At 31.3% G+C, this 143733-nt stretch overlaps 12 protein-coding genes, 1 long non-coding RNA gene and 2 other non-coding genes across 26 annotated transcripts; 9 read left to right on the top strand and 6 right to left on the bottom strand.

The window, feature by feature from the left end:
- Positions 1-14281: 14281 nt before the first annotated feature.
- LOC8287922 lies at positions 14282-24886 on the top strand. Of its 3 annotated transcripts, none has more exons than XM_015728125.3 (24): positions 14282-14788; positions 14876-14890; positions 14990-15033; positions 15206-15317; positions 15455-15526; positions 16024-16086; positions 16224-16301; positions 16397-16489; positions 16628-16747; positions 17104-17190; positions 17318-17527; positions 17609-17656; positions 18236-18490; positions 19040-19134; positions 19211-19455; positions 20453-20521; positions 20597-20661; positions 20802-20971; positions 21746-21824; positions 22476-22731; positions 22972-23017; positions 23695-23803; positions 24146-24208; positions 24570-24886. In XM_015728125.3, the coding sequence occupies exons 1-24, from the start codon at positions 14453-14455 to the stop codon at positions 24648-24650; spliced, it is 2811 nt and encodes a 936-aa protein (XP_015583611.1). In that variant the 5' UTR covers positions 14282-14452; the 3' UTR covers positions 24651-24886. The 3 variants fall into 3 exon arrangements, with proteins under 3 accessions (XP_015583611.1, XP_015583609.1, XP_015583610.1); XM_015728123.3 differs by lacking the exon at positions 14990-15033 and adding an exon at positions 15034-15077 and having other exon boundaries at positions 14283-14788; positions 14876-14947; XM_015728124.3 differs by lacking the exon at positions 14990-15033 and adding an exon at positions 15034-15077 and having other exon boundaries at positions 14286-14788; positions 14876-14947; positions 19055-19134.
- Positions 24887-28044: 3158 nt separating this feature from the next.
- On the top strand, positions 28045-31396 carry LOC8287921. 3 transcript variants are annotated; one of them, XM_048380395.1, is made up of 3 exons: positions 28045-28330; positions 29124-29477; positions 29571-31396. In XM_048380395.1, the coding sequence occupies exons 2-3, from the start codon at positions 29327-29329 to the stop codon at positions 31055-31057; spliced, it is 1638 nt and encodes a 545-aa protein (XP_048236352.1). In that variant the 5' UTR covers positions 28045-28330; positions 29124-29326; the 3' UTR covers positions 31058-31396. The 3 variants fall into 3 exon arrangements, with proteins under 3 accessions (XP_048236352.1, XP_048236351.1, XP_015583606.1); XM_048380394.1 differs by adding an exon at positions 28497-28528 and having other exon boundaries at positions 28046-28330; positions 29124-31396; XM_015728120.3 differs by having other exon boundaries at positions 28046-28330; positions 29124-31396.
- A 777-nt stretch (positions 31397-32173) lies between these two features.
- Positions 32174-33247, bottom strand: LOC8287925 (wound-induced protein 1). The gene has a single exon (XM_048369551.1). It carries the CDS (start codon positions 32954-32956, stop codon positions 32471-32473), a length of 486 nt encoding a protein of 161 aa, XP_048225508.1. The 5' UTR covers positions 32957-33247; the 3' UTR covers positions 32174-32470.
- Positions 33248-39667: 6420 nt separating this feature from the next.
- On the bottom strand, positions 39668-39760 carry TRNAY-GUA. The gene is made up of 2 exons: positions 39724-39760; positions 39668-39703 (listed from the first exon to the last, which is right to left on the bottom strand). It is a non-coding gene; the product is annotated as a tRNA-Tyr (tRNA).
- A 5323-nt stretch (positions 39761-45083) lies between these two features.
- Positions 45084-46480, bottom strand: LOC8287923 (short-chain dehydrogenase reductase 2a). Its single transcript, XM_002533743.3, has 2 exons — positions 46321-46480; positions 45084-46040 (listed from the first exon to the last, which is right to left on the bottom strand). Exons 1-2 carry the CDS (start codon positions 46401-46403, stop codon positions 45212-45214), a joined length of 912 nt encoding a protein of 303 aa, XP_002533789.1. The 5' UTR covers positions 46404-46480; the 3' UTR covers positions 45084-45211.
- Positions 46481-66669: 20189 nt separating this feature from the next.
- LOC8278931 (protein SCAR2) lies at positions 66670-75305 on the top strand. Its single transcript, XM_002526661.4, has 9 exons — positions 66670-67253; positions 68373-68536; positions 69166-69289; positions 69368-69488; positions 70448-70509; positions 70614-74148; positions 74242-74328; positions 74446-74559; positions 74651-75305. The coding sequence occupies exons 1-9, from the start codon at positions 67099-67101 to the stop codon at positions 74702-74704; spliced, it is 4416 nt and encodes a 1471-aa protein (XP_002526707.1). The 5' UTR covers positions 66670-67098; the 3' UTR covers positions 74705-75305.
- Positions 75306-76463: 1158 nt separating this feature from the next.
- LOC8263146 (putative pentatricopeptide repeat-containing protein At3g08820) lies at positions 76464-79475 on the top strand. The gene has a single exon (XM_015723873.3). The coding sequence runs from the start codon at positions 76543-76545 to the stop codon at positions 78607-78609; it is 2067 nt and encodes a 688-aa protein (XP_015579359.2). The 5' UTR covers positions 76464-76542; the 3' UTR covers positions 78610-79475.
- Positions 79334-82137, top strand: LOC8263145. 4 transcript variants are annotated; one of them, XM_015723864.3, is made up of 4 exons: positions 79334-79900; positions 80080-80149; positions 80240-80329; positions 80706-81001. In XM_015723864.3, exons 1-3 carry the CDS (start codon positions 79538-79540, stop codon positions 80287-80289), a joined length of 483 nt encoding a protein of 160 aa, XP_015579350.1. In that variant the 5' UTR covers positions 79334-79537; the 3' UTR covers positions 80290-80329; positions 80706-81001. The 4 variants fall into 4 exon arrangements, with proteins under 4 accessions (XP_015579350.1, XP_015579347.1, XP_015579346.1 ...); XM_015723861.3 differs by lacking the exon at positions 80706-81001 and adding an exon at positions 81941-82137 and having other exon boundaries at positions 79335-79900; XM_015723860.3 differs by lacking the exon at positions 80706-81001 and adding an exon at positions 81790-82137 and having other exon boundaries at positions 79335-79900.
- A 114-nt stretch (positions 82138-82251) lies between these two features.
- On the top strand, positions 82252-86832 carry LOC8263144 (solute carrier family 40 member 2). Of its 2 annotated transcripts, none has more exons than XM_048369761.1 (8): positions 82252-83251; positions 83802-83952; positions 84060-84256; positions 84382-84864; positions 85407-85578; positions 85671-85808; positions 85918-86070; positions 86586-86832. In XM_048369761.1, exons 1-8 carry the CDS (start codon positions 83109-83111, stop codon positions 86586-86588), a joined length of 1440 nt encoding a protein of 479 aa, XP_048225718.1. In that variant the 5' UTR covers positions 82252-83108; the 3' UTR covers positions 86589-86832. The 2 variants fall into 2 exon arrangements, with proteins under 2 accessions (XP_048225718.1, XP_002526704.2); XM_002526658.4 differs by lacking the exon at positions 86586-86832 and adding an exon at positions 86139-86395 and having other exon boundaries at positions 85918-86028.
- Positions 86833-88163: 1331 nt separating this feature from the next.
- Positions 88164-91618, top strand: LOC8263143 (solute carrier family 40 member 1). Of its 4 annotated transcripts, none has more exons than XM_048379889.1 (9): positions 88164-88298; positions 88468-88634; positions 89227-89377; positions 89488-89684; positions 89795-90277; positions 90518-90689; positions 90797-90934; positions 91022-91132; positions 91250-91618. In XM_048379889.1, exons 2-9 carry the CDS (start codon positions 88492-88494, stop codon positions 91424-91426), a joined length of 1572 nt encoding a protein of 523 aa, XP_048235846.1. In that variant the 5' UTR covers positions 88164-88298; positions 88468-88491; the 3' UTR covers positions 91427-91618. The 4 variants fall into 4 exon arrangements, with proteins under 4 accessions (XP_048235846.1, XP_048235845.1, XP_048235847.1 ...); XM_048379888.1 differs by having other exon boundaries at positions 88164-88302; XM_048379890.1 differs by lacking the exons at positions 88164-88298; positions 88468-88634 and adding an exon at positions 88672-89145.
- Positions 91619-99262: 7644 nt separating this feature from the next.
- Positions 99263-102630, bottom strand: LOC125368695. Its single transcript, XR_007214456.1, has 2 exons — positions 102368-102630; positions 99263-99581 (listed from the first exon to the last, which is right to left on the bottom strand). It is a non-coding gene; the product is annotated as an uncharacterized LOC125368695 (long non-coding RNA).
- Positions 102631-111004: 8374 nt separating this feature from the next.
- LOC8278933 (F-box/LRR-repeat protein 3) lies at positions 111005-115214 on the top strand. Its single transcript, XM_002526655.4, has 8 exons — positions 111005-111794; positions 112125-112250; positions 112847-112951; positions 113052-113445; positions 113533-113662; positions 113856-114150; positions 114245-114496; positions 114835-115214. The coding sequence occupies exons 1-8, from the start codon at positions 111141-111143 to the stop codon at positions 114886-114888; spliced, it is 2010 nt and encodes a 669-aa protein (XP_002526701.1). The 5' UTR covers positions 111005-111140; the 3' UTR covers positions 114889-115214.
- Positions 115215-115684: 470 nt separating this feature from the next.
- TRNAQ-UUG lies at positions 115685-115756 on the bottom strand. Its single transcript has one exon. It is a non-coding gene; the product is annotated as a tRNA-Gln (tRNA).
- An 885-nt stretch (positions 115757-116641) lies between these two features.
- LOC8263140 (probable WRKY transcription factor 33) lies at positions 116642-119641 on the top strand. Its single transcript, XM_048369818.1, has 5 exons — positions 116642-117105; positions 117215-117430; positions 118050-118666; positions 118759-118920; positions 119019-119641. Exons 1-5 carry the CDS (start codon positions 116731-116733, stop codon positions 119443-119445), a joined length of 1797 nt encoding a protein of 598 aa, XP_048225775.1. The 5' UTR covers positions 116642-116730; the 3' UTR covers positions 119446-119641.
- Positions 119642-119765: 124 nt separating this feature from the next.
- Positions 119766-121843, bottom strand: LOC8263139 (CASP-like protein 4B1). The gene is made up of 3 exons (XM_002526653.4): positions 121401-121843; positions 121182-121317; positions 119766-120089 (listed from the first exon to the last, which is right to left on the bottom strand). The coding sequence occupies exons 1-3, from the start codon at positions 121679-121681 to the stop codon at positions 119898-119900; spliced, it is 609 nt and encodes a 202-aa protein (XP_002526699.2). The 5' UTR covers positions 121682-121843; the 3' UTR covers positions 119766-119897.
- Positions 121844-143733: the final 21890 nt, after the last annotated feature.

Below are 143733 nucleotides of genomic sequence, written 5' to 3'. Positions count from 1 at the left end.
AGATAATTATGAGTGTTTAGCTTAATTAATTCTGATTAACAGCTGGTGTTGCTTGCCCTACACAATCAAATTAATCATGAATATATAAATATATGTTGACATTGTTAAACTTCTTCAACTGTTGATTCTTTCACACAGTGTAAATCAATGATTAACACCTCAATCATACAATAAAATTAACATCCATAATCTTTCTAAGAAAAAGAACAGAATGTTACCCTCCATATATATAAGTTGGTGGCTTTTTAAAAAAAAGAAAGAATTTAGTCATAATAAAATATATTTATATCAAGACTATAAGAATCAAAAAGGAAAACAGAAGGATAAAGCTTAATATGAAATGATTTGAAATATGATTTAACTCTTCGTGGCCAGCTCTGTAATTGAGTCAAGATTTTCATAAGCACAATCTAAAAATGGTTTGGTTGATTGATTGACTAAAGCTAATGGAGACAGAATTCGGATAATCTGCACTGTAATGAGGAGAATTTGATTTACATAATTATCTAATATAATTAATTATATTTTCGTGCCAACATCATGGCATCGCAATGTCTAGGTCATTAAATCCAGTAATATTTCTTTTACCTCTGCCTTGGGTAGATCGTTGAATATGATTAGGTAAAGTTTAAAAAAAAAATAAAAAATACTTAAAGAGTGTACAAGCATATCTTCGAGGCTACGACAAATAGCACTATTACTTTTTAAGTGAGTGACAAACATGATTGCACCATCTTAAGTCTAATCAGTTTCCTTAAAACAAGAATTGTAACCAGAATAAAGCAGGAGATTTATCTGTTTCTTAATTATAAATGAAGGGATGGGTACTTGAATTTAAAGTCTTATTAAACTTTTTTTTCTTGTTCTTCTTTGTTTAATTTGAAATAAAGTTAGTGTCCATATAATTGATCAAGATTGCAATTAGTGAAGCTATTAGGCATATCTCCAAGCAAACATTTAGTCGTTCATCAGCTCTTGCATGTCAAGTGGTATATTTTAAGTAAATTTCTTGACTACTTGATACTTACACTATAAATTTCAATGATAAATTTTTAAGTTTAATTGCACCATGTTAAAAATTAGAGTTGTTAACTGGTGTGAAGCGTTTGTTAATTTGTCTACAGTCGCTGATGTCCAATCGACAATTTAAGAATACTTATAGACATATATCGTTCTATAAATAATAAATTTAATTTTTGATTTTTTATTATAATTATGAATTTATCTATACTTCATCGGACTGTTTTCATTATCAATTTTTCGAATAGAGTCTAAGGAAGCAAGGTGGTCATATTTTCAAGCTTACAGAGAAAAAAGTCTATCGATAAGTTTAGACCATCCAAAAACTCGTTTAATTTATTTGAGATCACTACAAATTCCAAACTATCACTTTCTCTTTTCCTTTCTCCCTTTCATCTAAATCTGAACAATTTCTTTCCTCTTATCAAAATCTTAAGCCAATTCACATGCTCATTAGCATTAGTTACTGCTCATAACACAAGAAAAAAAAAAAATCAAATTCTCTACTTTTCATTTTGAAACTTAAAGCTCATATATCAGGTTGTTTACAAGAAGAAGAAGAAAAAGAAACACAGAGATATAAGATCATAAGAAGATAAAAGAAGAGAAGACTGGCGTTACTAGGAAAGAATAGAAACAAAAAAGGAAATATATACGAGTCCAATTTTGCATTTGTGATCACATTCTATTATTATTGTTGGAAGCTGAATTCGAGTCGTTGAGCTGAAATATCCACACATTGAATGCAGAAGTGAAAGTTAAAGAATTGAAATTGAAAAAGAAGAATCATAAAGGCAAATTTATAATTTATAGAAAACTCAGGTTCACGTAAACACTCCATCAGCGTACTTATATTTAATGTTAATAATAATTTCTTTTGAACAAATGTTAATCATAATTTAAATTGGCCAGAATTGCACTTTTTGTGATTTAATTTACTTTAATAAAATGGATCAAAATCAACATCGCACAAAAGTTTGACTTTGTTATTATTGGATTTTCTTTTATCAATTTATTGCTTTAATCCTTGCCTTTTTTTTTTCTTTTTTTTTTTTACTTTTACTTAATTCTTATGAATATTAATTTAAATCAGTTTCTATGCTTTTCTTTTAAATAAGAAATATGTTCTTCTTTTTTTTTAACCTAGAATCTTGTACCAAAGCCAAAATTCTCAATAATTAAACCCTTATAAATTTATCTATATTAATACAACATTTGATTTTTTAAATCTTAAATTCTTAGTTGATACAAATATTAAATAGTATAATGAGATTTCACTTTTAGCGAATGTGAAGCTTATTGGACCTCTATGAATAAAAAAAAAATTATCTAAATAAAAGTAAATAATTAAGAAAATTTTAATCAAATAAAGAAAATTTAAAATATAAAATAAATTGTAAAACTTTTTTATTTCCTACTTTTTATGATTGCGGATAGCATTGCAAATGACTTCGATGAATATATTCAAGATCTAGCTCAAATGGTAAGACCGTTTGCTTTTGAAAATAAGAGTCTTCAGGTTTGGGATTTTTCCATTATACTATTTGTATTTTCATCTTTATAGTATGCTTAAAGCAATAATTACCCATATTATATAGTTTACGATTTGTTAACTCCTCTAATAAATTAAAAGAATAATAACGGTAATGAATCCTTGAGTAGTATAGTATGATATCAAACCATAATTCTTGGAACTTTGATCTGAATTTTTTTTAGAAGTTTTGAAGCTTATAAATATTTAAAAAAAAAAAAAAAAAAAAACTCCCGTGCAATCTGAATTTTATGAGATGACCCAAGATTTCGGATGATTAAAAAATAGTGATATAGTAAATTATTTATTAGAATGGGCATACATTGTACTCGGAGATGGCCAAGTAATTGGAGACATTACAAACTTACAAAATGATGGGATTACAAAAAGGGAATCGAAGTTTTGAATTGTGTACCCAAAATCGGAACTAATAGATTAGGGCAATTGACAAATTATAGCCTTATGGCTCTTGCTACTGTGCCAATACCAATCATTATATCCTACCTTGTTGACCTTTTGTAGATGGCAGTGTCGGTTAGTTTTTCTTTAACGGAGTTTAAAAATCTTCTCTTCATCTTCGTATAAAATTATGTCCCTACCATATTTCTATCGTTATACTCATTACACTATCGTCGCGTTTTTATTACCATTCAATATAGAAAGTGTAGAATTCAAAGGCGATAAAACTTCTCCAATTTTGCCTCACTATTCTTATCAATAATCTCAGTCCCAAACTGATATTTATTTACCCCCCGCTTGTATCGAGAGATTCTAGAATTCATAGATTCAAAATTTATTTTAGAACATTTTTATTTAAATTAAATATAAAAACAATTAAATTTTCAACATTAAATCTTTTAGGCAAAAATATATTTTAAGCTTTTGAATTTTTCAGTTTTCTTTTTATTTTGATTAAACACTTTGTTTTTTTTTTTTTTTTTTGTGTCTTAAGCCTTTTATTTTTATTAAGGACCTAAAGTCTTTAATAAAAATAAAAATAAAAATATAATAATTAAGTAAAATAAATAAAAGTCTTATGAAATATCTATAAGAAGTCTTAATAAAACTAAAACTAAAAATATAAAGATTTTGATAGAAGAAAATAAAAATTCAAAGACTCAATAGAATAAAATTAAAAAATTAGAAATTCAATAATAGATTTTACTAAATTTTTTTAAAACTAATTCAATAAGAATATAAATTAATTTTTTTTTTATTTCGTTATATATCAGCTTGCAAACTTATGATTTGATAGTAGTATCAATAATTACCCTTCCATTAATATTAAGCATGAGCAACAAATGGGTGATCATACAAATATGACAAGAATGCATAAATCACAACTAAGCGAACAAATGTTTAATTATCTCAAGCTATATTTATTTGGAATAAATAAAAAATAAATATTTTAATTTTGAAAATTATACTATTTAGACATATAATAGGAAAACATGTACGTAGATTATATTATTTTTAAATTCAAATACATTTACTTTCCCATCCCCTCAAATATACATATTTTTCATATTTTAACATAAAGATGAAACTGTTACATTTATTTTTTTATCATACTGTGATACAAATCCTAATGAAGAGGAAAAAAAACATTTTCTTTCTCTCTTTAATACTAAATTATTGATTTAACTATTTATTATACATATAAACACAGAAAAAAGAAAAGATCTTCTTTTGTCTTGTAAATTTTTGGATATAGTTGATTAATAAAAAATTTAGTTATATATGCTTTCAATAAAAATAAGAATGTGTGATATATGTTACAATGAAATTAATATATTTAGCCTATTTTTAAAAATAACAATTATATAAATCTACAAAAATAGTTCATAAAAGTAAGAACTCTATTATTATTTGATTTACTTATATAATAGATAAAACTAGACCTAGAAGTGACCTATAATAGAAGTTGATTTTCATATGCATCAATGTATAAGGTGTATTGTAGAAAAACCTAATTTGATGACATATACTGCAAAGTTTAGTCTTATCGTCTCTAAATGGCACTTCAAATATTGACAAATGGTGGCTATAGTGACCACTAGAGAGTTGTACTCTGGCTTATGATGAGGGAGAATCACTCTGAACTACCTTGCGAGTCTGTCTATAATATTTAATTATATGACATACTCAACAAATAGCCAGTAATGATAATCAATGGTGAGAATTTAATTGTGTATCATCTTACTAATAGTATTGCTGTTGTTGGCACCTATAGGATTCATCCATAGCTTATACATGAGCTCATACAACCAAAATAATGGCAGTCATTTTCCATGGCCTTAAAATGCCCAACTTGCTATCTTCTATCAAATAAAGATAGACATGACAATGGAGTTGAAATAACTAGAAAACACCCTCTTGCAAAAGAACATTAGCCAGTTGAATTGGTTCTTATTTCGTTAAGGTTTTCAAATAATTGAGACGTTGGAAGCTACATTATTCCATAGGATGACCAAAAAATTCGAAAGGTAAAGAGAGTGAAAGAAACTTTATATGTTGCCATAACAAACGACCAAAGACCCACTTGAGGATTTTTAGCTTTTCGTACCAAGATTTCTCTTTTCTCTGATAGATGTTGATTGGTGACCTTAATTGGATGTGGATGGCTAAAATTAACCAAGTAGCAAATTGCATTTAGTTATTAAGATGGTATCATTTCTGCACTAATTTGTTTCTGAAAAGATGAGTGGCATATTAATTAAAAATTTTGATTCTAGTTCATCATGTATAAAGTTCAATTTTCACGGTATCAATAAGATAAAATTACTTTAAAAGTGAATATCAAAATTCTTTAGCAATTCTTTTAAAGGAAAAGTTTTGTTAATAAGATAAGAGTAGGTGTTAAAATTCAAAACTCATTGATTGAAAAAATTTAATTTTCATTTCAAGTTTAATATAATTTATTTATATTTTATATATTTGAATTTAATTAAAAGACTTTAGATAATTATGTTTTAGTAATCCCACCAAAACTAAATTGGCGAGAAATAATCAATTTGAAACAATCTTGCATCAAAGGCAGGTATTAGAACATTATTACCGTTTACTTAGTCTTCAATATTTCTTGCCATTCGGTTTGTTATTTATGAAACATTTTGTTTTAAATGCGTATACAAGATGTTTATGAAGAATGCATGAATTCTACGTTTACTTCAAAAAGAAAAAAACACGAATCTAATTAATTTTCAAAACTACTAACTTTTATTCAAATAATTTAAATAAAAAATACGTTCAAAGTCTCTAATTTATAATCTTTTAAAGACCAAAACCAAAGCATAGACAAATTTATATATGGACCTTAAAACTCATAGGGAAGTAGCCCGCATCTATTCCTGGGAAGAACTGCTTTAAATTGGGCCTTCAACTTCCGCTCTCAAGGCAGTTCTGGGCTTTAAATTGGGCATAGCAGCACCATTTCAGTGTATGAAAAGAAGCCCTCCTGCTACTGTAATTGTTTTGTCATCTTATTCTTATACCGACTCGGTTAAGAAATAAATTAATAAATAAAAATTAGGATAATAAAAATAAAAATCTTAAAAAGGGAAGACATAAAAAGTAGCAACATTACCTTCTTGTTTTTTCCAGATTCAAATAAGGCCACTTTAGCATATTTAGCAGCGTGGTTTTATTTTTATTTTTATTTTATTTTTTACATTTAGCTTATATTTCTCTGTGCGGGAAACTTTATTTTTAATAAGAAAGGGTAAGTTATATATTTTTACAGTAAATTAAAAGAAATAAAAATTACAAAATAATTGCTCATAGTAATATAAACTGAGTTAAATCATATTTATATCTAAATATGTTTGAAAAAGAAGCTTAATTAAGAATCTAACCCCTATCCTGAATTCTTTTTAATTTCCCATTTAGTTGTTTCAATTTTTTAATCTTAGTATCAAACTCGAAATATAATTTTAATTTAGTAAATTTTTAAAAAATATAAATAGTCATTTTTCTTAAAAAATATTAAAATAAACTAATTATAATTTTATTAGCTCGATAAATATTTTTAAAATTTTTCAAAATCATCAAATTCAAAACAAAATAATAGAGCTATCAATTATGAAAACTAAGTCATAACACAAACATCGAGCTAACTAATATTTATTTTCAAATTCATAATTTTAAACACATAAAGCTAACTAAATTATCTCTGCAAGACTTTAAGTAATTTAAGTTCTATAAAATAAAGGAACTATTGTATTTACTCAGTAAAAAATTGCAAAAACAAAGTAAAAATCCAAACACCTTAAAAGCCAAAAAAAAAAAAAAAAAAAAAAGAGATTGTGGAAAAAAAAGCACAGCATAAATCCAAGCACCAAAAACAGAGCCAAACACTCATAACCCACGTGATTCATTTGACGGTACATGCCGCTATTGAAGTTCCAAATTTTGATGCAGCACTTCTTGTATTTAATAGGAAAATAATATATATATATTATTATTTTAAAATTAAATAATTAGCACATTATTATATAAAGTAAAAAATATGTAATGAACTATAAATGGTAAGAATTATTTAGGAAAAAGAAAGAGATACTTCGTCATCACTCTGCTTGCGACGGGAGGATTCAATGTCGCTTGCCATTGTTTGTCATGGTAGCAAAACCAATGGGAAGCAAGAAAGGTACACGAGAGGAAAGAAAAAAAATAAGAAAAATCAGCCGAATGCATACATTGCCTTTAAATTTTGTAAAAATAGTTATTTGACCATTTAAATTTTGTTTGATTCTTATAGCCATATAAATTAATTTTTTTGAATCATATAAATTATATTTTACTGATTTGTGTATGCACATATATACACGTATATAAAGAAAAGTAAATAAATTAGTATGATATAAATATTCAAGGCCGATGCATATGTGGCCCTTTTACCTTTTTAAAAATAATCACTTGGCTATTGAATTTTTGTTTGATTTTATAGTCACATGAACTAGTTCTTTTGGATCATATAAATTTTATTTTGTTGTTTCTGAGAACGCACGTAGGACAAAACACTATAACGTAAAATTGATTTCTACATATATTAAAAGAATATTAAAAAATAAGCTAGAAAAGTAAAATAATAATTTTTAAAATTCTAAATTTTCAAATTTAAATTTTGTTTCTCATTTTCAATAAACTTATAAATTTTTTATAATAATTATAAAATTTTGTTGTCATTTTGAATATATCTGTAGAATATTTGATATTTATCTTCTAAACAGTATATATCTCTTGTATCTATCTCTTTCCATATATATATTATTCCTTAGGTTCCTAACTTGTATTAAAATATGAGTCTTGTAAATAAGAGTCTATATAAGTTCTTGTACCTAAGACACTCGATATACGAAAAATATATTGAATTAAGTTTCTACATAGTATCAGAGCAGGTTGCATAAAATCTCTATAAAAAAGGGGAGAAAAAATATCTCTCTCCATCTGAGAATCCCACTAAATCAACCACCATATCATCATCACAAATTATCCATATACCATCTAAAAATTCTGATTTTAAAGTTGGAATGATCCTCACTAAAACCAATTGTGACACGCGGTCTCAAATCATAGAGATGCATATCGTTGGGCATGAAAAATGATTATATTATATGGGAGATTCTCCTCAACCCAAAACAACTGATCATTCTTATTCCAAGTGATATGCTGAAAATTAAAAAGTTAAAAGTTGGCTACTCACATCAATGACACCAAAAATCATAAAAAAGTATCTTCGTATCTGTACAACCTGTGAAATCTGAAGTACTCTGCCAAAATTATTCTATGATGGATTAGACGAAACTTAGATTCTGCTCTTAATCAACGAGCATTCCTAAGTCACTAGTTTGTCATATATCGGTTCCGGCATACTATGGCGAGCTAGTTGAGATATTCTGGGAACTTGATCATCAGGATAAAGTAAGAATGAGAGATCCTGAAGACGTTACTATGTATAAAGCAGCTGTGAAGAAAGTGAGAATTAACATCTTCCTAAACGGACTTGATGCAGAGTTTGAGCAAGTGAAGAGAAATCTTTCAAATGGATCCGAACTTAGATCTTGAACGATTATATGCATATGTTCACCAAGAAGCAAATCGAAAAAAAATCCTGACTAGTGAACAGGGTTCCTCGGAATCGGCTGCATTGCTTGCCAAAAGAACTAACCCGTCAACTCGGGAAATACTACTCGTAGCTTTGATATTAGTAATAAACGAACCAATTCAACAAAGCAATTTACACATTGTAGTGCGACAGGTCATACTCAAAGCAGATGTTATGATATGATTGGATATTCTAAATGGTGGGATCCGTCTAAAGGTCTGAAAAGAAAGTTAAAAACTAAAAAACCTGCATTAGTATCAACAGTTGTAGCCGAACAACCTTCCTCGCCAGATGTTGCTGCCTTATACATATCTTCAGAACCACCAGGTAACTCTTTTTGTAATTCTGCTACTATTAGATCGTATACATGGATTATTGATCTGAATCAACTGATCATAGATTTTTTTACACGCCTACCGAGCTAAAACTAGCTAAACAATCCGTTGTATCTACAACAAATGGTCCAGAAGCTAGTGTATTTATGGACATCAAGACAAAAAGGACGATTGGTTGTGGTACTAGAAAAGGAAAGCTCTATTATCTCGACCTTGCACCATATAGTTTAAGGGCCTTGACTGATTCAAGTTCAGGAAATAGTAGCTTGGTACTGCCAAGTATAGAAGATACGATCTAGTTATGGTATAAGCGTCTTGGACATATATCATTTAGATATTTAAAGTATTTATTTCCTAAGTTGTTTACAAAAATATCTACTTTAAACCTCAAATGTGAAACTTATGAACTGGAAAAAGGCCCTCGTGTCTCTTTTCGACTAGTTTAAATAAGTGTTCAACACCATTTATGATTATACACTCTGATGTTTAAGGACCTGCAAAGGTACTGACCTTGAATGGAGCTTAGTGGTTTGTTTCTTTCATTGATGATTATAGTCGTATGACATGGATAATGCTTAATAAAAAATAAGCAGGATGTTTGCTTCTATTTAAGAAATTCTACTTGATGATGCAAACTCAATATAAAACTTCAGTTCAAGTACTACGAACAGATAATGGAGGTGAATTCATTAATGGTGAACTCACACAATTCCTACAACAATATAGTGTAATCTATCAAACCTCATGCTCTTATTCTTCCCAACAGAATGGGATTGCCGAAAGAAAAAACCAACATCTCTTAAAAATAGTACAAGCTATTCTATTTGAAGCAAATATGCCTTTCTAATATTAAGGAGAAACTTTATCCTCAGCATCATACTTCATAAATCGACCTCCATCTTGTATCTTAGACTTTCATACCCCACTTGATATATTAAATAAAAGCCTTAGCATAACATTTGTTCACTTTCCTCACCATACACACCATAAGCTCCAACCTCGTGTTATTCATTCTATCTTTATCGGATATGGTCTTTATCAGAAAGGATATAAATATTATCACTCTCCAACATAATGAATGTATGTTAGTATAAATGTCTAATTTTATGAACATAAGATGTATTTTCTTATTGTAAGTCAGAGAGAGAGAAATATTGACTTGCAGCTCGACCTTCAAAAGGCAACCTGACCTTCAAACACAACCCACACAACCCGACCTTTAACAACATATTGCAGACCTTCAAACACAAACCGAACAACCTGACCTTCAATATTTTGCCGACCTTCCATAAACTTAACATGATCTTCTAACAGAGACTTCTGACTTTCTTCCAACTGAAACTCCCGACCTATCGGAAAAATATGAGCATTATTCTCCCGATCTTGGATTAATCGAGCATTGCGAGCTTGATATTCAGAGTCAAGGTAATAGAACTGAGCTTGAAGTACCATAATCAATGTCACCTTTACTTGATGACTCATCCCGAGTTGAATCTTAAGTAACTCGTGAACCCTCTATCAGAATACTCCTGAACCGAACTACCCAAGGAAAGCCTAAATCAAGTTATGAATCCATGATAAACTCTAGACCTAAATATCCAATAAATAATTATATTTCATACCATAGACTATCAAAGATATGTGAATAATTTGTAAATCAATTATCTTATGTATATGTACCTAATAATGTGTACGAAGATATCAATGGATGTGAAAAGAAGCAATGAACAAAGAAATGAAGTCTCTTTGAAAGAATAAAACATGAAGAGGTTGTTAATCTACCAAATGGAAAAAAACCTGTTGGATGTAGATGGATCTATACCGTTAAATACAAGGCAGATGGAAGTATGGAGAGATATAAAGCTCGGCCTGTTGTAAAAGGATATAGTCAAACATATGGGATAGATTATACATAAACTTTTGCTTTTGTGGCCAAGATAAATACTGTAAGAATTCTTCTGTCCTTAGTTGTAAATTTAAATTGGTCACTACATTAATTCCTGGCGACCTCAAAGAGAAAGTCTACACGGAACTACCTCCAGGATGTAGACTTCAGGTTGAAGAAAGTAAGCAAGTTTATAAGCTGAAGAAGTCTCTATATTGATTGAAACAATCTCCGAGAGCTTGGTTTGGAAGGTTTATAAACTTAATGAAGACCTTTGGCTATAAATAGAGTAGTTTTGATCATACTCTTCTTATAAAACATAAGGAGCTCTTATCATATATGTTGATGATATGATTGTAACAAGAGATGATAATAATTAGAAGGTAGCCTTACAAAATTATCTTCCTAAAGAGTTTGAAATGAAAGACTTTGGTGATCTCAAGTATTTTTTAGGGATTGAAGTACTATGATCTAAGCAAGGTATATTCTTATCTTAATGAAAGTACACTTTGCACTTGCTTCAAGAGGTCAGTATGCTAGTATGTAAACCATTTGACATTCCTGCTAGTGAACATATAAAGCTTGGCATATTTTTCGAGCAAGTACTTATGAATAGAAAAAGATATCAAAGACTTATAGACCAGTTAATATATCTTGCTCATACTCGGTCGTATTTGGCATATTCCCTAAATGTAGTAAGTCAATTTATGCACTCTCCAAGTGAAGATCATATGAACATTATTTTTCATATCTTGTAATACTTGAAATCCTCTCCAGGGAAAGACATTATGTTCATTAAAGGGACAACTTTGTCGGTTGAGGGCTATACTGATGTTGATTAGTTGTAACTATTGATGATAGGTGATCTACAACAGGTTACTTGACCTTTATTGGAGGAAACCTTGTTACATGGAGATATAAGAAGTAAAGTGTTGTAGCTCGGTCTAGTGTAGAAGCCAAGTATAGAGGGATGGCTAAAGGTATTTGTGAGTTACTTTGAATCAAGAATTTGCTATATGAGCTCCGAGTTCTACATATTAGTCCTATGAGACTATATTATGACAATAAAGATGTATGTGATATAGCTCATAATCTAGTTCAGCATGATCGAACGAAACATGTGGAGATAGAACAACACTTTATTAAATAGTAATTAGAAGCCAAGATGATTGAATTCTCTCATGTCCGATATGAAGATCAACTCGCCAATATCCTTACTAAAGCAGTATCAAAGAAAACTTTTTACTGAGCATTAGACAAGTTGGGCATGCAAAATCCCTATACACCAATTTGAGGGGGGAGTATAGAAAATTTGATAGTTGTCTTCTAAACAGCATGTATCTCTTGTATCTATCTCCTTCCATATATATTTCTACTCTCTAGGTCCCTTATTTATATTAGAATAGGAGTATTGTAAATAAGAGTCTATGTAAGTCCTTGTATCTAAGACATTCGATATACGAAAAATAGATTGAATCAAGTTTCTATAATATCTACTCTTCAAGTTACAATTTTTTTTTAAAGAAATTTTATTAAACATGATTTATGCATTACATAATTGCCCACATATGAACATATGTCAACTAAAGTTGATGGCACAAAGAGGTATGAAAATTTAGGATTCCAAAAGAACTAGTTCAGATGGCTATATGGACCATGCAAGATTCAAGTGGTCAAGTGACTATTCTTAGAAAGTTTAAAAGACCTCATATGCATTAGATCGTATTTTTTTAACACATGTATAAGTTAATTTCATGTCATAACGCTTTCCTAATAATAACAAAATGAAATTTATATGGTCCAAAAAAACTAGTTCAGGTGACTATAAAAACCAGATAAAGATTCAAGTGGCTAAGTAACTATTCTCAAAAAATTCAAAGTGACACATACGTATTCGGCCAAAAAAATCAGTGACGAGAGTATATTAGTTATTGTGGGAATCATCTTTTAAACCTTGTAAACTATTATTATGTCATGGAGTTAACGGGTGTTTGATTCTTCATTAAAAGAGCAGCACACATATTACAGGTTTAAGGTTTTTGCCAAATTTATATTTAATTGGACAATAAAAAAAATTAAGAGGCAAATATATATCTTTTTATCTATTTAAAAATTAAGGTTCATGCTACAGTGTCGTAGTTTATAATTATTTTTAATATTTTATGTATTTATTAAATAAAAATTATAAAATTTAAATTTATTTATAAAAATTTATCTATTTTAATATGTAATTTTATATAAAATCATATATTAACATATTTTATATAAATTTAATTTAAATTTTATAAATTTTTAGATAAATATATAAAAATATTAAAATAACTAACACTTCTTATAATTCATCTAAAAACTTTATCTGTTTTTTCTTATTAATAAAGAAAAATTGTCAAACTGTACGTTTACAAGCTTAATGTGCTTGTTGGGTCATTATTGGTGTCATATAACACCAATATTTTAAAAATTTACTTTCATTAAGAATATTAATTTATATTTTAAAAATTTATATAGTCAGTAAAATAAAATATAAATATTACTGAATTTAGTTTTATATTACATAAAATTATTAAAATAATAATTTATTTAATGCTGTAATCCAATATTTTAGGGGTGTCATGTAACACCTATTACTCAAAAGAAATAGAGGCGCGAAATGCCCAACTGCCTATTCAACTGGAGTGTCACGCGCTTCTATCTATCTCCATTCTCATTATATAGAGAGCTCTCTGACTCCCGCTACGAAATAAATAAAAAGAAAAACGGCGGATCACATCACGTTTTCAAAAAATATGAAGTATTGTTTGAAGTCATCTTCAGAAAAAAGAAGAAGGAAGTGTTGTCTGAAATCTGTCAGGGTTTAGCAACTGCCATTGACGAGGAGGATGTAGCAGAATTCACTGCCGCTGTCAAGGTATTTGATAGCATCACCAAACTAGTAAATATCCTTTTGCCATTTGAAGTTCGACATTTCAGTTTCTCTCCTTAATTTGGCGTTTATGTTGTGATACTAATATCTATTGCATCCTCTCAGAAATGGCTATGCTATCAGGATTCTAGTTAACGGTTTTGTGTTGGATCTAACTTTATTGCAGTAGGAGAGCCATGCCTTGATTGATTGTTAGTTTTTAATTTCAAAGTTTTCAGTAATAATAAATCAATCAAATTGTTAAGAATAAAGAAATTGCATTTTAAGCGAGTTCTTGAAAACTTGAATTCTTGGAAACAAACGGGCAGTGGAACATAAACTGGAAAGAAAAGACAAATCATAGAAGAATAAAAAAAAAGGAAAGAGAAAACGTCATAAGGATTTTGTAATATATGTTCATTTTAGTTTCTATTTTATTTATTTTCTTAATTAGTATCTATTAGGAGAATAATTAAACTAACTCCATCCACAAAACGACAACGCCAAGGGCCAATGAAAGAAGACGCAATTCCGCTACTCTGCCGTCCGAAACTCGTATTGTTTAATGTTGAAGTAGCAAACATGAAAGCCGAAGAACCTTTTATTAAAGCCATCTCTTCTTTCTTTCTCTTTCTTATTGCCATAATCCTTTTATTTTCTTCAACAACTTTTATCTATGGCCTCCCTTGCTTTCACTTCAAAGCTCTCCTCTCTTCGTAGCGCTAGTAATCACAACCGACACGGCGTCGTTGCATGCAGAACGCGCTCCAACTTGTTGCATTTGGACTGCAAGCTGAAGAGTAATTCCATCTCTTGTTTAAAGAACCCGCAGTGTTTAGGAGTTGGAGTTACTCGCGCCGCTGCTGACGTGGCAGTGGATGATCGAGTTCTACAGAATGAAAAGGCCGAGGAAGGAAATAGAGTACTGAAAGTTGGATTAATATGTGGAGGTCCTTCCGCAGAACGCGGAATCTCTCTTAATTCTGCTAGATCAGTTCTTGATCACATTCAGGTACCCTCTATTATTATTATTATTATTATTATTATTATACTCTTAATTTTACATTTGATTATTTAAATTTTATTAATTTTATATCAGGGAGAAGATTTACACGTAAGCTGCTATTACATTGACTATGAACTCAATGCTTATGCTATATCTCCTGCTCAGGTTTGTATAACACTATCGTGCTTTTAAATAATGCTGAATTAGGTCTCCGTGGAAGTTGATGACGTGTCACTATTGGTAATTTTTAGGTATATTCAAATACTCCAGCAGATTTTGATTTTAAACTTGAAAGGTGTGCTACTTCTTTTTATTTATTTATTTATTTTTATGAAGCATGTCGTTGAAATTGGAAGAATGTTGAGACGGCTAAAATGTTTCTGTATTTGTGTTTTGTTTTCTGTGTTTTTTTTTTTTTGGCAGCCTTGCACGACAATTTTCATCGCTGTCTGAATTTGCAGAGCACCTTGCTGCTTCTGTGGACATAGTATTTCCTGTTATTCACGGTCGTTTTGGTGAAGATGGTGGCATCCAGGTGAAGTATATGCGGTGCTTTAATTCTTCATCAACATTATATGTGCACGTATACAACTTGCACATATTAGATTTATTTGGCTTGATACGAAGAGTTGTAGATGATATTTATCCTTTTGAATGTGCTGGATTATTCAGGAGTTGTTGGAAAACTATAATATTCCATTTGTTGGCACTGGATCAAGCGAGTGTCGTCAAGCATTTGACAAGGTAAAAGAGAAGATTTATTTTATTTATTTTCATATTTTGAAAATTGCTCAGTAGAAGTGAATCCAAATCTGAACTTTCTTGCATGAGTTAGTTCTTTGGAAATTGAAAATTCCACTAGCTTTTCCCAAAATTTTCACCAAATTTTAAATGATGATAACTTGATAAGGCCCACATTGGCCAGGTTCTGTTGATACTGAGTGCCAAGATTTAAAATACATGCAATGCATAGTCTTGAGGGATGAACATAACAAGTAACAATTTATCTAATTTGACTGATTGGCATGTCTCTTTTCACCGAGTTATAGATGAATACTCAGACAAGTGCTGGAGTATGATTACTGCTTATTAATGATATTGTTTTTAGACCACCTATACAGAAGGAAGCATTCATGTAATCATTTCATGGGTGCCCTTCATAGTTGTTCTGGAACTGGCTATCTCTTTTGCAATTGCAAGATAGTGCTATGCTAACAATTTTCCTTTTAAATTATTGGCAGTATTATGCCTCTATTGAGCTTAGCAAACGAGGATTCATAACTGTACCAAATTTCCTAGTGCAGGTACTCAGTTTCTGTTTCTTGTCACAATTTAATTGTTTGATCAATTGTCTATGCAGTCCCTGTAATAGGTCAAGACATTAATTTATTTACTGTCTTTGATTGTGGTCGGATCTACTGACACTAGAAATGGTATTTAGGGAAAAGAAGCCGATGAATCTGAATTATTTAAGTGGTTTGCAAGCAACCGATTGGACCCTACCTCTGGGACGGTTGTGGTAAGGCAATGTTCCTGCATCTATTTGATAAGCATAAGAAAGTCTCAAATCCAGATGATTTAGCCTATAGAACCTCAAACATCATCCTTATACAGGTAAAGCCAGCCGTAGCAGGATCTAGTATTGGCGTAACAGTTGCTTATGGTGTTGCTGATTCCCTGAAAAAAGCAAAGGATTTGATTTTGGAGGTTATTTGGATTCTATAACACTTAATATTGAAATGTGCTGAAATCTACTTCATGCAGACTGAATCAGTTTTTATTTAGACTAGAGAAGTACTGGCATTTCAACTGACGTAAATTATGTGTTCTTTTAATGTTTGAAAGGGGATTGATGATAAAGTCCTTGTTGAACTATTTCTTGATGGAGGGAGTGAGTTTACGGCCATTGTAGTCGATGTGGGATCTGGATTTGAATGTCATCCTGTTGTTCTACTACCAACTGAGGTACTCTCTTATTTGCTTTTGACCTCTTATCAGTTTACTGTTGCTTTCTTTCTGTATGCAACATCAGTTTAAATCTCTCAAGGTTCTGAGGGATAAATATGAACTGAACATATTTACTAAAAGTACTCTTATGAGATATTTGCAAAGTTTAGAAAGATGCTATTTATTTATCCATTGTATGTTGGAGGGTGGATGGTTAGATTTGAGATATTGCTTTTAACAGACTGGTGTTGATTTGTATAAATGCTTCTAAGAGAGCTTCTAGCACCAGTACTGCAAGGTTTGGATATATAAGAAAAAAATTGCCGCAGGTTAACAAAAGATTTTCATCTTAGTAATATGATATTAATATTCAGGTGGAGCTTCAATTTCATGGCAGCGCTGATATAAGGGAAAACGATGCAATTTTCAATTACCGAAGAAAGTATCTTCCAACACAGCAGGTAGAGATGCATTCTGTTGGAGCTTTTTCTTCACAATCATAACTTTTAAATTCTGCTTTATGAAATTCTTTATTTAGTATTGCCTCTATTTACCTTTCTGTTCTGGGAACTATTTTCTCTGTCACAGGTAGCTTATCATACTCCACCTCGTTTTCCTGTAGATATAATTAAAAAGATTCGACAAGGAGCATCTTTATTATTCCAACGGCTTCGCCTACGTGATTTTGCTCGAATTGATGGATGGTATTTGCCTTCTTCCAATAGTGCCTTCTCATCTTCTGAGGGGAAATTTGGTAGGACTGATTTGGGTACAATACTATTCACTGACATTAACCTGGTAAGTCATCCTCCCTCTGTTAGGACTCGGCAATCATCCTTCTTATGCATGTAAAATTGAACTTTTTTTTTCAAATGTCAGATTAGTGGAATGGAGCAGACCAGCTTTTTATTTCAGCAAGCTTCAAAGGTACTTTTTGATAGTTTCTGGTGCTATGGGCTTGAATAGAAAGTTGTGGATGTGGGATCCACCTGTTTGGGCTCACAATAATTCCAGATGTAAAATGGAAGTAAATTGAGTATTCTTACCCTTTCTTTGTGGGGGAAGAGGGGAAGTGTGGGTCATAGAAGAGTAGAGGACTGTGGCTTGAGCCTACAGAATCTTTGTCTGAAAACACATCCCTCAACCACCTGAACTAGGGTGAGGTGGCATTTAGAATTGTTACCTAGCATTGGCAATATTATTCTTCATGCTTCATGAGGAGGAATCTTGAATAGCTACAATAGTTGTGATGCAATGAATTGAGATAGGCATATGCTGATAACAATGTGTTATGCTGATAATGTAATAACTGTGGCTCAAAATATGCTGCTTGTGGAGTGTGCATAGTTTAATCTTTGATATTCATATTCTATGTGGTTTGTTAATACACATCAGACATATGTTAGTTTGCCCAATAAGTTTAATAGTTTGTTTCTTTGAGATTTTTTTGGTCATTCATTATCTGAGTCTAAGCTGCTATTCAAATCACAATTTTTTAATTGCTAGGTCGGATTCTCTCATTCGAATATTCTGCGAAGCATCATCCATCGCGCTTGCTTGAGGTTTCCCAGTCTTGCTTCAAACTATAATTTATCAGATTGTTTGCCAAGAAAATCAAAATCCCTACAGCTAACTGAATCATTTAGCAAAAGTGAAGGCACTCGTAAAGTTTTTGTTTTATTTGGAGGAGACACTTCAGAGCGGCAAGTATCTCTTATGAGTGGAACAAATGTTTGGCTTAAATTGCAAGCATTTGATGATGTAAGTTGGTGATCTCTGGAGATAATTACTTTGAAGATGCAAGTAATTTTAATCTAATTCTGAAAAATGATAAAGATAACCAAGTGATATATAATCTGAAATGCCTCGATTATTGCATAGCATTGAACATTCAATATGGGGAAGGATTGAGGTACAACTGTAACAATAATCATTAGCAATGGGTTTAAGTGTCTTGTTGAATACTGAGGCAATTGAGTTTTGCATCTGATTTTTGGAACCGAAGGCTAGAGGCAGATGCGCTCGACTGTATGGATTTTGAGTTACAATTTCAAAATGCCACCTGTTTTGTAGAACTTGTTCAATATGACTTCCTTGAACTAAGATGGGGAAGAAAAATGAATTCTGAAAAGAAAACCTACTTTTTCTGCCTTGAAATTTTCATGCTTTATGTGTCTTATATCAATGGTTAGCCTTGCCTTTTACTTATTTCGGACGACAATGTCTATGGCCCAAACTATACCCCTTTCATTCATTTGGTGTGTTTGTTTCTAGTTGAGGTTTATCATGCATTTGAATAATGTCTTGTAGTTACATACTGTACAGCTAGACGTGACTCCTTGTTTGCTTGCACCCTCAAATGGCCAATCTTCTGATGATAGCTTTAGAGCGGTTTGGTTATTACCGTAAGTGCACATTATGTATTTTTATTCATGTTGCTATTTCTTAAGCCTGGAAAAATAATATAACTTTTGAATACAGTTATTCTCTTGTGCTGAGACACACTACGGAGGAAGTTCTTGATGCTTGTATAGAGGCGATTGAACCAGCTCAGGCTGCATTTACATCTCATTTGCGCAGCCAAGTGACAAATGATCTCATGGAAGGTTTGAAGAAGCATAGTTGGTTTAAAGGATTTGATATTGCTGATGAACTGCCCACAATATTCTCAATGAAGGAGTGGATAAAGCTTGCCAAAGAAATTCAAGCGACAGTTTTTATTGCAGGTTCTATTTTTCAACTATGCATTTAATTGCAGTCAGTCTTGCTTACTTCCCTTTCCTGTTGTCGAAGTGCAATGGCATAGTATTTTGTGTTTGATCTATGAGTCTGTGATGGGTGTCATGAATCTAACAAAAAAAGCTTCATGTTACAACATAAATTATGGATCTCAGTGACTGCATATGGTTACTTTGCATATCGTGGTAATGTAAACATCATATGGACAGAATCTTGGTTTCTCGTACTGGCAGACCTTGCAGCAGAACATGATGGGGCATGCAAAAGTAACTTCATGCTTTACAGCTTTATATTACATTTTTATGGATGTTTCAATTAAAATTTCTAAAGAAAAACATAAGGAAAAATCAGCTGTTTGGAAATTGGTGCGTGGAAGCTTACTAGTTTAAGCAGCAAGTTACCATATTACTTTATCATGTTAGCATTAGCTGTTGGGCAATAGCTGACATTTGCTGTGCCTCTGATGGATGAAACTGAGGAAAAATCTTGGCCCAAAGCCAATGGCAGGGCAATGGATATAGGACATCCGGAAGAGAACTGGCGGCATGGTCTTACCTTCTGCTTGTTATGCAAGAATTGGCTAGTTGTAGGCCGTGGACCGGTCACTAAGATGTTGCAAACCTAAGACTAACTCTTCCATTGTGCTTGTTATGAATTGCTGAAATTTATTGTGCTTTCTCAAGTAGGGTTGGTTGTCAGTTAGTATAGCTCATCTTGTATACTACTTCCTCAGAAAAAAAAGGGTAAGGTTTACTGATCCGATTTATCACTTAAAGAATTCTTTCTCGAATTTATTTCATATCTTGAAAATTGACCTTTATGCCACAGTTGGCCAAAATTAAGAAATTATTCTATAGAGAAACATAGGGTTTACCGATGTTATTTTATATGCTTTTACCTTTATATCATACTTGAGGCTAGAGCAATTCCTTTTTCCTATTTCTTGTATGGATCTTAATGATATTTATCTGATGACTTCTGTAGTGCATGGGGGCATTGGTGAAGATGGTACACTTCAGTCTATGCTGGAGGCTCAAGGAGTTCCTTACACAGGTTCAATCTTAATACTCGGCGTACAAAGGATTTTGTTGTCCCAGAATTTAATTGCTAATCTATCTTCTTATGCAGGTCCTGGTGTGGTGGCTTCAAAGACCTGTATGGACAAAGTTGCAACGTCTCTGGCTCTTAGTCATGTATGGTAACAAAATTAATTCGCTTCATTTTCCCTTTGGAATTTGTATATTTAACTCTTTTTTTTCTTGTTTACAGTTAGAGCCTCCTTTTTTGTTTCTTCTTTTTATGTGACAGTCTCATGATATGTAGAAATGAACAGCTTGCAGATTTGGGAGTTCTTACCATAAAAAAAGAAGTGTACAAAAAGCAGGATTTGCAAAATATGCCTGCACTCGAGGTTTGGCATAATTTGACCTCAGCTCTCCAGTGTGAAACTCTATGTGTTAAACCAGCAAGGGATGGATGCTCGACTGGTGTTGCAAGATTACGGTCAGTTTATATCTTTTGTTATTTCTAATTCTGTGTTTTTCTTTTCTTTCATTTGGATGGAGGAATTCGAAAACTAAAGATTTGCATTTGAAATTGGTTTTCTGCCAGTCATTTACTAGATTCATGAATTCTTATCAGATTCTTGGATGTGATTAAAGTCTTAATTTGGGATTGAAGATAAAACACATATGAGAAGATGTTATTTCTAATCCTCAAAAAGGCCCTTATTCACATTCTTCAACATATTAAATTAAAGAAGGCGGATAGAGGTGATAGTCACTCACCAGGACAGTAAACCCAATCTGGAGTCGCAGTAATTCTGAAACAGTCCAAAATTATTAGGGTCAAAATCCAGCAACCTAAAGTAATATTATTTTAAATGTAAAATTTCCAAGAAACAAGTGCTGAAGGAAAACCCAAAACTCTCTTAAAAATTTCTAAAAACCCAAACAACGCTAATGAACTCTGAGAAGCCAACTTCATGGGTAACCCAACAATTGATCCAATTGCCACCTCTCTAGATGGACAATATTACATTAAAGAATTTAAAATAAAAAGTCTTTCCAAATCCTTTCATTTGAATTTTACCATCTGAACACAGCATTTCTTATTTGTTTTTCTGGGGTTGTTATATTTGACTGAGGCGTGCTGAATACTGAAATATTCCTAAAGACTTTATGTGCACAAGCTGAAACCATTTTTAGTAGACTTATATTAATATTTTTTCATTAAATTGCTCTTGAGCATATTGTGTTTATTTATTTGTCCGTGCAGTTGTACAGAGGACCTTGCAGTGTATGTAAAAGCATTGGAGGATTGCCTTCTACGTATTCCACCTAATAGTTTGTCAAAGGTATTGAATCAATTTCACAGATATTCTTTGCTGAAACTGAACGACATAAATCTGCTGAATCTTCTGCTTGAGTTTGAGTTCACAAATTTTTGAAAAATGATTAACCTGTCAAATGCCAATGAAAAAAAAATCACAAATAATAAGAAGATAGCCATTTAAGCAAGGAGATCAGCATGTAATGAGAGTGAATGTGCTTTATGTGCTTTCGAAAGACACATGGGTCCATGGATGCTTGTTTGCAGATGCATAATAACTGTCGTATTGAAAATTTGGCTGCTTGAGCTGTACAGAGATCGACTGATTACTTAGTTTCTCATTGAAATTGCTAGTCTTTCACTGTTATGTTTTTCGTTTTTGTCTAAGTAATTATATGATAACCCATTATCGTTCGTCAAAAGAATTAATGTATTAATAAGCAATTAATCTATTGTGACTTATTGTGCTTATTCCCAGATATAAAATTCTTACCCTCCGTGGTGTGTGCTATTAAAAATTGTGGCTTCCCACCTGATTTGTCCATATGTATGTGTTTACTGGCAGAGATCCTAAATATGTCCAACTTTTCTCTCTTGGATATTGTACATTATTTATAGAACATGTAGGAATTTTAAACGACAACACTCTTAATCTGTCATTTGGTGTAATATAAAGGCTCATGGAGTGATCGAGATGCCCCACCCTCCTCCAGAGCTCTTGATCTTTGAACCTTTCATCGAGACTGATGAGATTGTTGTTTCATCCAAATCCACATGTGAAAATGCAAATCGTCTTATGTGGAAAGGACACAGTCGATGGCTTGAAATAACAGTTGGTGTTATAGGAACACGTGGATCCATGCACTCCCTGAGTCCCAGTGTTACAGTTAAAGAAACTGGCGATATTTTATCACTTGAAGAGAAATTTCAAGGTATGCCTTTGCCTGCTGTAATATATCCCATTATAGATGTGAAATTTCATCTGTGGTTCTTTATTTTCACATGCTGCCTATGAGTCCTTGGAACATTAAATGGTTATTATGACATTTGAGTGATGGTCTTGCCTGTAATTTGTAGATAAATGTCATGATTTAGTTACATCAGTAAAACTATGTATATGAAAATAATCCTTTGGTCTATTCTGGTGTCTTAATGTAGATTTTATTTTCCAGGTGGAACTGGCATAAATCTTACTCCTCCACCGACATCAATTGTTAGGTTTGTTTTAAACCTTAATTCAATAACCCTTGTGTTAATTTGTTTCACTGTCCTAACATCTTTTTCCTTGAAAACAGCTTTCCTTCAATTTTTTATTTGTATTGTGATGCATACATGAATTTCCTGTTAAATTTTTAGAGAAACCACAATCTTTGCGAAAATGTATTTTATATGGGTGCAGATTTTTCCACTCCACTCATTTATATTTGCAGAAGATCTTTAATGTGTTTAGAGTGTAAAATATATGCTGAGTGAAGTGCAAAAATCCCCAGTCACTAATTATTACACAATAATAAGTTTTTTGATAAATGCACTGCTATTTAATCCAAATACTCTTATGGCATTCTCCCTGTTAGGCATCAAGATAAACTATTCAACATTTCTGTTCTGTAAAGTTTAGTGAAAATGGAGCTTAACCTGGCTGTATTTTGTTCGATATGCATTGTGTAGAACTTTTAATTATAGAAGTTATTGTAGAAAATGAACTTTCGTTGGGTTTGGATATGTATTATAAGGAACATAATAAAATCTTATTACTGCTTACTTCTTACATTAAGTTCAGAGTTCAGACATCTAATTCTTATTTTTATATACTCTTTCTCTTTGTTCATTTTATTTTCTTAATTGTTTCCTTTGATCTGTAATCTGATTAAATAAATGTGCTCTTCTTGAATCAGTAACGAGGTTTTGGACCGATGTAAACAGCATATTGAACTGATTGCAAATACTCTGCAATTGGAAGGATTCTCGAGAATTGATGCTTTTCTTAATGTTGACAGCGGAGAGGTATGTTCCTCCAATAATGCATATGATGTACCCCAGTTCTCCTCTAGTTGGATAGACTTCTTCTGTGATGGGGTTGAATATACTACCAGTTTCTGCCTTTGCCTGAATTAGATGGAAAAAATGGGGTCTAGTGTAAGACAGAGCCTAAAAGAACCATAATAATCTTTCTTATGCTTTGGCCAACAAACAAGAAGAAACAACAAAGTTTCAGAATTTGAAGTAAAAGTCCTTGTGTAATTATGATATCATTGAGACTCTTTCTAGATTCAAGCATTTATTTAAAATCGCTGATAAAAGAATTTATATTTTGTTTTAGTTCATAGCCTATTTCACTGTTTGCAGGTGTTGATCATAGAGGTCAATACTGTCCCTGGAATGACTCCTTCCACTGTCCTGATTCATCAGGTAGTTATAAAAATCTGAATTTATATGGCGTGGCATATGCATGTGATTGAGAATATGGTGGGAACGGCATTGGCTTTATATCACACATTAATTTTGAGCCACACTTCACTTGCAGACATACACACACACACCGCACCTGATTTATTTTGTGACACTCACTTGTACATACACAATCCTTGCACTTGCATTTTAAGGAGCTAGGCTCCTTAACCGACTTTGCCATGTTGGTTCCTCCTTTTCTTTAAGATAATTAGAGAGAGAGGCGGTGATGACTTTTAACACTCACTTGGCTCTTAGAGGAACAGAAAAGGGTGGGAAAACTACAATAACTTGCATCATAACACGTTAGTATGTTGTGCAGGCCCTAGCAGAGCAACCTCCTGTGTATCCTCACCGGTTCTTTCGCACATTGCTTGATTTGGCATCAGAGAGAAGTATGTAAATTTTGTTATGCTCGATAATATGGATGTTTTTGTGTTCATTGTGCTTGTAGTTAGTGGCACTGCTGCTATAGCATTGCAAAATGTAGAACTTGGTTTCTGCCCTTCCACCTGTAGTCCAATCACCTGGAGAAGGGAAAGAAATATCATTGAGAAAACATTGGATGGCTATTTTTCCACAAAAGTGTTCAATGAAAGGCGATGGGGTTAGAACCCTTGTCAGCTGCTCCAATGCAAATATAACTGGGTGAAATGAATCTAACATGCCTGTCCTTTTTCTTTTTCTTTTATTTTAAACGCCTGTTTTAGAAGAGCAATAGAAAAGAGAGTTAGATTATGGTTGCACTAATGGATAGAAAGGTAGATATCAATCCTTTGGTGGCGTTCACGTAGAAAGCCAACAATTATGCAACAGGATACATTACACGATGGAGCAAATTTTGTCAAAGCCAAACTCTGTGGTAAAGTTTACATATATATAATATTCTAATGCGGGTTGTTAAGAGAAAGCATGGCGATTTGAATAATACTCTTAAGACCTTACTGCTTGGCATTTCAAAGTTTTAATTGATGAATCACTAGGAAGTGAGAATTTAGACCTTTAACATCTATCAATTTTACCAATCTCTAGTAACTTGTCACATGTTGAGATATTAAGAAATGGAACACTTGGAGTTACATTTCAGTACTTTAGTTAGCTACAGACATTTTAGTTTTTCTTTAACAAAACACTGAAAGTTAACATTTACACTTGTGGCGTTTTGGTATTCGAATTTTGGAACTTTTCAACAGTTACAATTCTTAATATGGCAACTAAAAGATATTTGTCCTTTTTTTTTTTTTTTGAAACTTTTCAATATAAAACAAATATATAGTTTTTACTGTATGAATTTTTAAATAAAAAATACTTTTTTAAAAATTTATGATGTGATTGTTTTCAGTTTTTTTGTTACTTTAAAGTTGTTTTAAAATAATTAAAAGAGTAAAAAACAGCTAAAATCGTAATTTAAAAATTAAAAAATTGTATTTTTAATATTTTAATAAAGTAAAAAAAAATATAGTAAATATAATAAAAAATAAAAATGTATAAATATTGCTGATGTTTCTCCTTATATTTTCATGTAATTGGCAGCTTCTCTAATTCTTTTCGCCCAAGAAAGCTTTGCATTTTAGCACTTAACATTGGTCGGACTTGAATTCTGAGAAAATCGTGTTCAAGAAGTTTGTAAAGCTTTTTTTTTTTTTTTTAATATCGGGTGTAATTATTCTTCAAAATAAATTTATTACAAATGAAATTAATAAGCTTAATTATAGTATCATAAAATCAGAATTTGTGAAAATTGTAATCTGTTATTAAGTTAGAGAGAGAAGAAATATATATACACTAGCTGATACAAGCTTAACCAGCTAATCTGTTATTAAGTCAGCAAAGAAAAGAAACTCTGTTGGTTAATAACATATAACTTTGACTAAAGCTTAACCAACTAATCTAGCTATTATTCAGTGTTTTTAGATAGGATAATCATGATCTCAGAATTGAATCCAAGCAAGAAGAGAAATCGGGTTGCAACACTAGGATGCGGGATATGATCACCCAATCAAATAACTATTGAGGTTTGATAGATAAAAAAGAGTTATTGATATGAGAGTTACCCTTTTACGAAGTACGTAAGTTGATTTATATAGTAAACACAAATCTCTAAATAACTAAATATAAAATTAAAAAAAAATAAATTTTTTTAATTATTATAAATAAAAAATAATATTCTAAATTATCACTGTAACCATCTCTTTGCTCTATCTCTCCAGAAAAATAAAAACAGACTAAGCCAAATGACATCGTCGGTAATCCCATTTATTTTGAAGGCATCACAAATCTCCAAGAAATTCGAGATGTGGGCATTAGAATCTTCACTGGGTAAGATCTCAAACTGTACACTCTACTGCACCATTTAAAATAATTAGTGATAGTCTTCCTTAAAATGAAAAATATTTTATTTTCTAATAATTATCTAATAACTAAAATGAGAAAATATTCAAAAATCATTAGATAAATTATTATAAGTAAAATAGTCAATTTTATAAAAATAATAATTTATTCCAGTATCAACATATATATATATATATATTTTCAAGCAATATCTTATCGTGTCTTTTTTTTTTTTTTTACGTTATTCTACCATGTTATCTTTCTAAGTTTTGATTTAAGATAAATGAAAAGTATTATATAATCACGGTCTAATAATAATCTCAATGAAAGTATGCTTATTATGTTAGCACATAAAATAAATAACTGTTTTCATTACCAAATATAAAAGGAAATTACAAATCACATCGAATTTAAATATTTCATCTCCCAACCCTACAATGTGAAAGAATAATTAATATGACACTTGTTATTTCTCTATAATATTTGATAAAGAATAAAATTTGATAAAGTGTGTCGACTTTAATTTGCTTTGCACGGTAAAAAAAAAAAAAAAAAAAATCAAATGGAAAATAAAATGAAAATCACTAACTTCATCCCCTTAATTGCATTTGCAAAGGAATGCCTAAAACTTCAAACTTCGGTAGATCCGATTCAAATTTTTCTTCAAATTGCATATTAATCATATATATATATGATTAATATGCAATTTGAAGAAAAAATTTGTATCAAATAGAGATACAATAAATATTTCAAAAATATTTAATGCATAATTTAAATAGCAAAAATGATTGTTTTTAGAGCGTAGATATCTTGATTTCAAGTTCCTTTTGCATTAAGTAAAATTTTAATTTTATAAAAGGCATAAAAAAATAGCTATTTTAATACCTATTAAAATTTCTATAAATAAAAAAATAAATGTAAATTAAATTAAAATAAAATATTTGATTTAATTTATTAATAACCTGTTTATCACTCAAAATATTAATAAAAACTTTAAATTAATTGCATTAATTAATTTAATTTAATTTATAACTTATTTATCACTCAATATCTTAATAAAAAACTTTAGATTAATTACATTAGTTATTATAAATATTTTTAGTAAAAAAATATATAATTTTTTGACCGATATATATTAGAAATTATATTATTATTAAAATATATTTACTGTATCCTAGTCGAGATAAATGGAATTTTTCTGTACATATAAGTCAGCTCGACAAATATGATTGCTTGAAGATTCTCATATTCTATCGGTGCACTGCATTGAGTATTAAGTTAATAATTAAACTAATTTTTTTAAGAAAGTTAATTTCTAATCTTTTTCAATAGAAAGGATTAGGGAAAAGAAATTTAAATATGAATAACACGGTAATCAAATGGATAATATTCTAGCAGGAAAAGGAGAATAAGAATATAGGGATATCTGTTTGACGAATTTTAAAATGTGAAGACGAGGTGTCCAGAGTCCAAAAGGCTGGCAAGTGGCAACGTCTCCTTTTTGAATCTTCAAATACTGACAATTAAGAGAAAGAAAAAGAGAACTCCATGATAAATTATACTTTTATTTTAATTCATTGCTTTCTGTAACCTTTTTTCTCGTGGATTGCCCACTACATCGACATTTGTAATGCAATCAAAAGCCAGACTTGCCGACTAACTATTTGGTAAAAACAAGCTTGTTTTTTTACTTTTCTTTCTTCGTGGGTAGGCAGCAACAAGGCCTTTGTTTCCTATATTGAGCAGCTTCAGGTAATGTTTTCTGCTCTGTTAAACTTCCTTGCTTTAGATGACATTCCAGATTTCATTATCCATTTTGAGTTCTGGGTTGTTGTCAAGTGGTCTCGTTGGATATTTAGATAGATTTAAATAGCTGTTGTTATTCACTTTTGTTTTTCGTGTTTGTTATGTGTATCAGGGAAGTCATTTCTACAGCTTATAATAGTCTAGGTGAATCTTTGTTCACGTTTTGGGTAAATCTTCCGATTAAGTTACATTAAGCTGTTGCTTTTTGGTGGCTTGTGTGAAATTCAAGTGAAAAACAAGCATAAGCACTCTTCTGATTTGTTTTTCTTTGGGATTTTGACACTAAGTTGTGAACTTGAAGCTGATTTTTTGATGAATTTGATCCTTTGGCGTCTAAGCGGGGTTTTGGTCATTACCTGTTGCACCATACAGATGTTTATCTTTTATGGTTATATCAGAAAATAAAGACGGATTTTTCTTTGGGGAAGCTTAGCATCTTGTGACTCTATCTTTATGTTTTCATATTCGAAATGATTAACAATGGAATCAATTTTTTAATACTGCAATTTATGAAAGCAATTCGGTTTTCTTGACTTCTTGTTATAGTGAGGCAGGATTAGAAGTTAGAAGAAACTCAATTCATTTCTTAGCTTTCGCTGGTTTCTTTCTTCAGTTAACTAAATGTTGTTATCCCAATTTCTTGAGTTGAACTGGTAACTAGACAATATTTTCATTTGTTAATGGTATTGCCTTAGACTGTTACTAATTAGTCTAGTATGTTACTTGTGTTGTTGAAAAGGTTTTCAGAAGATCTGTCAGTAATCAAGTCAAAGATTTTGCATTTGTTTGTGACGAAACCATGAAGATGATGAGGTTCAAATTGGTTTAGCATTCTAGACTTGGACTTAACCAGTGGCATGCATATCCGTGTAAGATTGCCCATTTTCAGGATTACAAGTTCCAAGGTACAGAAATTTATGAAAGTTTAAGCTTTATGTTAAAATGGTTTTAAATAGTGATGGAGGTGGCGTAGCATATGTTAAAGAAGATTACCCTGTGAATGTGACTGAAAATGGTCTTAAAGATCATAATGGCAAGGATGCTGCTCTTGACATTTCAACTTCTCGAAAGGCACTGTTGGGTGATAACAATGGTAGTATGGAGAGTCAAAATAAGTTGAAAACAATTCCTACTAGATTAAGTATTCTGAGACTCAGTTCTGATGGCAGTTTACCTTCTCCATCAGCTAAATTCAGGAAGATTGCGGAGGAAAGAGATGAGATATCACGGTCAGTGCCTTCTTCCACTGGCCATGGGTTCCGAGAGCGCTTCAATGGATTTGTGGCTCAGAAAATTGATTGGGCGTCTTTGTGGAACATTGGCAGAAATTGGATCAAGAATCCCCTTAATATGGCACTACTTTTATGGATTAGTTGTGTTGCAGTCTCAGGAGCAATTCTTTTTCTAGTAATGACAGGAATGTTAAACCATGCACTTACAAAGAAATCACAGAGAGATGCGTGGTTTGAGGTGAATAATCAAATCCTCAATGCTCTCTTTACTCTTATGTGCCTGTACCAACACCCGAAACGGTTCCATCACCTTGTGCTTCTATGCAGGTGGACACCAAAGGACATAATAACACTCAGAAATATTTACTGCAAAAATGGCACTTACAAACCGCATGAATGGGCTCATATGATGGTGGTTGTTGTTCTACTTCATATAAATTGCTTTGCTCAGTATGCTCTGTGCAGCCTCAATTTGGGATACAAAAGATCCGAACGACCTGCTATTGGTGTCGGTATCTGCATTTCCATTGCAATTGCTGCTCCGGCGATAGCAGGTGTTTATTCTATTATTAGCCCCCTTGGCAAGGAGTACTCCGAATTTGATGAAGAAGCGCAGGATAAAACTCTCATCAGCAACAGTAGTCATTCTAGCCACCGTATGTCACTGGAGAAGAGATTCTCATTTGCATCAAGAAATGAACAGAGGATCGTCGAGCATGCACCTTTATGGAAAGGGGGATTGCTTGACATTTGGGAAAATATTACTGTAGCGTATCTCTCTCTTTTTTGTAGTTTTTGTGTGTTTGGATGGAACATGGAAAGACTTGGGTTTGGGAACATGTACGTTCATATTGCCACTTTCCTCCTCCTTTGCATTGCTCCTTTTTGGATCTTCAACTTGGCTGCCATCAACATTGACAATGAGACTGTCAGGGGGGCTCTAGGATTAACTGGTGTAGTCCTGTGTTTGTTGGGTCTACTCTATGGTGGCTTCTGGAGGATCCAAATGAGAAAAAGATTCAATCTGCCGGCAAATAATGCTTGTTGTGGAAAACCAGCTATGGCTGATTGCACTCAATGGCTCTTCTGTTGTTGGTGTTCTCTTGCACAGGAAGTTCGGACAGCCGACTTCTATGATATTGTGGAGAAAAAGTTTTGCAGGAAAGAAGCAGATGTAAATAACCAGCCTGCACTCTCCCCCTTGCCCCATGATGGAGTAATTCAGTTTAGATATAACCCAACATCTTCAAATATGAACAGCTCTAGGCTTTCTAAAGTCGGGGCTGATTATTCTCCAAGTCCAACTAGATTTTCAGAAGATAATTATACTCCAGGAAAGGAACTTCCTAAGTTGGAGAACGAGTTTTCTACAAAAGATGCTGACAATTTTATGAAGCCACCTGAATTATCATCAATACACAGAGAAGAAATTACCAACTAAAACTGGATAGCAATATAAAGTATTTGCGGAGAACTACCAAGTACTTCAGCTTTCAGTTCTGATAAACCTACAAAATGTGATTCAGTTTTTCTTATGCATCCACATGCTCCCACGTAGCTTGTATATTTCAGTTGTATTTTGATGAGTCCATCTTTTTCTGCTTAGTTTTATTTTATAAATGTAATCAGACACTGGCAAAATTCTTTTTACATTGTATATTTTTTGCCTTATCACTTTGATACCATGTCTTGGACATGGATGTGAGGTATCACTAGTGAGTTGCAACAGCAGTATTGGTTCTTTTGTTCTCCCGGATATGCAGAATGTCCTCATTGTGAAGCTTTTGACTCATTCTTTTCTCTATTGCATAGTTATCTGCCAAGTTGACGAACTGCAGTGCCTTGTCCGAAGAATCATCATATTGGTAAAAAAATATAGGCAAATGGACTTATAAACATTTCATTATGTTGCATGATTCCCCAGTTATATCCACAGGTTATTGCTTACTGATTAAATTACTTCTGCCTTCAACTGCTATTCTCTGGACTGTTCTGTTCCTGATGCTATACTGTTTCCTAAATCAGCAAAGACTGAAATGCCCAGTTCAAGGCTGGAAAGGAAATTACGACAGACAATAGTAATCTCTTATCACTACACTCTCAATGGCTTTGTTCAATAATTTCAGGAAATGCAAATGATTATGATGCCTTGATTGATATCTCAAATTCTTCCAATCTTAAGAGAAAAAGACTAGTTTACTTGCATGAATACAAGAAATCATGCAGCAAGCTACCAGCCCACTCAATGGCCAAATCATTATGATGATTTGGATTCAGTGCTCCTTATGAGTAATCATTTTGTCATCCAATCAACTTAACCCTATTGATTATGCTGATAAGGGAAAGTGGGAGCTCCAACTTATATATATGCTATGTCACTATTTATTATGCTCGCCAATGAATTGCTTTCAGGAATAGGATGCTTTTGATTTGAACCTAACTATTCATGCAAGTAACATGATTAGGCAAGTTTTTCCTCTACTAAACACAAGCACGTATCAATGTTTTCTGAAAGTCTGTGCTGGACGGTAAATAATTCGTTGAAGAAAGGCAAGGATTGCAAGTAAACAAAATTATAGACACTAAATAACATGAGATATACATGAACTCACTATTTGATTTGATTGTCTAATTATTGCAGAAACAAACACCACACCATTCGCATGCTTAGTTACCCATGTGTTTGAACTGAGGATACCAACAGAGTAGAGTTAAGTTAACCCAATGCAACTGAAGCTGGCTCTGAGACAGATAGATGTAAACTATAAAAGATTTTAGCATTTTAGAGTTGTACAAATAGGTCCCATTTCCAGCCCACCCACCCACCAACCAACCATCGGTGTTACCGCTATTTCTAGATAGCCAGAAGAAGACCAGGTAATGAACGGTTAAAAAGATCTCTAGGTTGGCTTTGCCACAAGGTATGGCTGCTTTCACGCCCAATTTCCCAACGTTGTTGCGGACTCATGTCCTTAACAGTTAGCCATGTGTTGAAGTACTCTCTAAACTGTGTAATAAGGCCATCTTTTAATGTCCATACATGGACCCAATATGCTTGTGCACCTTCCCAGCCCTCTGCAATCACACAATCTCCCACTACTTCTATGCTTCTTGGCTCGAACCTGAACTCGATGTGGCTCGCTTCCCCAGTGAGCACCCTCATCATGTGCTGGCATCGTGGAGGTCCATGGAACCACCACTCTAGGTCAGTCGCCAGGAGGTTAGCCACTCTATCCATTCGACCCTGTACTAATGCCTTGTACAGTGCATCAACAATACCCTTGTTCTCGACTTCATTACCGGACTCTGGTACTGGAGCTTCTATGCCATTAGTTGACATTTTGGGATAGTTTGGAAGTGAATTTAGAGAAATGATGAGAAAGATGTTAAGATTGGAGGTAAAGAGTTGCCTTGAATGCTTTTGTGCATGGTATGGCTACACGAAGCCTATTTATAGCAAATTTAGAAAAAGAGAGTCCGAGATGTATGTGACTCAGACTAGGAAACGGCGGGCCCTTTACAAGCAGTAGCAGCGTCTTCATCGTCATGACCATCATCATCATCATCGTGATTATTATTATTATTATTATTATTAGGTAATACAATATATATATATATATGTATAATTTTTTTATATATAATTTTTTTATAATATAATTTTTATATTTAGTATATAATAATTTATTAATTAATAATTTACTTTTTAGAAAATAATGTAAATAATAAATATCACATTAAATATATATTCTTAATATTAATTATATAATTATAAATTAAGACATTAGTTATTTATTTTTTATTAACGTAAGTATTATAAATTGATGTATAACTTTTATTTTTATTGTATAATTATATATTAATTAATAAGTTATTTTTAATAAAAGTAATTCTAATTTTAAAAATAGTGTTTTAATTAATTTTGTGCATAAGAAGTGAGTTTGATTTATATAATTGAAAGAAATACTTACTTCAAGTGTATATTGACATATAAAAATTATTTGATATTTTAATTTAGTAGTAAGATAGGAGTGGACATAAATTATTAAAATGTTGTGAAGCTAAGAAAATAATTATAATACTTAGAGAAAGTTAATGATTAATTCTCTAGATATATTTCATCCACGGTGCATTTGATTAAAAAGTTCAACATTTGGACCTAAATCAGAGTGCCCATTCATTTGCCACCAGACCAACTCTTGATGCGATAGGGACCTTATGTGATTTAATGTGCTATTTGGTTGGCTACCTTGATGATGTGGAAGATCCGATGGTCTATCTTCTCCTAAGAATTTACCATATTGTTCAAATTGAGAAAGTGATATTACTCAAAGAAAAATGAACAAATGAATAATTCCAATTTCCAATTTCAGTGATCTTCTGGGGACAAACTATACAATGGGTTTGTTTTGTAGATTGCACCAGCACCAGATGGATACAAATCAAGTCTTTTAGATTGAGGTTTCATTCTAAGATTTGAGTGGAATATTTCTATTATAATAGAATCATTCCCGATTTCTTCTAGGCATCTTTTGCTGGAAAATGGACCCTTTTGTAATATGAAATTTGATTGTATTATCACAGGCATTTCTTGATTTTTATTTTCCATAAAGTGTGGACAAATGGAAAGCCAATGGACTTATACATTAAGATAAATTTGCTTACGTTGGATTATTTTGTTCAATGTTTTTGTCAAGTACATAAAATAGGATCACAAAAGTGGCCTCTTGGCAGCTCAATGTTTCAAAAGTTTTCAATAGTGATGAGTAAGACATTCTATGATTTTTCCTCTTTTACAGGAAATGCTACTTAAGACACCAACTTTGTATTCTTTTCAATGTCATCGATATTTTTTAACCTGGTTGGTGGCGGGCTTCGCCCAAAGGGATGGTTAAATATGTCTGCCGAATAGGGTCCTCCATTCTCAAAGAAAAGATCATCGTTGCCGTTCAAATTATTATTACTGTAAGTTTAATCCATCACAGATAATTTACCATTCTAGACTGTAGAAAGGATGTATGGATTATCATATATATCGGATATATAAGATAAATTAAGAAAATTTATGATATAAAAGAGCAAATTTATTAACTTGGTTCACGTAATGCTAATGGTTAGACTCAAATCAAAAATTGATTTATTGATGAATTATTCATATTTTTTTTTTAGATTTATGAAATAATAGAACAAGACTAATCGAATTTATATAGTATTTGATTGAAACTCATAAAATTTATGAAATTTATTTGCAAAATCTAAAATCTATATGCTTTAAATAAAGTGAAAGTTAATTTAGTATTCTTTAACATAATTAAATTTGTGTAGAATTGATTATAGCTAAATTAAATTTTAATAAAATATATAAAATTTTTACATAAATTTATATTAATAAGTCAATATATTTTATAATATAAATATATCTTTCTAACTTTATCATTTTTATTTTATTTTTTCTCGTGTTTTTTTAAATAAAATAAATTTTTTTATAAAATTTAATCAAATATAACATTAGGGAGTGTCCGAAATCATTAGATTTGGATATTTAGAGTAAGCATATTTCTAGTTGACAATAGCTAGATGGCCAATTAAGAATAGAACAAATGCACAAAAAAATTGAACCCTACAGATGATAGCACTTTCTCATATACAAGGATGAATAGACCAGAAAGCGAAAGATTGTGAATGTTCATCTACTTTTCCGTGTTTTAATTTATATTATATTTCATTTCCGATATAAAACCAACACACAGAAAAAGAATTAGATCACAGCCATTAAACACGATTACTCAGTAGCTTGACAGCATTCAACCATTCACAAGCGACCAGTCACCATACTTTGGTGCATTCACGATCAAATTAGATACATGCATCTCGGTTCGTTTTCATTTTTCTCAAAATATTCATAATTTAATACTTTATTATATAGTCGACTTTCTTACAATTAAATATTTTATGGATTAAATAATATTATATTAATTTATTAGATTCAATTATTTAAAAATAAATGAAATCAGTTCTTTAAAGATTTATTAATTAAATAAAATTATTAATTCATTAATACTTTTTCCAGAATATAATATCAAACTAGTTTTTTATCAAAATATTTCAAAAATACATAGCATATACATTTCTTGATTTTAAATAATTTAAAAAAAGTTCAAAATTTAGTCTTTTATCTAAATATATATACAATCAACTCTTTTATATTTAATATTTAATAAAATAATAAAATTTTAAAAATAACTTAATAACTTTTTTTAATAATTAAATTTAATAAATTAATAATTCTGATATTTATAATTTTTTATTTATTTAAATATATTAATTATAAAAAAAATCAACTGTAATACTTGTAGCATTATTATTGTTATTATTATAAAAAAATTCTTATGGAATGTTTAGATTCTGCCGGTGGACGAAGGAGATGATAGTGGCAGCACAAAAGAATGGCCAGGCTGGCGGATTCGCTGACTGTTTGACTCGACTTGTCGTTTTTGATGGAAACTCACGTAGGGGTTGCTATCCTGTCTCTTTCCGCCTTCGTCTATGTATATGCTTGATACTCACTCCCAAAAAATAGCAAAATTACCCAACTCAATTTACTTTTACAGAGACTTCATTCATGAACTGAAGTAAGCTTCCATTTTACTCCAATCATTCTTTTAGCAGATCTTGAAAAGGTAACTGTAAATTAAATGATATTGCTGAAAAAGCCAAATAAAACCCATAACTCTATTTATATTTCTAATAAAAATCTAAGATTAAAAAAGTAATAGTATAACATATCAACTTTTGTATATTATAGCAACTTAGGGTTTGATCCAATGAGATGAATGATCAGAAAAATAATAATTCCTGTAGAAAGTCTTGTATATATATATAGTCTAATTCAAAAATAAAAACATTACTTAAACAAAAATGAATAGTGAAGTGTTGCGATATGACCGAGATCAAACTTTTCTTTCTTGAAATGACTGATGTTATAGTTAATGCACATCATGAATAATATAGTAATTAGTGAAAATTTAGATATATGAATAATTCTCATTCACTTTGACCGTTTTATTTTTATATAGGAAAAATACTTCATTGAAATTAAAATTTTAGTTTAGTGGTTTGACATTTAAAATATTTAAAATTATAATCTCTTTTATTATTTTTTTTTCTCTTTCCTAGTCTGTTAATATTCTCCTACACAGTAAATAAGAGTAAAATTAGAAAAAAAAAATAATAATAACAATATTTTATTGACTTGTTAAAATGTATTTACTTTAAAATAAAACAAATGATTTAAAATGACACTTATTTTCAAAATGAAGAAAATATTTTTGAAGTAGTTTAACTTTTTTATGTACTAATCACAGTAGTCAAATATAGACGCAGGGATACTGAGTAAAGGTAAATATTTTGCTCTAATGAAGTGACTAGCGTTGGTTCAATTAACCAGTATTTTCCAGTTAAATAATCATTGAAGCGGAATATCTCTTACTTGTTATCTAGATTTGTTGGATTTGATTAGTGGATTAAGAGCAAGGAAGAGGATTAATATCCCTTAATCGAATAGTAATAGGATAGATTAGAGACTAAGCGAGTGAAGACATAAGTACTAAGTAGTACTTGAAAAATTACAAGTAGGTGATAATCACAATCAGGATGTATCCAAATACCCAAGGCGTAATGCCAAGATTGTGGTAGTTATGTGTTTTTATGGGGGACTATGAGATTTTCAATGTATAGAAAGAGTAACTGTAGAAGGAGAAAATAGGTATGGCACTTTCAAGATGTGCTGAATGATTTTTCTTTTTGGGTATATATATAGAGAGAGAGTTAATTTAGAGCATGTTGAATAGATTTTTACGGGTGGTACTCTTTTAAGAGTTTTAACACAGCTGCATATTCAATATTCGAATTCGAGACTTTAGTTAAGCTAGATGATACATTTATTATTTCATTTATATGCTATTGGGTTATGTTGAATGATTTGAATAAACCGGTTCATGTTCCGGTGTTGAGTAAAGCATACATTTAATATCAGTTGAAGAAGAAAAATCAGGTAAGATCATTATACTCAACTGATTTTACTATTGATCTTGTATATCATATTGACCAACGTTTGATTTGAAAAATAAGTTTATATTATAAATCGATTGGTGAACTAATTTTATGTTGTTTGTAATTCAGTTAATTTATGGTATTTATGTTTTAAATTTCTAATTGATTTGTAAATAATTATTTAGATCTTTCGTCGGTCTAAAATCTATTATGCAAGAACAAAATGATAGATTATGCAAGAATAAAACAGTAGTAATTATGATAAAAAGATAATTAAGAAAATAAAACTTTTCTGCATAGATTTAATATATATATTTATATATTAAATTGATAAATAATTAATATATATTTATTAATTTTAAGTAAGAAAATAAAAGTATTATCTGATATTAAAAATTTAAAATATTTATATATACGTGATATTTTCTCATTAAGTGTGATAGATATGCTAAGTGTAGATAAAAATACGGGAAGGATGCACATGCAATTCTCAAGTTATCGTGTTGAAAACTAGTACTCAGTAAAAACAATCGAACATAAAATCATAGAGGAAAACCAGAAAGAAAAAAAAAAAAAAGAAAAAAGAGGGAGAATTAGACAAGTGATAGCAATGTCAGGTACGTAGAGCCCATGCAATAAAGAACAACAGTTGGATCCAACCAAGAGCCACTCGTGTACATGGATCTGGATATTCAGTCCATCAAATTACACGAACCCCACATCCTGACAGTCTGACACTTCCAACATTATTTGAATGCTACAATGAACTGAAAGAAAAAAAAATATATATTTATACTCCCATTAGGATTGGAAGTGCCCAATCTTGGACCTTCTATCCATCATTGTTGGATTCTTTTAAGGTCTTTTTTGGATTCTTTTTTTCAAGTATTTCTGTCTGATAGCAAAAACAAACAATCCCTCAAGTCTTGAGAAGATATATGCATTTATGACAATCTATTTCTCAGCCACTAAATGCATTGATATGTCTTCTCGGTAGGAGAGGGTTCATTTTCATGCATCATTGGCCTTTTTTATTGCTTTGATTGGTTCTTTGGTCTTACAATATTCCATTCAAAAGTGCCAACCTAGAATTCACATCAATTGATGCCAACCTGTTGCAAATTTTGGACAACTGACATTTTAGGCTGTGGACATGAGCAGATACAATATTATCATGTCTAAGTATGTGAATAATATTTGCATGTAATTGCAACTTTCTTTTAATGGAAAGAGGTGCTTAAAGATTGAAGTTCATGCGATATATAACGCAACGTAATCAAGCTCTAGAAAATTATTCTTTTTCCACTGTCAAAATTGCAGTGACACATGATGGATTTAATTACTAAATAAGAAAAATAATTGAGGTTGAGCCAAGCAAAATTTAATGCCATAAATCTTTAATTTAAGTAACACTTTTTAGTGAACCCCATTAATGTATACCATATAGGAAGAATGTTACATCCAACATTTGTGGCCCTGGAAATCCAAATTCAGATGGTAAGAAACCTGTGGTGTGTAGTTAGAGTGAGCCTGAAAAATGCATTAAGTTCGGGACCCTCAAACTTTGAGGTGCTAATCACAGGATTGGTGTCTGTCCTATACTATATGGGCAAAGGGTGGGTCTTAGCCAATTGGGTTGGGACTTGGGGAGGCGAGGAGGAGGAGGAGGAGGAGGTGTGTGAGAAGGGATTGTGTTAGGTACTGAATGCTAATCCATACGTATCTTCATATTTCTGGCCATTGGGCAAATTAGAGTTGGACACTTTTCACGTGCAATTCAGATGAATTATCATACTTATGGCTTCTACGCCATTTGCCTACTCTCATTAAACTTTGCATTATGCTTGTTGGTGATGAGATGTTTTACAAGATTGTGATTGCTTTCTTTCCTTTCTTGTTTCTTTGGGTACAGCGTTGTCCTGCCTAAAAATTTATTTCCAATATAGGAAGATTTATTGTATTGTATTTTATTAAATAAAAAATAAATAAAAAGATAAACATTTCCGACCTGCCGGATTCGAACCAGCGACCTAAGGATTTCTATGAGCCATTGGCCTACTACAGTCCTCCGCTCTACCAACTGAGCTAAGGTCGGCTATTCATGCAGACACGTCTCGTGAAGCGAATTTATTAATTAGTTATTCAGACATGAGTTTATACCCATGCTACATAGTTAACAATAAAATAAATTTCCCTCTTGAAGTGACTCTGTGAAACTTGAGTTAAGGTTAAAGAAAAAATTGGCGAGGAATTGTATCCTAGTTTGCATTAAGGCGGACTGTTTATTTCCTTCCAGGACTGTCAAAATGGTCATGCTACCTAAATTCGCCAAATACTAATAGTTGAGCTTTAGCAGGTTTGGCTTTGACCCTCTCATGACATGAGTTGAAACGGATTAACAAAGAATATGTTATAATCCATTTAATTGTATATATCGCTTTGGATCAATGTTAATATGATATAACCCATTTACATCTCGAAAATATTCTTTAAAAAAATAAATGATAAAATAATCATATATACATACAAAACAATTAAAATACAAAATAATTGATGATATTTAGTATGATAAAACTCTAACAATATTTTCTTTTCATATTTCTTGATATTCCGCTCATGTTTTTCTTCTTCTTTATTCTTATTCTCTTAGTCGATAATAAAATTATAATTTTCTTCTAAAAGATAAGCGTAAATAATGTATAATATTTATTCATAATTTGGTATTACATATAATATTTTTATTACAATAATTTATATGTGAATATATTAAATGAGTTATGTAATCCATTTTATAAATTAAGTAGGTCGTGTCGGATAATAAATGAATAGTGATAATATTGGCTCTAATCTTGTCAAGAGTGGTCAACCCGACATGAACAAAGACTCACCAAAGTGTTTTGACACCTCAATTCCTCCAATTGTTTTGGGCCTGTTTCTTTATGGGCTCATAAATGATCTTGCTAAAAAGCAGTCCATTTGTTGTTTAGTGATGTGGGCTTCTTTTTATGTACGTCTTTTGCCAATCAATAGATTCATGTTACACGGCTGCAATTTTTCTTTTAAAAGACAAAAATATATATATATATATATATAAAATGAACATGTCAATAACATGATTTTATGTCATAACTTATTTTGACTGAAATTTGATAAGCGTCTAATCTAATTTTTAGTTTTTTAAAAAGAAATTAGTTGAGTGTATATATTTGACATTATGGCAACCAAATGTTGTTTCAAACATTAAATCTAACTACTCTCTGTAGACTATAACCAACATAGACATACTCATGTGGCTGTGTTAGCTTGTTTCAACTTTTCTTGTTTTTAATATTTTCCAACTTGGTAAGTGTAATTAATTAAGGGAATACAGTTAATCTCATACATTTTCTGTGTTGGATTCCACTCAGACATATAAGGAAATGGCACACATAAAATAAGTTGATTTCTGTTCATATGATGTATATAATATTCTTCAATTTCCACCACTTCTGCTCATCCTCCTCCTCATCTAACATAGCGTTAGAGCCCATGCAATTGTCTGCTACAACCCTCCAACAAATAAGGGACACCAAAGAATATTAGCTATTAATTAATTTCTACATTGTACATTTTCAGTTTGGAACTAGCTAGCTAGTTTATTCAGGCCTCTCTCTATGTATGTATTTAAATAATAAAAGATCTGAGCACCCGTATAAATATGTAAATTTTGAATAACGCCAAGACAGGTAGTGGAAGAAGACAGAGAAATACAACTCATGCTTGATAATGTTTGAATTTTGACAACTTCTAAAAAGAGAGTTTGAATATATATTGTTGAATTCCAATGTTCCGATTTTGGTTAATTTTCTGTCTAATGCTAGACAGCATTGGTTTAAAATAGATGAGATTAGGATTTTGTTTCTTGAAAAAAAAAAAAGAAACAGAGAATTTTCCAGTAAAGGGTTTCACTTTTTAAGCATATAATAACAATAATAATATATGCTTTACTCTTCGAAAGACGATCTGGACTTTGTATAAGATACATATGTTTTCTTTTAAATTCATGAAAGGCCATATTAGGGTAATTACATAATTTAATATGAAATATTCTCCTGCATTCATCATAAAAGTTAATAGCAATATTAGTATATTACGAAGTGTGCATTTAAACATTATCTTGTTCCTACAAAGAAATCATTTTCATCATCAAAATGATTAATTATGATTTATAACTCATTACATGATGCCTTTGTCGTTCATTTTATATGGTTCAAAGTGAAGCGATTTTAGACTGTGGAACAGAAAAATTGCAAATATTTAATTATGTTTACTCTGATCAATTAGCATTATCATGTTATCCATGTTTGATAACATGAGTTCAAAGTTTAATAACTTCTAATTTTATTATTTAACTGTTAATTAAAATTTAAAAAATTACCGATACGATAAGATCAATTTGACAGTCAAATAATAATGTTAAAAATTATTAAATTTTAAATTTATATTATCAAATATGAACAATATAATAATAATGATTATAAATAATTAAATTATTACAAAATGAAACAATTTTACGAGATATGTTTTCTTATCACAATTTTATAAAACTGTGAAACCATCCGAAAAAGAAACTGCCATGAAGAAATCTTGGTATTTGTTTCGGTAGGCATAGGAATGAACAAAAAGCAAAATACAAGTTGAAGGTGTCACATGATTTATATCCTTTGATACTTTATATATTTCTGAAAGAGGGTCTAAAAATCTCTTTTACAATGTGTTTGCATAATGAATTTTTTAAAAACTTTATAAGAATTTATATATAAATTTATTAAAAATTTCATATAAAACTTTATGTTTTAATTCTAAAATTAAACATGCTTATCAAAATGAATTCTAAACTATCAAGATTAGAAAGTTGATAAGACTAAAATAACACTAACTAAATTAATTTAATTTTTTTTTCTCTTTTCTTCCTGTTTCTTTTTATCTTCACGGTGTCTCTTTCTCTCTGTGGACACCTTTTTTTTCCTTGATCATTTAGCATTTATGCTGTACTATCAGCGGCAGCTAGTGAAATAACAATAACCAAAATTTTTTAAAAGTAATTAATATTTTTATGAACTATAACTCAAAGAATTCAGTTCACTATACTTGAAATGAAGCATATTATAAATATTTAAGAATATAATTTGCATAAAGAAAACTGACATTTTTGACAAATGAAATAGTAAATTGAATTCATCATTAACTCTAAACACAACATTTATTTATTTAAAATGAAATTTATATTTATAATATAACATCCCAAAAATATAAATTTATTTATGAAAAATTCTTAAATCTGTAACATAGTTTGAGAGTCCAGCTAACCTACAGTAAAAAAGATATCGTTATTCAAGTTTTAAAATTCATTTTATATGTGTTATTTTAGAATAATACAAGCTAAAACAAACTTTTAAAGAAATTTTCACTTAAAAATATTGAATGATTAATAGTATTTAAATTACATAATATTAATAATTATGTATTATTTATCTATGAAATGAGTATACAGGTGGAGACATAATTTTGAAAATAATAAGTATTTTTATTCTCAAAGCATAAAATAATAATAATAATAATAATAATATGTGGTTAAGTACATAATGGATGGAATATTTCTGTTTAATATCAAAGTTATGTGTGTGTATATATTTTCTATGGTGAAATATGAATCACTAACTACCTAGAAATTAACGTAATTACACTCTAACCAAGTCAACTGAAAAACAAAAAAGGGTTAGGTTTTTGAACAGAAGTGCAGATGTTAAAACAATTCAAGGTTGAAATGTCACTAATCAAATCTAGAAATATTTGAAAAGTACCAAAGTCTAAAACAAGTTTTCAGAATGACATAACTTCATTCGGCTAGCAGTTTGTCCATATTTGGCTTTTGTCCTAATTTACATTCTCGGTTGTCTTTAATTGACTTTTCTTGCAACCCTTTTCAATACCCAATAATCCATGGTTTGTAAACTGATTTAAGCATTTTTTTTTTCATTCAATAGATCAAAGGGTTGTCAGCACCATGACAGCCTTCAGTATATTCTCCTGTATATCTACTTTATAATATAATATCTCCGTGTTTAAGTGAGACGTTTAATCTTTAAAAACATGAATTTTAGAGGGCAAAACTGTTATTAAGATTGATAAAAAGTTGATTTAGCTTAATAATTTTTAAATTTTATGAAATTGCTTGATGAATTCCTGGACCTATCAGGAGGCCCTAAAACTGACAAACTAATTTGATTATTTAGAGATAAAATTACCATCGCGTCATCTGTCACACTGAAATTGGAAAAGGTAATGTGAGTGGGTGGCTACTGCCCTTCCTTTGCTTGCTGTTGAAGCAACCTTATGTCCTTATGCTTCGACCATACTATTTAAAACCTAAAGTTCCCATTAGCAAGTTGCTAATACTATTTAAAACCTAAAGTTCCCATTAGCAAGTTGCTTTAATTTAATTGGCTTTGAAGAATTCTAAATCTGATAATTAGTAATAATATATAAATAGATGAGACAATCCGTTTTATTCAAACTCAAGTTCTTCTCTGTTTTTTTATGTGATTTTCTTAGAAAAAAAATCTATGTGGACCGCTCTTTTATTATATGATATAATGTCATATTTAAATTATCTCGAGTATATATGCTATAATTTAAAAATGATTTGTCACTCATACACCATTATATACGATTGGATTGTATAAATCAAGCATACAAAATTTATATTTCCTTATAATCAAATTAATTAATACAACATTGTGAATATTAATAAATAGCATATGAATAAATCCAGATTGAGATTCTTATAACTTTTGCAATCTAGATTATAATAATTAGCTGATTATTTTCCAATTACCTTTTTATAAATAAGTTTTATTATATGTACTACAATTTATTAACTGCAAGGATTATAGTGTCTTAATTATTAATATTTTAGAGCATGAGTTTGACATTATAGATCATTTGTTAAATTAATTATCTGCTCCTCTTAATGAGGAGGTGGCTAACAGTCGTAGTATTTGACTTCTACCGAACACATTGATGAGAGAAACCTAACTAATTAACGACTGTAAGAACATTCAGCAAGCAGCCTTTGCGACTTGGTAACATTGACAAACAAATGAAATGACATTTCATAATTTCATGTTACAATATATATTGTAGTGAGGTCTACATGCATGTTCTTCGTGATATTAACATAATTTGTTGCATACATAGTTAATTTTTATTTATAAAATATATATACCACAATTAAATAACTAATACATAGTAAATTATTTAAAATTAATAGAAATCTGTTGCTTATTTATTAAATTATTTTATAAATGAAGAGAAAGACATTTACATTATGTAAGAATTTCCTGATCCTTTTACAATAATTAACCAACCAAATTCCGTTGAGCTCCAAAAAAAAAATCAATTAACAGAGAGATAATTTTACATTTGGGTTTCATAGGCCAAAAGCCCAAAAAAAAAATCGACTAAAAAATTTATATAAATAAGAAAATGGGGGGAAATTCTCTATTTACAAGCCAATACAATTCCTTGAAGTGGTAATTCCACCATCAACCACAAGATTATGGCCACTAACATACTTAGATTCATCACTAGCAAGATAAAGAGCAGCTTCAGCTATATCTTTACCTCTTAAAGTTGTACCTTTTAGGTTAGCCAGTCCTCTTACAAACTCCTCCATCTTCTCTACTTCTTGTTCACAAGGTAATCCAAAGTTCATGCATTCATCATCTTCTTGATCATCACTACTCCTCCATGCATTAACAAGCATAGATGTGGCTACCCCAAATGGAGAAATGCAATTGACTCTAATTCCATATCGACCAAGCTCACAAGCTGTGTTCTTTGTTAGCCCAACAATGGCATGTTTTGAAGCTGTATAAGCATGAGGGCCAAGGCCACCCATGACACCAGCAACACTAGCAGTAGAAATTATGCATCCAACTCCTCTAGGGATCATCACTCGGGCTGCGTGCTTGATTCCTAGAGCAACCCCTTTAACATTCACACGCATGACTCGGTCGAATTCATCGACGTCAAACTCAAGAATGCTTTTGTTCTTTGGTTGGTTTCCAAGAAGTCCAGCATTGTTGAAAAGTATGTCTAGCCGGCCGTAATGAGAAACTGTTGAGTTTATTAAATTCTCAATGTCTTCTTCTTGGCTAACATCACAGTGAACAAATGTTACAAATGGAGATAATGAGTTGGCTAGTATTGTTCCAGGAGTATCTTCAACATCAGCAATCACTACTTTTGCACCATGTTTTGCAAATAGTCTTACTGTTGCCTCCCCAATTCCTCTGGCTCCTCCTGTCACTATAGCTACTTTTCCTTCCAGCCTGCAAAATAAATTCTGCTAATGAGCTTTATTGTTTTATGTTAATAAATAACTCCTCATAGAGTATGAAAAAAAAGGGAAAAAATCCAAATTAGCCCTTGTAATGTATTAGAAAAATCTCAAGTTCGACTCCTGAGGCTGACGCTTATAATATAAGTTGGAATATAAAACGAGAGGAACTAAATAGTTATACAATAGTTTCCAGCATGTGAGATTACGATGTTGTACCCAATCGAAGTTGAGTTATTTCAAAAGAAAGGAAGAAAGGCAATGGGATTTACCTTCTAGGAGAAGGAGGATTATTTTCCCTTGCTAAGACATGAATGCCATGAAGGGTTTGCTCTGGCATGACTTGAGCAGGCATTATTTATCAGAATGTTTATGAGAGAGAGAGAGAGAGAGAGAGAGAGAGGGTAGCTAAAAGAGACAATGGGTGTTAATAAGTGAATGGATAGCTTATATAGGCAGGCAGTGGAAGTACCAACTAAACAGGATGCGTAAGTGTGCTGTTTTCCAATGTTATGGCCAATTTCAAGGTAACTTCATTGCCCCCTATCTTTGTCAGAAAAAAAAAAATGAAACCCTTATTCATTTGCTTGTCCTAAAAGGACAAGATTCCACACTGTAAGACGCCTCTAAACAAAATTAAAAACAAAATTGACCAAAAATCTACTCCTGCAGATTCGAGGAACCATGTTGGCATTAGTCAATTCCATGATATTTATTTCTTAAATATATATTTATGGTCCAAGTTGATTGTACAACTGTGAACTGTTTTCCCTTATTATATATACTTATATAATATAAAAACTCCCGATGTTGCATTTGTCGAATTTTCAGTTTTCAACCATTTGAAAGCAATATAACCGGATTCAAGATCCATCAACACACTGTAATGGTCAAAATTTCAAATTCCAATACCTGTTACTACCTCTTCACTCATCCTTTTTCTTTGAACTATGTCGACTCTAGAGGTCACTCCTCCAATTGTTGTTAATTGGATGGTATTCGTGGCCAATTTTTTCTTTTGTTTTTTTTTATTTGATTAAATGTAGACCACTTATGTGAACATTCAATAGACTAACGAAAATTAAAAATTATATGGTATAGACGAAAACAAAAACCTTGGGTCAATGAAAAGAAAATTATACTAAATTATCACACTACGCTCAAATTTAAATTGCTAGCCCTTGTTACAATTAAACAAACAAGAAAATCTTTTTATTTTAACAGATAAAATCTTGGAGATATCACTTGCAGCTATTGTTATATGCCCACTTTGTATGGTGTCCCCCTGTATTCCAAATGACTGCCTTTTCTTTTCCTTAACGCCAAATAACTCAAAAGAAGGTTGTCTCTTTGTTGGCATTTCAAGAACTTTTGAGTTCTTTTCAGCCATTAGATAAATGATACGTATAAAATTGGAAATATAACTTTTTCATTGTTTAAGTATAAGATACTCCTGTTCATCTAACAGGTAAGTACAATCTGCCGAAAATCGCCATTAACTTTCCTAGTTTCTAGTAATAATCTTTTTAATAGAAGATTTACTATTAGAAATAGAGCATATCTTACCAGCTATCAGAATGCCTATATGTAACCAAGCTGACAAAATTCTCATATATGTAGATGGGTGGCTAAAACAATAGTGTAGATTCCATTACACTGAGTTATATATGTGTAAAGATTTTATGAAAAAGAAGACATATAAATGCTACAGATCATTTAAAGAAGAAAAAAAAAAGGATTATATATGAAAGGAGGAACTGTCAGAGGCACTATTGTAGTTATGAATCTCAATGAATGATTATGGTTTTTTTTTTTTTTTTTTTATATACAAACAGGTGCAAAAGGTGGGAATAAAATAGATATGCCAGCCTTGAGGGTGAGATAAGATGATCATAGGCATATCCGAAACTAGATTTAAGTAAACTTTGGAAGATTTGGCTATTCAACTACTTGGATATCCAAATGGATCTGCCCTGAATTTCATATTAATCCAATCAAATACTATAGTTTTACCTTTCTTCATTTACAAGTTTTCACTCTGTCACCTTGCCCGTGAATTAATAGTTAATACATCATATTTAATTCTTCACTTAAATACTGCATTAGCATTAGCTCAATGTTAATTCAAACCCATTCTTTTGATGTTAAGAGAGAAGAAGCAACAAGTTAATTGGTGATTAAAGTTTTCTATTTTGTTTGTTTAGTGTATAAATTTTTTTTCTCGATACAGTATAGTTCTTCGTATGTGTTGGTTTATTTGTTTAGAAAGAAAACGATTGTATAAATAATGAATTCCACTAATTGATCGTATTCTAAGAAGTACTGACACTCTTAACAAGATGTAATTTGTGTATTGGATGATGAAATCAACACCAATAAAACACTCTTATTATATCTTAGATTTTAATTACCTATTTTCTCCATTCTATGCTAACTTTTAATTTTTAGTAGTTCATTTAAATTAAGAAATATTTAATATGCTTAATTTTAAGTAAAAACTAGCTAAATTAGACTAATTACTCTTATGGATATTATGAAATTTATTATACTTATTCCAGCACAATAATAAAATAGAGAAGAAAAATTAATATTAAAAGTGATAGATAATTGAAATTTTTTTATTTAGAAAATAAATAATTAGTATGAAATGGAGGAAGCATATTAGTATATCCATATTGTATTGGGTCTAAATATTTAATTTTAGGTTTTACCTATTCGATTCAATACAAGAATGCCCAAAGTCTATTTATTTATCTATTTTGACTTGAACGAAATTATTATATTGATAGATAGTGAAAAATACGACTTAAAATCGAAATTTAATTTTCACAAGTGAAAGTACTAAATAAATCATTACTTTTTGTAATTATTATATAATAAAATTGAATATCTTCATATTAAGGATATTTATTACAATTTATTGATACACTTAATGCACGTTTAGAAAATAAGAAATTAGATTCAACCAAACCTTAATTAAGGATTGAAATCACTTATTTGGAATATAATTTTTGTTAGAAAGTGATTATAAATGGAGAAATCGAATTTTTGGTGATGATGAAACACCAATAAAGTTATGTTTAAAGTTTTGAGGTTGATTATTTATAGAAATGATTGTTTATTTAAATGAGGTTACATTCCAAATCGTAAAGATTTGCAATCTTGTTTAAGCCAGACTGGCTACTTGAAAAGAAGCATTATCTTACTTTGTCTAAGCCAATTATGTTATTGTTACTACTGAATGCCAGAGATCTTGGTCAATGTTAAGGATCTAATACCCATTAAATAAAGTAGCAGTTGTTGTTGTTTAAACTTTGAAATTATTTGTCAGATCTATGAGAGTCATAATTTATTCTTCAATTCTTATTAACATACTCCTCCCACAAAACAATAAATTAAGATATTTAGAGAATCCAGCATTTCATTAAAAAGGAATATATTCAATTATTAGATTTTAAATTTATTTTTCTTAATTTTATTAAAAATTTAATTAATTATAAATTATATAATAAAAATAGTCATTCACTATCGCTCGTTATAAAAAAAATAAATTTTTATTGATAATAATAAATAATGAGTTGAGAAGTTAAAAACTCGAAGCATCTTTAATTTCATTAATAAAAGTATCAACTATACTATATTTTAATCGGTGGTTTAACTATTAAATCATACTCAGTTAGTTTATGTATCCTTAAATAAAAAGTCATAACCTTAAGAGAGATATTTCTCTTCTTTTTCCTATAATTAATTTTCATGCTCTTCTTTTCAAAAGATTAAAATTATAAAAACACAGAATTATATATTACTTTTAATTAATTTAAAAGATTTAAAAAAAAAAGACTATGAATCAGCACAATCGACTCCACATATTAAAAGATGTGAGAAAATTAATACAATTATGACTAATTAAATAAAATTGTATCTGCTCCTCTAATCAGAGAACAATGGATGGAAGCCTCCCAACTGGAAACAATAGTGTATAATCAAAACTCAATTATATTCAAGGAACTCTAATTAAATGTATACAAATTAAAAATAATATAATTAATATATAAGATTAGATAGTTAGCAAGGTTTTAAAAAATTAATTAAGGCAGTAGTAGAATATGATATGCATGGACCAGCACTTAATGCTGGCAAACATTAGCTTAATTAAGTAAGTGAATTTTGCCTTCCAAAAGTGCAGCTTTCTCGCTCCACGTTATTCATGCCTCCTCGTTCTCCGGACTTATTTTTGGTTTATTTTACTTGAATCCTTTAGCAACTTATAGCATTAAATTTGTATGATGCAATATTAATATGATTCAGCAATTTATATCATTAAATATGTATGATGTAATGTTAATAATACTTTCACAATTCCTATAAACTCTTAATTATTTTGGAAACACAATAATAATTTTAGATTTAAATTTATAATACTTTAAGAGTATTTTTTTTTATAAAAAAATTAAGTTGAGATATATATCTAGAGTCTATCTAAATTTTTAGAGTATTATAAAAATCAATTTAAAAATAAATATCTAGAAATAATTTTATTAATTGAAATTCATATGATATTACTTCATTATAAAACTAAAGAATATTAACTAATAAGATGTCAGAATGCAGACTTTTAAGTGCATCTTAGAGGCATTTCGATACTAATGAAATTTTGTTTTCTTTTTTCTCCCCCCACATTTGATAGCAAATGGGCCCATAAAGAAACCAAGAACCTCTATTTGTAGAACGGAAAGCCATTTTGTGGGAGAAAAGAGCAAATGGTGCTAATTGGGCCCCCATGTCTAAATTCCCCCAACCTAATAATAATAATAATAATAATGGAAAAGGAAAAAAAGAAAAGGTTATACATATAGTTGACCTAACTCTGGGTGGTTTATAACTTGTTTAGGTGTTAATGTCTTTGTCTTGCTTTTCATTAAAACATTAGAATTGTCTGAATTTGGTTCCATATTATACACATATCTTCATGGACAATATGAGAATGGAGAGAATATCTATGCAACATTTGGGTCCCTATGTAAGCTTTGCAATTTAGCACATTTTAAGCATTACATTCGTATTCACCAAAAAAGTTAGTAAAAGATAATAAGAACGAAAAGAAAAGGCAATGATAAATAAATAAACATTCATAGTCCTCCTTTATATGATGGGTTATAAACAAAAGAACAAATTGCTTCCAAATCTTTTTACATTTTAACAAACAAAAACCAAAATAGCTAAAATAAAGAAAATTTTATGTTTATTTATTTATAGTGGTTTGTGGATGTGATTGATTGCTTTTATGTTCTTTTTCTTTGGTTAAAGAAAAACAAAGTAGTCTATTGACATCATTGAAATTTATGTTATCTAACTATCAATTTCTTTGAGAAATTTGCACAACAAAAAGAATTACTTAAAAATATTTTCGTATTATTGATGTAAGTTATTTTGGTGTTTAAATAAAATATTTAAAATTTATGTTCCGAAAAAAACGATATTGATTATTAGTTTGTAAATAAATAAGTTATTTACAATGTATGTAAGATAATTCATGCTTCATTCGACACTCTTTTTTCAAATATAGCTGTTGTATTAACTATATTATATGAGTGCAAAGCCCATATAATTCTATGATTATCGACTAATAAAATTTATATAATTTTCTAAAGATTAAATAGGTTCTAAAATAAGTTATATTTTTTACACTCCCTTCTAAATTAGTACTAAAATATAATTAATATAACATAATTTATATATCCTTCAAACTCCATATTCGAGTGCAATTTACACTTTATTATATTATATAGACTTTTAAAATGTGATTTGTTCTTAATAATATTATATGAGTTGGATTATTTCCAGAACGAATATAAGCATATAATCTTGAACTAACAAAGTTTATATAATAGTCTAAAAATTAAATGTCTTCCAAAATAAAATCATTTTAAAACTCTGATACTATATCGAAATTCACCAATTGAGACTATTGAATAAATTATTAATAAATTAATCTTAATTTGATACTAATCATTATATGGCTTAGGACAAGTTAATAAATTTGATACTTTATATTATAAATTTCTTTAGATCTAATTATAAATTAAGTCTGGAATTTTATAATTTTTAACAATTTTATTTAATTATTTCAAGATTTTAAGAAAAATATTCATTTTTAATTTACTTTTAAAAATATTTTTTCATAAAGTTTTTTACAGTTTCATAATAAAAAAGATGACGTGTGAAGTCGACTGTACTTATTGAAAGAATAATATTCATAAATCAATAAAAGTAGTTTATCTTAGACTTAAAAAAATAACTATTAAAAATTTCATATATATATATATATATATATATATATATATATATATATTACTTCACATATTTTATATTTAAATATAATAATTTTTATTAACTTATTAATTTTTATTTTAGTAAGCAGAATTAATTTTTTATGTTATTTTTTCATTGTAATATTTTAGAAAAATATTTTTAAAAATAAATTTAAAATATGAATATTTATTTTAAGATAATTAAATAAAATAATTAAAAAATATAAAATTTATTTTTTAATTAGTAAATTAAGTCATTTTTATATTATTTTATAATGAACGTGGGATAACTCGCGCAACAAATTTAAACTAAGGGTTAACTGCAAAATCGGGCACGATGCTTTCCACTAACACGGAGCAAATAGAAGGTTGTGCTATCGGGAACAAATTCCACTGGGAAAAAGGAGATTAACAGTTTATGGAATATTGAAATAGAAATAATTATATTTTTATAGGAAAAAGGATGCTCTAATTCTTTTATTTTCTTTTCTTTTTTTATCCCTATAAAAGAATGACAAGTGCAACCTCAGGCTTTCCAAATGAAAATGACACATGCAACACCAGATGTCCTTAATTAACTGGTATAAATCTATTACTAATATATTGTTAAAAAAATCTAATAATAATATAGTATGCCACTATTCTGAACAGCTCATGCCATATCCAAATAAAAACAATTACACTTTTAAAGAGAAGGTTCTTAATTAAGATATGTCAAATTGTTCAATCTATTAATAATAATATAGTATAATACGGCAGATTATATATTGGACTCATATGCATATAGCATCATAGATATTTAGAAAAAAAAAAAACGAGTATTGCGTGAGCTTTGAGAGCGGGGACCAATTGATATCTTTCTGCAAAGAATTCTCGATATGAAAACACAAAAATAAGAAGTTAATCTTTGAATAGAAAAATGAGTAAACTTACATGGTCTCGTGTTAACGTTAGAAGTAGAACCCTGTATTTCTTCTAAAAAATTTTTTAATTATCTAGTGAAATTAGAAAAATATTCTTTAATTAGAAAAAATTCAGTTCAGATGCAAGATACGTATTTAGAAGTTTTTGCAATTCAACTATGTATGATGGAATCATTAAAAATTTGATTTTTTTCATATTTTATCTGTAACTAATAAGAAGTTTGGAAAATAAAAGGAAAATGTGTATAACGAGATATCTAACAATAAAAAGAAGAAAAATAATTGAATAGAAGAATTCTCAAACATTTTGTAATCTCATATGTATCGATATTAATGGTGGGTTATTTTTTTGATAAATTATTTTTTTCCGGATAGAAAAAGTTTATGTACATATTTACTCGAAATCTCAATTATTAAATTCTATCGTCATATTCCCCTCTCGCGTGGTGACATGGGGCGAAAAAAGAAAGAAGAGATTGATGGAGTTTCTCTTGCTTCTGATATAGCAGCCCCCAGCGAAAGGCCCGCACAACGGGCGATTACCTCAGTAGTAGGATGTGCCCTTAATAATTGTGCCGTTGTGCTTGGGTTGCGAGAAAAATAAGAAATGAGACCATGTTTTAAGTCACATTTTCTGTCTTTTTTTAGATTCTTTTAAATTTGTAATACTTGCAATTAAAATTTTATTCATTTAATTTTATTTTTTTCAGTATTCAATTGATAATTAAAATCATATTTTTTTTAAAAAAATTACAATATAGTTATATTTTTATTTAAATTATATTAATTTCTCCAATAAAAGTTTAGTTTTTGTATTTGTTTAAGTTCTTTAATCATAATTTTAATATCATGAATATCAATAGAAAAATAAAAAAAATTAAATTTATGTTTTTCATAAAAGTTTTATTTATAAATTTTAATATTGTATATAGGTGGTTTTTTAATTTTTTAAAGATAATCTTATATTTTTATAAAATATCATATTTTATCTTTTATAGAATTTAAATGTCATACGTGTTCATATATAATAAATTGTTGGTTCATTAAACACAAATTGTAACTTCATTGATAGCATGATAGAGGTTCATCAAAAGTTCATTGTCAAATATAGTTATAGGTAACAAGATCATCAATTACATCAAATATACAATATAAATTTATCATTTATGAACTATAAGTTCATCAGTTGACATATAAATTTATTCTTCAATTTATAAATTTTTAAACAATAATATATAAAAATCAAGTGTATTTATACTGAATTTATAAATTTTTTGTCTTTAATCTATGAATATGTAGTTTTTTTAAATATATTTCTAGATTATAATATATAAACTTTAAGTACACGTGTAATAATCTATTGTTTATAATTTATAAATATTTTTTTTTACCTGCTAACTTATAATTTCATGATTGATATTTATCTTTTTATTAATAAATTTGTGGTCATAACCTCTAATAGTGTTCTATAATTTATAATTATGAATTTAAAGTTATTAATCTTAATATCCTTTTATTGTTTTTAGATTTTAAGTAATTAATGTATTATTATCTAATTATACAAATAATTAAAACTAAATTAAAAAAATAAAATGTGATATAATATAAAATCTACTAAAGTATGATTAGATATTATATTTCACATAAAAATTGAATCGTTAATACAGTTATATATATATATATATATATATATATATAAGATTTTAAATTATAAAAATACTAGTATATTATTACAAATGATTTTAGTATTGTAATAAAAATATAAAATAAATATAAATATAAAATTAAAATACAAGATAATAATATATTGTTAATTATAATACAATAAAAAATGAGGAGACAAATATCAAAACTAATAATAAAAGTAGAAAATGAAAAAAGAAAAGAAAAAGAAAGTTAAAACGAATGGATTTTTCATAATTACCCTAAGCAAGAACCAAAAATACTATTTTATTGTCAAGAAGTTTTCTTTTTTAAAAATACTGTTACTTAGGATTTTATCTCAAAAATACTAAAAGAGTCACATTTTACACAAGTGTTAGGAGCAAAATTTTTAGGTTGGATGACATATTCAAATGAAAAAGAAAATTACAAAAGTTCCTTTAATCTATTTACATGTTTTTAGTTAACACTTTAAATTAATTGTTTTTTTTGCTGTACTATTTCTAACATTTAAAAGGATGAACTTTTTATTTTTATACCACATGACTTGTAATATAATATTAATTATATAATTAATATAATATTATACTATATATATCTATTAACTTCTAATCTTTTTCAAATTTGAAAAACATCTAAGATAATAAAAGTATTTTCATTATTGCAAGATAAAAAGTCTATGTATCTTAATACCGGCACAAATTAGATTTTTCAATTTATAATGAGTGTAAAAGTTAATTATTTTAATAAAAAATATAAAAATAACAAAAAGATAAATTAAAGTTGTTTATATGAAAATATATACAAAATTATCTATATTATAATAAAAAATATAATATATTTTAAAAATATTAAGAATCATAAATATTAAGTTACAAGTTGATTTTATTTGATGTTGAATTTATTAAGAATATAATTTATTTTATATGTAAAGATTATATTTTAATATTGTGAGGAATGAGTTAATTTAATAAATAATAAATATGATTAAATTAAATAAATAATAGAGTTAATTTAATATTTAAAATGAGTGATATTAAAATAATAAAATAATGAATAAATGAAGTTGGAATTATAAGAAAAAACCTAGAAATATTGTGAGGAATGAGTTATTAATAAAAAAAATTATAAAAAATTCTGAAAAGAAAAATTAAAAATTAAAAGGACCCAAAAAATTATTTATTAAAAAAATTCATCTTCTTCTTTATTGAAAAAAAATATAAAAACACACTGAATGAATAAGAAAATAAACATAATATAAAAAATATTTCATATTAAAAAAAAAAACTACAGCATAAATAATATTTAAAAAAAATCATAAATCATGTAATTTCCTAAAAGGGGAATCTGGGAGATCTCCAAGATATAACAATTTTGTTTCTGGACTGATTTTCATTAATCAAAGATATAAGGATTTGTATAACACTATTCTTCAAAAAGCAATTAGGCTTGCTGGTGGCCTGGACTCCGTTGCCGCTGTAATGGGCTATGAAGAAGGCCTACGTTCGGTTATCAAATGATTATGAGTCACAGATAGCAAGCCTATAACTTTTATTTTAATATGCGGTCTAAAATCTGAAAATATTTTGTTAATACGTTTTCTCCGGCCATTTTAATGTCCTTTTAATATCATATTTTTTAATAAATTTAACAGCATCATCTTTATATTTATTCCTTATTTATATTTTTATTGTTGTAAAATTTAAATAGTTGCTATAAAACATAAATTTTTTATCCTATTTTGTATTTTTAGATGAATTGTTAGTTTTATTTTTAATTGTATTTTGATATTTTTTATATATTATTAATATAAGTTTGATATATTTTTTTAAATATACATATTCATTGTCATCAAAATATATAATATTTTTCAATTTATAGATATTAAATATAAATATAGAAAATAAAATATGATAAATCTATTTCAATTGATTTGACAATAATATATTATCCTAAAAGCTAATTCATATTCTTTCAGTATTTTTTGTATATACTTTTAGTATTATAAAAATATTATTTTCACACAATTATTAGATCCAATTATTATAAATTAAAATTTATCTTTTTAGATAATAAAAAATATTATTATTAATATAAACTAAAAGAAAACTCAACTTTTATTTCATATTAAATTAAACAACATATAAATAATTATCATTTATATTCCTATTTTCGTTTCTATTTCCCTGTCCTAGCTTGAATCAAACCAATCCATGTAGTGAAATTGTTAAGTTTGGCACATCAGCAGTAAGTACCCAACTATTAGGTTAGGGATCCAGTATTCTCCAAACTGGAAATCTGAGGCATCAACACAATAATCAGTTGGTTGATTATCTGAAAACTAGTAATCTGTTTGGATACATTGATCCCAATCACTGCAGCCTTTCAGCAGTTTTTAACTAGAAGAGGCCAAATTCAACTGCCATCGCAGTGTCGTGCTGTTCTTGTTTTCCCTACAATTGACGGTGTTTTACGGACCATGTGGATGGGTTTCAACAGGGCTGGCTGGGGGTACAATCCCCTGATTTGATTTGATGGCAAAATGCTAACTAACAGGGATGCCATTTTCATTCTTCACTAATCACATACTCTGCTTCTTTCTTCTTTAATGGCCCATGACAGTTGAGGAGCTGGAGAGTTTTATTTTTGTTAAATTAAGCTCTTAAATTATCTATTCTTCTTGCTCGGTATTTTATTTATGTTAAAAAAGAAAGTGAGGAGATCAAGTTTTGTGAGGTTTTGACGTTTAAATAAGTTAAATTCGCTGATATTTTTATATATATAAAGATTTAGCCATTTAATATTTATTTTTATCTTAAACCAGAAGATTAAAATTGCAATATAAAATTTTTTTATTTTTTTTTCCACCAAATTTAATTCACTGAGACCCTTCTAGAACAATTTTACAAAACATTTTTAGCAAAGAGGCACAGGACAATCTTAATTTGAACTCATATTATTCCTTAAAAAAGAATTAGAAATATATTTTCCTCATTTAGGATTATTTCATTTCATTTCTTTTTTCTTTTTTTGCTGTGTAAGTATTACTATCGGCAAAAAGCTTTCTGTTAATGTTCAATATTGACAGAATCTGGTCCATAGATTATGGGCGTTGAACAAGAACTTTCTTAATAAAAGTTTGTGGGTAATTCTGGAAAGGTGGGACCCGGATTATTATTCATGGCTTTATATCTTAAATACAAAATTATAATGCTAATCTTATTAGGGTCATTTTAGTCCATTACCTAATTAAGTTTTTATCAATCTGTATATTTATGCCATCCTTGTAATTGCATCTCTACTTGAGCCAAATAGTATTCTCTTGTATATTCTTTGAAAGGATTACAGTAAATATTTAATATCTTTAAATGAATGTCTTATATAGTGTTTGGATAATATAATCTAAAAACTTAAGTTAATAGATCAGTAAGAGCGACTCTCATGTGACATTAAGGATTTTTTTTTTGTCAGTTCATTAAGGACTTATTTCGCTTAGGAATTTATTATAATATTGTCTTTGATTGAAATTTATAAAATTTATGACGCTTAGGAATTTATTATAATATTGTCTTTGATTGAAATTTATAAAATTTATGAAGTTTATTTGTAAATCTAAATGTTATGTACTATTAACTGAAGCGAAAGTTAATTTAGAATTTTACATAATAAATTTATATAAAATTAGTTATATCTAAACTAAGTTCTAACAAAATAGATAGAATTTCCAAATAAACTCCATATTAGTTTGTCAATATATTCGATAACATCTAAAATCTCTTTTTAATTTTATCATTTTTTTTATGTCTTTTTATCAAATGAAATAAAATTCTTAATAAATTTCAACTAATTAAACATAGCATAATTGATAGTTGTTGATTAATAAAATTTTGTTATTTATTATTGTATACTATCACGTGAAGATTGAAGGTATGATATATTTTTCAATATACTCTTATATATCTTACATTATTTTTTCTTATTTATACAAATTATTTATAAAAATATATATTAACTAAGAATACTTGAATAAATCTTATTTAACTTAATTATATATATTACTATGAATATTTATAAAAAATATCTAAAATAAGATATCAGAATTTTAGATTCCACCGATATAAGTTTTATCTTACAAATACTATGAAAATGCTTTGCAATTATTTAAATATTAAATTATAATTTAAAATAACAATTATTGTTACGAATATAAAAAAATATAATTTTATATAAAATATTTTAATTTAATTTATTTAGTTATTAATTTTTTAACAAAAATAATTTAAATTAAATAATAAATAATTATAAATCAACTATAAACTAATAAAAAAAAGAATTTAAAAGTTATGCAATTTTATTAGGAATTAACTATTAGCTGCTCTTTTATTTTCAGTTATTGAACGGATAAAATGAGTTGATAAAAGTGAAGTTATTATCACGCCAGACTGCCTCTCAAACAAATAAAATAAAATAAGAGAATTTTTATATAATTTTATATTATATTTCATTTCGTTTAATATTTTTAAATAATTTTTTTATGTAACTTATAAATCTTTAAGGTCTATTATTTTAAGATTGATGAGAGTTGGATACAATCTAAGATTATTTGGTTATATTTAAGGATAAAACATCTCTTTTCTTATGGGGTTATTTGCCTAATGTCAATTTGTTTTACTCAAGAAAATAAAAATTTGATTCATTCAAAGGGTAATCTTCATAGTTACAACTCTAAACACATGATAATGTTATAAAATGATGCTCAACTGCCGAGGCTAAACCACAACCAGCCTTGGTTGGTGCCATAATCCAAACTCCTCAAATAGTGTCTTTTATTACATAAACTAGTTTGTTTATAGATAGAAATGGAAAAAAATTATTATTTAATTTAATATATGTCAATTATTTATATACCGAAATGATGTATAATTAATACATATATTTATTATTTTTAAATAATTAAATATATATTAATTATTATTTAATATTAAAATGCAAAATATATTTAGATATGTATATATACATGTTTTCCTTTTCCTTACAATATATACAACCAACCGATGTAGGTAATCGATTAGCCAGGACGATGAGGACAGCAATTAAGAAATGGAGACAAACTTTGCTTAGCAACATACTAAAAAGTAAAAGGGAATATAATACAAACAAACAAACAATATATATGCAAATAGTATGGTGAAGTGGAGTGGGAGTTCCAACTGCGTACAATCATTTCTTCTTTTTGCCTGCCTGCATTAATTTGCACGTTCTCTTTGGAAATTGGAAAACTGCCTTCCATTGCTACCACACTATACCCTTCTTGCTTGCCTGAAAGCACTCACTCCCCACTATATCCACCAATTCTTTAAAGCAAAGATTACATTATTATTTCCACTTCCAATGGGTTTCTTTCTTTCTTTTTTCTTTTTTTTGCTTAATGCTTTTGTTTTTGTGTCTTCACACTTTATACCTTAACTCGTTTCATCTGTTTTGTTACTTCAATTCACAGACAAACTTACTTTTCTGATAGTTTTAGTTTATAATTCTTGCCTTGTTTAACGCAATGTTACCATTACCGTTAAAATAAAATAACTGTTTAGTGAGCACTTGTGCAACTGGTAGATGATCTTAACTCTCCGACCCAATCCTTTAGGAAACATTGCTTCGTTAAGTGAAATATTTCGGTCAATGAGTATATTTTTCTCAATTCCTTAAATCCTAGAAGAAAAATAATTCGCAAGATGAAAATTTTGAGCAAAGACTTTATCTCAGAGCCACTTGACCACCTCCATAAAAATAAAGTTCAATTTCGTTACTTATCTTATCGTTCAAACTCAATTTAGTTACTTTTTAAAATTATAGATTTTTTAATTTAATTTAAATTAATTTTATTTTAAAAAAACTGAAATTACTTGAACATAAAAAATAATTGAAAGAATTTATAATATAAACTATTTTAATTTTAGTACAATTAATACAATTAAACTATAAATAGTTATTATTATCATTAACTATTGAAATTGTTCTCAATTTTACTTTGGTACCACCACCACTATAATTGTTATTGTAATTATCAAGAAAAATAAAAGAAAAGTTAAAAGTATCAATATTTTTTTTATTGTGTTTTATTTCAATATTAAAATATATTTTTTAATTTAATATGAAAATATAATAAATTTATTGTATCTATTTTTTCATTAGAGAATATGCAATCCATTTTCTTATTTTTATAAAATATAAGATTAATTAAAACTAAAAATATAAAAAAATTAGCTAAAATATTTATAAATTAAGAAAGAGCTAAACTAAATTGGAGCCACAATATCAATTAGACTTTATCTCTAAAAATAATATTGAACTTTTTCTTGAACTCTGGTGGAACGAGACAGAAATAAAATTACACCTTATTTGTTCTTTGTTTTGGGACAAAAAAGAAAGAGTTTGGTAAAAGAGACAAATACTCAAATCGGGTTCACACGATAAATTTGTCTTTAAGCTCATTGTGAATGATTTATAATAAAATAAATTATAGGACATTAAATGAAAATTTTTCACCATATATTACATGTATCCGTTCAATTTATGTAAAAGTGACACAAATAAATAATTAAAACTGCATTATTATAATTCTTATCACTTTTTTATTCATAAAATATAAGATATTGAAATAGAAAGTCATTTACATAATAGAGTTTGAGTATTTTAAAAGTAATGATATGACCAATAATTGTCTTTAGCAAACATTTAATGAGTCAATGAAATAGATTAACCATAACTTCGAATGTCTATCTTTATATATCAAGAATATATTTGTTTCTAAAAGTTATAAGATTAACTTGTAAGAGTTAATATATAATTATATTTTTTAATTAACTAAGAAGATTAAAAAAATACAGTTTTGCTTGCTAAATAACTTTATTTTTTTTTCTAAAATTTTTATTGAGAAAGTATTTGGTTTACTGAACAACTATATTAAAATGTTTGATAAATACTTAAAAAATAATAACTGATAGTTGATTTAGTTCTAATCAGCTGCTAATTGTATTAGCTCTATTTTAGAATTTTTTTTATCAGCTGATTTGATTTTTTTATTTATTTCGATACTATTATTCTTATTAAAATTTATCAATAATAATTTGTTTTAAATTGATTTTATGTAATTAAATTTTTATTATTTGAAATTATTTTTAATAGTTAAATAATTATAATATTTATAATTATAGTATTTGAAATTAAAAAATTTTATTAGTAGAATTTAAATTTAAATTTTTACTTTTAAGATAATTTCTATAATATTTTAATAATAAATACAATTAAGATAACTTCTATAATATTTTAATTATTGTAAGTTATTTTTTTAATTTATATTATTAAATATAATATAATAATAAACTATTTTGTCAATGATTTTTTAATACAGTAACAATAACTGCTAATAAAATTTTACTAAATGGTTTAATTTATCAGACATCACGGACTACATTAATCAAAACAAGATGAATTTTCCTTCTTCAACACTCTCTATTTTGTTTATAGTCTACTCACTTTTTTTCCTTCCTCGTACTCTTTTCCAATCAGAGTGTTAGTCCATGCTGGCCATGAATTTCAAGTGGGTTGGAAAACGTAGTCATATGTTTTTGGTTCTAGGAAGATGGTGGTCATGTGAATGTGACGTACCATTTCAACACCATTGTTGGATAGTTCACAGTTGGCATGTGAGAAGGAATCAATTCTTTACAGGGACCAACAAGGAGAAAAGAGAACCCCAAAAAATAAATAAATAAAAAGATTAATGAATCAAAGAAACCAAAATGTTCAAAAAGGTGAAAGCTAACAAAACAGACAACACATCACATGAAATATCAAAATGAAGAACGAACAAAGGAGGTAGCAGTCCATAAAAAAGTACAAAAAAGAAAGGAAGTGCCACAAAAACAAATAAACAACCCTTTTCTTTTTTCCTTTCCTTTTTCTTAACACATTATTCAACAGTTTTTAATTTAAAGAACAATTATATTTTAACATAAATAAGATTTAATGCAATTTAAAAGATTATACGTCAAGAAAATAAAATAGAAATAAACATTTTGCAGTTTATATCAATACTGAACTAAATAAATTTATTTTTCTTATAAATATAAATCAAACCGAATCAAATTTTTAAATTGAACAAAACCACATCAAAATAATCAAATTTTATATGAATATTAATTGAATCGAACCCAATAAGAGAGTAAACTGAAAAAAAATCTAATTAAAAAAAACTGAATTACATGAAATTATTTTTAAAAATTAAAAATTTATAATATATTTAATTTTTTATTAATAAATAATAAGAATTCGGTCTATTTAGTTAGCTAAGAGAATTTTATTTTAAAACCAAACTAAACCGAATTAAAATTAATTAATTTTTTAAAACACAAATTCAATAAATCGAATTTATTCAAAAAAATAACCGAATTGAAACAAATTATTAATTCTGTGTGGTTCTTTTATTTATTTGGTATTTTGCTCACCTCTATGGAAATTATTTCCTTTAAATAGAAAAATAATTCATTTATCGTTAGCTGCATTATAGTATTAATACAGTATTTTGGGAAAAGGGGAAAAGATTAGAAGAGGAAGAAGAAACCATTAAAGACAAAAACTCAGTGAAGCTTCCTTAATCCAATTACACTTGAAAACAGTAAGAAAAGAAAAGTCAAAAAGTGGAATAAGGTGCATTTAAAAGCGACTGATTGATTACAATACAACAATTTCTGATCCTCTTGATTCTCATGCGGGTCCCTTTTTCTTTTACACCAGCACTTATCTTCTCCGCTAATCCCCCTTGTAATTAGCCTTTTTAAAGAGTCCATCAGTTTTATAATTTATTAATGGGAAATTCTTGTTGAAATAAGAATTGAATAACTCTTTTTTTTTTTTTTTTTTGCCTCATGTCAGATTTACTATTTTTATAGAACTGTCTCTTAATATTTTTTTATTTGATATTATAAAGGATGTTGTTGCAGTAAAAAAAATAGATGAATCTATTTATGGCATAATTTTTTTAAAATAAAAATAATATTTTAATGATAATGATTTATAAATACAACTTATAATAAATAAATAAACTTTAAATACATTTCAAACATATATACTGATCTTGTTAAAAAAAATAAGCTTCTCCTTTCAACTTCATTGACATGCTAATGGAATAATTATGTGCAACATTTTAATTGTGTTTGACATATTGGTATAATAATTTTTTTTGAAATAAATTTTTATTAATAATGATTAATAAGTACAACTTGTAACAAATAAACAAATTTAGATATATTCAAGAGATACGTACTAATCTTGATAAAAAGATAATTTTTTCTTTCAACTTTATCGATCATATCGATAAAATAATTATATGTAACATTTTAATTGTATTTGTCGCATTGACAAGAAACACATTCTACTTTATGAATGTATTAAGTCGCAATCGACTTCATTATCATTTGACAAGTTCTCAAAGGAGTCTGACCTTTTGAATATCATATTCAAACTCATATAATTTCCATGACGAAAGACAAATAAACTTCCATAAAAAAGACAAACAAACTTCCACAAAAAGAAAAATAAATAAATTTCTATTAAGGAAGATAAAATAAAAAAACTCAAAATATTTTTTAATAAAAATTAACAAACAATTAAGAAGAAAAAATTTAATATAAGATCATAAATGGGTTTTTAACCAAATAAATTCATTTTTATTATTAAAAGACCTTAATTTATCTCTAAATATTGAGACCTTAGTAGTTATAGGATCTTTTCTCATACATCTTTGATTTGTTATTTATTTTTCTAAATTTATTATTGAATGGACATAAAAGATTTTACTACTATTAAAATCTATAAAATTTGATGAGAATGTGATTTAATTAGTTATTGTGATTGAAATACTACTAAAGGAAAAATAAATAGAGTTGGAATTGGTTGCCGTTGATGATAAAGAAAAACCAGCATAAGAGAAAATAAAAAATAAATATCTATAGACGGTTAAAGCTTTATAAAAGCTATATTTTGATGAAATAACTTATGGAATGGGATGTAACGAATTTGTTAAATGTTTTGAATTATTTCTTTTTTGCATTTGAAACGTTAGGTATAAACTTAACACATTTTACATTGTATGTTTGCATATATTATGCAGAACTTGTATTGAATTAATTATTATGTTAATTATTCAATAAAACATTCGTTTTTATGCTAGTGTTTTTAATAATAGTATTATATAACTTATTTATAGGGTTAAAATTATTACATAATTAAAAAATTAATTTATAATTGAATATAGTATTAAGAAGATGATATTTTTTAGAATTAAAATTATTATGTAATTAAAGAACTAATTTATTAGTTAATATATATTAAAATATAATTAATATATTATTTTTAAAATAAAATTAATATTATTATTTAATTAAAATATTATTTATTACTTAATATAATATTAAAATATAATTAATATATTTTTTATTATCAGAATTAATGTTTATTTAAAGATATAATATATTGATTAATAAATTAATAAAATAATTATAAAATTAAATATAAATATAACGTTTATATATTAAAAATAATATAAATATCAAAATAAAAATTTTATATATTAAAATTTAAATATATAATATTATAAAATTTTAAATTTAAAAAATATTTTATATATATTAGAAGGAAATAAATAAATAAATAAATAGTAATATACGTACATGGGGACCATGACACTGTGAAATAGAAAATGGTGCAATTGGACATTTCTTCAATGGGTCCCGCATTTGGAGGATTCTTGCGCCACAGTCAACATGGTGAATTGAGGCGACAGCAAAAGATGCAACCCACCGTTCTGATCGAGGGCTATCAATGTTTAGACGCATGGGCCATGGTTATATGCTGCAGGTTGCGGGTGTATTAAATAAACCCGAGCCAATCAAACGGATCAACAAAAATTAGTTACTCAACTGTCAATTTGGTTTCGAATTTTTAATTTAGGAATTCTTAATTTTTAGTTTGTATTTAATTTCTCTACCTAAAACTATCAATTCAGTTTCTTATCAGAATGTATTTATTTTATTTTTGATTTTATATTTTTATCAACCAAACTAACAATTTTCCTTTTTTGATTTTTTTAAATTTTAAGCTGCAACTATTTTTTTTTTTTTTAAATTCACAGTTCCACTAATTGAACTGGAAATTTTTTATTGCTTATATATAGAATATAAATGAATTATTGCATTAATCAATAGTCTATTTGTAAGGCAGAATGTTACTTTTAATAAAATGATATGCAACGTTTTTTTTTTTATATAATCTTGAGTAAGGTTGAAAATAAGTATTACAAGAAAGAAAAAAAGAACATAAAGTCTAATATAATATAGGAATAGTTAAATTTTTTGAAAGTGCTTTTAACCTAATGAATTAGTCAATTATTACACTTGAGCATCCTATATAGTCTAAGATTTTGTTAATTTACTAGTTCAATTTCTTTAGATTTCAATCAAAACACATGATGATTATTTAATGGAAAGTTTTTTCATTGCTTAATTTTAAAGGCAAACAAACTTTCTTTCTTTCTTTTTTTTTCCTTACAATTTGCGATCCAAAAACTTGTCACATGATGATAGTAATAATACTATAAAACGTTGTAATAATCTTACACTACTGCGAACCTCAAGACTCCAACCTTCACCGAGAGAGATAATTAAATAAAAGAAAAAAATACGCGTGACAGGAACAAATAACACGATCCAATACAGCCTACAAGAAGAAGCGCATCACAAGCGAGCGGCACGATGTCCGTTAAGCAAAACGACAACTCCCTCATACAATTCCTACACCGTTTTCTCTTTTTCTCTTTATTATTATTATTTTTCTAAAAAAACATTAATTAACTAATTATCTAGCTTATTACAGATATTAAAATACTCTTTCTCTCTCTTTCTCTCACGCGCACTATCACAAGACTCTCTCCACGTCTTGTCTGGTCTGCTCTGGTCCTGCCTGGTGTATGTAAATTCACTTGTTCAAGCTCAAAGAAAGCAAAAATCCTCTTTCTGTTAGTGCTCGATCAAAAACAGGAGTTGAAGAAACAGAGGCAGATATAAGTGGAGGAGCGTTAGGGTTTAATTGGTGCAAAATGCCATTGGCGAGATATGAGATAAGAAATGAGTACGGTTTGGCCGATCCAGAGCTTTATAAAGCTGCAGATAAAGATGATCCAGAGGCTCTTTTGGAAGGTGTTGCCATGGCTGGCCTTGTCGGTGTTTTGCGCCAGCTTGGAGACCTAGCTCAGTTAGTCTTTTCTTCTTCTTGCTCTTTTTTAAATTTTCTTTTTATTTTTTAAATTTTCTGTTTCTGCTTTAAAGATTTGGCTTAGTCTGTGGATAATGAATTTTGTTTGTTTTGTGAAATGCTAGTTTAGAAAGCTGTGCGTGTAGCTTTCTATTACGTTCGGTGTGTGATGTTTTTTTTTTTTTTAATATTTAGTTTATATATGCTTTTTAAATTTATTATTTCGACTATTTTGATTTTTGAATTACCGTGTTGCTACAGTGACGAATTATGTGATGCTCTAGGAATATGATGTGGATTCTGATTCCTTCATTTTAGTAATTAAGTTACGTGTATAATTAGGCAATTAGCGGAAACCGAGTATGTTTTAGTTTATGAATTATTAGATTTATTCTTAGTTAGCTTCTTGATATTCTAAACTTTGTTTGTTGAATTTTAATGGAGCTTTTGTGCAATTCAAGTTTGAATTGGCCAATGATGTATTCGTGGTTACTCTACTTACTCACAGTCTAGTTAAAATTGTGATTTGGTTCTAATTGATTATTGAATGAGCAAATTATGAGTCTGTTTATGGGAAGTCAAATTTTACACATTGGATTTTGTGTTTACAATCTATTGTATATGAAATTTTTATATTTATATCCCTTCGTTAAGGTGTATTGAAGTAGTAGTTAATACTCACTGATTGTATTTTGAATCTTGTTTTGGACGAATCATATGCAAGAATTCATATAAATTTAATTCTTCAAAATCATGTCACTTATGTCATGATTTCAATTCTTCCAACATTCTTTTATTTATTTTTTTTTTGAAAATCGAAATAGTTGAATTTTAGCAACCATAACATGACAATTGACTAATTGAACTAATTACTTTCATTTTTAGATTGCCAAAAACTATTTCAAAGTTTTTGTATGTCATGATATGTAGAACCTTGCGAACTAGAACAAAATGTTAGATTGCTCTTTGCTAAGTCTATTTCATTCTGCACCTGGCATTTTACAAATGAAATTTTTTTTTCTTGTTGATTATGTCTTAGAATTTGATTCTCTTCTAATTATTAGGACTTTGAATTGTATGATAAGTTATGTATTGATTGTTTTTTCTTGTGGTTGTTAGATTTGCTGCTGAGGTATTTCACGACTTGCATGAAGAAGTAATGGCAACTGCAGCAAGAGGCCATGGCCTAATAGCTCGTGTTCAGCAGCTTGAGGCTGAAGTACCATCAATTGAGAAAGCATTCCTCTCCCAAACTGATCAGTCACCATTTTTTACTAATGCAGGTTAAAAAACCGTCTGCATATTTTTTTTTGTACAGTTACTGTCTATTGCTGGTTAATTCATATAGTTAATTGGATTGTACAAATCCTACAAAGAAGAAATTTAAAATTATTTGCCTGATCAAACAGGCATTTGATCTTTTTCTTTGGATGCTCATACTAATTTGAAATGGTCAAAAAGCACCGAAGATCACACTTTAAATGTCAAATTTTACTTTCCATTTTCATTAGGAAAGATGTCTTTTAATTTTTCTTTGTAGAGGTGTAATATAAAATATTTTGGTGGAAGGGCAACTTTAGCCAGCATAGGACAATATTTATGAGTAAATGTGATTATTTGAAGGTTGTTGGATCTGGTTGTTCAATGTAGACCTGGTTAGACATGCAGTTATCCTTTGCAGTCAACTGTTTTTGCCCAATGCTCATGCACATGCATATAGAAGCTTTATAGGCTCATCCTGTAATGTAAGTGCTTTATAAACCTCATACATCGCATCCTTTATTTTTTTCTTGTTGTATGAATGACCTATTTTTCTGGAAATGTTAGGTCTCTCGTGTCTAAAATAAGTGACATTTAAGTTTACAATGGAAAAGCCCAAAAGCCACTGTTATATAAAAGCACAATTTTGTAGGTGTTGATTGGCATCCTAATTTGCGCATGGAAGAGAATCTGATAACTCGTGGAGACTTACCTCGTTTTGTAATGGATTCTTATGAAGAATGCCGTGGCCCCCCACGGTTATTCCTTCTGGACAAGTATGAACTTTAGATCTTTCATGTTTAGTTAAAAGGCATTCATTTAGTAGGTAAGGGTAAAGTTATGCTTTCTGACAGGTTTGATGTGGCTGGTGCTGGAGCTTGTTTGAAGCGTTACACTGATCCATCATTATTTAAAGTTGAAGCAGCATCCTCTGGCATAGAAGTTCAGAGAGAGAAGAAAACCCGGAAAGTGAAGGTATGCAATAAAAGATTACCAGTAAATTAGATGAACATATACCTTTCCTGTTAATATTTGTCAGTATAGGCCTTTCTAAGATTTTTGTTCAGCAAATTGACTCTGTTTGCTGCATATGTGAAATTGGTTACCTTTGCTTTAACCTGAACCGGCCCAGAATGAATTTTATGGAAGTGGTGATGATCATCACTTGCACTCATATTTATAGCCCAAACAGACAAACAGGACTGATAATCATAGTTTCTATAATGCATCAGGCTAGTCATGTCTTTTAACTTGGGTTATGGACTTGTAATATAAATAATCCATGGCCTTTCTTCTTATTGGTTTATTGCCTACTCTAGGTTCAAATTGGAGACTGACTGACAATAACTTAATCTTTTGTTTTGTGCTTATTTATTTATTTATTTTTTGATTTTATTCCATTCTAGATATGTATGATTCTTGCTATTAGGCCTGTCCGTAGCCTTTAAGGGCAGCTTTCATGCTCAGCCTTGAACCTCATGTTTAAAGTGAATTGAATATGGGATGTACACTTTGCGCTTGTGGATGATCTTTATTTTGAAGGACATTTGTGATCACCAGAGTAGAACTGTATTAAACATTAGGTTTTTCAAGTTAATGTGTAGCTGTAATTATTAGTTAGCAGATTAGTAATATTGAGATTTATAGCAGATTAGAATAGGAGGGGTCACACTTCCGAAGTTTGAGCTATTCCAACTTAATAATAGAATTAGAATCCAAAATGCTACAAGTTCTCAGTTTGTAGGATGGTTAGAAACTCAAGTCTTCATCTCTGTTTGAATGAAAAAGATTATATTTTTCAGCTTTTAATTTAGGCTACCTGTACAATGCCAGTCAGCACAGTGGCATGAGTGCATGCTCATTTCTAATACTATATAATCAAACCTGTGTCCTGATAATGCCTGAGGTCTAATTTGGTCCTTTATCTTTGGCAGAAGAAAGGATCACGCTGGAGGATGGGAGACACCCCAGAAGTTGTGCCAACATCGCATGCCAAGTGAGGCTTTTATTCTTATGTTTGTGCATTAAGTCATTGTTGCATAAGTTGCCAGGTTCTATATATTGTTGATTGGTGATGTAATTTACTGTCAAATAGTGCAGACTGCATCAGCTATTTTTGGAGGAGCGTGTTGAGAATGGCCATTCAGACCCTGCACGTATTGTGAAATTGAAGCGAAGGCAACTAAATGGATCTCCATTTGATCTGAAACCTGGAAAAAGTTATATGGAAAAATTCTTGGGGACTCCCTCACCAGAACATAAAGTAGTTTGTGAGGTTTCTGTTAATCAATCACCATTGAGATTAACATTAGATAATTCTAGTGAATCAGGGCTTGAAATACTTGAGATTGGTACTGTAAGTCCTCCAAGAAATTCATCACAAGGAAGGCAAAGCACAGGTTCTTCTCCTATTGCACAGGATGTCGTACTTAAATCTTATACGCTTGAGTTGGATGAGGAGGCTATCACTAGAGAAACAATGAAGGTCCCAGACCCAATATCTGGTGGTGAGGATGATGCATCTCCTTATATCATTCATAAGGTGGCAATTGAAGATGAATTGGCCATTGATGGGGACAGAAAATCAGAGGAGAGTCTAGATGGGGACCATTCTGATGAGTTGATGAGCGAGGTGGACAATTACATGGATGCTCTTACTACCGTGGAGTCAGAAATGGAAACAGATAATGAGTACAAATCCAAGGATTATCAGGGTCTTTTGAAGGTTGGGAAACATGGGACAGATTCTGACGCCAATGAGGAACATCTGGATATACGTGCTAATTTTTCTGATTCTCAGTCATTTGGAAACTCCTCTACTTCTGATGACGGGAAAGGTTCATTTAAGAAAGGGAGACCGAGTTTTTCCTACTCAGATTCTCACAGCAATGTGGCGGAGAATATACAGTCTGACATTGAAGGGGCAGTTGAAGTGTTCCCTTCTTCTGAAAACTATGCAGCAGAGATCGCGGATTCACCATTGGACCAACCATCTCTATGTGCGGAGAATATAGGAATCCAATCTAGTGAGCTTATCGTTTATAATAATAATACATACAATGAGGAAGAGACAATTCCTAATACTGGAGAAGCATCTTGTAATTCTTGTCTTTCAGATTCAAATTCCTTGCCTCCACCTTCAGCTCCTGTTGCAAATTCAATTGTAGTTTCTTCAGCAAAAACTGTATTAGATGAACCAGACTATGAGTGTGTTAAACTTGGTCTCGAATCACTAAATACTAACCAAAAAGCCACATATTTGTCCGATTCTTCCATAATTTTATCTGATCCTTCCCAGGAAATTCGTAATAGGTCACCTGCAGATTCCTCCGAAGGTTGTCCTATGGAAGGGATGGATCATGAAGACTCAAATGTGTTTTTATGTGCATCAAACATATCAGATCTGGAAAAGGAAGGTCATGATGGTTGTGCAAATGATGTGCTTCAAACAGATTATCCAGATGGAAGTTATAATAAAATTTTAGTTGAAGAGAAAATTGATTCCCCACATTCAGTTATTTCACCATCAAATCAGCAGTTCCCTTCCTCAGTTTTCCCAGAAGTTGATGTGGATACAGGTGTCACAGAACTGTCTGAAAGTTTAGATGTTATAAAGCCTGTTGAAATGAATTCTGAGATTGATGATGTCACTGCAGCAACAGGAGGTAACTCAGAAATTGTAACAGGTGTGGTGGAGCCTCCGGAGGTAGATAGCATTAAGGAGCAGAAATGCTCAGACATAGCAGTCGATGGTTCAGAAGGTGAAAATGATTTGACAGACATTGATAGCAAAGTGGATGTAGTGGGTGGAGACTCTGTCCCATTAGAGGATCAAAACAATTATTCAGATAAACTAGGCTCTGATGATTTTGTAAACTTGGATAAAGATGTGGTTGTATCTCCTGTTGCTGTTGCTACTGCTGCTAAGGATGATATCAGTGATGATAATTGTCTGGCTCCAGATTTGATTTGCTCTTCATCAAGTAATCTTGTAGATATTGATGAATCTCTTTCTGGAAATCAGGATCCTCATCTAAAAGTATTGGACTTCAATGAGGTAGTTTTACGAGAATGTTGTACGGAATCAGAGAAACAAAAAGAAGTGAAAAAACTGGATGTTGCTTCTACAGATGTGAACTCCAGTCCATACAATTCGGTCTCTGACTGCCAATCCAATCTAGATGAGCTTGAAAATGTCCATGCATCAGTTTTCTCTGATCATTTTCATAACAGAAACAGCTCTTACATTGCTGATGTCACCACCATTCCATCTTCAGAACTTAACAATCAGGAGTTGAAATCAAAAGATGCCCACTTGAGACATTCTACAGATTCTAGTGAAAATGCTGTGAGTTTGCCTACCTGTTACCTCCCCGAGGCAGGAACTGTTTCAGCACAACACTTGGTGGCATTGCAAGCTGATCAAATTCCTGCATTATCTGCCTCTAAAGTCATGGATGAAGCAAATTCTGAGCCATTTGTTCTTCAGCATTCAACTCCTAGTCACCTTGAAGAGACTGGAATTCCATCAGAGCAGTCACTGGATGTCCAATCTGATCAACCTGATGCAGGATGTTTGCAAGTTCATAAAGCAAGTCCTAAATCATCAATTATGCTGTCTGAACAGATAGAAACTGTGAGTGACATGGATCAGGAAAGATACTTTGGTGCGTCTTCCGATCAAGAAGCTCTTCCTAGCCAAGGACTTTTAATGCAGTCCGCAGGCCAGGAAGATAATGGTACTGTGCTGTCGAAGAATCCGTTTGAATCTGCCTTTCCCAGTTTTGGCCCACTCCCTGTAAATTTGGAGCAGTTGCCACCACTGCCACCCCTACCTCCTATGCAATGGAGGCTAGGGAAGTTTCAACCTGCTCCACTAGTGTCACAGGGAGAATGGACTGATCATTATCCGGATACGCTCTTGCCAACACGGCCATTTACAGCTGATGAGAATTCTAAAGCTGATTCTGTATTACTAGGCAGAGAGGGTATGCAGTCTTCAAACCCATTTTTTTCTTTTACTTCTGCTGATATTCAGAAGTTGGAACACTCGCCTACCAATTCAGTTGAAAGTTCTGTGCAGCCAACTTCATTCTCATTGGATATGCCGACTGTTGCTACAGATGCAAACAGCCAACAGGGTAATCTCCAATTGGAGGGAACACGATCCTTGAACTCATATTTAGGTTTACCCGAAATAAGTGGTAAGGTGCCTGACGATGGCTTTCTTGCATCGAGAAGAAATCCAGTAGAACCTAGTCCAGACCCGTTATCATCAGCGGTAACTGTAGAACATGCACAAACTGAAAATGATCCTGAGCCCTCACATGGTCTGCAAATCAGGTACTCAAACCAGGTGACACCTGAATCAGTTTCAGAGCTAAAGGTACCTGTGAACAATTTGCAAAGTTCTGAAGGAGAAGAAAGGAAATTTTCTGACAAGTCTGCATCACCACAAACTGTGTTAGAAGACCAATATCAGCAGGATTTACTATCATTGCATGTTGAAACAACATGGTCAGCAAGTTCATTAGCTCTGCCACCAACATATGAAGTTGGAAAGCCAAATGGGAGCAAGCTTCCTCGTCCCCGGAATCCTCTTATTGATGCTGTTGCTGCACATGACAAAAGCAAGGTAATGATGGTTTATTGAATTTTATGGGAATTGTTTTTCTGATGTCTTAAGCCTGGCAAGTCTTGACTTGTGATTTTTTTGAACCTTCTGCAGTTGAGGAAGGTAACAGAACGAGTTCATCCTCAGGTTGGGCCAAAGATAGACGAAAGAGATTCGCTACTAGAACAGATACGAACCAAGGTTAAACATCCAGCACTTCAATATGTTTCTTTTTTCCCACTTATTTATTCTTCCATGTTTGGGTATCACATCCCGATATTTGGAGGACTGATTTTGTTTCCCCACTTCCCATTGTAGTCCTTTAATTTGAAGCCTACGGCAGTGACAAGGCATAGTATTCAGGGAATTCAGGGTCCAAAAACTAACTTGAAGGTTGCTGCCATCTTGGAGAAAGCAAATGCAATTCGCCAGGTCTCTCTCTCTCTCTCTCTCTCTCTCTCTCTCTCTATACCTGTATCTATATGCAAGTACAAACATATAATGTTGAATTTCTCTGAAATAGGCATTGACAGGAAGTGATGAAGATGATGATTCAGACAGCTGGAGTGATTCTTGAGAAAACTTACATGCAGCATTTCTCTGTGTGGTTAAAGCTTTGATATGCTGTAGATACACATTAGTTCTCCTTAGATAATTGCAGCATCTGCAATTTGGGATTCTTTTCCTCCCCACACTATATTCATGTATAGTCTCTCCTTTCTCCTCCTGTCTACGCACATCACTCACATTTGCTGAAGTACCGATCCATGGTTTCAAATATTGCCTTTGCTCTATCATCGGGAATACAATACGTGGTGAAATGCGAATTTACAAGAATGGCTAAGCGTGCAAGCGCTTCTCTAATCAAATTGTATGTATTGTTTGTATCAGTATCTTGGAAGGTGTAAATTGTGTTGGAGGGGCATAAATTTTGAGGTGTGGTCGAACTTCTTATGAAATTTTGTTATTATTGTATGTAGTATATTTTGCGGTACTCACCTCTGCCCATTTAGAATGTTGCTTTTGGCTTATGAATGATTGTATAATGGCTTGCATGATTCATTACTGTAATTATGGATGCATTGGCGCCATTGATTTGTATACTTCCAGATTGAATTTTAGAGCGCTAGAAATTTCAGAGTTAAAAAATCTGTGGCAGTTTACTGTTTTCATTGGAATGAATTGGATTTAACTGAGACTTGCATCGAGTGGTTATTTTAGATGGACGTCTCATGTTCTCAGCGAAGGAATTGTCTTTGAAAGTTTGCAACAGTTGGTCGGTTATACTTGCGGTTTAGAAGTAGTAAATGATGGATAAGCTGTGAAGAGGGCTATGCAATAGAGAAGTTTTTTTCTTTTTAAAATCTTAACCTATGAATTTTATTTATATTTAATATCATTTAAAATTATTAAAAATTTAAATTTTAGTAATTACAAAGTGCTTTTTTTATTTCAAAATATTATTGTTTAATTTATAAATATTATATATTTTAATCAATTTAAGCCTATTAGCAAGTTTACTTTTTATTTTATTACTGCCTCTAAACAATAATAAAAAAATAAAATTTTAATTTAATCTTTAATTGCATATCATAAAAGAAAAATTTAATATTAACTTTTCAATAATTATAATTTTGTATATGTTTCCATTAATTTATATAATATAAGAATATAAATTGTTTTTTTTTTATCTTTTTATAAATTCATAGTTGTATTCTTTTCAAGTTCAATTGATTCATTGTCAATAGCTAATTTGATATAATTTATAAAATAAAATTTTGTTATTAAAATTATAAATAAAAATATATAAGAAAATATACTACACATAAAAATAAAATAGTATAAATGTATAATTTGTAAAGAAATAATGTGATAAACAAAATTTTAGAGGGAATGGAAGAAAAATAACTCATAAATTGAATATTTATCTTTTATATTTTCAGAATTAAATAACTTAAACTAAGGTTTAGAATTCAATCACGTAGTCATTACTTTTTTTATTTTTACTGTTGAAAAGTTGAAAATTAAAATTATTTTTATAGTAAAAGAATTGTAATGAATAGAAAATATTTAGTAGAATCAATTTATCAATATATATTTAATATGATATTAAATAATATAAAATAAAATCCTCACTGTTGAATTATAAAAATTAATAAAATAAAATATAAAATTTTAATTATATAAATAATTAAAGTTATTATTCAATATTATTTTAATATATTGTAATATATATTTAATATCATTTTAATCAGTTATTCAAATTATTGATTGTTTAGAGAAGTATAATTACTGAAATTTAAAATAATAGATTTAACCATTAAAATAAAATATGATGCGTCATGTGACCAAATAATCATCCGTTCAAAACCCAGGTTTGGCGCTCATTTTGTATGAAAAGTTAGAAAACAGGCAATGCTCATCTTCACAAACACAACATCTCCTTCATTGATCAATGCACTAAACCTCAAGAATCGTCTCCTTCAATCCTTCAATTCACTAAAACAGCTCAAACATGTCCACGCAGCGCTTCTCCGTCTCGGCTTCGACCAGGGCAGCTACCTCTGGAGCATGATTATACGCTCCAGCTTCGATTTTAATGACACAACCTACACTCGCCTAATATTTAACCAAATCAAAGAACCCGATGTTGTATTATATAACACTATGATTCGCGGCTTAGTTTCTAGCGATTGCTTCACCGAGTCTATAGAATTTTACTATTCAATGAGAAAAAAAGGTTTTTTACCTAATAATTTCACTTTTCCTTTTGTCATAAAAGCATGTGCGAGGCTTTTGGATTTTCAATTGGGTATAATGATGCATAGCCTTGTGGTTAAACTGGGTTTTGATTGTAATTTGTTTGTTAACACTAGTTTAGTTAGTTTATATGCTAAGTGCGGGTCTATAGATGATGCCTTGAAGATGCTTGATCTTATTCCCGAAAGCAATATTGTGTCTTGGACTGCCATTATAAGTGGGTATATAGGCGTTGGTAAGTACAGGGAGGCTATTGATTTGTTTCGTAGGATGTTGGAGACGGGTTTGAGGCCTGATAGTTTCACCATTGTCCAAGTTCTGTCTGCGTGTATTCAAATTGGGGATTTAGCTAATGGAGAATGGATAGACAGGTATATAACGGAGAATGTTATGGCGAGGAATGTGTTTGTTACTACTTCTTTGGTGGATTTGTATGCCAAGCATGGAAATATGGAGAAAGCGCGTTGTTTGTTTGATGGTATGGCAGAGAGGGATATTGTTTCTTGGAGTGCAATGATTCAGGGTTATGCTTCTAATGGGTTGCCCAAAGACGCTTTGGACCTTTTCTTTAAGATGTTGAACGCGGGTTTGAAACCGGATCATTATGCCATGGTTGGTTTTCTATGTGCTTGTGCTAGATTAGGAGCACTGGAATTAGGAGACTGGGGTAGCAATTTGATGGATAGAACTGAGTTCTTCACCAATCATGTGTTAGGTACAGCTTTGATTGACATGTATGCAAAATGTGGGAGCATGGCTAAAGCCTGGGAAGTTTTTAAAGGAATAAAGGGGAAAGATAGAGCAGTATGGAATGCTGCTATATCAGGTCTTGCCATGAATGGACATGAGAAAGCTGCATTTGGACTATTTGGCCAAATGGAGAGGTTTGGGATTCAACCTGATGGGAACACTTTCGTTGGATTACTCTGTGGCTGCACTCATGCTGGTCTAGTTGACGAGGGTCGTAAATATTTCCACAGCATGGGCCGCGTATATCCCTTCACTCCAACAATTGAGCATTACGGGTGCATGGTGGATCTCCTTGGTCGTGCAGGTCTATTAGATGAAGCTCATAAGTTGATCAAAAGTATGCCAATGGAAGCCAATGGCATTGTTTGGGGAGCCTTGCTGGGTGGATGCAGGCTGCATCGAGACACTCAATTGGCAGAACATGTATTGAAACAACTCGTAGCATTAGAACTGTGGAACTCAGGAAATTACATTCTCTTGTCAAATATATATTCTGCAGGTCTTAAATGGGATGATGCAGCACAAATTAGGTCAATCATGAAGGAAAGGGGGATGCAGAAAATACCTGGGTGCAGTTGGATTGAAGTGAATGGAGTTGTTCATGAATTTCTCGTCGGAGACAAGTCCCATCCCATGTCCGAGAAGATATACTCAAAACTTGTTGAATTGGCCAAGGACCTAAAAGCAGCCGGCTACATACCCACAACAGATAATGTACTGTTTGATATAGAAGAAGAGGAGAAAGAACATTTCCTGGGTTGTCACAGTGAGAAGCTGGCAATAGCTTTTGGTCTAATAAGCACAGCTCCGAAACAAACCATTCGAGTAGTAAAAAACCTTCGTGTCTGCAGTGATTGTCATGCTGCTATAAAGCTCATTTCTAGGATTACAGGTAGAGAGATAATTGTGAGGGATAATAATCGATTTCATTATTTCTCCCAAGGTTCTTGCTCATGCAAGGATTACTGGTAGAATTAGACATCAATCAACAACTCCCACATGCAATTTATGAGTTAAATTACCTCTCTTACATTATCCACTCACTTCTAATTTATGACATAATATAGTTCTGATTTATGCACATTGCATAAGTTTAATTTACTAATGGCTTCTTGATACACTTGAAATGAAAATTTAAACCCATATCAGATCACTTTCTTTTTTTTTTTCTTAGAGTCTACGACAGGATCATATTTTTCTTTTCAATATACAATTATACAAATGATAGAGATTCAATTATTTTCCTAACTTAATATCTAGAAAATAAAGTAAATTAATCTAAAACTTGGATTGGTTGTAGCTCAACTAGATTAAAGAGACATGTTAATCCAGTCAATTAGAGAAGATATGATATTTAAATAAATATAGAGAATCCACAGCCAGAAAATTGCAATATAGATAGATACCATCATTGAGGACAGCCACAAACATTAGTCATTAGGTCAGCTGATTTCCAATTTTCCAACCCAAAAGATTTCAACACACAACGCAACTTGAGGTGTCCTAGGTGGGCCCCTTGAAGCAGTCCTTTTTTTTTTTTTTTTTCTTTTCAAAATTTTTAGCAAAGCGAAGTCAAACACAATAGCCATTGATCTACTCCAAGCCTTAAGTAACTGAAACGCTATCGTTTCGCAGTTTTGAGCCTGCTTTAATTTTTTTATTTTTCAATACCTTGAAACAGCTGCTTTGCAATCTCCGTTCCCTTTGTACAGAAACCCTCCTTAATCCTCACATTCGTATCTCTCTCCATAACACACACGACAATTACATGGGTCTGTACTCTGTACTTTTTCTTAAGCAAAAGGGCGTAATTGTTTTTTGAAAAACTAAAAACAAAAGAAACAAAAAAAGTTTCAGTCTTTATATAACAAAAAAGACCCAATTGAGCTTTCAATTTTGTATGGGAAAATCGCTTGCCGATTTAAGAAAGATATACAGTCGAGCCACCAAGAATCTAAAAGCCTCAAAATACCCAAGACCCACTTCGCGATTTCAAGAAGAGAGGACTGAAAAGAAGATGGAGGGCAGTTCTGATATAACCAACAATATTAACAGCAACAACATAAATAATGGTAATAGCAGTAGCAACAATAATATCAATAGTAATAACCGGCGGTTGCCGCTATCAGAGGTTGTATCCGATTGCGTGAAGAGATGGTTTAAAGATACGCTTAAAGAAGCTAAGGCTGGAGATATTAATATGCAGGTTTTAGTGGGTCAAATGTATTACAGTGGCTATGGTATTCCTAGAGATGCTCAAAAGGTGATAACTTTTTGAATTTTCGTGTCTTCACTTTCGTTTTGTTGATAACGAATCGGGTTTCCTTGTTTCTTATGATTTGTTTATGGTATAAGTGTTTATCGCTCTTCTGATTTTGTTCCCTCTTTTGATTTTATTCAGTGTTATAGATTGGTGTAATATTTTATTTGGATGGATTGTAGGGAAAAATTTGGATGACAAGAGCATCGAAGACTAGGTCTTCTGTTTGGAGAGTCAGTGATAAGCATCCAGGTATACTTATCGTTGTTCTCAGTTGCTTGCTACCATTAATATTATAATGATTAACTTTCCTTTTCTTTGCTTGGTTGGAATTCTTATTAGGTTACAATGCAAGTGATTCGGATTCAGATGAATTGAAGTGTGATTCTTAATAAAGAGCAAAGTGGATATAATACCTGAAACACTTAAAATGTGAGCTCATGTTCATCTTTTTCTTGGCCTTTTAGTACTTAATTAGCATTTTACTGGCCAATTGTTTTGCGTTGGTATAGAGTTTTGAGCTTATAAAGATGTTCAATAAGGTCCATGCAGTCTATTTTTTTTGTATGATTCCTATGGTTTTCTAAGAATCAAGTTTGTAGTCATGGTTGATAAACATATAATGATGTTAGTTCGACAGCAATTCCCTAGAAGTATGTGCTACTAGATGGCGAGGTTTATCTCTTCGGGAACTGAACTCGCCGGCATCCCAAAATTAATACTCACTGTTTTGATAACCTAACTTGTTAAATATGTCAATCAATTTCTAAGCCTTGATGAAAATCCCAACCAATTGTAATTGTTTTAGTGGCTTTCTTGAAGCAGCATATATAAACTGATGAGTTGCTGAAGCACTTCTGGCCTACTTTGCATGCTTTTATCCATCTAATGTTTTGAGGAGGAATATAAGACCACCAAAGTATTACAGCTGGTTTTAGGAGATAGTTTTTGTATCAACTTTAATTCGAGCTTAATGCACTTCAGATGTCCTTGGTACAGGAGATTATTCTTATAGCTGGCTTATGTTATTTAAGTTGGAGACCATTGTAATAGAGGAAACAGTTCCTCTCACATTTCTAATCAATTCAACTTACTTTATTTAAAGTTTGAGTGTGGGTGCTGTTTAAGGTTCTATCCCAATGAATTTCCCGTTTCAACTTTTCTGTATGACTGGATTATCAAGATATTATAAAATGCTGTACATCTTCCTGTATCTTATAAGATGCTACTGATTTGTTTAAAAATGAAAGGTTGAATGGCTAGCTTGACAGAATACTTTAGAACTTGTTTTCAAGGACAACTTTGTTACACTTCTTGTCACGTCTTTTTCCCCAAGTATGAGTGCTAAATGTCTTAGAAATTTTCTTTTCTTCTTTTTCAGTCTGCCCTTGTTTTGTATGCAATTTTAGTTTCAGTTACTTTCTTTCTTCCATTCTGATCATTGTTATAGTACCTGATCTGTAAATATTGGACAATTCAGCATATGTCTATTGCTCCATCAGCTTCAATATCTGTAGTGTTGTTAGGGACCAACTAATTTAGAATTGAGATATTGTTACTTATAGCATCAGCGCCATTGCTGATGTGTTTTCATGCTCCATATAGTTCAATCAATAAGCTTACTGATCCATTAATAAAATGAATATGTTAAACTACTAAGATGTGTACGAGGCAAGTCGAACAACGATTGATAACAAATTCATTCATATGAAAGAAAAGATATGCATCACCAAAATTGATGGTCAGTTTGATCGGTACATTGGTCGTAAACAAATGCTGGGAAACTGTCTTGAAAGTGAAATTCTATGTTTTTTTTTAAGTGGCCCTAAATTGAACTGTCAAGATATGTGAAATTGAGGCTTTATCAGATGTTATTGATGGTTGTGATGCAGGATGTTTGACACCTATGTTGTTACCCCAGAGAATATCTCATGGTTGCTGGTACTCCATGTCTAAAGGAGAACAGTTTATGCCTTTTATCTGATGTGTTATCCCTTGTGGTTGGTTTAACTCTTGTTGCCTTTTATTCTTCCTGTTGTGTAGGGATGGTGCTGTTCCAGTTTTTCTCCAGGTTTTAGGTGCTTGTAACAATCTCCATTCTTTTTTCTCCCCAGATTCTCTTTGTTCCTGCCCTTAACTGACTTTGTTTTCATGAGTAACTCGTTGAGTGCACTTGTAAGGAAAGAATATTTTGTGTGTTAAACACTGACCTTTCAGTCTCATTATTAATTATTTCATAAGATTCTGTGTCGTCATTTTATAAGGATTGACATCTGTCTTCGGTTGTGGATGTGGGAATAATTCCTGTTATCTATTGGAAGTATATATGAGTAGAGAATTTATCATTTCATCAGGGCAGCAGGTTAGATAAATTTATTAAGAAAACTAATTTGTTGTTCGATTTCCTTTGAACCTAATTAGTTCCGTTATCTACTGTGATCGAGGAGTCATTAGTCATAGCTGATGCCTGATGAATGTTTAGCATTTGGTAGGATTATCAGTATCTATTGCTGGTAGTATGTTAAACGCACAGTAATACATTGACAAGTTAACCAAAAGAATTAGTACACAAATGATCAGAATAGCATGGGATCCGCTTTAATTAAAAGAGAGTTTTAATATGATATATCAAAGATTTTAGAACCCGGTCGAAATTTCACAATGGATAATGGAGAAAAGGGTGATAAGGGGAGCAATCCATTTTGAATGCAATAATCATACAGGAAAAGAGTAATCAGTGGAAGCAGTCCTTGAATCTAACTATACTGGCTCTTCTCCTTTAGCTTACTCGGACCCTAGATTTGCACTGCTAAGGCTCAGAATGAAAGCATACTATATTTTTCATTTTTGTCCTATGTTTGGCATTTTCTATGTACAGCACAATGCCAAATTGGTATTGGGCTTGCTCCAATTATTGGAAAATTAATGTCTACTTACAAAAGGAATAAATGAGACGTAACAGGAAATATATAGCAGAATCACAACAATATAACCGTAATCTAATGTTAAATAAATTCGGCGATATAGTTTATTTTTCTAAATAAAAAAAACAAAACAGAGACAAAAAGTAGTGTTGAGTCACCTCTGGAACAGGACAACACACCAAAAAGAGCTTCAAGCTTTAAAAAGGGTATAGCAATGGCAGATGGATTTGGGAAGCAGAATCCAATTGAATTGAATCTTGAAGAGATAATTAAAAGAAGACGTAAGAATGGAGGTTGAAATGTCTCCACTCAACCAACAGCATCAACAAGAACAACAAAAACAACCATCTTCTTCTCAACAACATCCTCTCTCTAAATCTCTGATTACATGTTTGTACATTGGCCAATTCTTGGCAAGATGGGACTCCAGGTCTTCATTTTTTCGCCTGTCTACATTTTTATGAATAATCAATTTTTTTGACTTTTCCTGTATTGTTATTATTATTATTATTATTAAGGCATAGTTATGGTTTAGGGGTTATTTATATTTTAGTGGATATACTTTTCAACCATTAAAATAAATATTAACTATGCAACTTCCATTACACTCTTTTCTTCAGAACTTGAACAGTCCAATTCACTTTTTCGTTTTTTGGTTCCTGAATTCAATTATCTTTTGCTGGTTTATTTTTTGGGTTTTTGATCTTCTCGCTATTCAATTAAAAGTAATTGATACATTCTAAATTTTTATGTGCAATTTCAATTAGTTAAGGTTTTAATCCTGAAACAAACTTGGCAGGATGATTGTTTACAAGCCATTTATAAATGTAACATTTGAAGTCCATTTTACTGGATTGTTAGAAACTTTATAAAATTGGTAAAAAATTGATATACAGTCCCTCCTGCAAGCATATGATAATTAACCATTCTGTTATGTGGGTATGCGATTAAATTCCTCATTAATTATTGGTTGTTTGCAGAATGTGGGAATTTTCTGTTGGTCTTTACATGATCAATCTGTGGCCAAATTCTTTAATCCTTGCTGCTATCTATGGAGCTACTGAATCTGCCACTATTGCTGTCTTTGGTCCTTTAGTTGGACAATGGGCAGAGAAGTTGTCATATGTTAAGGTTTGCTTGAGACTTTGTTTTTTCCTAATGAAATTTTTGCAGTTCCTGAAACTCTAATTTAGAAGACTAATAAAAAAAGAAGATAATTGAAGTAATTTTGGTGGTAGGTTCTTTGGATTTGGTTGGTGATGCAGAATCTCTCCTTTATGATTGCTGGATGCTCAATAATTGTGTTGCTAGTCTTTCCAACATTGAAGTCCACAAATTTCACAGCATTCATCTTTCTTGTAATTTTGACCAACATTTCTGGAGCTGTTGGTGTGCTTTCCACCCTTGGTGGTACCATCTTAATAGAAAGAGAATGGTAATTTATGAACTAAACCTGCTTTCAAGAGAACGCTGATTTAGGATTTTTAACAAATTTTAACTGCAGAATTTGTCTTATACTTTTCAATCCCCTTGTATGATGATGGCTAATTCAAAGTACAGGCTAGTGGTTATATCAGAAGGCCATCCTCCAAGTGTACTAACAAAAATGGATTCGATCATCAGAAGAATTGATTTAACCTGCAAGCTTCTTGCTCCACTTGTTGCTGGTTTCATAATCAGTTTTGTGTCAGTTAAAGCCTCTGCTACGACTTTGGCTATCTGGAACAGTACAGCAGTATGGCTGGAGTATTGGCTTTTTACATCTGTATATAAAGGGATTCCAGCTTTAGGTGAAAGTAGCCGAAAGAAGATTACAAGACTTTCACCAAGTAATCTGGAAGAGGGCACAACTGTTACCAAAGAGCCAGAGAACCTGCATCCTCAAAATAAAGAAAATACAGCATTGGTGGAAAAGGGATGGAGGAGGAGAGTCTCTGAGTGGATCGCAAAGGGCCCTTTTGTTGGCGCTTGGAATGTTTATTTGCACCAAGATGTTGTGCTCCCTGGAGTAGCTCTGGCTTTGTTATATTTCACAGTTCTCAGGTGATCGTCTTAAGTGTAATTTTGTCCAATGACTACATAAGTAACTAAATATTATTTGAGGGTCCACTTTGAAGCACATCTGGAACATCGGATACAATTTCCTTCTCCTTACGGCTAAGACTTATCTAAGAGATGAAAATATAATTACGAGATCGAGGCAGTGTTTTACCATCTGCAAAGGTCCTGCCTCACACACTCACTCTAGATTAGTCAGACTAACTCTGAATACTAGGTAAAAGAAAAAATCTAAAACTTCCGTTTTAAGCAAACATGTCTTTCCACTTTTCTTATTCATACCCTTAAAAGGAGGGTATACCTCATATCTAATTCTGGTGCACGGGGAACAAAACATTGTGCTGAGCTTGCTGAAGAGCTTAAAATGTTCACTAGGATGGTGCTCTCCCTTCATGTTGCTTGCTATGAGACTTCAAACTAAATACTAGTCCCTGCAGCCGTGTATTTTTGAAAAACGAAAAAATTTTGTGCTTGGCTGAACTTGCTGATTGTTTCAATTTTAATAATTTCTGGTTTTATTGTTACAGCTTCGGCACCTTGATGACAGCTACTCTAAAATGGCAAGGTATACCTGCTTTTGTCATTGCTATAGCACGCGGAATAAGTGCAACAATTGGAATTGCAGCAACTGTTGTATACCCAATCTTGCAGTCTCGCATTTTGACTCTGAGAACAGGACTCTGGTCAATCTGGTCTCAGGTATGTATAGTTAGATTAGTTATCAGCTTTCTCCCAAAGGCACTTTCTAATTTGACCTTCATTATTTTCATAATTATCTATGCTTCATGCAGTGGATTTGCCTCTTACTATGCGTCGGTTCGATATGGGTCCAAAATCATCATCTGGCGGCATATATGCTGATGGCTGGAGTGGCGACATCTCGTCTTGGCTTGTGGATGTTTGACTTATCTGTCATCCAGCAAATGCAGGTGACGAAAACCATCATATGTAAAAATGATACCGAGCGTTTTGTACTAATTATCCAGCTAGTTCTGCTTTACATTACTTTCCTTTCTTAATGCTTGGCGGGTTATGCAGGATCACGTTCCTGAATCCGATCGTTGTGTTGTGGGAGGCGTTCAGAATTCTCTTCAGTCTTTTCTGGACTTATTAGGTTACATGATGGGAATAATCATCTCCAATCCAAGGGTATCCATCCCTGGATTTTACCTTTTCTACAGCAATTTTTTGGTAAAATCCGAGATTCTCAAGCTTTATGTCCAAACTCACTTATTTTCATTGATGTGATTGACATTCAGGATTTCTGGGAGTTAACCTTGCTATCTTTCGCGGCAGTAACATTGGCTGCTGTACTGTACAGCTTGCATCTATTCCATGCTCGGAAGCATCTCTTCCACTTTGAGAGGCTAAACTGTTGGTTGTAGGTTCACCTGTAACATGTGTTATGTGTTTGGTGATGAAAATGGTGCAAAATTATGTGGTTCGTGTCAAGTGACTTTGTACATAGCCGATGGTTTCTTTCATTTTATCCCAAAAATCACTAAATTTATACTTAGATTTAGCTTAACCACTAAATTTCAATTTGCGTCGTACCAATCATTCAATTCTAATCTTTGATAATGGTGCAATCTTGTAGTACATTATTAGGGTTTTCTTTGTCATTTTAAGTGCTAAGAACACAGCTGATAAGTCTGTAGTTTCTTCTTTTGATTCTTTCTCACTGTCATTATTTAATCTTTTTACAGTAATATGCCTCTCTCGGACAGATATATTGGATCTTGTCTTGGACGAGAATCCAATCTTCTCGGCAAAAAGGAGCATGAACATTTTATTTTAGAAATAGAATCAAGTGATAGAGTTTCACTGATAAAACTTGAAATCTCCTTGATCATCAGAAGCTGATTGACACATGTACTGTGTTAAGCAAGCTAGAATAAGTCAGTACGTAGAAGAAAATATCCCTCCAAGGCACTATCTGTTGTCCAAAAGACTTATTTAACTAATGAAATTTCATTACATAAATGAAATATGTTTTTTGTTTTTTTTTTTCTTCTGAAAAAAAAAATGTTGTGAGTTGAAAATTTATTTTGGACATGCATGTGCTGATTTAAGAGTTACAATTTAGATTCTCTGACTGGCCTCAGATGTCTTTGATTATGTCTTTTTTGGCCACAAGAATCCAAATATATTTGGTGATCGACCCGTTTACTATGCAATTTTTTTCTCTTTAAGTTCTTGTCAATCCTCATATTAATTACTTAGTACCAAGAAGCCTGCCTGGTAGGTAGAGATATATCTATGTTACCTGCCACTTGTATCATAATAAAAGGGGACAATAAAGCATGGTTTTGGCTTGAAAAAGGAAGGCTCATCTCAGTCAGGATATCATGCCATTGTTTGCCTGCCGATGGAGGCTCGCCTAAAAGTGATTTCTTGTACGAGTTGTGAACTCACCTGTATATAACGAACCATCATCACCTTTAGTTTAGTTTAAAGAAAACTATCGAACTCCGCATTAACCTTTCTTCGGTTAGGCAATTTATCACTCCAGTTAACCATGATACACGATTCTAATAAAACTGGAACCCCCGACTTCTCTATATTTAAGCACCACTTCAGCTGATATTACAGGCAAAACCTCACCTATAAATATGAGTTGACATCTCAATAATGAACTAACGAGTATACACCTTATTCTAACATACCTGACACTAGTGTTTCTTTTCAACTCTGGTGACATCACTTGCAAAACAAAGCATAGTAAGTTTTCTTAATTAATACGGAGAAGCTATGGAGGAGTAAATTATGCTGATCATATATTAAATGCACTAACATTTTATATATTCAAATATAGAGGTGAGCAAAATTTTGAATAAGTAAAAAAATTGAATGGAATTACGGTTCAGTTTATATTTTTTGATAAATTTAATTTATTCAATTTATATTTTTAAAAATTGAATACAGTTCAGTTTAAAAAATAAAAAATTTCAATTAATTGAATAGACTAAAATAACTGAAAAGTTTTGTTGTTTTTTAGTATAATATTGAATATATTAGAAATTTTAATTTTTAAGAATAAATTTTATATGATTCGATTTATTTAATTCGATATTTCAGTTCAATCTCTTATTTGATTTAGTTTAATTGATATTTATATAAAATTTAATTATTTTAATTCAGTTTTTTTTATTGTGATTTTAAAATTCAATTCAGTTGGGTTTATATATGCAAATAAATTTAATTTATTTGAACTGATTCTTGTTGAAAAATATATATATATATATATATATACACCTCATGTAGAGTTCATATCCATTGAGCTGAGTGAAATTCAGTTCAATTTGAGATTTTCTATCCATTTTCTTTTTTATCAATTGAAAGAAGAAGATTTTCTATCCATTTGAGTTCTGCTACTGATTGGGCATTACGTTGAATATTAGTTGGAGTAGTGAACAAGTGTAGGTATATGATTCAGACAGGATCTTGTTGCCTGACAAAACAAACTAGGACATATTAACTTCGTTTTGGACTGTTCCTCTTCAATTTGCACCAGTTCATTTCAATTTATTGAGGTCTGTACTTCTGTAAATACTATTACTCATTAACATCTTATATTTGTTGTTACAGGCGGTGCAACAAAAGAGAGTGGCGATGCTGAGAGAGCCCCTGCTTGAGCAGCAACAACAAGAAGAAGGAGAGGAAACTTCTTCTTCCTCTTCTAGTGATTCTTCTCTCCCGATATCTCTTATCAGATTCTTGTATATGGGTCACTGCTTAGCAAGATGGGATGCCAGGTTTATCTTTGACATATAAACTCAAGAAAGTCTTTTTCCATTTGTTGATCTTTTCCTACTTTCAATTTCAATATATTTTTTTTCTCTAACCAGACTACGTAACTTCTAATAATCATCAGCTTCTTTGAGTTTGTGATTTTATTTCTTTAGCTGGTCTCTCAGCAATTATGGACCAGTTAACTTCCCAATATTCATCATATTTAATTGCTTCAAATATCAAAATTAGAGACAACTTTTTAAATACTTAAATTACTAGATTTGTGTTGCTCATTGGAAAAAAGCTTTTTGGGTAATATACGCACTTTCTTCGATTCAGAAAAAGAGGAGAAATATGCTCCCATTTCTTTTCTTATCTAAATTTATATTCCCTAACTAATGATTAGTCCTCGCCTAGCCTCTAAGAACTTACTGACACTTTCTTTTTTAAATTTAAATAAATTAATTGGAGTACTGGACTCATTGAACTTTTGGGATATGCACAACAGTGAACAAGCAGCAACGAATAAAATTGGTAGTGGTTTCAGTAACTGATATGATCACTGTTACACATGGGATCTCATTCCTTCGATCTGAATCTTTTTGTTGTCTGCAGAATGTGGGAATTTTCTGTTGGTTTGTACATGATCACTCTGTGGCCGGATTCATTAATCCTTGCTGCAATTTATGGGGCTATTGAATCTGCCTTTACGGCCTTATTCGGCCCCTTTATTGGAGAATGGGTGGAGAGGTTGGCATATGATAAGGTTTTTTTCTGAGCCCTCTTACTTCTTTTCTACTCCAAATTCCAATTCTACGAAATATCTGCTCTTTTTTGTACTGGACCCTGGTTGACTGAATGAGTGTCTAATGACAGGTTCTCAGAATTTGGTTGGTAATTCAGAATCTTTCCTTTATGGTTGCTGGATGCACAGTAATTTTATTAATAGCCTTTTCGACATTAAAGTCAACAAATTTCATAGCATTCATCTTACTTGTGATGTTAATCAACATCTCTGGAGCTGTTGGTGTGCTTTCCACTCTTGCCGGTACCATCCTAATAGAAAGAGAATGGTAATATTGGTGATTAGAAGTGTTGATTTAATCCACGTTTACTAACTTAATCGTGTTGGGGATATGCAGGACTAATGGCTGAAATGCTTCTTGTTATTTTTGAAGTACAGGGTTGTGGTGATATCAGAAGGCCATCCACCAACTGTATTGACAGAGATGAATTCAATTATCAGACGAATTGATTTAACATGCAAGCTTCTTGCTCCAGTTGTTAGTGGCTTCATAATCAGTTTTCTATCAGTTAAAGCCTCTGCTATGACTTTAGCTATCTGGAACTGCATAGCCGTATGGATCGAGTACTGGCTTTTCACATCTGTATATCAAGGGATTCCAGCTTTAGGCGAAAGTAGCAGAAGGAAAATTTCAAGACTCTTACCGAGAGATCTTGAAGAAACTTCATCTCCTTCAAGAGAAAGATTGAGCTTACTTTCTCAAAATGAGGAAAGTTCAGCGTCGGAGGGCAAAGCATGGAGAAGGAAATTAACTAAATGGGTTTCTAAGGCTCCTTGTGTTGGTGCCTGGAGAGTGTATTTACAGCAAGATGTAGTGCTTCCTGGAGTATCTCTCGCTTTGTTGTTCTTCACGGTCCTCAGGTGACGTTCTGTTATTGGGTTTGCTTTATAATATTATTTCTTTTTGGTTGCATTTGAACTTGTAACCTGACAGCACCGAGGATGACCCCATAACCACCGAGCCAAAGCTCATTGGTTTTGCTTTATGTTCGATGAGCCATGACCTAATGAGCATTGGCTTTTCTTTCTATTTGATAATGCCTTTAAAATTTCTTAAACTAGTTCCTATCTTTAAAAAGTGAACTTTTACTGCTCTTGCAGCTTTGGTACCCTGATGACAGCTACACTAGAATGGGAAGGTATACCTGCATTCATGATTGGAATAGCGCGAGGAATAAGTGCTTTGATTGGAGTAGCTGCAACAGTTGTGTATCCAGTCTTACAGTCTCATATTTTAACTCTCAGAACAGGACTCTGGTCAATCTGGTCTCAGGTACTTATTTCAGACTAATTGATGGGTCATTTGGCAGTCTTGGAATAAGATCCGCAGAAAGTGGAAGAACTTTCAGTTCCTTGCATTATCGTGTGTTCTTGATGCAGTGGACGTGCCTTTTAGTATGCGTTGCTTCAATATGGGTACAAAATCATCTCTTTTCAGCTTACATGCTGATGGCTGGAGTGGCAACATCTAGGCTTGGCTTATGGATGTTCGACTTGTCTGTCATCCAACAAATGCAGGTAACACCAAGATTCTCTTCCTTCTTTCTTTTTCTTTTTCAGAAAAGGTTCTGTTTTATGCACCTCTTGCAATTTTCACCGGGGCAGGATCAAGTCACTGAATCCAATCGTTGTGTCGTGGGAGGCGTTCAGAACTCTCTTCAGTCCACTATGGACTTGTTAGGCTATGCAATGGGAATAATAATCTCAAATCCACAGGTAATCATCCTTTGCAAATATTTGCGAATCACGGACCAACACTGTTCAGTTCTTGCTCATAGAATTTCGTGCTTTACACCCATATTAACCCAGCCTCATTTCTGCGTTGCTGCTCAGGATTTCTGGAAGTTGAGTATAATGTCCTTCTCAACGGTAACTTTGGCAGGACTACTCTACAGTATACATCTATACCGAGTTAGGAAGCACCTTTTCCACTTTGAAAAGCTGTCCATGTTGGTAAAAGTGATGAAAAGATCACCTGAAAGTGCAGATTCTATATCAAACCCATCATGATGTTGAAGTGGTAACTAAGATGGGTTTGAAGTTGGCCTCATAGTGGCTGATGCTGAATCTCCCCTGGAGAGGAAAAATTCAAAAGAATGTAGTTCGGTTTTAGTTTAATTAAGATTTTGAGTTCAAATCTTCTATATTTAACTGTGTTAAAACTTTTAAGATAAAATTTGATCGCACGTAAAAATTATGTTCGGCGTTCTCTAAATTAATTCTAAATTTATATATACTAAAAAGATAATACCTAATCAAACAGTCTCCTATTGAAAGCCATTTAATTGATAAAAGAAAAACAGCCTCTTCAAATGCTGGTCTTTGAATTGATCCATATGGTCATCCGTTATCCCAAAAGAGAGGGCTTTAAATAAAATGTCAAAAGAATTAAGAGATATACCGATGCAAAGAAGTCATGGACCTTATATAAGCTTGGATTCTGGTGCAAAGTACCAAAAACTACCGATTTAGGGAAGAAATATTTGGTCGCTAAATCGATAAAATCCAACACCAACACCAAATCCAAATAGCAACTGATTAATAATAGAATTTATTAATCGTTAGTGTAATGATCTTAAAAAAATTTTATGATGCAAAGATTTATCCATTAGTGATGGAAAATCTGTGGCTATCATCTGTGTTCCATGGTAAATGTCAATGGATTGATGCTTTAGCAACAAATTGGCAAAGGATTCTCTTAACAGTAAATTAATTAAAAAAAATTAATTAAAATTCAAAATTCATTGCTTATCTTTCAATAAAATTTAATTTTTATAGAAAAGGTTTTTTTATTTAAATTAATTGTCTCTTTTCCTTTAATATCTAATTATTCTTTTATAAATTAATCATCAAAATTGTAATATTTAATTAATATTTACTAATAATGATTATAATTATAATAAATAATAGGAAAGTGAAAAAAATGAAAAACAACTCGAGAAACAAAAGAAACGATGGACGAAGTGAAAGTTAAAGGAAGAGAGGAAAAGGAAACAAGAAAAAATGAAACGAAGAAAGAAAGAAATGGAAAAAAAAAGATCAAAAGGAAAAAGATGACAAAGTAAAGAAAAATGATTTAAGAAAAAGAAAGTACGAAAGAGAGAGATGAGAGAAAAGAGATATAAAAGAAATGGAAGAAAGAATTAGAGGAAAAAAGATAATGAAAGAGAATAAGGATGAGAAAAAAATGAAGAAAATAATAATACTAATAATAAAAAAAACAATAAGAGGAAGAAAAGAAAAGGATAGAGATTAAAATAATCTATTCCTCCATGATTAAAAGTAGAGGTAAGAAATCTGAAGCACTAAATTTAGTTTAGTTGTAAATAAAAATTAAAAGTATCTGAGAGTGAGAGAGAAGGAGAATAACGAGGGACGCAGCTGTGCAGATTTTTACAGTTCTATTCTCTCTGTTTGAAAGAAGTAAATGTAATGTTTACTGAGATGAATACCACCTCCATTTTCATGTTAAGACAGATACAGACTCTGATTGATACTCGTATTCTTCCAAAGGAAAGGCAAAAAAAAACAAACCCACTGCCTTTTTCTGCAGGGAACTCCACCGCAATCAAATCAAAGCAGCCTGTTACCTCAATTGGATATTGATGTCCGTACCATATTCATCAACCTTTTCTACTAGTTCCTTTCCCAATAAATTAAAAGCACTCTGTAACTGAATTCCTTGTTCTACAAATAGACCTCACGGATTCTCCTCGGTGAGTTTGATAATTGAAAAAGAAAGGGTGGACAGAAAATAAAAAGGAAAAGAAAATTACAGTAGGAGTGATATGTAATTTAGATAATGAATGTAGAATGGGAGGTGGAGTCAAGTGCCCTGATTGGAAAGGCATTGCCTTCGTTATCTAAATTATAAGTACATAATGAACAATTAATATATATTTTATTATTTACAATTAATAAATATATATTAATTATTTAATTTTAAAAAATTATAAATAAAATTAAAAATATTAATAAAAATAGGTATTACGAAATTACCGATCAAAATAATGCATATGTTTCTTTCGGTGCAGAGAAACTCTCCATAGATTGATTTTTTTGTTCTATTAAATTTCAAAACTCATTAATGCCAATTTGACAAGTAAACAAAAATGAAGTGGAATTATGATGGCAATGAAATTGAGAGTCTAGTTGAGGAGACTATAATATATTACTATTTGGACTGGTCTGGTTACCGTACAGGCGTACAATGACTAATGAGACCCTTCTTAATAGATTTTTCCATGAGGAATTTACAAGAAAAATAAGTGACTATCCGTAGTACTAATTTTAGTATTGAGGATTTGGTCAAATGATGTACAATATTGACTTTCAACATCTAATTCACGACTCTTCTTAATTATCACAATTGGACCGTTATAATCATAAATATTTTTTCTGAAATATTATACATTACAAGTAATACTCGTCCAAAAGAGAGAGGGGAAACCAAATTAAAAAATAAATATGAAACAAGCAGCATTGGTTTTTTTTTTTTTTTTAATTACTCTTGGTTGACCATTCCTAGCTGGGCTCAAACTGATACATATGTATCCATTATTATAGTGGAAATAAATATTCTAAGTTGTCACCTCTTTTAGTTAAAATTTTATAAATTTTATTTATAAATATAAAATTTATATTTATTTTAAATAAAATAAAAATTAAACATAATTAAATATATATATATATATAATTAATTGTAATTAAATTAAATTTTAATAAAATAGTTAAAAAATTTAAATAAATTTCATATTAGTAAGTTAATATATTTTATAATATTAAAATAGTTCTTTCAATTTTATTATTTTTATTTTATTTTAATTTTCATGAATTTTCTTAATTAAAATAAATTTTTAATGAATTTGTTTATGAACCATAGATAGAAATGTTTTTAAAGGTTGTAATAATTTAAGAAATTAATTTATATATATATATATATATATATATATATAAAATATAGATATTGACATTAATATTTTGTGATTAGAGATTAATAAGTGCTTTTCAGTATGGTGTATGGCTTGTAGAAACTCGTACACTAACTAGTCATTTCTTCATGCATTACCCGGCCGTTATTATTTTAATTATAAAAATTAAAATTTAATAAATATTTTAATATTTAATACTAATTTATAATATTTTAGAAGAAATAGCAAATTAAGTATTTTTAAATGTCTTTATTTTATTTTTAATTTTTTAAAATTTTATTAGCCAAATTCCATTCTGACTATCGAGAACAGAAGGGATAGCGTTGTAAGACCCGCACTATTTAAGGTTTGGTGTGGAATCCCTCGATAGTTGCAAAAATATAAAAATTATTTTAAAAATATATATTAATTAATTCTAATATTATATAAATTATTACTATCAATATAATTGATATTATTATTTTTAAAGTTAGAAATTATTATACAATTAAAAATCTAATTTATTAGTAAATATAATATCTAAAAATATTATTTTATATAATTAAAATCATTATCTAATTAGAAAACTAATTTATTAATCAAATATAATATTAAAATATAATTAACATACCATTTTTAAAAAATTATTAAAAAATTAATCATTATCTAATTAGGAAATTTCTTATGATTAAAATGAATGTTTAATTAGGGATGTAATTATTAATTAATAAATTAATAGAAAACTATAAAATTATACATAAACTTAAATTTTATGTGTCAAAATAAATATACATATCGAAATAAAAATTTTATATGTCAAAAATTAAGCACACATGTTAATTTATTAGTTAATATAATATTAAAATATAATTAATATACTAATTTTTAGAATAATTATTATTTAATTAGAAAATTAATTAATATTTAATTAGAAAAATAATTTATTATTAATATATTATTTCTTATTATTAGAATCAATGTTTATTTAGGAATGTAACTTACAAAAAATAAATTAATAGAAAAAACCACAAAATTATACATAACCTTAGATTTCCATGTATCAAAATAAGTACACATATAAAATAAAAATTTTATATAAAAAAAATTAAGCACGTATATCAAAAAAATTTTAAACATCAAAAATTAATATATATAGATAAGTTTCTTTTTATTAAGTGCAAGGGATCATGAGTTATAGACTACATTACACTAATTTCTCAATCTCTTATATATCAATCTTTAATTTTAACAGCCATTAATTTTAATAAAATATAAATAAATAAAATTAAATTTAAGACTTCGATGCAATCTTTTATTTCTAAAATGTGCAAATTAAATTAGAAGATTTTGCTAGAATACTATGGTAGCATTCTGCTATTATGAATTTATTTTCTAATTATAAACTATTAATTGATATTATTTTAAATAATTTATTTATTTTATATATTTTTCTACTAATATAAATTGTTAATAAATTTATATATAATCTTTAATTATTTATACGAATCAAAATTTTATAGTTGAATTTTATAGTTGTTGAGTACCACTAATTAAATTCTAAAAATAAAAAAATTAATAAATAAAATCTATTATTTAATTTATCAATAATTAAGTACTATATAATTAACTAATTTAATACTTAATTATATTAATAAATTACTAAAATTAAAATAATATTAATATTTAAAAATTATATGGCACCGTACCACTTATGGTATATTAAATTAAATTAATATTTTATTTATTATCTTGATAACATTTAAAAAATAAAAATATTTAAAAATAATTAATTTTTTATTATTTTTAAAATATTATAAATTAATTTTAAATATTAAATTATATTTAAATATTTAATTTTATAATTAAAATAATAATAATAATAGCCGTGCAACTACTAATATACATTAAATTTTAATTAGACAGAAAAAACTGCATAATATGTCATCTCCAAAGCCATTGGACAGGAGTGACGAATCCATGAAAGGATGGAAGAGTGACTCAATTTGAATCAGCACCTATTCATCAAAAGGTAAGGTTCCCATCCAGAACTAACTAATAATTATTAATTATTATTATTATTATTTTTAAGTGATCCTCCACGCCGCTAGGGAAAGTGGATGAATTTGGCATATAATGATTTAAACAAACACGCACAAGTAGTAACGACAAAACAAGAGCAAAGAAAAAAAGAAAAAGAAATAAATAAAAGTAAAGTGGACGCAATTGTCAACTTATACTACGGCTGTACCAAAACACGTACTACATGACGTTTACTGACCCCCTTGTGGTGTGGGTGGAGCTCCCTGCCCTACTTATTTTCTTACTAATCAGTTCAACGAATATCTTCCTTTTTCTTTTTCTTGAGAAAAGAATATTAGGGAATAAAGGTTCGTTTGGCTCCTGAACTATTCTGAAATTGCAATCTTTCCCCAAATCAGAATCTTTGTCCCAATTACATCAAAAGTTTATATGAATAGCATTACTGTCCTAATATCTATAAAACTTCATCCAACTTTTTCTTTTTTCCTCCTCTAGTAGACAGTTAATTTTCGATCAATTTAGTATTGTTTAAACTAGCGGAATACAGAAATAAATTCCCATGAGGTTTTTGTGATTAAATTGGGCCAAATTGGGATTTTAATAAAATCTTTCAATAATTAAACCAATTAGCTGATTTTAGATGGTATTAGAATAGTTCAGGAGCCAAACTACCCTTTTAGCCAAAATCATACACTAAAATCTTTATGCAATGATAAAAAGAAAATCTATCTCAACTTGTCTAGTTATAAATAAAAATAAATTTAAATTATAATAAGTTATACTTTTATAGGTTCTGTCTTAAAAAAGATATTTACTTTCAAATAGTGATAATGATATATATATTTTAAAAAACATATGATGTGCTATATTAGAAATATAACATGAAATATATTATTTATATAAAGATTATCTTGTTATAATGATTAAAGTTAAAAAAAAAATTAAAATTTTGTATATCATTTTCTAATCTTAATATAATAGTTTTTTTTTAAATTATCTCTAATTTTTCTCATTATATATTTAATTATTGATGTTAATTATGAAAATATACTTTACCTTTATATCATTCTTATAATAAGAATAATCAAGTCAAATAAGAAATTTTTATGATTAAATCTATATTAAATTATACAATTTGTTCGTGATAGTAAAAATTATTTTAGTCCAAAAAAAGTGTGATTGTGTTTGATTGAAATTCATAAAATTGATATTAATTAATTCAAAAATTCAAAGTTTATGTGCTTTGAATGAAGTAAAAATTATTTTAAAATTCTATTTATTTAAATTTATACGGAATTAATTGTAATTAGACTAAATTCTATCAAAATAGGTAGAATTTGTAATTGAATTCTATATTAGTTTATCAATGTATTCTATAACACTAAAATATCTCCTTTAACTTTATTATTTTTATGTTACTTTCTTTGTTATATTATTTTCTCAAATAAAATTAATTTTTAAATAAATTTTAACTAAACATAGCATTAATATTTATAAATTTTTCGATCATTTTAACTGTTGTTTAAATGGAATGGGCCGAATTGCGATTTTAACACAAATTTTAAGTAATTGAACCAATAAACTGATTTTAAATGGAATTAAATCTTGAAAATTAATTCAGGAGCTAAATTAACCTTTTAGCCAAAATTATAAAAATTCATAGGCCTAAATATTAGAATTTAGATCTAACCATTAGCATTACTTAAATTAAATTATTATATTTACCATTTTACATTATAAACTCTTTTATATTTCTTTATATTTCAACTTAAAACAATCATCACATCCTTCAACAAATATATCTTTATAATTATATTTTAAATAATCATAAAATTTGATCTCAAACTTATCCAATTATGAATAAAAAATTATAGTTAATAATTATAACTTTTATAGGTCCTATTTTAAAAAAATTACCTCCAGATAATAATTATATGTATATTTTAAAAAGCATATCCTATGCTATATTAGAAGTTTAACATGAAATAAATTATTTATAAAAAAATTATCTTATTATAATGATATAAAGTTAAAAAATTGTTAGAATTGTGTATATCCTTTTCTAATCTTAATCCATTAATCTTTCTTTTGAAGTTATCTCTATTTCTTTTTCTCATTATACATTTAATATTTGACATTAATTATTAAAATATACCCTACCTTTATATCGTTTTTATAATAAGAATAATATAGTCACCATTCTGGGGAAAATATACGCAAAAGTCAAAAAGAAAAATAACCATGCTCCACTAAATCCAATTTTGCATTATGATATTTATAAATAAAAAAAAGGAAAAAAGCCCATTTAAGCCCTTAATGGTGCCACACGAAGACACTTAAGCTCCTCGTCTCCTAACAAGTCTAATTATAAACTCATAGTCTTTATATGAATTTAAAAGCTAATGTGGTTAATGTTTATAAAAAAAATATGATATGAAATGCTTATTTTAATTTGTTGCTAGAGTGGAATGTTTCTTGGGTCCCTATGAAATGGCAGTTAAGTTCTCTTTTCTTCTTTAAAAATCCTTTCTTTAAAAATCCATTCTTTAATAAATCCCTAAACTATTACATTAATACAGTCAACCTTAAATTGCAAGATCGAAAGGATCAATCATGGTCTCTTCTTCGGCAACATCGGCATCATCAGATTTAACAAGAAGCAACGACATGGGCAGGCAAAGCAATATGGAACTGGTTTATTTTGGACCTCAAAAGTTCTGTGATTGTCGAAAATTCTGTAAGGCTTCAAAGTGGACCTCTTGGACTCGTATGAATCTAGGACGAAGGCTTTATGGGTGTCCTAACTACATGGTAAAGTCTTTTAGTATGCATTATGAAATTTTTGACTCCTTTGTCTAGGCTGTGAAAAGACCAGTCATTATACAAACAACACAGCAACATCAACTCTCACATACATAAAGAAGTCAAAAAAAGAAGGTAAACAAAACAACAACATTAAAAAAACTCACATTATATATTGTTCTTCCAGTAGTCAAATCAACATGAACCCCTTATCCAACATTCTTATTTCTAGTTTTTCTTACACATCTTCCACCTAAGCTTGCTGTTGTTGCTTCATTTCTTAGTGGTCCAACACATGGTGCAACAGATAGATGTGTAGGAGTACCCACAAAGGTAGTTGTGGAAGCTTGGGATCCAAAATTTTGAACTGGTGGGTTGAATACACTTCCATTTGTATTGGTTGTAGCAGTTGGCTGCATATTACAACAAATAATATGAAAATTTATTTCATAATAAAAGTACAAATAAATAACATTACTAATAGTAGCTCACTAGATTGCCTTATTTGGACATGTGATTTTATTGTGACCCTCCTGTCCACATAATCCACAAGTTTGTTGCTTGTCTTTCTAGGTCTACCTACTATTTTGGGCAATAGAGCTGGCTCAATTGACTAGCACTCATCACACCTCATAAACCTCTTTCCTGAAACTGGTGTTAAAGAGTGCTAATATGAGACTATATAGGTCTTCTTGTGGTACTATGGGGAAATCATTATAACAGAATTAATCTTCTTATGGTATAATGCACACATAACATATGCTGACATGGGACTCCAGTAATATCTCATGATCTACATATGCATAATCTCCTATTTAAATAGATAGTATGCCTGTCATCCCCTACACCTATGTCAAAGCCATCATCTCCATTGAAAAATCACTCTACAACCCGTTGCATACTCCTTGTTGTCCTCATATTTCTCCATACAACTGGGACTCCAATCATTTACCCATCTATCAGCCAACGATTTATTGTCTTTGATCTTATTGATAGTTTGTATCTTGATATCATCAAGCATGCTGGTGATAGGTTTATGCCTTGCATCCTTGATCCATGAATTGAAGCATTCTGAGATGTTATTGTTCACTAATTCTAACTTGGATCTACTATTGAAATAAGCTCTACACCGACAGTATGGATGATATTTGAGCAAGTCTTCAACACCTTTCTTGCTCAACTCACCTAATTTGTTTAGATTTTTCTTACACTATTCTTCATAAGTACTCTAAGCATAAATTTAGAACTGTTTGGTCATATCTCTTCCTCTCAATCTTTTTGACCAGTTGGCATGGATATGTCTTGCACACGATCGATGCTCAGCCTCTAGAAGAATAATACTAACAGTATCAATCAATCCCTAAAATTTTTTTTACAGATTATATACATTTTTACCAAAATATTAAGCTTAATATATAATTTACAGCATCAATCTTACCTTTTTCATATCATAAAGTATTGTCAATGTACTTCCATCTCTAAGTTCCAGCTCTTGTGCAAGCCAGTATAAGAATCATCTCCAATTTTGCTTATTTTTCTTATCAATTATAGCCCATGCTAATGGATACATTTGATCATCTACATCTTTCCCAACAACAGCTAACAGTTGCTCATTGCACATTCCTTTAAGGAAACAACCGTCTAGCCCTTTCATAGGCCTACATCTAGCCTTCCATCCCTTTTTGCAAGCATTAAAACATTAAAACATAAAAACATTCTTTTGAAAACTCTTTTTCCTTCTTTCAAAGCATTCTTGTATAGTTTTATTTCCGCTTTAGTACCAGGATTACTCCTCTTTAATGCAGCTGCATAAGCTTCCAAATAACCAAATTCGATCCTGAAACTACCACCCAATTCCTGCATGACCAACTTCTTTGCTCTTTTACACTTAGACAAGGTCACATTTTGTTTCAGTTCTAGCTCAACATCACTCTTCATATCCTTTATCATTTTACTAGGATTCCTATATATTTTCTCCTTGAAATACCTAAATAACCATGAAGCAGAAACTTAAGGTACTTTAAATTCCCTAAAGCGTCTATGCTCGGGTTTCAATGTCTTTAGTGCCAATCTAGGGTTTTCTCTATTCTTGGAAATATATGAGACAAACGGGCAGCCCTCTTGATTAGTACATTTGGCCCTAACTCTTAAGGGTTCATTAGGACTAAGCTTCAATTTCACTCCTTTAGCCACTGCATATTTAGTAATGGCATCTCTTGCCTCAGTGGTATTAGCAAAAGTCATCCCAAGATAAAAGTGTGTTCTTCCATCTGCCCCATCATAGCTAACCCTCTCCCTCCCCTTCACAGAGAAGCCATCCTCTAATTCCTCATCACTTGAAGTATCACCATAACTGTTTCCTTCATCAGTATCTTGCTTACTATCTTGAACTTCTTCACTTACATAACGAGCAGACCTTACATAAGTATTTACCCTTATCTCACTGTCAACTTGAGGCTCCTCACCAATTGTATTATCACAACCACCTACTACTTCTTCACCCGCCCATGTTCCTTTACTACCAAACTGCTCATTCTGCTTCTTATAATAGGACCCTCTATAGCAAGCACCGCAGAAATAATTATAGGCTCATTTACATCATGCGTTACATAGAATTCTATGTCTCTAACCCAACTCACTTTTGAAATGTAGTTTAATACCCTTCTAATGGATGCATCATCTTCAACTAAAAGCAACCCATCAGATAACTCTTTACTAGGTTAGTACAAATATATTTTGACAGTATAAAACCCTAGGTCTTTTTTATATCTCTCTATTATATCATAATAGAACAAGGAGTCATGATCAAAGTTCTGTACAATATCGACTTCCCCACCCTTAGACTCAAGTGATTTATTCCACATCCATTTACCACCATAATTAAAATGCAAGTTAATACTGTTGACCATGTTGTACAAAGGACAAAAATGAAAAAAAATATACACAATTGATAGCGGCAAAGTCATAATACAAGCACAAAAGACCCATAAAAGCACTAATGACCCACAAGCACAGACAGTTGCAACAGAAATGAGAGAACCACACGCATTGAATATACAGAACAATAAAATAGTAAAAAACTCACAATTTGCATACTTTATACAGAGGACCACATGCTTTGTATATCCACAGAATCAAATAACAAAAAAGGTCACCATTTCCCACGTAAATAAAGTAAGAAAAGGAGAATCTTACTCACCTGTCTCAGTTCCCTTCTTTCTATTATTGAACCCTCGATTTATCCTTACAATAGCAGTAAATATTGGTTTCAATAGTATTTTAAAGGTCTTCTTAGGGGTTATATGCACAAACACAGATTCGCAACTGACATCTTAGGAATTTTTTAGGGTTTTTTTCATTTTTAGGGATTTGGTGGTTAGATTTTTGGGTATTTTTACTAGCTACACTGGTATCATGCCATGTCAGCATTCACTAACGTCTTAAGAAATTCAAATAAACCGACCTTTTGTCAGGTGCCCATGTGATGAGAATCAAAGACTATGGGTTTATAATTAGACCTGTTAGGAGATGAGGGGCTTAAGTGACTATGTATGGCAACAGTAGAGGCTTAAATGGGCCTTTTCCCATAAAAAAAAAATAAAAAAATGAAATAGTTAGTTTATATAGTCATTCAATTGGACTAACATAATTCAATGTGAAATACTAAAAGCGTAATGTGAGAAAAACAAAAAAATTAATAAATCTCTTAGAAATTTCTTTTAATACGAAAAAACTCTTATAACATATATTAATAGTTATAACTATTAGTCGTGTGCCCATACGTTACATGATTATTATAATTGTTTCGGTTATAAAATTAAATTAATAAAATATAATTTAATAAATTTTTGACATTTGATATTAATCTTTAATATTTTAAAATATAATAACAAACTAATTATATTTAAATATACTTTTTATTTTTTAAAATTTTAGAAATTTTATTAATATGATAATATAATAAATATTTTAAAAATATTTTTAATTAATTTTAATATTATATAAATTAATACTATCAATGTAATTGATATTACTATTTTTAATATTATAAATTATTATATAATTAAAAAATTAATTTATTATTGAACATAATATTAAAAATATAATATATAATTTAAAATATTATTTCTTAGAATTAGAATTATTATCTAATTATAAAATTAATGTATTAATTAAAATATAAGTAATATGTATTTTTAGAATAAAATTAGTATTATTATCTGATTAGAATATTATTTATAAATTAATATAGTATTAAAATATAGTAAATATCTATTTTTTAGAATTAGAATCGTTGTTTAATTAGAAATGTAACTTATTAATTAATAAATTAATAGAAAAATCATAAAATTATAAATAAACTTAAATTTTATATCAAAACAAAAAATTTATGTATTAAAAATTAAGCACATATGTCAAAAAAAATTAGATTTAAAAAATTATAATTATATAAATTGTGTTATGGGATGAGCAACTTGATGGCTGCGCTCTATTTATTTTTTCTATTTTCTTTAAAAAATCACAGGGCCTGCTTGTTTTATAAAAATTATCTTCATTTGTGAATACATTTAGAAATTTATTTTGTCAAAAGGTTTATTTTTATTATTTGAGTGTAAGTGTCACGACCCCACCCGTGGGCCCGTGACCGGCACTAAGGAATGGGTAGGCTTAAGGCCACCGAAACCCGTAGTAAGCCTGACACTCACTGATTTAAACAAATCTCATCTCAAATTAATATTATTAAAGCCACAATTTATCTTAACAACTACATTCTACTATTATTACTGCGGAGAATCTAAAATTTACCAATTTACATACCAAATCAAATACATCACCCGATGATGAAGGAGTCGGGTTACTGAATAAGAGTCGCGAGAGGACTAACAGTCACTAATCTGAAAAACAATAAAAATGAGACTGTCAGTCTCGAGAGTGAGTTAACATCAAATAACCTGGGGACTATTGCTTCTTTCCCGATTTCTTTCCCTTCAATATCGATATTTGACCCCTGAACTTTTCCTTATTACAATTTGGTCCCTTAACTTTCTTAATTACTTACAATTTCATCCTGCAGAATTCCAATTTGACCCCCAAACTTCTTTTTAGCCTTCAATTAAGCCCCTAACTATTTAATTTGGGCCAAATCCGAATTATTGAAAATACACAATTACAAAGTTACCCCTGACCGACATATTTATTTACGAAAATACCAAACTCACAAATTTCCATTAAACCCTCACAAAAATAAAATTATACTTTTAATCCTTATTCCAAAATAAATTTCCAATTTAGTCCTAACACACAACTAAATTAAATAATCAAATTCCAACTTAAAATTTAATACTACTAATCAATTATAATACCAATTTTCTCAAAATTCTTTTATAAAAACATCCCTTACAATTTCTATCATAATTTTTCAATATATAATTTTATTTATATAAATATGCATTTGGGAAAATTTGAATAACCAAAATATAATCATTTCTCAAATAGTTTACTTGAATAAAAATAAAGCTAAAATTAACTTAAATAAAAACTCACTATTAAATATATAAAAAAAATTCCGGGTGTTACATTAATAATTGTCTGTCAGTTTGCCTGCCTTGTATTTTGTGCTGTGTGGCGGAGTCGGGAAATAGTGAAGTTTGGGGACCCGACTCCCGTTGTTTAAATTGTTGGATATTTGAAGTGTTCTTCTGGCAGGTCCTGGACCCGTTTTTACGAGGGGTAATGTTCGTGTTGTAGGGGAGGTTCTGCCGGATTTTCGGTAGAATTCTCCCGAGTCGAGATTCTTAGACAGTCAGTCCTAGGAGTCTAGACCTAGGATTAATGATCGATTGTCTCAGCGTATTGATAAATTGTTTTCCGTGATTAGATGATCTGTCTGTTCGGCTCGCTCCAACCGAGGCACCGGAGCAGAGCTAGGAGGTCGCCCAATCTTGTGAGTTAAAGTCATTTAATCTTTGCGATATTGCTAGTCTGATTTTAATATGCTATTTAGAATTTGTGCTTAATATGATTATTAGTATCGCAAAATAAATAATTTCACTTGATTATTAATATTTGAAATAATATAAATATTATTATTAGTATGTTATAATAAGATAAACGTTATTATTTTTCTCCTCACAAATTGCACGTTGTTTTACCTTAGATCTTTAATCTTTATTTCGATATGTGTTGGTTGAGTTCATCAGATAATGATATTTATTAAATGGATGATTGTGTCTTGGGAAACGTGGCTTGTAGAACATGCCGCCTGATGGGTTACATCAGGACCGCGTGCGCACCGGTAATGATCTTGGACATGTAATAAGATTTTCTTGGGTTTGCCCTAGTCGAGCATGGCTCTCTGGGCTGATTTGTGTAAATTGCCGGAGGTAAGGTCCCTGGTCGAGCATTGCTCTCGGGGCGCCGGCTTATTTGGATACTTAAGTGACCAGACTGGAGGTAAAGTCCCTGGTCGAGCATTGCTCTCGGGGCGCCAGTCTTATTGGATTAAGAGAGCCGAATGGCTACTAGATTTCTTATTTGGATACTTAAGTGACCAGACTAGAGGTAAGGTCCCTAGTCGAGCATTGTCCTCGGGGCGCCAGTCTTATTGGATTAAGAGAGCCGAATGGCTACTAGATTTTGGGGTTTAGGGTTCTACCGAGCCACTCGTCCCGTAAAAGTAAAAAATATATTTTTATTTATTCATTTATTTATTTATTATGGTATTTGATTATAATGTGATTTGTATTTACGTGCATGGTTAATATTTTGATTCGAATGATTAATATTTTATGTGAAGGAAATAGTAGGGTATGATTATAGAATGGTTTGATATACTGATTTGAATAATCTATGTTTTCTGAGAAGAAGCAATAGTCCCCAGGTTATTTGATTTTAACTCACTCTCGAGACTGACAGTCTTATTTTTATTGTTTTTCAGATTCGTGACTGTTAGTCCTCTCGCGACTCTTATTCAGTAATCCGACTCCTTCATCATCGGGTGATGTATTTGATTTGGTATGTAAATTGGTAAATTTTAGATTCTCCGCAGTAATAATAGTAGAATGTAGTTGTTAAGATAAATTGTGGCTTTAATAATATTAATTTGAGATGAGATTTGTTTAAATCAGTGAGTGTCAGGCTTACTACGGGTTTCGGTGGCCTTAAGTCTACCCATTCCCTAGTGCCGGTCACGGGCCCACGGGTGGGGTCGTGATAGTAAGATTATTAAAGAAAATCATTTATTAGTGTTTGGGGTTATCTTTATTGACTTTAATAAAAAAGAATACAAAAATATTTTAAACACAGCAAGATTTTATATTTTAAAATTATGATTAATTATAAAAAATCACACAAAAATAATAAAATTGAAAACAGTTTCACAATGATCATCTGGTAACGGCGTTCAATCATTGGCCATCAGTAATAGCCGAGGATCATCAGGTTTTTCAACAACTTTATTTTATTTTTTATAAATTTATAAAATCCGAAAGTGATTTTATATTTTCAGAAAGGAACTTAGTGTTGAAAAAATGAGACTGGATGGAAAAATATTTTTTATTGACTATTTTTCTAATTACACAAAGCGCAAAAAGATACTTATGTGTTATTTCAAACAAACAATTAATGTGTTTATCTTAAAAAGAAAAGAAAAGATATTTTTCGTGAAACGTTTAAACATATATTTCTAATCTATTTATGTCTCAAGAATTTAAAAATTATGTTTCTCGTGTGATAAAATATAATTATAAACCATAGAAATAGTATTCCTAATAATTAGCAATCCTTTTTAAATATAAAATAGTTTTATTAATAAAAATTATTATAAGTCTAAAAATTTACAGTTTAGTTCAAACGGCAATAACGTTTATTTTTTGAAATAAAATATTTCAAATTCGTGTCATATTTTATTTTTTATGATAAGTGATTTTTATTTTTATGATAAATATAAAAATAATCATAGAATATTGTGGAGTCTAATATTATTTGACTTTTTATAAATAAAAAATAATTTTTAATTAAAATAATTAATAAAGAGCAGCTAAAAATAAAAATTTACGCCATAACATATCTAGATGATTTAGGATGAATAACAAAAGATAACATCAAACTGTATTAATATTGCAATTTACTAAAAATAATATTTAATTATTATCAAAAGATAAAAGAATATTTTGTAGTCGGTTCAACTTTATTGTTTAGAGAAGACAAAAGTAAATGATTCCTATTCATAAATGATATCATTTTTTATTCTAAAATATTTTTATTAATTCCCAATTTCACATCCTACTTTTCATCAATAAAGGAGAAGATCAGAGCAAAGGAAGTTCACCAGGTAAACAAACAGAATATATATATATATATATATAAATAATTAATAGTAATTGATATTCACTATGAAAATCCAAGAACGCATGTTTCAAAAATAATAAATAAATAAATAAAATTCATAACCCCGCTCATTGCTTTCTTGTCTTCAGATGCTTTGATAAAACCTATTATTCCTCTAAGCCACGCGTCCTTTTACTTCATCAAATACAAAAATAAAAAAATAAAAAAAGAAATATGCTCAGTATAAGATACATATTTTCCTACATTTTTTAAAATGAGTTTTATGATGAATTCAAGTTTCCCTAAATTGATAACTAAATTCATTAAAGTATTCACTCATTTTTTCTCATCATCTCCCTCAGTTTAATGGACCATTTTCTATTAATTCGTTCAAAATTATTTTATCTCTTTAATTATTAGTTTAATAATATTAATATAAATATTAATTTTTATTTTTATGTTAAAATTGTATATTACTATATAATTTTTTGAGTCTCAATTTAAAAAAAGAAAACTTATTTTTAACTTTTTAAAGATTATAAATGAGTTGCAAATCCACTAATATTTAGGTTATCATGCACTATATTAAAAAGATTTACTAAAAGAATTCCAATAAGTAAATAATTAAAAACAATAATAATTAATTAAGAAATTAATTTTTTAATTTTTGTACAAATTGAAAAATACCTACTAAAGTTGTACGAAAAAGTACATCCTCAATTTTATACTAACTATTATTTTTTAGTAGTTTACTTAAATTAAGAAAATATTTAGTAGACTTAATTATAAAAAATAACTAAAATATATATATATTGTGAAATTTATTATGCATATTTTAATACAAAAATAAAATAAGATAAAAAAATTTATTATATTAGATATATAAAAATAATAAATAATTAAAAAAAATTAATTTAAAAATTAGACGATTAGTATTGAACGAAAGGAGTAATATTTTTAAAGGAACTAACAATTGATGTAGTAGCATATCTATTATACGTATTTACTTAGTTTTCTTGAAAATAATGATTTGAGCAAAAATGTTGTCAAAAGGTATAATGTATCTAAATTATTATATAAACTCCACTAATATAGAAAATACTGGTTAAAAGAGTACTTAATATGTCTATCATGCTAATAAAACATGTGCAAATCTTGATGGAACATGAGAGTTTTGTCCCTAAGTCTGTACTTAGTTTTTCCTAATTATTCATATATTATTTTGATTAGGTGTTGCTAGAAAATAATACAAAAGTTAATAAAAGAAATAATGTTTTCGAACTCATTTAAATATATTTTAAAACTTCATGTTCAGACTAAAGCCTAAATTAGTAGAGGTGATTTTGAATTCATAAACAGGATGAAGTATTAAGTAGGGTAATTAAAAAAAAGGCAAACTAAATTAAGTGGAAATTGAATTGAACAAATCAGTCAATTTAGTTTGAATTTTTATACCAATTTTTTAATTTTTGGTTGAAAATAATAACAATTTGATTAATTTATTAATCAAATCTTTAATTTCTTATATTTATCTTACATTTTTCTTGGGCAACTTTTTTTCCAGTTAACAGAAATTTAGTGGTTATTTTAGATTAATTGAGTGGTCAGCTTTGTAATCCACTCATTTAATTTGTTGTTTAAGAAATGTGATATAATGAATCAAATTGTACTCCCTCCAAATATTAAGGGCCTATTTGCAAATTGGGAATAATATGGTTCCATATCCGCAAATGGGTTTAAAAAAATTGAATATGTTTTCCAATTGGGTGGAGTGGACTAGAGATGTTATTATCTATAGTGGTATATTTTTAATTGAATAAAATTTATGTTTATAATAAAATTTAAAATATTAATTTTTTGGATTTTTAATTTTTAATTTTATTATTAAAATAATAAAAATTAAAAATAAATTATATAAATATCTTATCATATTATAAATAAAATTAATGAGTTACAATATATATAAGTATTATAAAGTAAAATCTAAAAAAATATATAATTTATTATAATAAAAATTATAAAATACTTTAAATTAAATCATAATTTTTTTGTCAACTGCATAAAAATTATTAATAGAAAGTTTTATCTGTATATATAACAATAATAAGAGCCTGTACGAGTCACAACCTTCCTCACCAAAGATCTCTTTTTTGACTGAGTTTTTCTTGCTTTCGTTCTTGTTTTCTGTAAAGAGAAAAAAGGAAAAGCATACCGTTCTTATCTGAGTAAGGCTGGTACTATGCAAGGCCAGCAATAAGTACGGCTCATACATCATTTTATTTGTTATATTATATTATATTATATTAATATAACCTACCCCACCACCTTACCTAAGAATAATATCTCTCTTTTTTGCTTTTTTTTTTTTTTTGTGGCCTTGTATATATACAGCTAATTTTTATTTCTCATTTCAGTCCCGACAGAAGCACTAATATGTTTATTTATAATATAAGAAAAAAGAAAAAAAGAAAAAGAGGGGATTGTGACAAAATTTGGACGTACTGTCTGCACTTGAATCTGTCCTTCCTCATATAACTCCTCCACCGAATGAGATGGTCTTCTTCTTCCTTTACTATCATGACAACCCTCCTTTCTTTTTACCCTTTTACCCCTTGTCCTTATTGTCCTTCTCCGTACTTTTTCCTTTTTAAATGACTTTCATGCCCCCGGCACCATCTTTTATAAAAGTGTTGAATCTCCTAACTGCAATGTTAATCACTTGTTAGAAGATTTTCCTAAAACGACCTAACTAATTTGGTTCTTAATAATTTTAAATAATATAATTTAAAATTCTTACAATTTTTAATTATAAATATAGCATTTTCTTTTATAAATTCTTATGTATAAAATAGATATATAGATTTCAGTTATTTTTTAAAGATTAGAAAAATAAATTTATATTCAATGGAATTTAAATCTTCATATTGACTTTCAAAATAAAAATATTAAAAATTACTTATAATTTTCATTTTTTTAACTTTATTATTTGTGTTACTTTAAATAATAAATTTTATAAATTTGTACATGTCTAATTTGAAACTCGTGATATTATATTTAATATTAAAAACATATGATTTGGTGTATTAGAGTATTCCAAAAATCTCTTAATTTTTTTTTATTCAAAAGATTTCTTAATTCTCTTTCCTTTTTTCAAGATAGAGAGAGAGTTTTCTCAAATAAATTGTTAAACCACTCATCTTGTTCTAAAATTTTTAAAAATTAGTCTCTTCTTAATTTTAAGGAATCGACAATGATTTTTTTATTAATAAAAAGATAAAAATATTGTCATAATTTAGTTAATAAGAAATTAAAATAAAAAGAGAAGAAGCAGCATCGTCCGAAAATGAACATATTAAGAAGGAAGGGTAATATGGTCCATATAGAGGAAAAGTATAGAAATTGAATTTCTCTTTCGAAAGTAAATTAGGGTATTACTGTAATTTGAGCATCCTTCTCCTTCACTCCCTCTCATCAACTAACCAGGATACATACCAAACCTTCCTATTATTTTTCTGTTAAACGGTTATTTCTGAGCCTCAGAAATCTCTCTCTTCTTATTTGTAAACACCATTACTTCTCTTCCTTCTTTGAAAAACAAAATCCAAACCCAAATAAAATCTTCCTTTCAAATCTTCATTTTAGCCATGAAAAGGCAGAAAACCATTGAATTCAATACCATCAACAATAATAATTTGTTTGATCTTTTATCTGAAGAAATCATTTTCTCAATCTTAGAGTTTCTTGATACAAATCCACTTGACAGAAAGTCATTTTCTTTAGTTTGCAAATCATTTTACACTATAGAATCTAAACACCGCAAAATTCTCAAGCCTTTACGCCAAGAACACCTCCCAAGAATCCTCAACAGATACCCACATGTAACTCATCTCGATCTTTCTCTCTGTCCTCGAATAAATGACAGTTCTCTAACTATAATCTCAAACTCTTGCAAGAATTCGTTGAAGTCTATTGATCTTTCGCGTTCTAGATTCTTTTCTTATAATGGATTGACGAGTTTGGCTTTGAATTGCAAGAATTTGGTGAATATTGACTTGTCAAATGCAACGGAGCTGAGAGACGCGGCGGCTTCTGCGGTGGCTGAAGCCAAGAATCTTGAGAGATTGTGGTTAGGGAGGTGTAAGTTGATTACCGATATAGGTGTTGGGTGTATAGCTGTTGGTTGCAAAAAGCTGAGGTTAATTAGCTTGAAATGGTGTTTAGGCGTTACTGATTTAGGGGTTGGTTTGATTGCTGTTAAGTGTAAAGAGATCCGAAGTTTGGATCTTTCTTATTTACCGGTAAAGATCATTCTATTTTGAACATCTACCTTTTAAGATTCTGTTAATTGGATTTGCACATTCGTAATTGAGTTAAACATGTGTGGATTGATGGTTTTGGTCTGTCAATTTGGATTCATTCATTTTGTAAGTTTAGCTTTTGAGCTAAGAGCGATAATTATAATTTGCCTTAAATCAGTTTTTGGTTGTTACATCTTACGTTGGACTAATATATGTTTGCAGTGGGATTGTTAGGTGTTCTCTTTTTGTGGCAATAAATGTAGGTGTCAACTTTCTTGTTTCTTACAAAGTTTCCTTTCTCATTTACATATGTGTTTCCCTTCGTGCCAGATTACGAATAAGTGCTTACCTTCCATTTTGAAACTTAAATCCCTTGAAGATTTAGTTCTGGAAGGATGCTTTGGTATTGACGACGAGAGCCTTACAGCCTTCAAGCATGGGTGCAAGTCACTGAAGGTATATTGATTAGCAACTAATGGATCTAAAGTTTCACTTAGTTATATTTCTATTTCTTGTTTAAGAATTTCAGATGAAATCTTAAGAAGTGATTAGATTGTGACGTACATCTGAGATTGACTTCTATTTAGCTACTAGTTTGGTCTTCCTGCTTGTAATTCATTTCTGATTGTAAACTAGTAATTTGGTTATAAGCAGAATGACCTGAAACTAGAAATAAGTTAATTAGAATAACTTAAAACTAAAATTAACTTAATCAGATTCTATACTTCTTTCTTCCTTTTTCTTTTCCGATTCTTTTTATTTATTTTGTTTGTCCTCTCATATGCCATACAATATCATAAAGTCTGTTTCTTGCGAGTTAAATTAACAAGGTATATGTAACATTCCTTGACAAATAATTTTCTATTATTTATGAGGATACGTGCGAGTTTAATATTACTGTGGATGCATATTGATATTAGCATAAGATGCTGGTTTTGTAAGCATTCGACCAACATCAGTCCATGCGAAATTCTATTTTAACTGTCTTAGAGGTCAATTTTGACTTGTACTGTAATTTTTATATAATAATTTTTTTCCCTTTCTTTTGACAGACACTTGATATGTCAAGTTGTCAGAACATTAGTCATGTTGGTTTGTCTTCCCTCATCGGCGGTGCTGGAGGTTTAGAGCAACTGACTTTAGCATATGGCTCTCCTGTAAGCTATTTTTGACTCTGTTTTTTTTTCTTTAATATTTGAACAATTTTTGTTTCTTGGATCTAATTACTCACAATGTGTTGGTATGATGTTGGTTAAGGTCACCCTAGCGCTCGCTAATAGTCTGAAACAGCTTTCAGTATTGCAATCTGTGAAACTAGATGGTTGCATGATTACCTCTGCTGGATTGAAGGCCCTTGGAAATTGGTGTATATCACTAAAGGAGCTGAGCTTAAGTAAATGTGTGGGAGTGACAGATGAAGGTCTCTCCTGTCTTGTAACAAAACATAGAGACTTGAGGAAGCTAGACATCACGTGTTGCCGAAAGATAACTGATGTTTCTATTTCCCACATTACAAGTTCATGCACGAATCTCACTTCTCTCAGAATGGAGTCATGCACCCTGGTTTCTAGAGAAGCATTTGTCCTGATTGGACAGCGATGCCAGTTGCTTGAGGAGCTTGATTTAACAGATAACGAGATTGATGATGAAGGTTTTTCCTCACTCTTCTCTAGTATAAATGACAACTAATTTTTTGCTGATGGGAAATACTTATTCAGTTATTTCGACTCTCTTACAGGTCTAAAGTCGGTTTCTAGTTGTTTGAAACTCGCCAGCTTGAAATTAGGAATTTGCCTAAACATAAGTGACGAGGGACTTGCTTATGTTGGCAAGCACTGCACAAGACTCACCGAGCTTGATTTGTATAGGTATGAACTTGCACTCTTATGTTGTCATCTTCTATTCACTATTCTTATTCTATGGGCGCAATTGAATCTGTGCTTTTTTGGGGATCTATCATAGTTCAATTCAACGATGTGAGTTTTAGTATGCATACCTTAGAATACCCGAGTTTGTGCCGTGATATATACTTAATTGTATGGATTGTGGTGGCTTGTTCAGGTCTGCTGGAGTAACAGATACAGGCATTTTAGCAATTGCTTCTAGCTGTCTTGACCTTGAGATGATAAATATGTCCTACTGCAGAGATATTACAGATAGTTCTTTGATATCACTTTCAAAATGCAAGAAGTTGAACACGTTTGAAAGTCGAGGATGTCCTTTAATAACTTCTTTGGGTCTAGCAGCCATTGCTGTGGGGTGTAAGCAAATCACTAAGTTAGACATAAAGAAGTGTCACAGTATTGATGATGCTGGGATGCTTCCGCTTGCTCTTTTTTCTCAAAATCTCAGACAAGTACTCTCCTAGTCCCTTTATTTACTTTTTTCAAACTTTTCACATTGAAAAAGTAGCTAATGTCTACAATTGATATTCATTCTTATTTATGCAGATAAATTTGTCATACAGCTCAATTACGGATGTGGGGCTGTTGTCCCTTGCCAGCATCAGCTGCTTGCAAAACATGACAGTCTTGCACTTGAAGGGCTTGACTCCTAGTGGATTGGCAGCTGCCTTGTTGGCATGCGGAGGACTAACAAAAGTGAAGCTCCATGCATCTTTTAAATCCTTGCTTCCCCAGCCTCTTTTTGAACATTTGGAAGCACGTGGTTGTGTATTTGAATGGAGAGACAAAGAGATTCAGGTATGTCTACTGAATCCATGATGAGTTGGCTCACTTGTTTGTTTATATAATTGCTTTAACATAAACTGAATATATCTGGCGCAGCAACACAACTTTACATATGCTTGCTAATCCTGTCATAGTATGAGTTTGTGCACATGTGTGCTTTCTGGGTTGGGACAATAAGAAGTCATCTGAATGTTTAAACTGCAAAGTCGACAAACATTTTAAAGAAAATCTGTAGGAGATGTTGATAATAAAAATCGGATGAAGAAAGCTGAAAGTGAGAATATGCAATATCACAAATACATCAATTTGGATGGTTTAATCATGGTATGCTATTTTGGACTCTTTGACAGGCTGAATTGGATCCAAAGTGCTGGAAATTACAGTTGGAAGATATGATTCCATGAAGAATATAGAAGCAGGGAGATCAAGCTTCTGAGGTTAGCAATATCTATATGCATGGAGTCCTTGCTGCAAAATCCCATAGCATGTTGGAATTTTGAGGGTGCATTGTCAGGTTGTGGTTAGCATGTTGGAATTTTGAGGGTGCATGTGATGTTAGGTTGTGCTTAGTCAGGATTTGATTTGATGTAATTATCATGTTAGCCCCTCTGAAATTAATGCCTTCTACGGACAAAATGGCAAATTCAGGATGTTTTTTAGCCTCTTGTAAACATGGAACCCAAAAAGGGTTGGAAAATGAAGTAAAATGTATGTTGTTTAATTTTCAGTATTCTGAGATGTGACCAAGTCTTATACTATAATTTGTGAAGGATTTTGGTGGGAGAGTACATGCATTGACGGAGTCTAATTCTATATCTAAATCTGGTATCTTATTCCTCTTTTTATTGGCCAGGCCTGTTGAGTTCATCGTTGTTCGTTTGACATTTACGAAATATAATAATCGACACTTAGATTAGATTAGATTAGAACGGAATAGAATAGCCATTTCTTTTCATACAAAGTGTGTATGTACAATAATAAAAGCAGTTAAAGTTCCGTTTGGCAAATTTCTTTTTCAAATAGAGGTTTTGATTTTCTTTTTCAAATCTGTTTTTGCAATTTAAAATTTTCAAGAAAAAACCTGAATTTTTTAAAACCAATTTTAAAAGTCTTAAAAATTAAAAATTTATTCGGAAAAAGTTGTGGTAAAATGGGAGTAAGAAAAATTAAACATATGAAAGGAAAATGTTTTAAAAAAACAGGTCCTACCGGGAGTCGAACCCAGGTCGCTGGATTCAAAGTCCAGAGTGCTAACCACTACACCATAGAACCGATTGATGGCGTTGCTGCCACAAAAGTTACCTATAACAGATTACCAGTGAATATTAGAAATGGTCAAACGATGCAGGAAGGGTAAATAAGTCATCTCAGACACAACAAAGTAAAGCGGCTCAGTTAGCAGCTTGCTCGATAATTTTAAAAAAGGAATAGTTTTGCTTAGAATAATAATAATAATAATAATAGCAGTTTGAATCCTGGTCCTAATACAGTCAACACACTAATTATGATGAAAGTGTGTGACTGAGTTAAATATAATCTTTTTCTTTTCATTTTAACACCATTGGTTCTAATTGACAAAAGGCATAAGCAAATCTCAAAATTAGTTACCTTTGCCATGTAAACACATATATATTAAAGAATTAAAAGCAATTATCTTTGGGGACTCTCTCTTTCATTAATTTGTTTTGCTTTTCAATGAAGAATCACCTAAATCAAGTTTTATTTTATCTAAATTAATTGATAAATGTTCAAAGTGTTCTTATTTTTTAAAGGTATTTCACAATTGAGGAGGTAATTAAAAAACTTCAGTAATGTTGGGAAAAAATGTATGATTCTTTTTACTAACTGAATCATTAATTAGCAAATCTAATCTAATCCCATGATAATTCCTGAAAAAACTTGGAAGTTAAGCAGCTTAAAAGGTAGACAAGTGGCTGAATATAGAGCCTACAGATCACAGATGCACAGAAGCTGAGTTTTCCTTTCTACAAGCCGCCATTTTCCAACAAGTCTAGTCAAACCCACAAGCTTTGACCCAGAACCCAAAAGAAAAAAGAAAAAGAAAAAAAAAAAGGAGGAAACAAATATTTCCACGGTCAAACTTTTGCTTTTAGCTTCTGAGAAGAAGCATGGAGAATGACCTTAACGCAATTGCAAAACCTCAACAAGTCATCCCATGAAATAATCCTTTTATTATTATTATTTTTCTCTTCTTCTATTAACCTTCCTTAAATTCATTTCTTTTCATGGCATCCTTTACTACTTCTTCTTCTTCTTCTTCTTCTTGTAGCTTAAATACTTCTATAAATTCTCAATCCTCCTTTTTCTCAACGCAGTTCCTCATGACTAATCCTTCTTCTTCTTCATTTTCTTCTTTCACTGATCTTCTTTCTTCTGGTAATATTAATTCTAAGGACAATAATATGGACAATATTAATGTTGGCTGGGGACTTTTTGACCATGGCAATGGTATTGATATTCCAAAATTTAAGTCATTTCCTCCTCCTTCTTTACCTCTTTCTCCTCCTCCTGTTTCTCCTTCTTCTTATTTTGCTATTCCTCCTGCTGGTTTAAGCCCAACTGACTTCTTGGATTCACCTGTTCTTTTTTCCACTTCTAATGTAAGTTGCATTGTATTTTACTCCTGGGTTTTAGATTTTAACTTGTTTTCACATGTTCTTGTTACTAAATATCTATTTGTTTGTTTGTTTGTTTGTTTGTTTGTTTCAGGTTGTTCCATCTCCAACTACTGGGACTTTTGCTGGTCAAACTTTCAACTGGAGGAGTAATATTTCCAACGATAATCAGAGAGGTTTTAAAGGGGATGAGAAAACCTACTCTGATTTTTCTTTCCAAACCCAAACAAGGCCTCTTCTTGCTTCTTCTTCTTCGTCTTCATCATTATCATCCTCTATCTTTCAATCTTCTTCAAGCATCATTTCTGGGGTATGATTTATGATTCAACAGACATCATTCTGTTTCCTGTATATACTTTACTTAATTTGGGTGTTTAATTGTTTATTCCTTCTTTTAAGGCCAATTGTATATAAAAGAAATGCTCTTACCTTTTTGTCTTTATGATTTTGACCCTGTTTAGTTGCAAACTTTGAGGTAATGAAGTAAAGTGCTAACTGCAAATCATTGCAGGTTGACTAGAAATGAAGTCCACATGTTTGCTTTAGGACAAACCGTCTGGATAAATCAAATATAAAAAGATACTTTCTTGTTTAACATCCAAATAATTTTCTTGAAAAAGAATACAAGAATCAAGAGAGGGAGACAAGTTTCTTCGTCTTTTTATCATGCTGTGATGAGTTGGGGTCACTGATACTAGTTTAAAGGGTTGAGATAATAAATTCGAACTCAAAAGGAGCCAAATTGTATTACAAAGAAAAGAAAAAACTTCTACCAAAAAGAATTGTATAAAAGAAGCAAAAAATATATGTAAATCTTTTCTACAGATATAGTGATGAAAAGCAATATGCTATCTATGTCTATAATTCATTCAATTGCATCCTAGTTTGTTTTTGAATTTGTTCTTGCTAACCTCCCTTTCATTCGACAGGATGAATCGATGAAAAAGCAACAAGAAGCCTGGAATTTTAAGAAACCCATAAAGCAAGCGGATAGACCGTCAGAGAAAGGAGTAGTAAAGCAAGAATTTACACCAGTGCAGAGTTTCTCTTCAGAAATGGCTCCACTTCAGTCAAGCATGCAAACTAATGCGGTTGCTCCTCAACCTCAACCGAGTTACAATCATTACAGTCAACCAGCTTCATATATGAGAGAACAGAGAAGGTCAGATGATGGGTACAATTGGAGAAAATATGGACAGAAACAGGTAAAAGGAAGTGAAAATCCGCGTAGCTATTACAAGTGTACTTATCCAAATTGCCCAACAAAGAAAAAGGTTGAGAGATCTTTGGATGGACAGATTACGGAAATAGTCTATAAAGGGAGTCATAATCATCCCAAGCCTCAGGCTAGATCATCCTCCCAATCGATTCAACTTGCTGCAGGAGGCACTCAAGAAATCTCAGATCAATCTTTTGCTCCAGTGGAATCTGTCACCATGCAGGAGGACTCTTCACTTTCGATTGGAGACGATGAATTTGATCAAAGTTCGCCAATTAGTAATTCAGGGGGAAACGAAGATGAAAATGAACCTGAAGCTAAAAGATTGTAAGTTGAAAAAAGATCACAAGACTGATGATTATGCTTTATGTTCTGTATCTGGATTATGAATTTAATAGTAATCTTTCATGGCTTTACAGCAAGGGACAGAATGAGAATGAGAGTATTTTGGCCGCTGGTAGCAGGACTGTTAGAGAACCAAGAATTGTGGTGCAAACTACAAGTGATATTGACATACTTGACGATGGGTATAGGTGGAGGAAATATGGACAGAAAGTAGTCAAGGGAAATCCCAATCCAAGGTAAATTAGTGATGATATTCGATTTCTTGCTGTTTCCTTGTTTGCAAGAAGTTTGTTTCATGGATTTATAATTGTTGCAAATCTTTTATTCTCTACAGGAGCTACTACAAGTGTACATCTATCGGTTGTCCGGTTCGGAAACATGTTGAACGGGCATCGCATGATACAAGGGCTGTGATCACCACTTATGAAGGGAAGCACAACCATGATGTTCCAGCTGCTCGTGGCAGCGGCTATGCTTCCAATAGACTTCCAGTCAATGCTAACAGCAGTATGCCGATTCCTATAAGGCCCTCGGTCACAGCCAACACAAATTACTCAAATTCCCTTAACAGCACAAGATCATCAGGAAATCAAGCACCATTCACCCTGCAAATGTTGCAGGGTACAGGGAATATTGGATTCTCAAATTTTGGAAAGCCAAGTGCATCCTACATGAATCAAACACAGTACACAGAAAATGTGTTCTCAGGGGCAAAGGAAGAGCCAAAGGATGACTCATTTCTCGACTCATTCCTATGCTGAAACGACTAACTCCAAAGTAGCAGTTAGGATTCAGGGAAAATTTGTTGTGGTAGATTTGCTTGTAATAGTGTAATGTAGGTTATAGTTGCAATTTTTTCATTTGTTTTGAGGCCTTTTGAAGCTCTATAGATTAAGCCTCAATTTATTACAGTACAGAATAATTCAACAGAAATACAATGAACACTTTTCTTAGCAATCTCATTTGAGTCTGTAGAAGTTAAAAGAAGTTCCTAAAATCATTTTCTTTTCCTCTTATCTTCTAGATTGATAATAGGACTTCTACAAAGCATTTTTCTTTCTGATACGACAAAACATCTAAATACAGGAAACAGAAGAGGATCTTGTTTGCATCACTCTGTATTGAAGACAAGTATTTACTTACATTGAAGTTAATAGTTTATTAATTAGCAATCAACACTTAAAAGAATCTGAAACCAAAACAAGCCTTGGAATTAAACATAAGATTGAGTAGATAACTTGTATCCTGAAATAAGAGCCGATACAGCCAACACAAAAAATGCAAAGAATGCCATGCTAATGGATGCTGCGGAGGAGTCTGTAAATATGTTATCTGCACCTTCTCGCATCCTGTTTGTCATAGGAACTGCTGTAGAAGCTGAGGATATCAACAAATAGGATAGAAGCTGCAACCAAACCCACAAAAAATAATACAACAGGAAAGTAAATCAATAAGGCATATTATCTTAAATTTCAATTTAACTCATCATCTGTTAACAGTATGCAATAACTCAAAAGAATGTGATGGTAAGGATGGAAATTTTTCAGTGCATCCTATATATGATATAAAACTGACTCCTAAGAAATAGCTTTTATGAATGAATCCCATATTGAATATTCTAATTCATTCTGGAATTCTTTTTATATCCTTAAAAGGATTGGTTTCTATGAGAAATAAGTCATGGTTCAAAATTGGGTCCATGTGCATGCTGACAAATAGATGCTCTAGAAGCAAAAGGAAGTGGGAAGAACATGAGGCTAGGGCATATCAAGTCATATGGCTCACGCAAATTGTCAAGTCAAACCAGAGACGTTTCCTATGTTTATCACGACAGTATCATTTCTAGAAAGTGTTAATTGCTTTTTCTCCAAGAACACAAAGGATTTTTCTCATTGTTCAATCAAGGAATCTCCAATTCCAGGCTCTAGAAAACCACTAATGGCACTTGAATATTTGCACTCTTTTTCTCTTCCTTCAAAATCAAACACTTTAATCATTGAATTTCACAGAAAACCTCACATATTAATCATTTTATAGATAAAACTAGTACTTACTTTTTTCCTACCGGTCCCAGATATACATATATATTGTTTTCAAACATACATTTAATTTGAGAAAGGGTGTGAAGTACTGATATTTATAAACTGCCCGGACCAATATTTTTGGTACTGAAATAAAAAGATGGCATTGACATTTTTTGATTAAGCGAATTCCCAAGGTTCCATGTTAGTTAATATCAATGTCTTCTAAATTAAAATTGCAGCAATGAAGAATTACTAGACTGTCTAACTAAAAAAAGATCATCTTTTATATTAAAGAAAATGGAAACGAATCAATAATATTTCATGACCATTCAAGTGCCAATCAATAAAAGTTTAATCCTTTATCTTATTCCACCAATTCCTCAGCAACGTAACAGAAAGTTTAAAAAAAAAAAAAAAAAGAAAGAGAAGGAAAACGAACAAAAGAAGGTTATAATAAAAGAAAGAAGTCTAGCCTGATCACCAAAGAAATCTAACATAGCAGAAGTCTGTCGCTGAAAAATAAGTTTTCCTGTAGAAAGCTCATGAACATTTCGCAGCACTTGTCCTCCAGAGTACAAAGTCGAAAGTATTGATATTGCCAACAAGTACCTACACCCAAATCCATCAATAAATCCATATTCAATCTTACAGAAAAGAAAAATCTTGATTTGTATAATCAGACATGAACTGACCTGTACTCTTCATATCTATCAAAGTTTTTCCAATCCCCATGTTTATTACTAGCCATGATAATAAAAGCAAGCAAAGAGAACAAAAAACCCAATCCTCTAAGAGCCAACGATCCTCTCTGCAAAATCGCTTCTCTTCTCCATCTTCTCCTGATCGCTCCTATCCCGAATGCTGACCCAGAACCAGGTCCTCCCTCCCCGTCAGCTGCGGCCGGAGGAGCTGTCGGTGGCGGTGGCGATTCTAATACTTTCTTGGGTGCTTCTGTATCCTCGGACATTGACATTGTTTCTTAGAATTCAAGAAACCGAGAAAAACAATTTGACAAAGAAAAAAGTGGATTTTTAAGGACGAGAAGAAGAAGCAGAGTTTTGTTATTATTATTTCCCTTCTGTTATGTCATTTAAGTTGACAGCTCAGGCTTGGCTTGTAAGCTAGCTTTGTGTTTGTTTTACTTGGTATGGGTATTAATCAAAGAACAACGACCAGGTTTTCGGCCAATAGGAGTTGACAAATCTAGAAGAATGACACGTAAGGTTGGGGAATTATGACGTGGCGTGGTGTTATTAGTCGGCGGTAGAATGAAGGTATGAAGGGAATGGCATGGGATATTTGCCGGTTGATAAGTTTGTAACTAACTTCGGTTGATGATGTTTCGGACAGCAGAACAAAGACAGCCAGAGGATTGAGCAGAGTCTGGGTTGGGTTAGAGTAGGACCCAGCTAGCTAGCTAGATAGCTATTTTCTAAATCTCTTGTTATAGGAGTTAATTTAATATGATTATTTTTATTCTATAAAAATAGTAATAATAACAAGAAAGATTGGATACGTCAATAATAATTGTTGATTTGTTAGTAACTATAGCTTTTGATTTTAACAAATTTGGTGGAGTAGTTTTTTCGTGTCATAATTGGTTGCTCATATTAGGAAAACTAACTAAAAAATCATAAAAATTACAGGTGGAGAAAACTATGCGTAAACTAGTTATCAGCCCATATATTTACATTATAAATCTACCTATAACCTATTTTATATACACTAAAATACTTTTATCTATATTTATAATAATATTAAAAATATATATGTCTAATGTAAATAATTTTAATTTTATAAATAGAACTAGGTAAAAAAAAAAAGACTATATATATATATGACTATAAAAACAAAGATTGCAAATATAAATAGTAATAAATTATTATCAAAAGTAACTTTATAAATCATGATATTAAATGTTCCAAGCATAAAAATCATCAAAAGATTTGCAAGATTTCTTGGTCATTACATCTCTCGGGGTACAATTACTCCAATTGAGAGATCCCTGGCATTCACTTCAAAGTTTTCAGATCTATAAGTTTATAGGCTGGAAAACAGATTCTTTGCAAGAGCATCTAAAGCTCCTACAGGCTGCTTAAAGCGTGAATCTGGTTACAACGCCACGAACTTAGATCTATATCTTCACTGCTTATTATTTCCTTCTATTTCTTAGATCTTGTTCTAATTTGGTATCAGAGCCAATTGGGTTCCGGGATTAGAAGCATATCTACATTACAAAGATTTTACATTCATTTTAGACTGCATCAGGTTTCCTATAGGCAAGTTCTGTTCATTTTATCTTGTGATAGTAAGACCCGACAGACGAGGCGAGAGGCTGTGGTCCAGGCTTGTCTAGAAAGTTATTTTGGTTTAGGTTAAAATGAATTTAGAACCTTTCTTCTGTAGATCTTCTTCTTTCTCAAATTCTTCTGCCTCTGAATCATCGAGGTACAAAGGTCTAGTAAATAGTGAAGAAATCACTATTGAAGATTTTTCAAAACATATAGACGATTGGGAAATACCCAAAGTCCAAAAGAAGCAAATTTATGAGTTTTCAAAGTTCCTCTCTTGAGGACCGATTTCACAATCAAGATCAAGAAAGAGATATCCAAATTTCAAAACCTTTTGAAGAGATTTATCTCTTAAATCCAAAGACCCTACAAAAGCATATGGAAAAGGATTATAAGTATATCCACATAGGTCTAGTCCAGGGTAGGTATTAAGCCCTTACCGGAGAAGGTCTAGATACTTCCATATTAGCCGTCCTTAGGGATGCTAGATTTATAAATTTCTATGATTCCCTGTTAGAATGCTGTTGAGTCGAGTCTCGATAAAGGACCTATTTCTTTCAATTGTTTTCCAAATATCACGATTTCTTTAAACGATAAAAATATTTTAAAGAGCATCGTTCTTCAAATCAAAACTCATAATTACAAAATGCTTGAAGGATCTATTCCGATAGCATTAATTTTCAAAATTCATTACAAAGCTATGATTTCTGCCTTTGGTTCCAAACACAAACTTCACTCACCAAAAGGAGAAACCCTGTTCCTTCAAACAGATCTATCCAAATCAAATACAACCATTCCAAAGACCATTCAATGGAAAGACATTACACTTCCAGAAGAATGGATCCTTGAAGGTGCAACCCAACCTACTTCTCCAAAGCAAACAGAACCAAATACAAACCTCAAACACATAGCCCAATATCCAGATGGAAAGGTAAAGATCACATTCAACAGAAAGTCAACTTCCTCTAGATTTTCTGATGATGGTTCTTCAACCTCGACCATAGATATTGGAAGGGTATCCAAAATTCCTTCATTATCTATGCCCCTTACAAAGAACCAATTCCATCCCAAAACCTGACCGGGTTTTCAACATCCGATATTCCAAAACACTCCGAATGTTGATTACCAAAGCAACATCCCCAGACCAGTCTACACTGATCCAAAGAATGATGACGAAGATATAGAGATAACCTCTACCCCATCTTCACCATCACCATCAGCCATTACCCAAAACCTTGAAGCAGAGATCAACATGATTTCAAAAGAGTTCGAAATTGATAAAAAACTCTTGCATGAAGATTTCTATTCAAAGAAAAACCATCTTAAGAAACTTTGGTTTTTTAAGAACTTTTTAAAAGAAAAAGATAGTATTCAGGAAATATACTATCAATTTTGTATTCAAAACAAAGCCCAAATCAAATTTTTTGATTGGTTTCAAATTTATTGCAAAGAGCATGGTCACTCATATCCTTTTAAAGATAAGAGTATTAGTCCACATCACGGTGAAGGAACAAAGCCCCCGAGTGGAAGGTAGGAGAAAACCTAACTGTCCAGTCTGAGCATCCTCCCCTTAGGAAGATAACCATTCCTTATGGAGAGAATGAGATAGAGGCTACACCTTACAAACTGGTAGGCGAAGACCTTGAAAAGAATGTCAAGAATATTGTTCAACAGAACAATTATTCGAACACCTGCCTAAACACTATAGGAAAACAACTGGTTAGATTAGAAAACCAGATTCAAAAGCCCCCTATAGTGGTGACATCTCCAATACCTAGTACTGGTCAACCAAAAGAATCGAACCAGTCAGAGAAGCTTAAAAACCCAGTTTTTAAGCCATATCGACTTTCTAAAGCCGAGCCAAGACCATTTCCAAAAGCAAACTGAGTTTGCCAAAGCGATCGAGCAGTCAAGTAGATTAGCAACCTCTGAGTCGTCCAAAAACCTAGTACCAGATACTCCTCAAAGTAGTAGAAATATCAGTGCTATAGGACAAGCCCAAAGCGATGAGTCTAACGATTCAGAGCTTGAAAGCCCCATTCCAAAACCCTTCAACACCAACAGATTGGGAATCCAAGCCCCTAGATTGACCTGGAATGCTCCTAGGAGTACTGCTCCAGATCTAGGAATTGAGAATAGGAACAACATCCTAACCCAGTCTAGATTCAATGCCTCCTCCGTCTATGAATGGAATATAGATGGAATGTCTGAATACAACATCCTTGGTCTCTTACAACAGATGACCATGGCGTACCAATGCCTACAAAACCCAAAGTGGTACCTCCGATAGAGCCATTCTTTGAGCTCACGATACTGGTTTTTCTGGCCAGTTAAAAGGATGGTGGGATTATCATCTCACTCAAGCACAGCAACTCCAAATCCTAGGTGCTATCCAAACAACAGTAGAAGGAACTCCGATCCTAGATGAAATAGGAAATCCAATTGAGGATGCGGTTTCGACCCTAATCCTCACTATTTCCCTACATTTCATAGGAGACCCTTCTCTGCTCAAAGACAAGAATGCCGAGCTCCTTAGCAATCTTACACTGAAGCTTAGCAACTTCCAAAGTTACAAAGACACTTTCCTAACCAGAGTCATGCTTAGGGAAGATTCTAGCCAACCTTTCTGGAAAGAAAAATTCTTAGCCGGTTTACCTAAGATTTTAGGTGAAAGAGTTAGGAATACCATAAGAGAAACCCATAACGGTCAAATCCCTTATGATTTCTACACTTATGGAGAGTTAGTTAGTCTAACCCAGAAAGAAGGTTTAAAGATTTGTCATGACCTTAAGCTTCAAAGACAGCTCAAATGGGAAATGAAAAAGACTAGGCAGGAACTAGGTAGTTTCTGTAACCAGTTTGAATATAACCCAATAGAGCCCGTGTCTAGTTGCAAAGGGAAATGCAAAGTTGATTCTTATCCAAAATCTTTCAAAAAGAAACGATTTTCAAAATATAGAAAGCCTTCTAAAAGCAAGGAGAATTTCTATAAAAAACCATCTTCTTCCAAATTTCATCCTAAATTTCCAAAGAATGATTCAAAAAAGGATTTTTCAAAAATTACATGCTTCAAATGTGGTAAGAAAGGCCATACTTCGAAGTATTGTAAGTTTTCCAAAAGACTCCATGAGCTTCAAATAGAAGAAGAAGTTTTGCAAAAGATTTCTGCTCTTCTAGTTGATTCATCTGAATCAGAGTTCTCAAACAGTGAGGAAGAATTTCAAATCGATGAAATCAAAACCTCAACTGATTGTTCTGAGACAGATTCAGAGAGCTCTTCAAAGAACATTAATATGCTCACTAGGCAACAAGAAGCTCTTCTTGAAGCTGTAAAGCATATTAGTGATCCTCTTATTCAAAAGCAAGTTTTAAAAGAAATTTTAAAAACTGAATCTCTGGTTCCTTCATCCAGTAAGAATACTTATGATCTTACTATGATTTTGGACAAAGGAAAGAAGTTGAAAAACCCTCTTCCCACTGTTCAGGAACTCCAGAAGGAGATTAAAACCATCAAAACAGAACTCAAAGAGTTGAAAGAAAAACAACAAAATGATTCTGTTTTGCTTCAAAGCCTGATCCTCAAACAGAATAGTGATTCTGATTCTGATGAGGAAAATGATTTTCAAAACCTTGAAGTTTCCGAAAATGTTCCTGAAAACTTTATCAATGTTTTAAAGGAAATTACTTCAAGAAAATATTTGATTCAAATAAAGCTTGTTTTCCCTGGTGATTTCCGGGATAGAAACCATCGCCTTGTTTGATCTGAGGAGCGGACCTCAATTGTATCAATCGCGAATCGGTTCCTAAAAGGTTTCACCAAGAAACCAAAGAAAGGTGACTTGACCAATTCTTCAAAGATTAAGATTCTTTGGTAAAGCCCGTAATTCTTAATAATAACATTGCTTTAAAGAATGTTTTTATTCTTATGAAAGGATCTTCAGTGAAACGGTTATCTTAGGGACTCCGTTTATCAATTTGATAACTCCCTTTAAAGTAACAATCACTGGAATCATTTTCAAAGCTAAAGATTCAAAGATTGTTTTTCCTTTTCTAGAAAAACCAAAAAGAGAAATTTGAATCTTATCAAAGCCCATTCCATTTACAATTTTGAAATCAATGCTTTGATCAAAGGAAAACAGACCCATCTTTCTCATCTTCAACAAGATGTGGGTTTGAAGAGAATCCTAGATCAACTGCAAAATGATTTTATTCAAAGAAAAATTTCGATTTTCAAATGAAGATTGAGAATGAACTCACATTCGATCTTCCAAATGCTTTTGGAATCGAAAGCAACATATGGTAGATTTGCCATATGAAAACGATTTTCGGATAAGCAAATCCCTACTAAAGCCAGACCCATTCAGATGAATGAGTCTTTAGAAAGCCATTGCAGATTAGAGATTAAAGATCTTGAGTCTAAGGGTTTAATTACAAAGTCTAGATCACCTTGGTCTTGTGCGACTTTCTATGTCAATAAGAATAGCGAAATAGAAAGAGGAACTCCTAGGCTAGTGATCAACTATAAACCCCTGAACAAAGCTCTTAAGTGGATTAGGTATCCTATTCCAAATAAGAAAGATCTTTTACAAAAGCGCATTCGCATTCATCTTTTCAAAGTTTGACATGAAATCGGGATTTTGGCAAATCCAGGATTGATCCAAAGATCGTTACAAAACGGCATTTACAGTCCCATTCGGTCAATATGAGTGGAATGTCATGCCTTTTGGATTAAAAATGCCCTTCCGAATTTCGGAAAATCATGAATGACATTTTTAATCCATTTTCAAAGTTCGCATTGTCTACATAGATGATGTTTTAATCTTTTCAAATTCCATTGAGCGGCATTTTAAACACCTAGAAACTTTTTCTATGTTGTTAAGAAAAATGGTTTAGTGGTTTCAAAGTCTAAGATATCTCTTTTCAAACGAAATTAGATTTCTTGGTCATTACATCTCTCGGGGTACAATTACTCCAATTGAGAGATCCCTGGCATTCACTTCCAAAGTTTCCGGATAAAATTTTGGAAAAACCCGACTTCAAAGATTTCTTGGTAGTTTAAATTATGTTATGGATTTTTATCCTAATTTAAACTGTCTTGCAAAACTCCCTGCATGATAGGCTAAGGAAAAACCCTCCTCCTTGGTCCGACCATACAAAGATAGTCCAAAGCATTAAAAAACAAGTTTTAGAAATTCCTTGCACGCATCTAGTGATCCTTCCGCATTTAAAATTGTAGAAACGGATGCATCAGAATTAGGATATGGTGGGATTCTAAAGCAAGTTCAAAATTCTAAAGAATGTATTGTCCAGTTTACTTCTGCTCACTGGAACGATACTCAAAAGAATTATTCTACTATCAAAAAGGAAATCCTTTCGATAGTTCTCTGTATTTCTAAATTTCAAAGCGATCTTTTAAATCAAAAATTTCTTTTAAGGATTGATTGCAAATCTGCAAAAGAAGTTTTACAAAAAGATGTCCAAAATATAGCTTCAAAACAAATTTTCGCCCGTTGGCAAGCTATCTTATCTGTTTTTGATTTTGAAATTGAATTTATTCGTGGAGAATCAAATTCTATTCCTGACTTTCTAACCAGAGAGTTTTTACAAAAACATGAGTGATACAAAATGCCAAGAAAATCGAAATCTAAAGAAGAAAAGTCCACGGCCTCTTCAAAACCGGCCAAAATTCAAAGCCCAGTGAAGGAAGTCCTCCCTTCAACTTCAAAGCCCATCAGGACTTGGACTGAGATAATCCAAGAAGAAATCAATCAACCGGATCCAGTTCAACAAATGGATCCCTTCAAAGCCGATCAAGCCAAACAAATTCAGGAATGGCTTGCCCAGCAAGACCCTGAATTCATTCAAAGAGTAGAAGAATACAAAAGACAAATGGTTCAATCCCTGTCTGAACCATCTACAAAGCAAATCATTCCAAAGCCAGAAGCGACTCCAAAGTCGTCCTCTTCCTCTACAAAGGGTAAAGGTATATTATCTATCCCTTTTCAAAATACCGAGATAGAGATTTTCCCTCCAAATCTATCTCAAAACTCAAATAGTCTTTCAAAGCCAAACTCTCAGGAGATTGTTTTGACACAATCAAAACGTTTTAAATCAAATGAGTATTTGGAAAAACCTATTTTCCAAAATGTTTTAACCATTGAGGAAGGATTCTGCACAGAAAGCCCCTCAAAATTGGTTTCAAAGATTTTCCCTCCAGGTTGGTTTTTTAAACCCTGGAATATTTCAAAGCCTCAAGCTTACTACCAGTCAATCCTTGAGGTTACTGGTTCAGCCAAATTCAAGCACTTCAAAAAAGACAAAGCCCATAAAGACCCTGCATATTCAACATGCACAATCCAAAGAATCCTTCACCCGTCTGATTGGGGTATGGATTTACACTCTCTTCGTTCCTTCCCTACTTCTCTAAAAAGAACCTACCCTTCAAATCTTAACACCTCTTTCTCCTATTGGGATTACCGAAGCCCGGTTCAATACCTTTCTTATCCAAAACGAAGGAAGAAGCCACTCCGGCTATTCTACTTGACACCAATATCCAAACTTCCAAAATCCCTTACTTTGGTTTAAGCGATTGGTGGAATTACTACGGTAATGCCCCTGAGACTCTTATTCAAGTCTTACCCCTGTTCAACCTATTCAAAGCAAATTACAAACCAAATTCTATGGAAAAGCGTTTTCCCCGCTTCTCCTTTCCCATTCAAATTTCTTTTTACCCACGGGTATGTGTATGGTACTTTCACTTCAATCCCTTCCGGATGGTGAGATTACACTTATCCGTCGATTCAAAGTAAAATGGTGGGATAAATTCAACCACCAAGACAAACTGTCCCTAAAAGCCGTTCAAAACTTCTTGACCAAACATAGCTTCTTGCCTCCTCCTAAAGAACAAACAACGTTCTTGGCACAGAAGTCTTTTCTCCTTCCAAAGCTTGCTGCAGCCCAAACTGAAGAAGATTTCCTACAACTTATAAAACAGTTGTCTGAAACAGCTTCTTCTAAAGGCAAATCCAAAGCCTCATCATCATCCTCTTCCAGTGCTAGTACTGCTGCATTCGATTTGGATGATCCAGCGGGAGACGATTGTTATGGGATACTCAAAATCTCATAAATATTATCTCCTTCTTTTAAAGCCCATGGGTTAAAAACCAGAAATGGTAGCCCAAGGTTATTTGTGTTGGGCCAAAAAGCCCACACTAAAGCCCACAAAAAGAAAAAGAAAAAGAAAAAGAAAAAGAAAAGAAAAAGAAAAGAAAAGAAAAGAAAAGAAAAGACAAAAGAAAAAACAAAAGTCAAAAAAGCAAAAGATTCTTTCAAGACATGGCCGACAACTTTCTCAAAAGGCGGTTGGCATTATCAAAAGACTCCAAAGCATGTGAAGAATCTCCACAAGACTCCAAAGACAAGTGGAATCATTTCTACTCCACTAAGCAAAGCATCCAAAGCCCGTGACAAGTATCCAAAGCTCCAAGACCTCTATATATAGAGGAGTCCTCCTTCTTCATCCCTCAGAATTTAGAACTTAGAGTTTAGAAGAGAGAAGAAAGCTCTTCCTGAGTCTAAATCTCACAGAAGAGATTAGAGTAAAAGAGAGTGAGTAAGAGAGAGAGAATCTTGTAACTCCTCCGTAAGTCTATATTTTCTTCACATTTCAAAGTCTTACAAAGTTGTATGTTTATTTAAAGCTTTCAAAGATTGTTTATATGTTTATGTTCAAAGTCTGTTATTATTAATAAAGCAATTCAAAGTTTATCTTCTGTGTTTATCATCTTCTTCTTTCCCCATCATCAAGCGTATGCTCTGTGCTTGCCTCGTAAGAGGATCCTGCACATCAGAAACTTCTTTGATTGTTTACATTCAAATTTATTTTCAGATCTATAAGTTTATAGGCTGGAAAACAGATTCTGCAAGAGCATCTAAAGCTCCTACAGGCTGCTTAAAGCGTGAATCTGGTTACAACGCCACGAACTTAGATCTATATCTTCACTGCTTATTATTTCCTTCTATTTCTTAGATCTTGTTCTAATTTGGTATCAGAGCCTATTGGGTTCCGGGATTAGAAGCATATCTACATTACAAAGATTTTACATTCATTTTAGACTGCATCAGGTTTCCTATAGGCAAGTTCTGTTCATTTTATCTTGTGATAGTAAGACCCACGAGAAGGCATGGTCCAGGCTTGTCTAGAAAGTTATTTTAGTTTAGGCTAAAATGAATTTAGAACCTTTCTTCTGTAGATCTTCTTCTTTCTCAAATTCTTCTGCCTCTGAATCATCGAGGTACAAAGGTCTAGTAAATAGTGAAGAAATCACTATTGAAGATTTTTCAAAACATATGAGCGATTGGGAAATACCCAAAGTCCAAAAGAAGCAAATTTATGAGTTTTCAAAGTTCCCTCTCTTCAAGACTGATTTCACAATCAAGGTGAGAAAGAGATATCCAAATTTCAAAACCTTTTGAAGAGATTTATCTCTTAAATCCAAAGACCCTACAAAAGCATATGGAAAGGATTATAAGTATATCCACATAGGTCTAGTCCGGTGGGTATTAAGCCCCTTACTAGAGAAGGTCTAGATACTTCCATATTAGCCGTCCTTAGGGATGCTAGATTTACAAATTTCTATGATTCCCTGTTAGGTCTTTGTTGAGTCGAGTCTCGATAAAGGACCTATTTCTTTCAATTGTTTTCCAAATATCACGATTTCTTTAAACGATAAAAATGTTTTAAAGAGCATCGTTCTTCAAATCAAAACTCACAATTACAAAATGCTTGAAGGATCTATTCCGATAGCATTAATTTTCAAAATTCATTACAAAGCTATGATTTCGCCTTTGGTTCCAAACACAAACTTCACTCACCAAAAGGAGAAACCCTGTTCCTTGAAACAGATCTATCCAAATCAAATACAACCATTCCAAAGACCATTCAATGGAAAGACATTACACTTCCGGGAAGAATGGATCCTTGAAGGTGCAACCCAACCTACTTCTCCAAAGCAAACAGACCAAATACAAACCTCAAACACATAGCCCGATATCCGGATGGAAAGGTAAAGATCACATTCAACGGAAAGTCAACTTCCTCTAGATTTTCCGATGATGGTTCTTCAACCTCGACCATAGATATTGGAAGGGTATCAAAATTCCTTACATTATCTATGCCCTTACAAAGAACCAATTCCATCCCAAACACAACCCAGGTTTTCAACATCTGATATTCCAAAAACACTCCAGAATGTTGATTACCAAAGCAACATCCCCAGACCAGTCTACACTGATCCAAAGAATGATGACGAAAATATAGAGATAACCTCTACCCCATCTTCACCATCACCATCAGCCATTACCCAAAACCTTGAAGCAGAGATCAACATGATTTCAAAAGAGTTCGAAATTGATAAAAAACTCTTGCATGAAGAGAATCTTGTAACTCCTCCTGTAAGTCTATATTTTCTTCTGTTTCAAAGTCTTACAAAGTTGTATGTTTATTTAAAGCTTTCAAAGATTGTTTATATGTTTATGTTCAAAGTCTGTTATTATTAATAAAGCAATTCAAAGTTTATCTTCTATGTTTATCATCTTCTTCTTTCCCCATCATCAAGCGTATGCTCTGTGCTTGCCTCGTAAGAGGATCCTGCACATCAGAAACTTGCTGATTGTTTTTGTTCAAATTTATTTTCAGATCTATAAGTTTATAGGCTGGAAAACAGATTCTGCAAGAGCATCTAAAGCTCCTACAGGCTGCTTAAAGCGTGAATCTGGTTACAACGCCACGAACTTAGATCTATATCTTCACTGCTTATTATTTCCTTCTATTTCTTAGATCTTGTTCTAATTTGGTATCAGAGCCATCTGGGTTCCGGGATTAGAAGCATATCTACATTACAAAGATTTTACATTCATTTTAGGCGCATCGGGTTTCCTATAGGCAAGTTCTGTTCATTTTATCTTGTGATAGTAAGACCCGAAGACAGTCGGTGAGGCTGTGGTCCAGCTTGTCTAGAAAGTTATTTTGGTTTAGGTTAAAATGAATTTAGAACCTTTCTTCTGTAGATCTTCTTCTTTCTCAAATTCTTCTGCCTCTGAATCATCGAGGTACAAAGGTCTAGTAAATAGTGAAGAAATCACTATTGAAGATTTTTCAAAACATATGAGCGATTGGGAAATACCCAAAGTCCAAAAGAAGCAAATTTATGAGTTTTCAAAGTTCCCTCTCTTGGTGATTTCACAATCAAGGCGAGAAAGAGATATCCAAATTTCAAAACCTTTTGAAGAGATTTATCTCTTAAATCCAAAGACCCTACAAAAGCATATGGAAAAGGATTATAAGTATATCCACATAGGTCTAGTCCAGGGTAGGTATTAAGCCCTTACCGGAGAAGGTCTAGATACTTCCATATTAGCCGTCCTTAGGGATGCTAGATTTACAAATTTCTATGATTCCCTGTTAGGTACTGTTGAGTCGAGTCTCAATAAAGGACCTATTTCTTTCAATTGTTTTCCAAATATCACGATTTCTTTAAACGATAAAAATGTTTTAAAGAGCATCGTTCTTCAAATCAAAACTCACAATTACAAAATGCTTGAAGGATCTATTCCGATAGCATTAATTTTCAAAATTCATTACAAAGCTATGATTTCTGCCTTTGGTTCCAAACACAAACTTCACTCACCAAAAGGAGAAACCCTGTTCCTTCAAATAGATCTATCCAAATCAAATACAACCATTCCAAAGACCATTCAATGGAAAGACATTACACTTCCAGAAGAATGGATCCTTGAAGGTGCAACCCAACCTACTTCTCCAAAGCAAACAGAACCAAATACAAACCTCAAACACATAGCCCAATATCTAGATGGAAAGGTAAAGATCACATTCAACAGAAAGTCAACTTCCTCTAGATTTTCCGATGATGGTTCTTGACCTCGACCATAGATATTGGAAGGGTATCCAAAATTCATACATTATCTATGCCCCTTACAAAGAACCAATTCCATCCCAAACACAACCCAGGTTTTCAACATTTGATATTCCAAAAACACTCCAGAATGTTGATTACCAAAGCAACATCCCCAGACCAGTCTACACTGATCCAAAGAATGATGACGAAGATATAGAGATAACCTCTACCCCATCTTCACCATCACCATCGGCCATTACCCAAAACCTTGGGCGAGAGATCAACATGATTTCAAAAGAGTTCGAAATTGATAAAAAACTCTTGCATGAAGATTTCTATTCAAAGAAAAACCATCTTAAGAAACTTTGGTTTTTTAAGAACTTTTTAAAAGAAAAAGATAGTATTCAGGAAAGATACTATCAATTTTGTATTCAAAACAAAGCCCAAATCAAATTTTTTGATTGGTTTCAAATTTATTGCAAAGAGCATGGTCACTCATATCCTTTTAAAGATAAGAGTATTAGTCACATCACGATAAGGAACAAAGCCCCTGAGTGGAAGGTAGGAGAAAACCTAACTGTCCAGTCTGAGCATCCTCCCCTTAGGAAGATAACCATTCCTTATGGAGAGAATGAGATAGAGGCTACACCTTACAAACTGGTAGGCGAAGACCTTGAAAAGAATGTCAAGAATATTGTTCAACAGAACAATTATTCGAACACCTGCCTAAACACTATAGGAAAACAACTGGTTAGATTAGAAAACCAGATTCAAAAGCCCCCTATAGTGGTGACATCTCCAATACCTAGTACTGGTCAACCAAAAGAATCGAACCAGTCAGAGAAGCTTAAAAACCCAGTTTTTAAGCCATATCAGCTTACAAAGCCGAGCCAAGACCATTTCCAAAAGCAAACTGAGTTTGCCAAAGCGATCGACATTTAAGTAGATTAGCAACCTCCGAGTCGTCCAAAACCTAGTACCGGATACTCCTCAAAGTAGTAGGAATATCGATTGCTATAGGACAAGCCCAAAGCGATGAGTCTAACGATTCAGAGCTTGAAAGCCCCATTCCAAAACCCTTCAACATCAACAGATTGGGAATCCAAGCCCCTAGATTGACCTGGAATGCTCCTAGGAGTACTGCTCCAGATCTAGGAATTGAGAATAGGAACAACATCCTAACCCAGTCTAGATTCAATGCCTCCTACCATGAATGGAATATAGATGGAATGTCTGAATACAACATCCTTGGTCTCTTACAACAGATGACCATGGCAGCCAATGCCTACAAAACCCAAAGTGGTACCTCCGATAGAGCCATTGCTGAGCTCGTGATAGCTGGTTTTTCTGGCCAGTTAAAAGGATGGTGGGATTATCATCTCACTCAAGCACAGCAACTCCAAATCCTAGGTGCTATCCAAACAACAGTAGAAGGAACTCCGATCCTAGATGAAATAGGAAATCCAATTGAGGATGCAGTTTCGACCCTAATCCTCACTATTTCCCTACATTTCATAGGAGACCCTTCTCTGCTCAAAGACAAGAATGCCGAGCTCCTTAGCAATCTTACCTGTAAAAAGCTTAGCAACTTCCAAAGTTACAAAGACACTTTCCTAACCAGGCTCTGATACCAAATTAGAAACAAGATCTAAGAAATAGATTAGAAATCCACTTTTAATTAACTTTGAATAGATATCAGAAATAAGGCTCTGATACCAATTTAGAAACAAGATCTAGGAAATAGAAGGAAATAATAAGCAGTGGAGATTTAGATCTAAGTTCGTGGCGTTGTAACCAGATTCACGCTTTAAGCAGCCTGTAGGAGCTTTAGATGCTCTTGCAGAATCTGTTTTCCAGCCTATAAACTTATAGATCTGAAAATAAATTTGAACAGAAACAATCAGCAAGTTTCTGATGTGCAGGATCCTCTTACGAGGCAAGCACAGAGCATACGCTTGATGATGGGGAAAGAAGAAGATGATAAACACAGAAGATAAACTTTGAATTGCTTTATTAATAATAACAGACTTTGAACATAAACATATAAACAATCTTTGAAAGCTTTAAATAAACATACAACTTTGTAAGACTTTGAAACAGAAGAAAATATAGACTTACAGGAGGAGTTACAAGATTCTCTCTCTCTTACTCACTCTCTTTTACTCTAATCTCTTCTGTGAGATTTAGACTCAGGAAGAGCTTTCTTCTCTCTTCTAAACTCTAAGTTCTAAATTCTGAGGGATGAAGAAGGAGGACTCCTCTATATATAGAGGTCTTGGAGCTTTGGATACTTGTCACGGGCTTTGGATGCTTTGCTTAGTGGAGTAGAAATGATTCCACTTGTCTTTGGAGTCTTGTGGAGATTCTTCACATGCTTTGGAGTCTTTTGATAATGCCAACCGCCTTTTGAGAAAGTTGTCGGCCATGTCTTGAAAGAATCTTTTGCTTTTTTGACTTTTGTTTTTTCTTTTCTTTTCTTTTCTTTTCTTTTTCTTTTTCTTTTCTTTTTCTTTTTCTTTTTCTTTTTCTTTTTATGGGCTTTAGTGTGGGCTTTTTGGCCCAACACAAATAACCTTGGGCTACCATTTCTGGTTTTTAACCCATGGGCTTTAAAAGAAGGAGATAATATTTATGAGATTTTGAGTATCCCATAACAATCGTCTCCCATTTGGATCATCCAAATCGAATGCGTGATACTAACCTTTGGAAGAGGATGATGATGAGGCTTTGGATTTGCCTTTAGAAGAAGTTTGTTTGGACAAGCTGTTTTATAAGTTGTAGGAAATCTTCTTGATTTGGTGGCAAGCTTTGGAAGGAGAAAAGACTTCTGTGCCAAGAACGTTGTTTGTTCTTTAGGAGGAGGCAAGAAGCTATGTTTGGTCAAGAAGTTTTGAACGGCTTTTAGGGACAGTTTGTCTTGGTGGTTGAATTTATCCCACCATTTTACTTTGAATCGACGGATAAGTGTAATCTCACCATCCGGGCAGTTGAAGTGAAAGTACCATACACGTACCGGGGTAAAGAAATTTGAGCGGAAAAGGAGAGCGGGAAAACGCTTTTCCATGGAATTTGGTTTGTAATTTACTTTGAATAGGTTGAACAGGGGTAAGACTTGGAATAAGAGTCTCGGGGGCATTACTGGTAGTAATTCCACCTTGTTTAAACCGGTGGGGATTTTGGAGGTTTGGATATTGGTGTCGAAGTAGAATAGCCAGGAGTGGCTTCTTCCTTCGTTTTGGATAAGAAAGGTATTGAACCAGGCTTGCTGGTAATCCCAATAGGAGAAAGAGGTGTTAAGATTTGAAGGGTAGGTTCTTTTTAGAGAAGTAGGGAAGGAACGAAGAGAGTGTAAATCCATACCCCAATCAGACGGGTGAAGGATTCTTTGGATTGTGCATGTTGAATATGCAGGGTGTTTATGGGCTTTGTCTTTTTTGAAGTGCTTGAATTTGGCTGAACCGGTAACCTCGAGGATTGGCGGTAATAAGCTTGAGGCTTTGAAATATTCCAGGGTTTAAAAAACCAACCTGGAGGGAAAATCTTTGAAACCAATTTTGAGGGGCTTTCTGTGCAGAATCCTTCCTCAATGGTTAAAACATTTTGAAAAATAGGTTTTTCCAAATACTCATTTGATTTAAAACGTTTTGATTGTGTCAAAACAATCTCCGAGAGTTTGGCTTTGAAAGACTATTTGAGTTTTGAGATAGATTTGGAGGGAAAATCTCTATCTCGGTATTTTGAAAAGGGATAGATAATATACCTTTACCCTTTGTGGAGGAAGAGGACGACTTTGGAGTCGGCTTTGGAATGATTTGCTTTGTAGATGGTTCAGACGAGTTGAACCATTTGTCTTTGTATTCTTCTACTCTTTGAATGAATTCGGGGGTCTTCTTTGGGCAAGCCATTCCCCGAATTTGTTTGGCTTGATCGGCTTTGAAGGGATCCATTTGTTGAACTGGATCCGGTTGATTGATTTCTTCTTGGATTATCTCGGTCCAAGTCCTGATGGGCTTTGAAGTTGAAGGAGGACTTCCCTTCTTGGGCTTTGAATTTTGGCCGGTTTGAAGAGGCTGGACTTTTCTTCTTTAGATTTCGATTTTCTTGGCATTTTGTATCACTCCTGTTTTTGTAAAAACTCTCCGGTTAGAAAGTCGGGAATAGAATTTGATTCTCCACGAATAAATTCAATTTCAAAATCAAAAACAGATAAGATAGCTTGCCAACGGGCGAAAATTTGTTTTGAATCTATATTTTGGACATCTTTTGTAAAACTTCTTTTGCGGATTTGCAATCAATCCTTAAAAGAAATTTTTGATTTAAAAGATCGCTTTGAAATTTAGAAATCTGAGAGAACTATCGAAAGGATTTCCTTTTGATAGTAGAATAATTCTTTTGAGTATCGTTCCGGTGAGGCGAGTAAACTGGACAATACATTCTTTGGAATTTTGGACTTGCTTAAGAATCCCACCGTAACCTAACTCCGATGCATCCGTTTCTACAATCTTAAATGCGGAAGGATCAGTGATGCAAGGAATTTCTAAAACTTGTTTTTAATGCTTTGGACTATCTTTGTATGTTGATCGGACCAAGGAGGGGTTTTCCTTAGCCTTTATCATGCGGGGGCTTTGCAAGACAGTTTAAATTAGGATAAAAATCCATAACATAATTTAAACTACCAAGAAATCTTTGAAGCTGGGTTTTTTCCAAAATTCCTTGCCTGCATCTAGCTGATCCTTCTGCATTTAAAATTGTAGAAACGGATGCATCGGAATTAGGATATGGTGGGATTCTAAAGCAAGTTCAAAATTCTAAAGAATGTATTGTCGGTTTACTTACGCTCCGGAGCGATACTCGAAAGAATTATTCTACTATCAAAAGGAAATCCTTTCGATAGTTCTCTGTATTTCTAAATTTCAAAGCGATCTTTTAAATCAAAAATTTCTTTTAAGGATTGATTGCAAATCGCAAAAGAAGTTTTACAAAAGATGTCCAAAATATAGCTTCAAAACAAATTTCGCTTGGCAAGCTATCTTATCTGTTTTTGATTTTGAAATTGAATTTATTCGTGGAGAATCAAATTCTATTCCCGACTTTCTAACCGGAGAGTTTTACAAAAACATGAGTGATACAAAATGCCAAGAAAATCGAAATCTAAAGAAGAAAAGTCCACGGCCAAAATTCAAAGCCCAAATTGAAGGAAGTCCTCCCTTCAACTTCAAAGCCCATCGGGACTTGGTGAGATAATCCAAGAAGAAATCAATCAACCGGATCCACTTGACAAATGGATCCCTTCAAAGCCGATCAAGCCAAACAAATTCGGGAATGGCTTGCCCGAATTCATTCAAAGAGTAGAAGAATACAAAAGACAAATGGTTCAATCCCTGTCGAGACCATCTACAAAGCAAATCATTCCAAAGCGAGGCGACTCAAAGTCGTCCTCTTCCTCTACAAAGGGTAAGGTATATTATCTATCCTTTTCAAAATACTGAGATAGAGATTTTCCTCCAAATCTATCTCAAAACTCAAATAGTCTTTCAAAGCCAAACTCTCGGAGATTGTTTTGACACAATCAAAACGTTTTAAATCAAATGAGTATTTGGAAAACCTATTTTCCAAAATGTTTTAACCATTGAGGAAGGATTACGCATGTAAAGCCCTGAAATTGGTTTCAAAGATTTTCCCTCGAGTTGGTTTTTTAAACCTGGAATATTTCAAAGCCTCAAGCTTACTACCGGTCAATCCTTGAGGTTACTAGTTCAGCCAAATTCAAGCACTTCAAAAAGACAAAGCCCATAAAGACCCTGCATATTCAACATGCACAATCCAAAGAATCCTTCACCCGTCCGATTGGGGTATGGATTTACACTCTCTTCGTTCCTTCCTACTTCTAAAAAGAACCTACCCTTCAAATCTTAACACCTCTTTCTCCTATTGGGATTACCGAAGCTGGTTCAATACCTTTCTTATCCAAAACGAAGGAAGAAGCCACTCCGGCTATTCTACTTGACACAATATCCAAACCTCCAAAATCCCTTCTTGGTTTAAGCGGTGGTGGAATTACTACGGTAATGCCCTGAGACTCTTATTCCGAAGTCTTACCCCTGTTCAACCTATTCAAAGCAAATTATAAACCAAATTCCATGGAAAGCGTTTTCCCCGCTTCTCCTTTCCCATTCAAATTTCTTTTTACCCACGGGTATGTGTATGGTACTTTCACTTCAACTGCTTCCGGATGGTGAGATTACACTTATCCGTCGATTCAAAGTAAAATGGTGGGATAAATTCAACCACCAAGACAAACTGTCCCTAAAAGCCGTTCAAAACTTCTTGACCAAACATAGCTTCTTGCCTCCTCCTAAAGAACAAACAACGTTCTTGGCACAGAAGTCTTTTCTCCTTCAAAGCTTACTGCGGTAGAAGATTTCCTACAACTTATAAAACAGTTATGCAAACGACTTCTTCTAAAGGCAAATCCAAAGCCTCATCATCATCCTCTTCCGGTGCTATGCATTCGATTTGGATGATCCGGTAGAGCGATTGTTATGGGATACTCAAAATCTCATAAATATTATCTCCTTCTTTTAAAGCCCATGGGTTAAAAACCAGAAATGGTAGCCCAAGGTTATTTGTGTTGGGCCAAAAAGCCCACACTAAAGCCCACAAAAAGAAAAAGAAAAAGAAAAAGAAAAAGAAAAAGAAAAAGAAAAGAAAAGAAAAGAAAAGACAAAAGAAAAAACAAAAGTCAAAAAGCAAAGATTCTTTCAAGACATGGCCGACAACTTTCTCAAAAGGCGGTTGGCATTATCAAAAGACTCAAAGCATGTGAAGAATCTCCTGAGACTCCAAAGACAAGTGGAATCATTTCTACTCCACTAAGCAAAGCATCCAAAGCCCGTGACAAGTATCCAAAGCTCCAAGACCTCTATATAGAGGAGTCCTCCTTCTTCATCCCTCGAATTTAGAACTTAGAGTTTAGAGAGAAGAAAGCTCTTCCTGAGTCTAAATCTCACAGAAGAGATTAGAGTAAAAGAGAGTGAGTAAGAGAGAGAGAATCTTGTAACTCCTCCTGTAAGTCTATATTTTCTTCTGTTTCAAAGTCTTACAAAGTTGTATGTTTATTTAAAGCTTTCAAAGATTGTTTATATGTTTATGTTCAAAGTCTGTTATTATTAATAAAGCAATTCAAAGTTTATCTTCTGTGTTTATCATCTTCTTCTTTCCCCATCATCAAGCGTATGCTCTGTGCTTGCCTCGTAAGAGGATCCTGCACATCAGAACAATATTCTGATTCTATTTGAAGCTCATGGAGTCTTTTGGAAAACTTACAATACTTCGAAGTATGGCCTTTCTTACCACATTTGAAGCATGTAATTTTTGAAAAATCCTTTTTTGAATCATTCTTTGGAAATTTAGAATGAAATTTGGAAGAAGATGGTTTTTTATAGAAATTCTCCTTACTTTTAGAAGGCTTTCTATATTTTGAAAATCGTTTCTTTTTGAAAGATTTTGGATAAGAATCAACTTTGCATTTCCCTTTGCAACTAGACACGGGCTCTATTGGGTTATATTCAAACTGGTTACAGAAACTACCTAGTTCCTGCCTAGTCTTTTTCATTTCCCATTTGAGCTGTCTTTGAAGCTTAAGGTCATGACAAATCTTTAAACCTTCTTTCTGGGTTAGACTAACTAACTCACCATAAGTGTAGAAATCATAAGGGATTTGACCGTTATGGGCTTCTCTTATGGTATTCCTAACTCTTTCACCTAAAATCTTAGGTAAACCGGCTAAGAACTTTTCTTTCCAGAAAGGTTGGCTAGAATCTTCCCTAAGCATGACTCTGGTTAGGAAAGTGTCTTTGTAACTTTGGAAGTTGCTAAGCTTCTTACAGGTAAGGTTGCTAAGGAGCTCGGCATTTTTGTCTTTGAGCAGAGAAGGGTCTCCTATGAAATGAAGAGAAATAGTGAGGATTAGAGTTGAAACCGCATCCTCAATTGGATTTCCTATTTCATCTAGGATATCATTTTCCTCATCAGAATCAGAATCACTATTCTGCTTGAGGATCAGGCTTTGAAGCAAAATGATTTTATTCAAAGAAAAATTTCTGATTTTCAAATGAAGATTGAGAATGAACTCTGTTCTGATCTTCCAAATGCTTTTTGGAGTCGAAAGCAACATTTGGTAGATTTGCCATATGAAAACGATTTTTCAGATAAGCAAATCCCTACTAAAGCCAGACCCATTCAGATGAATGAGTCCTTAGAAAGCCATTGCAGATTAGAGATTAAAGATCTTGAGTCTAAAGGTTTAATTTCAAAGTCTAGATCACCTTGGTCTTGCGCAGCTTTCTATGTCAATAAGAATAGCGAGATAGAAAGAGGAACTCCTAGGCTAGTGATCAACTACAAACCATTGAACAAAGCTCTTAAGTGGATTAGGTATCCTATTCCAAATAAGAAAGATCTTTTACAAAAGCGCATTCGCATTCATCTTTTCAAAGTTTGACATGAAATCGGGATTTTGGCAAATCCAGTTGATCCAAAGATCGTTACAAAATGGCATTTACAGTCCCATTCGGCCAATATGAGTGGAATGTGATGCCTTTTGGATTAAAAATGCCCTTCCGAATTTCGGAAAATCATGAATGACATTTTTAATCCATTTTCAAAGTTCTGCATTGTCTACATAGATGATGTTTTAATCTTTTCAAATTCCATTGAGCGAGCATTTTAAACACCTAGAAACGTTTTTCTATGTTGTTAAGAAAAATGGTTTAGTGGTTTCAAAGTCTAAGATATCTCTTTTCAAACGAAATTAGATTTCTTGGTCATTACATCTCTCGGGGTACAATTACTCCAATTGAGAGATCCCTTGCATTCACTTCCAAAGTTTCCGGATAAAATTTTGGAAAAACCCAACTTCAAAGATTTCTTGGTAGTTTAAATTATGTTATGGATTTTTATCCTAATTTAAACTGTCTTGCAAAGCCCTGCATGATAGGCTAAGGAAAAACCCCCTCCTTGGTCCGATCAACATACAAAGATAGTCCAAAGCATTAAAAAACAAGTTTTAGAAATTCCTTTTGCATCTACTGATCCTTCGCATTTAAGATTGTAGAAACGGATGCATCGGGAGTTAGGTTACGGTGGGATTCTTAAGCAAGTCCAAAATTCCAAAGAATGTATTGTCCAGTTTACTTACGCTCCGGGCGATACTCGAAAGAATTATTCTACTATCAAAAGGAAATCCTTTCGATAGTTCTCTGTATTTCTAAATTTCAAAGCGATCTTTTAAATCAAAATTTCTTTTAAGGATTGATTGCAAATCTGCAAAGAAGTTTTACAAAAGATGTCCAAAATATAGCTTCAAAACAAATTTTCACTTTAGTTGGCAAGCTATCTTATCTGTTTTTGATTTTGAAATTGAATTTATTCGTGGAGAATCAAATTCTATTCCCGACTTTCTAACCAGAGAGTTTTTACAAAAACATGAGTGATACAAAATGCCAAGAAAATCGAAATCTAAAGAAGAAAAGTCCACGGCCTCTTGGCAGGCCAAAATTCAAAGCCCAGTGAAGGAAGTCCTCCCTTGACTTCAAAGCCCATCGGGACTTGGGTGAGATAATCCAAGAAGAAATCAATCAACCGGATCCACTTGACAAATGGATCCCTTCAAAGCCGATCAAGCCAAACAAATTCGGGAATGGCTTGCCCGTGAGACCACGAATTCATTCAAAGAGTAGAAGAATACAAAAGACAAATGGTTCAATCCCTACGAACCATCTACAAAGCAAATCATTCCAAAGCCGGGCGACTCCAAA

Source organism: Ricinus communis, chromosome 10, assembly GCF_019578655.1.
Source record: "Ricinus communis isolate WT05 ecotype wild-type chromosome 10, ASM1957865v1, whole genome shotgun sequence".
Taxonomy (NCBI): Eukaryota; Viridiplantae; Streptophyta; class Magnoliopsida; order Malpighiales; family Euphorbiaceae; genus Ricinus; species Ricinus communis.
The sequence above is the reverse complement of the archived record's forward strand: the minus strand, read 5'-3'. Positions and strand labels throughout refer to the sequence as shown.

Excerpts from the sequence above, each read along its gene's own strand:
- LOC8287922 (XM_015728123.3), top strand. The coding sequence starts at position 14,453 with ATGGCCTCCCTTGCTTTCACTTCAAAGCTCTCCTCTCTTCGTAGCGCT. Across the intron at positions 16,490-16,627 it reads CAAAGGATTTGATTTTGGAG|GGGATTGATGATAAAGTCCT; the intron begins GTTATTTGGATT and ends AATGTTTGAAAG. Across the intron at positions 21,825-22,475 it reads CACCTAATAGTTTGTCAAAG|GCTCATGGAGTGATCGAGAT; the intron begins GTATTGAATCAA and ends TGTAATATAAAG.
- LOC8287921 (XM_015728120.3), top strand. The coding sequence starts at position 29,327 with ATGGTTTTAAATAGTGATGGAGGTGGCGTAGCATATGTTAAAGAAGAT.
- LOC8287925 (XM_048369551.1), bottom strand. The coding sequence starts at position 32,956 with ATGTCAACTAATGGCATAGAAGCTCCAGTACCAGAGTCCGGTAATGAA.
- LOC8287923 (XM_002533743.3), bottom strand. The coding sequence starts at position 46,403 with ATGCCTGCTCAAGTCATGCCAGAGCAAACCCTTCATGGCATTCATGTC. Across the intron at positions 46,041-46,320 it reads AATCCTCCTTCTCCTAGAAG|GCTGGAAGGAAAAGTAGCTA; the intron begins GTAAATCCCATT and ends TTTATTTTGCAG.
- LOC8278931 (XM_002526661.4), top strand. The coding sequence starts at position 67,099 with ATGCCATTGGCGAGATATGAGATAAGAAATGAGTACGGTTTGGCCGAT. Across the intron at positions 67,254-68,372 it reads CAGCTTGGAGACCTAGCTCA|ATTTGCTGCTGAGGTATTTC; the intron begins GTTAGTCTTTTC and ends TGTGGTTGTTAG. Across the intron at positions 74,149-74,241 it reads CTGCACATGACAAAAGCAAG|TTGAGGAAGGTAACAGAACG; the intron begins GTAATGATGGTT and ends AACCTTCTGCAG.
- LOC8263146 (XM_015723873.3), top strand. The coding sequence starts at position 76,543 with ATGCTCATCTTCACAAACACAACATCTCCTTCATTGATCAATGCACTA.
- LOC8263145 (XM_015723861.3), top strand. The coding sequence starts at position 79,538 with ATGGGAAAATCGCTTGCCGATTTAAGAAAGATATACAGTCGAGCCACC. Across the intron at positions 79,901-80,079 it reads TTCCTAGAGATGCTCAAAAG|GGAAAAATTTGGATGACAAG; the intron begins GTGATAACTTTT and ends GATGGATTGTAG. Across the intron at positions 80,150-80,239 it reads AGTCAGTGATAAGCATCCAG|GTTACAATGCAAGTGATTCG; the intron begins GTATACTTATCG and ends AATTCTTATTAG.
- LOC8263144 (XM_002526658.4), top strand. The coding sequence starts at position 83,109 with ATGGAGGTTGAAATGTCTCCACTCAACCAACAGCATCAACAAGAACAA. Across the intron at positions 83,252-83,801 it reads TTGGCAAGATGGGACTCCAG|AATGTGGGAATTTTCTGTTG; the intron begins GTCTTCATTTTT and ends GGTTGTTTGCAG. Across the intron at positions 84,865-85,406 it reads TTATATTTCACAGTTCTCAG|CTTCGGCACCTTGATGACAG; the intron begins GTGATCGTCTTA and ends TTATTGTTACAG.
- LOC8263143 (XM_048379889.1), top strand. The coding sequence starts at position 88,492 with ATGCTGAGAGAGCCCCTGCTTGAGCAGCAACAACAAGAAGAAGGAGAG. Across the intron at positions 88,635-89,226 it reads TTAGCAAGATGGGATGCCAG|AATGTGGGAATTTTCTGTTG; the intron begins GTTTATCTTTGA and ends TGTTGTCTGCAG. Across the intron at positions 90,690-90,796 it reads TCTGGTCAATCTGGTCTCAG|TGGACGTGCCTTTTAGTATG; the intron begins GTACTTATTTCA and ends TTCTTGATGCAG.
- LOC8278933 (XM_002526655.4), top strand. The coding sequence starts at position 111,141 with ATGAAAAGGCAGAAAACCATTGAATTCAATACCATCAACAATAATAAT. Across the intron at positions 113,446-113,532 it reads TAACGAGATTGATGATGAAG|GTCTAAAGTCGGTTTCTAGT; the intron begins GTTTTTCCTCAC and ends ACTCTCTTACAG. Across the intron at positions 113,663-113,855 it reads ACCGAGCTTGATTTGTATAG|GTCTGCTGGAGTAACAGATA; the intron begins GTATGAACTTGC and ends TGGCTTGTTCAG.
- LOC8263140 (XM_048369818.1), top strand. The coding sequence starts at position 116,731 with ATGGCATCCTTTACTACTTCTTCTTCTTCTTCTTCTTCTTGTAGCTTA. Across the intron at positions 117,431-118,049 it reads CTTCAAGCATCATTTCTGGG|GATGAATCGATGAAAAAGCA; the intron begins GTATGATTTATG and ends TTCATTCGACAG. Across the intron at positions 118,667-118,758 it reads GAACCTGAAGCTAAAAGATT|CAAGGGACAGAATGAGAATG; the intron begins GTAAGTTGAAAA and ends ATGGCTTTACAG.
- LOC8263139 (XM_002526653.4), bottom strand. The coding sequence starts at position 121,681 with ATGTCAATGTCCGAGGATACAGAAGCACCCAAGAAAGTATTAGAATCG. Across the intron at positions 121,318-121,400 it reads GATAGATATGAAGAGTACAG|GTACTTGTTGGCAATATCAA; the intron begins GTCAGTTCATGT and ends ATTTGGGTGTAG. Across the intron at positions 120,090-121,181 it reads TAGATTTCTTTGGTGATCAG|CTTCTATCCTATTTGTTGAT; the intron begins GCTAGACTTCTT and ends GTTTGGTTGCAG.